The 144,179-nt window shown below is 39.5% G+C and overlaps 1 protein-coding gene and 1 long non-coding RNA gene across 8 annotated transcripts; both read right to left on the bottom strand.

Annotated features, from left to right (window-relative positions):
* Window positions 1–26,757: 26,757 nt before the first annotated feature.
* ATL2 (atlastin GTPase 2) lies at window positions 26,758–90,431 on the bottom strand. 7 transcript variants are annotated; one of them, XM_073214217.1, is made up of 15 exons: window positions 90,329–90,347; window positions 86,324–86,408; window positions 64,814–65,055; window positions 48,155–48,289; window positions 47,780–47,884; window positions 45,102–45,152; window positions 44,743–44,799; window positions 43,212–43,304; window positions 34,826–34,964; window positions 33,915–34,042; window positions 32,748–32,804; window positions 31,737–31,808; window positions 30,670–31,101; window positions 29,169–29,183; window positions 26,758–29,071 (listed from the first exon to the last, which is right to left on the bottom strand). In XM_073214217.1, the coding sequence occupies exons 3-15, from the start codon at window positions 65,012–65,014 to the stop codon at window positions 28,964–28,966; spliced, it is 1,593 nt and encodes a 530-aa protein (XP_073070318.1). In that variant the 5' UTR covers window positions 65,015–65,055; window positions 86,324–86,408; window positions 90,329–90,347; the 3' UTR covers window positions 26,758–28,963. The 7 variants fall into 7 exon arrangements, with proteins under 7 accessions (XP_073070318.1, XP_073070314.1, XP_073070321.1 ...); XM_073214213.1 differs by lacking the exon at window positions 90,329–90,347 and adding an exon at window positions 89,377–89,521; XM_073214220.1 differs by lacking the exon at window positions 86,324–86,408 and having other exon boundaries at window positions 90,329–90,431.
* A 744-nt stretch (window positions 90,432–91,175) lies between these two features.
* On the bottom strand, window positions 91,176–119,798 carry LOC140843802 (uncharacterized). The gene is made up of 3 exons (XR_012121770.1): window positions 119,684–119,798; window positions 111,460–111,596; window positions 91,176–91,666 (listed from the first exon to the last, which is right to left on the bottom strand). It is a non-coding gene; the product is annotated as an uncharacterized lncRNA (long non-coding RNA).
* Between the last annotated feature and the right edge of the window lie 24,381 nt (window positions 119,799–144,179).

Genomic DNA, 144,179 nt, shown 5'->3' with positions numbered 1-144,179 from the left:
TGTTGACTGACCCAGAATTCTGAGGCTTCCATACAGAAACATAACACCTCTCCCGCTTTAGTCAAATCTATTATATTCCTCAATAAAGCATCTTATTCTTTTCATCAAACCCTATACATTTTTCAAAAACTATACTTATATTCCTAGGTATGTTCTATCTTGGGAGACTTGGGCCAACAATCTAACAAGGCAAGATAATGGGCAGCTTCTGCATTGAGACACCTGTTGGCTTCTGGCAGTTCAAATGATGACATCAGCCAGGATGGCCACCTTCTGTTTACAGAAAGGAAAAAAAAAACACCACTTCCCTCCCATGAAGAAGCACCATCTTTCTGCAGGTGTGTTAATACCAGGTGCTCACTTGTAATCTCTGGTTGGTATAGGTCTGGCCCAAGGTCCGCAGAGAGGGCACTGCTCACTTAGCGGAAGCCTGCGTATGGTCCCTCACTCTACAGGGACGCCAAGCACAGGCGTGGCCGTCGCAGCTGGTCATCACCCTTGGCCTAGGCTGCCTTACTTGCTCTGCATAGAAGCAGCTGTGTGCAGATGACAGGAAATGTTTCATTCTCAGCTGAGCTCACTGGGCACTGCTCTGAGGAGCAACGGCTTTGGCGGTTCCTGGCATGGCTAAGGCCCCCTCCCTACAAACCAGCACGCCCTCCTAATTTACAGTCCTTCTGCTGAGCCTCATGGGCTCTCATTGGGTACACATGGCCTGATTTATAGATTATGAATATGTTTGTGCTTTTTGTTAAATTGAGTTTTTACTTTCCAGCATATTTGGGATTAAACTTCTGGTTTTTCATATGACAGATCCCAATGACCCCCCTTAAGACCTGATGTCACAGGAAATACCATCCAAACATTTGTATAACACCTATTATATGCAAGAGGAAGTTGCCTTTTGGTAGACCTAGCAGCGTGAGTGGCCGCAGGAAGAGGCAGGCTTCTAAGGCCAGGGAGACTCCCTACAAAGAAGCTGTCCATGGCCTTGTCCTGCTCCCATCATGCATGGCTTTTTTGTCTTTTGAAGAATACAAAACAGCAAACTTGTCCTACACTGCTTTAATCTGTTTCATTCCTAATGCTGAAGAAAATTTCCCTTACAAACGCAAAAGTAGCTTAGCCTTTGCAGTATTTTATTTTTTGAAAGTACCAGACATCAGGGCGGAAAGTGGAAAGAGCATTGGACATGCGCTACAAAGTTAGACCTTACCGAGACCACCTACACCACCTGGAGCAAGTCACCTGACCTCCCTACACTTCACCCCACCTGAAAATGGGGACAGTAATACCTGCCCCATAAGACTGCGGTGTGGCACAAATGACTCTGCCATGAGCTGTTAGGTATTATAATTTCACCTTAAGACTAATAATAAATGTACAATAAATATCTTACTTCAAGACAGTTATTTATTTAGTGCTTACCTGAAGACAGAATGTGAAATTCTAACAACACTAAAAAATGACAGCAACAAAAACAATAATAAGACTAGTTCATATTTATCAACACATACTGCATGCCAGGCACTATGCTAAAGCGTTCACATGTAGTATCTCATCTAATCTTCAGGTAACTAATATTATTCACATCCTTTTTTCCTAAAGATAAAAACCACATTTAGCAAGCTTTAGTGACTGTGCAAAGGTCACATGGCTTCTAAGTGGCAGAGCTGGGATTCAAAACAAAATAGCAAACGTCTTGAGTCTTGTTCCAAGAAGCTTCCAAACTGTCATGAAAAACAAAGTATATTCACAAATAGAACATAATCACAGGGAAAAAAAGAATCAAATTCACAAATTTACAAATAAACAGCAATAGAACCATGGATACCTTTGGTTTCCCCAACGTGTGCTGCTTCCTGGCTCTGGGTCTTAGTGTTCACACCTCCCTTTGTCTGGGATACATTTTTCCTCCTTCACTTGTCAAAATACTCCTCCTTCAAGGCACAGGTAACATGCCACTTTCTCCATGCAGTCCTCCCAAATTTGCAGTCCTCCCTCTCTCTCTCTCTGGTTCTTTGTTTCTAAGTAGAGGAGGAAAAGTTGCCCTAGACAAAGGGATATATGGGAACAGAGTCCCGGAACCATGAAACAAAGCATATATTTGGGTAGTACACTTTGTGTAGCTGCAATGTAGGAAAAATCATGGGAGCCATAGGCTCCAAGTATCTGCCCCTACTATCCATGTGTCCCTCTTTTAGTAAGAAGACCCCAGTTTTATCTGGCACATGGCTACCCAGGGAGAGACTGCAATTGCCAGTCTGTCTTGCGGCTAGGTGTGGCCACGGGGCTGGGTCTGAGCTGCTACCGCATGAGCTGAAGTGATGTGCTACTAAAGCACAGTCCTAAAGCCCCCTAGTGGGGACTTCGCTATTCCCCTTTCTCCTGGATGGAAATGGTGATGGCGAGAGCAGCTGCCTTGGACCCAAATATGGAATCTGGAAGTGGAGGATGGCAGAGCTGCCCACCACACCTGGACACTCACCACTTGACAAATGAAAAAGAAACAGACTTTTATCTTATTTAAGTCATGGGTTGGGAACTTCTGCAAACTCCAGAACCACAAACTGTTGCTGTCTACACCCTAATTAATAAAGGACACACCCTTACAGGGTCTTGATTCCGTGGTAAATATTTGGGAAATAGTTCACAGGCAATAAGGAGCGCCCCCCTTTTTTTTTTGAGACATTTGTATCCACACAGTGCCCTACTGGCATGGTTTATTTTTCTTAAAGAGTATGAATGTATTAATTGTGAGCCTTTGTATCAACTGCATTTCAGATTATGTTAGCTAGAGTTTGAGGTTAGGAAAACATGTTTGCATGGTTCTTGTAACAGAGGACTGTATTGTCTTTACTGCGAGAGCATTGCTTTCCAGACTATAGTAAGGGAAAAAGAAATATATGGAGAGGTGAGGGGCGTGTATGTGTGAGACAGTTCCACCAAGAAACAATTTGCCCTTAGGCTTCAGTACAGGGCTATCCCCAGTTATCCTGGAATAGAGGTAATCTAAGGAGGACAAAGTCCAAAGCGATAGTACCCAACATCCACCATCTTACTTCTTCCATGTCAGAATACAATGAGCAACTAGATTGACACCCAGAGCCAAGGTCTCATCTATGCGTTTTTTAAAGAAATTGGCGTTTCAGATTAATAAATTTTTCTGATACCTGAAGCTTAAGTTCTTTTCTGTTATTTTACCATTGACCAACAACAATTTAGTTAGTGCTATGGTTCCCAAAATGATTATAAACAAAACTGCAAACAAGGCACAAAATGGGCGGCAGTACTCATCAGAAGGTGGTCATCTGGGTAATCCAGAGCAAGCATGCTTGATTATTTTCTTTCAGATGGTAACACAAATGCAAAATTTAAGCATTTTCTAGAGAACCTGGGATCCATCTGTAGCTCTTCTTGTTTGAGAAATTCAGGTATAAACAGCCAACATTTTGAGGCATGTGGTCTATTAACTGATCATTGGCCTTTCATAAACCTAGCCTTTAAACGTATGCTCAAGATACTGTTCAATGTGTGTTGTGTATTAAATATTTCTACTACACAGACTTATTCCTCATGGATCTATGCTGAGGGAGGAAAACTGAGTGAAAAGCAAAAATTTGTAATTCTCAGATTTGACCTAAATCGCGTAAGTGGAAAGTCAGGATACTATTACTTGAAGATAAAACAGTCCATTGATTTGCAAGGTACTTGTATTCCTGGAAAACTCAGTGCATTATATCACCATGTAAAAAAATTATTTGTATTTCTATGTAAAATGAGTTCACTTCTAATTCAAGCAATTACAAATTGTAGGGATTTTTGCCTACATGAAAGTGCAGTGGGACATTAGAAAGTTGGGTGGGAGGTAGAATAGCATTTCTGATGTGCAGCAAGGTGTTCTGCGTGGCAGGGTGATGCCCACTAAATGCCAGTAACATTCGCAATCATTGTGAGTCAAAATACTCCTAAAATTCTCAAAGTGCTCCCCTAGGGGGCACTAGCGCTCCCATTGGTAACCACGCGTGGTCACAGTGCCCCGCGCTGGGCTTTCTTGCTTTTCCTCCGAGGGCACGTCCCATTGCACCTGCAGGGCCGCGGCGTGGCCACAGGCATTTGAAGGCCAGCACAGGGGATGTGTTTAGGCAATTGTTAGGCTTGCTGCTGGCTTTAAATAAGACAAGGTACTGAGCCCAAGGTCCTACCCTCCTAAGGAAAGGATGCTTTGCATCACTGAAGTGACACAGGGAAAGGGGCTGGACAGCGCAGCGTTCTCACCTTCAGGCGTCCTTCGTAAACCTCACCCACACAGAGCCAGTCCCACGGCGCTGGGTGAAGGAGGCCAACTACCAAGTGGATTATAGCAGCACTGATAATGAGCATAGCTAACAACACAAATCCCCACCCCAAAAGCCCTTTTTTCATAGCCAAAGGGAGAGAGAGCTGGGTGTGCAGTGGGGAATGGTGGAGGAGGGAGGCCTGGGAAAATGAGAGCTTGAATTCTGATCAGAGAGGAGAGGTCAGGGGCAGACAGACAGTGTGGACCAGAGTTGCTGAGTCAGGGAGAGCTCAACGAGTGTCCTTTAGGTTGAGAGCATGGGCTGTTTGCTCTGCCTTCCTGCTTTAGGGACCTTAGGGATACACATGGGTGGCCTAGATAAAGGAAGTCAAGGGAAAGCAGAAGAATCCTCACAAAGAATGACCCTGCTTGTTAATTGGGAATTCTAGCCTCGTTTAACTGAAACCATATCTTCTCAAAGATTCAAATGAGTCTTCTAAGCTACACGTACATGTCTCCATGTCCTCAGGAAGGAGAGGGTATAGGCCTGGGCTTGAATAGTGGACTGGGCTCCCCAGCCAGGCTCTGCCCTCTACTGCCGCCCACAGCCTGGCGTGCACTCTGCTCCCACTCCAGCCAGTACCATCCACCCACTTTGTCCCTCTGGCTCAGGGCTAATAGCTCCCTCGGTGCCATCTTATACTCTGAGTTAGACAAGGCATTACTCCGTGCCTCAATTAGTGCCCGGAAGTATAACCCCCAAAAAGGAAACTTACCATGTTTTAAAAATAATGGAACAACCCTGAGTAGGTAGTGACTTGTCAAAAGGAATATACCATTAATTTGTTTAGTTTCCAAACTTTCTGTAAATGTCAGCTGTAACCTTTCAAAAGAAGACTGTACACTGCAATTTTTTTAAAAGCAACTCATTTTTTAGAAGAACTATATGTAATAGTATGAAAATACTCTAAGCATATTAAGTGAACAAAGCTGAATGTAGAATATTTTTACTATGATTTCATTATATATATATATCATTTAGATCAACCACATTAATTAGGTTTTTGAATCTTCCATATCCTTACTTATTCTTGTCCACTTGACTTCCATAGATTTACATATAGAAATTAAAATATCCGATTAACAATATGCTTTTTATTTCCCCTTACATGTCCCATATTTTTTGTTTGAAAATGTTGATGCTATGCTATCTGCTGCCTAGAATATTCAAAATTTATATACATACATATGTGTGTGTGTGTGTGTGTGTGTGTGTGTATTTGATATTATAAATAATTCCTCTTTATCTCATTTAATGCTTTTTGGCCTGAATTCAGCTTTGTCTGGAATTAATAATCATTACCTCTGATTTCTTTTTGTTTAACATCTTTTTCCCTCTTTTACTGAACAATGTCAATAAATTTATGTTCTGTCCCACTAATTTGATCTGTCCCAGATCTCCTTTCCCCACCTTCCTGTCTTCATTATTCTCTCAACATTTTATTTTTTCTCAAATCTAAAAAAAGTATTTTTACTTTAAAATTTTATTTTAAAAATTACTTTTATTTTTATTTTAAAATAATTTGTTGTTATTTGTTAAAAGTTTGATCTTTTCCAAATAAGCATGCCTTTATGTACTTTATATGCTAGAGATAATACTATGAATAACAAGACTACTTTTAAGATCCATACATCAAATTCATAGAAGGACAAAACTCATTTTATGGAAGGTAAAAGGAAGAGCCTGTCCTATGTTACACAGACTGGTAGTGCCTCTTAACTTTTCATACCCTTTATTTCCTTTTCATTTTGTTCTGATTTTTTGCTTCTATCCTCTGCTCTATATTCAGCAGAGTCTGCTTTCCTCCGTGTTCCTTCCAATACAGTCCAAACTTCAATTATAAGGATTTTTCTTTTTGTTTTTTTTAATTCTGGGCTCTGTGCTTCTTGGAAATGATAGATGTTTGGCAGCTTTCTCTATTTCCTCTCATATACTTGGTCTACACAGATATCCTATCTTCCCTTTGGTCTTATTTGGGAATTTATATTTTGTCTGTTTACATTTCAGCAACTTCTGTTATTACAACTTATCTTCCTGATCTTTCATAGCTCTGCTGTGGGCTCTTGATTTGATTACTTTTTAAATTAATTCCAAAACGTTTTGTCATAATTTTTTTAAATAGAGTTAAGTTTTTTAGAGACATCTTAGGCCCCTAGCAAGATCGAGGGGAAAGTGGAGTTCCCATTTTCCCATTGCCCAACTACCAAATCCTACACCAGAGTGGTACATTTATTAGAATTGATGAACCTGCATGGAAACATCATTGTCACTCAAAGTCCATAGTTTACATTAGAGTTCACTCTTGGTGTTGTACATTCTATGGGTTTTAACAAATGAATGATATGTATCCATTATAGTTCATACAAAATAGAGTTTTGATGCTCTAAAAACCCTCTGTGCTTCTCCTAGTCATCCCTCCCTTCCCTCCAGCCCTTGGCAACCACTGATTGTTTTTTACTGAATCCTTAGTTTTGCCTTTTCCAGAATGTCATATAGTTAGAATTATACAATGTGTAGCCCTTTCAGATTGGCTTCTTTTACTTAGTAATAACACATATTTAAGTTTCCTCTGAGACTTTTCATGGCTTAAGTCCATTTCTTTTACACAGTGAGCAGTATTCCACTATTAGGATGTACCACAGTTTATCAGTTCACCTACTGAAGGACATCTTGGTTACTTCCAAGATTTAGCAGTTATGAATAAATCTATAAACATCCATGCACAGGTTTTTGCATAGACATATGTTTTCAACTCATCTGGGTAAATACTAAGAAGAACAATTGCTGAATTTTATAGTAAGAGTATGTTTAGTTTTATAACAAACTGCCAAACTGTCTTCCAAAGTGGCTGCACCATTTTGCAACACCATCAGCAATGAACGACGGTTCCTGTTGCTCCACATCCTCACCAGCATTTGGAGTGGTCTGTGTTTGGGTTTTGGCCATTCTAATAAGCGTACAGTGTTGTTTGAATGTCATAACTTTTATCAACTAGACTGAAACATTTTTCTGGTGCTCATACTTCACTTGATATTTGTCCTTTTCCTTTCCTCCTTTCTTCCTATAACATCTTTGTATATTACAAGATCCTTGATGGTTCCTTTATTACCTTTAATAAAAACTTGATTTTCCTGTACCAGTTTTTCACTTTCTTTCTCATGTTATTTCCCTATATTAGTCAACCATTTAATGGTGACTGAAATGGTGACATTAGAAGGAAAGGGAAAGATAGGGTAGCCTGTAGTTCCTTTTCCTTTCAGGCCTTCCTACTCATGAAGAAGCCAAAGGTAGAGACTGCAAGTAGAATGTGCACATATCAAGAATTAAGTTCATTGTGTATGGTGCTTTTACTATTCTGATATAAACAAAATATATTTGCATGTGCAAGCTACAAAATGTGGATTTTTTGTGTAACTTCAGTGATTGTGCATGTAATTTAAACACTCATATTTAATAATTAAAACTGGCATTGCACAACATGAAGATGAATAGTAAAATTCATGCTAATAACATTAAATTTTAATTTTTCTTTGCTTAGAGTGGCACTAAATAGTAAATAAAAAATATCATGACAAGTTAAGAGAGAGAGAACACAGGAGAAAGGGAAATGCTTTATATCTTTGGACCTTTAACACTTTTTGCCCTGATTTTTAAACAAGGGCCTTGCATTTCCATTGTGCACTGGAACCTCCAAATGATGTATCCAGCTCTACACAGGAGGTTAGTGCTGAGAAGGCCTGAGAGATTATCCAGCACAATCCCTTCATCAGACAAGGAAGATGAGGTCCAGAGAGGTGAGGTTCATCTTGCTTGGGAGAAAGGGAGGGCAGAAGAGGAGGAACTCCCTCCAGCTTCATGCCCTGGGGAGTGAGCTGAAGCTGCCCTGGCACATGCCAAATCCACAGGACCTACACCTCTCCGCTGGGCCCCAGCCCAGATTCTTTGGCTCCTCCCCACCCCAGCATGGTCCTGGAGTACCCAGCGCCTGCCTTGTCTCCAAGGCTGGAGGGCAGGGGACCCAAGCATGTAGCATTCTTTGCAGCCACTGCATATTTTGGCCGCATTCCCACCATCCCCGATCCCCCGTTAGCATTTACTCCCACACAGTCCACAGCCAGACAAGATCCTATACCCACTGCATTCCACCAGCCTGGCCACCTGGGACTTTGAACAGACATGTGTTCTCATCCTGGGAACATTCCTTTGGCATCTACTAAGTCCACACAGCCATTAAAAGTTTGAGAAATGATTCGTTAGAGGTGGCGTTTAGGGGAGTCCTGATGCAATGCCCTGAATCTTCCTCCTTAGACCAATTTCTTCTTTGCTATGAAGACAGTGTGGGATGTTAACAAAAGTGAGTGCCAGGAGAAGCATCGGGAAGACATGAGGTCTTTTCCTACTGCTCTAGTAAAACCCTCGCTGTGAGGTTTGGGAACGTTGATTTTTGAAAGAGTTAACAATTTTTTCCCAAGGCAACTGATTGAATTGCTCACATAACAAGAAACTTTCATCAGACAGCATGTCCACTGATAGTCCAGCTAGCATCCCCTACACAAACACTATTTTCACTTTTTCAGGGACTAAAGAGAAAAATGGACGCTTTTACTCAAATTACAGTGACACAATTCAACCCTCCCCTACAGCCCTAGAGCCCAAGGCACTGCCAAAACACAGCAATGTGCGAAAGGACACTGCGTACCATTTCATTCCGTTAGTTGGGAACATGATTTTGAACTCCACCCTGCCTCCCTCCACCTACATTAAACCCTAGAAGGATATCTGTTTCAAATGATATGTTTTCTGGAACTTCTTTGAGTTGCCTGAAAAGTATTTCTAATCAAAGCATTTGGCACCGGCACTGGCTGGCTGGGGGCGGAGGGAGGGGCGGTGAAGCCGATTGGGACTGGGTGCAGAGGACTGGGGAAGGGCCTCCCACCCCGGGGACCACCACACCCTCTCCCAGCTTGCAGGCAGTTCGGGTTTTCTCCCAGCCACCACCAGTCGCACGCTTTACAAAGAAGGACCACAGCCCCTGGCTTCAGGTCTGATACTGAAAGGGTTGCACCCCCTCACAATACCTCTCCCACCAGACCCTCTCCTTTGGTGGATTCTTTCTTTTCAATGGCTCCTACGTGTTGGGCTTTTAGATTCTTGTTGCTTCCTAAGCTTTCTCACCAGGAGTCAGAATTCGGTCCTCCAGTCCAGTTCTCCTACTGCTCTTGCAAAAACCAGTTCAAATGCAACTGGCCCTCCAGGCCTTCCTCATTGCTCTGAGGAATGCTCTAGAGCATTCGAGCAAGGCCTATTTTCTAGCACATCATCTTAACTCTTGTGTTTGCTTCCCCCGCTGAACCAGAACCCAGAAACAATGACTTATTTTTCAATGTCACCCCTTCCACCTGAATGCCCAGTGCAGGCCAGGTATGTGGGCACACATTAGGTGTTGGGCAGACCAGCTGGATAAATTAAAGGTTTTCTGCTGCAACACAGCATTCTTGTTAACATACCTGCACAAACGCTCAGTTAATACCAGTGATGGTCTCTGATTTCAAATGGATGAATGTGTTCCTGTTGTGTTCTCAGAGTCCCTCCTCCATCACTGCAAAGGCCATAAGCAAGGTTGTCACATTCATGAGCTCTCAAAGTCCCCAGGGCCACCCGGCCCAGCTGTAGGGCACTAGGGGCCTTTGAGGAGCTTTGAACAAATCTGGAATTATTTATAATTGAAAATCAGTCTCTGAGAGCTCCTCTAGCCTTGAAGGAGTTTATTATTCTCCACCCCCACGTGCTTCCCCTGTTCCCTGGCCTGGTCCTCTGTCCTGACATCCTGCCCCACTCACAGCAGGATCTCCGGTGCCCTTCGGGCCTTGCAGCACCTGCACTTGGCAAACGGCTGCCTTCCCACGGGGCTGGAGCCGGGAGTGAGGAGTCGCAGACCACCCTGCACGCCTGCACATACCCCTCTGATGGTGTCGGGGCAGCAGAGAGCCACAGCGGCCAGCTGAGGCGGAAACACAGCCTGACTGGCTACTCCAGGCTCACCTCAGCAGGGGCCTGCAGATGGGGAGCTGGGATGGAGGTCTTGGAGCCTGGTCCGTTTCCAGCCCCAGGGCCCATATCGCCCATCCTCCACACCCTTGGCGTGAGCCGTCCCTCCCGGGACCACCGCAAGCTCTCGGTCCCCTGAAGCCATGCACGCTGAGGCCAGGGGACTAAGGGAGGACAGTAAATCAGACCTGCAGACAAGCACAGATCTTTTAAGCTAGTGGACAGTTGGACAACTGTTTTAGCTGCAGAGCTCTTTCTTAAAAAGAATCTTACCAGAAAAGCCAATGAGCAAAACCAAGAAGGCCCCGGCAGAACAGCCCAGCCTCTCTCTGGGTTTCGCTGCTAGCAGGCCAAGGTGTTTTCATTTACTCCACTTCCTCAGCTCCCTCCCACTCCTGACCCGCAGAAACACCTGGCAGCTCGGAGGTAGGCAGGCCCCGCTGGGCGGCCAGCCCGGTGCCAGCGAAGCGGGCCTAGGGCAGCCTCCTCCCGCCCAGCCCGAGCGATGTTTACAGCCAGCCACGGAAGGCAGGCGCACTGATGAGTGCCGTGGTCAGAATATTCTTTCATGCGAGTAGAACAAGCTTAATTAAAACGAGGCTTTGCTGGAAGGATACTGGGAGCGCTCACACACGTACCTGGGCTCTCGGGGCCTAGAACTGGCCCCCACACTGTGGGGACCTTACTCCTTACCTCCATGTGATGCTTTTCTTTTTTCACGTGGCTTCATTCTCTCCAGTAGAGATGGGTCTCCTCTGTGTGACGGAAAACACAGCCTCTGGAACCCTAGATTCCCACCCACCCCTCCAACCTTCCTGAGTTAAGACACCTTCACCACCAGCTCTTCTTAGATTGGCCCAGGTTCTGTTACGTGCCTGTGTCTTAACCAATCACTGTAGCCACAGGGAGTGGACCCCCGCCTACTCCGGTGGAGAGCCCAGAGTTCGGGGCTCAGAACCACGAGGAAGGGGACTGGGAGAAGTGGTTCCCCCAGTAAAGAAGGGCTCCTTCTAGGTTAAGGATGGTGAACAGTAGAGGTTCTTAACATTTTGACAAGGCTTCTGGAACAGTGCCCTAACCAAAAGGAATGATCCCTGTGAATTCAACCTCAAAACTAGAGACCCCGGCAAGGACAGCCTCTGGGTTCCTCGGGCCACCCACAGAGGGAGCCATCGCACTCCCTCCCTTACAGCCAGAGCCAGCCCCACGCATTAGCTGGGAGAATGCGTGTTGCTTTTCTTTTCAAACTTGATTCGACTTGAAAGGATTCTTCATTTGGTGCAAGTGAGCAAGGGAAAGTGTGTTGGTTCAGTGGTGCAATAAATAACCTCTCATTATGAGAAACGTGAGGACACAGTCACCTCAGCCATTTGGTAACCATAATCTGACATTACAGAAGCCTTTCTTGTGGGACCAGAGATATCTGAGCCACTTCCCTTTTCAAACAACTTCAGCTAATGGCTCTCCATGCTGTTAGTGGAATGAGTTCAAGCTATCTGATTTGTGGCCACTTGATTGTGTCCTGAGAGGAGAGGCTCAGCTTTGCAAGGAGGAGTGATTGCCTGGGAACACTGCAGAGTGCTAAATTTCCTGTGGAGTCAGGGGGACCACTATTTGGAGAAACTGAACTCCTCTGGAGAGCTGAAAATATTTGTCAAGGTTTCTCACTCCCATGCTTGGCCCCCCTCACTCTGACAGCTTGCTTCAGCTCTCTCTCTGCCTCTCTGGTTTTCCTGACGCTGGGAATGTTTTCTTAGAAAGGGGATGGGGATTGGGTCTTCCTGAGTCCTCTACACAAAGCCAGAAGCCAGGTAGAAAATGATCCAGCTGCACAGCCTGGCTAACAGGTCAAACCACCACATCCTTAGGCAAAAGGTCAGTCCTCAGAGTGCACTGAAAAACTTCTGCCTATGAACTTCACGTTCTGTCTGGAGAGGCTGTAGGGCAGGTGGAGTGGGAGGGCAGCTGTGTGTGCCCGTGAAGAAACCTTCTCATATTAACAGGAAGAGAGACACTATTTTGTGTAGTCACGTTGCATGGCCACCTGCATGCTTCTGCGCTAACCCATAGGCCCATTTTAGGAGTCTTTGGTGCCATTTGATCTAAAAGAAAATGACAATAGAGCTCAATACTGTGCCAAGCATGCTTTACAGGTTGAAGAAAGAGCACCAAAGGGACAGGATTTGTTTTGACAACTGGAAACCTGGCTTCATTTTCAGAACCGTAACAACCAAAGAGTAACAACCAAAGATTATCCCAGGCTCAGAAGGGACTTGGTCTTTTTAATAACCTATTGATTTTGGAATAATTTTAGATTTACAGAAAAGTTGCAAATACAGTACAGAGAGTTCCTATATATCCTTCACTCAGTTTCCACTGATGTTGCCATCTTTCATTATCATTTCTCATTTGTTAAAATTTAAAAATTAGCATTAGTACAGTACCATCAATTAAACTCCATGCATTATTCAGATTTCACTAATTTTTCCACTAATGTCCCAGGATCCCACATGCATTTAGCTATCGTGTCTAGTATCCTCCAATCTGTGATAGTTTTTCAGTCTGTCTTTGTGTGAACCTTGACAGTTTTGAAGGGTGCTGGTCAGGTCTTTCAAAGAACATCCCTCAATTTGGGTTGTGGATATTGTCTCATGAATACACTTAAGTCATAGGTTTTGAGGAAAAGTATCCAGAAGAAAAATGCTTAGGGAGGATTTTTTTAAAGAATAGTAACTCATAAGTTACAAGCTGACCTACCTTCAAACAAAATCATGTTTTGCTCGTTCTGTCTGTATTTTTAAGAATTTTATGCTGTATTTTTTTATATTCAGATGTCTCACTTCTCTTTAAAAATAGAACTGGTGGCTGCAGGCTTCCACGGCCGTCAGAAGTGAGATGTCTTTTTAGGGCCCCACCCGGCCTGTGGCCTCCCCAGCTCTGAGGCCTGGCACCAGCTGCCTTTGGTTGTCACGTCCCCAGTAATCAGTGTCTTCCCTACTTCTGTCACAACAGGAACGGACTCGAGAGAAAGCAAGCAAGAGCAAGGAATGTGGTGAGTGAGCTGAGTGCCCAGGAAACTGCATTTCTCCTGATAGGTGTGAATGCACGCTCTGAAGCTGCATGGGATTCTCTACATGACAGAGGCCTCACTGCATATGGGCAGCAGAAAGGAGGGGTGTGGGTCAAGAGGGAAGCCAGTCATAAGGGAAGGAGGTGGGTGAAGGGAAAGGATGCTACAACTTTCCCCCAAAACCCTTCCCCAGGCCAAAATCACGTCCCTCCCCAAGGATAGCCCTGTCACCTACCTGGACACACCCTCCAGGGTCTGCACAGCTGGGCCTGCTCTGGGCAGGAATTCCAGTACTGCCAATCACACCACAAAGAGGACCTGTGAACAGAGAGAGGGTCTTCCATGTCTTCCTATCGTCCCTAAGATACAGCCTGCTCCAGCCAGAGTGAGGGTCTGACTTCTCCTCTGCTCCCCTACACCTGCTGTCTGTGAGCTGCACACCTGCCATCACATGGGCTAGAATTCCAAGTCCCAGTCCCCCCTACCCCAGATGAAGTGATGACAGGCTCCCTGACTCCTCCTTCCCTTCCTGATCCTCCTCCCCTTTCCCATCCCATGTGTCACCCCAGCCTTGAAGGCTTTAGGGTCTGTAGAGTGTGACTATCCCAGCTGTTGAGGTGGCAACCAAGCCAAATCCTCAAGTCTCTGAGCCACTAATGTGACAAATCAGACCCAGTGCACCACCAGAGCAAGCCTGGACCGGGGCCTCAGGTGAAGGAAGTGAGCACTGGACCAGGAGCCAGAGGATCTAGATCCAGTCATGATTCCAGTGCTGTATGTTGTCAGGCAAATCACTTAACCCCTCTGACCCTGCATTATCTCAACTATCAAATCAGGTCACATTATTATCATTATTATTATTTATACTGAAGTACACACAATAAAATGTACAAATATTGGCATACAGCTTGAGTTTTGACATGTGTATACCCTCATGTAACCATTACCCAGATGAGGATATCAAGCATTTTCACTACATTTTTTTTCCGCCTTAAAATCAGGTCACATTTTTACTTCTATTGCCAACCTCCTGATTTCTTTGATGTGTGAAGATGATCAAGGCACAGAATAAGCTTGCTGACTGGTTCCCTTCACTCCCAAATCCAAATTATATCCTTCTCTATGTGCACAGCCTCCCGACTTTCTCCATCAGTGAATTTGTATCACCTTCCCTGCTCATGTATTAACCCCGACCACTCCCCCTGATAGAATTGCCTTGAGGACAACATATTCATATTGGACATAGGGTCCAGTACTGTGTTATTTACTCTTGTACTTGGTATAGGGCATTTCAATAAATGTTTGTAAAATGAAAAAATTAAGCAAGAAAATAACATAGTGTATGTAAAAGTACTTTGTAAACTATCATGTTTTATCCGAACATGGAGGGCTAGGAATGGTACCTGGCTAGTTCCTGGGTAGCTGACCTCACCTAGCCATCCCTCTTCTCAGAGAAGCTGTTCTAACCCACAGCCAATGCCTTCTGATCAAAGGTGATTGGGCCACAGGTTGGGCCACACCCAAATAATCTTCCATTTAGACACTGGACAAAGAAGACACAGTCTCTCATTAACAGGCACAGGTTCACCTTCAGGGAGAAGGAAAAGGAGTCTGGTAAGGGCGGAGACACAAGCACTTCCCTGAGGCAGGAACAGGTCAGATGGCTGTCCTGAGGCTCAAATCCTCAATCTCACAGTTGATGGTGGGAGTGACCTCTCCCTGAGAAGACTCAAAGATACTTCTCTCAAAGGAGGACAGGAGGCTGTGCCATAGCCAGAAAGAAGTTCCAGAGAATTATGCTTCAGCCTGCATGTTATTGCCTGAACTGAGGTCCAGCAGTTCGTGGCTACACCAGGAGGCCTCCCAGGACCCTCTGTGGAGAGTGGCTGGCTCTGAAGGGCTGGGAATCCACCAAATCAGATGAACAAGCTTGCAATAGCCAAAAGTGCGCACAAATCATACAAGCAAAGCAGCAGAATCAGGAGAAGGACACACAGCCAACTTTGGGCCTGGCTAGCAAGATCCTGGTGAGAACAGATTCCTCATCCAGGAACTGTAAGTAACTTGGATGGTGTTTGTCATAAGATTACGAAATACTGTGGAACTTGTGTTTCCTGTAATTTGCCTGCCTCCAAGGAGCTCATGTTTATTGATTTTCTTCTGTAAAAGGCAGAATTATCAATTCGGTTTGCCAGTATTAAAAGTTCTTGGGTTTCTGAGGACCCTTATTCTTTTCAAATCCTCAGAAGTTTGGAAATGATAGGATGAAATGAGCATTTATTGAATACACTAAACACATGTATTGAATATATTTATTGAATTTACTAAATATTGAACATGTGTTAGGCACTGAACTAGGACTTCTACAAGACAGTAGTGAATTTAATCCTTGCAGGACCTCTGAAAGTTATGACTATACCCATTTCACTGAAGAAAAAATCAAAACTGAAAGAAATTAAACAACTTGTGCTAAGTCCCACAGATAACATAAGCCAAACCAAGATTTTGACCCACGTTTGTCTCAATTTTCTGCTCTTTCCGTGGCCCATATTCCCTCCCTGTGACAGCTCCTCAGGGCCTTGGGAATCTGAGTCCATGAAGAGAAATACTTTGGTTATTGAGTCCTCACTCCTGGGCAGGAATGAGGGGAAATATTGAAGCCCCAAATTTATATTATATTATCCCTTTTTCTAATCTGTTATTTTTAGATTCATATCCTTACTCCATCTGGAATTTGTTTTTGAGGAAAGCTAGTTTCTATCATGTTCTATGTAGTTTCCATTCTATCAAGAATGGAATTTAGTTTTATTTTCATTTCTAGCTGGAGATATGCTCATTTAGAGAAAAGCTACATTTTCTGGTTTGTCATATTCACCTACCTTACCAAATTTTTCTCTTCATTCTAGTAGGATATTAAAGTCACTAAATCTGAATATATTTGTCTGCAAAAAAAAAAGATAATTTATTTAGTTTTTCTTCAGTGTTTTTTATTTTATTGCTCTACTGCATTATTTAAAACTTCCAAAGCAATACTAAATAATGATAATAGCAGTCAAGGCTATTTATTCCTGATTTTAAAATGGCTTCACTATTTCATAGTTGGACACAGTCATTACCATGTTTAAAAAAGTCTTATTCTATTCCTATTTTACATGGACCTTTATTAGTAATTGCTGCTAGATTTTATCAAATGCCTTTTGCCATCTACTGTTATATTTTTTCTCTTTCAATCTAACATAGTAAATTTTTTTGATAAATTTCCAAATTCCAAACTATCTTTACATACCTGAAATAAACTTGACTTGACTTACTTTGATTCTTTTTTATTACTTTCTACTGGATTTGGCCTTACTAAATCTTCTTTAATATTTTAGCTTCCACATTCATAAATGAAATGGTCTAGTTTTTTCCTACCTTTATCACATTTTTAATATGTGTTTACATATGTATATGTAATGTATATGTAATACATGTTATATATATGTAATGTATATATAGTGTGTATATATGTGTGTAATATTTATGTATATACATGTGATGTATATATGTGTGATATGTATATATTTGTTGTATATGTACATATATTACTTAGGAGCTATGTCTTTTTCCATTGCCTAGGATAGTTTAAATAATAACCTACCACAGTTGCAAGGACATGGCACAAAACTCCTAAATCAGAGACAAAAGACAGTTTATTACTCATAGCAACAGCAGTGGTGAGAGATGAGCATTCCTGTGCTGATTCCTTAAGCCTGAGTTCTCACAGGACCGTGTGAAGAGGATGAGATGGTTCCGGCACATGCGGGGGTTGGATTACAGGAAAGGAAGTCTGAGTTTAAGAAGCCTGATTATTTTATAGTGGGCAGTAAGCATACTTGCTCTTTGCGGTACAGTGAGACACACTCTTTATCTAACTTAGCACTAAAAAGCCCAAAATGAGGTTATTCTCTTGAGGTCTTTAGCCAAAATGCAACACTCTACATCGCTGGTTCTTTCCTCTCCTGCCCCTCTGATACCATTCGTGTGGCCATAACAATATGCAGAACACACATGCACACACACACACATTTGCTCTCTCTAGACTGAGGATAAGAGGGGGCTATATTGCTGAAAGAGGAACAAGGTCAACTAGTGAGAACGATGATTTCTTTACCCATCTTCTCAGCAACAATAAAAACACAGCTACAGCTCAGTTTAAGCAAACACCTAATGAAGATTCAGCTTTATAGAAAATAGTTACCTTAATATTAAATCCATTGACTAGCCTTCATTCTTCAAAGCACTGGAGTAGAAGTCCTTTACACGTGGCAAGCTTCCCTCACATCTATTCCAGGAAAAAACTTACTCTGAAAGATAAAATGCTTCTGAAGCCTGGCTTTTTTTCCCCCCAGATTTGACACCACAGTAACTGAAGTCAGATAAGCAATGGACAAAATACAAAACCAGATTCTAGTTTCCGTCAAAAGCTGAACTAAGCAACAATTCTGAACTGCCACATCTGAAATACTAGGTGGCAAGACATGATTTTGAAAGATGGACTTCATCTGCCCCCTGCTGTACTCTAAGTAAATGACAGGACTTCCTAATGGAGCTTCAGCAGGTAAGAGGCCCATTGGGCATGTGTTAGCAACCCTTGCTAGAATATCAGTGTTCTGTCAAAAGGGACTGTGACTGTGGTTCACCACTGTCTCCCCAGCAGGTCATGTAGTTGGAATATAGCAGGCCTTCAATAAATATGTGCTGAATGAGTGAACATACAGGTAAGGAAGACAAGCTTACATACTCTGCTTGCATAAGCATAATACCAAGAGCAAACAGGCCAAAACAAAAGTTGCAAATGTTAAGAAATTCCCAGTAAGTGTTTGAGATAAATTGGTGGCAAAGGGGCACGCCTGATGTCCTCCAATAAAGTAATAAAGTTGGAATATTCAGACTTAACGATAAAAGTAAATTTTCTAAATCTCACTGCCAAGAAATAAATCTTTGAGAGTTGAGCATATAAAAGCCTCTGAGGTTAAAAACACCATCTGATTGTCTCCAAGATGGCAGAACTAGCTGAAATATCATGAAGTTCTCTGTGTTTTAATCTCATTCACCAGACTCCCTGCTTTTATAGGATGGAAAAGGTAGGCATCATCTTTAGTTGAAGGTAGATTTATTGAATATAAAAGAAGTCATGTTAGGGCTGAGATTTGGACATTTTGTATGTGCCTATGTACCTGCCCTGGAGAAACTGAGGCTTCACTGAGGAGTCAACAAATAAGTTTATGCAGAACAATTCTGAAGGGGATAAAATAAGGTGCCAATGAGTGTGATACAGAATATGCCCTAGGGAGAAAGGTTCCCACCAAGGGAATGTTCCTACGTCTGAGACCAACACTGGCCACTTCAGGTTTCTCACTCCATACCTCTAAACAAGCAGATAAAACAAGCAGAAAAAACAGGGGTGGGGAATGCCTACCCTTTTAGCTGAGGTCATGGTTCCTGGTATTCAGAGAAAATAGGACTGTTGCTGAATAAGACAGGCAGGAATGAATGTTGGGAAACGAGGGGGCCTCCGTGCACTGCCTTGTTTAACAGTGCAGTTAACAGGACTAGAGCAACCTTACAGAAACTGAGGGCCACCCAGGCTCAAATCCCTCAGGAACAGACTTTTGGGTTCCTCCCCCAGGTAAAGCCGAATGAAGTTGTGGCTGAGGGGAAAGGAATCAGGGACCGAGTAAATAGCAACTATGGCCTTATTTTTCTCCTCCCTTGGTGACATGTATATAAATATGTATACTAATTCTCATTTTCTTCCCCTCTCTCTTCTGCAACTATTCTATATAGTCTCTGTTGATTCATTTTACAATTTCTCCACAGTTGACAGGGCATTAAGATGGGGTTGTGTTTAAATTAGGAGAATGAACATCAAAACAAAATTTAAAGCTGAATGCAACAAATTGAGGCTTGGGACTTCCCCTTTTGGGGAGCCAGTAGCATATTCTGTCTAAGGGCTATACTCTGCACTGTGTTAAGTGGAGGGGAGGCTTAGGATGGAAGTTTCCATGGGTTCATGTTTCCAGCTCTTAGGACAGTGCCTGGTAGAGTCAGACAATATTATTAATTACCTGAATTGTCAGAATTGTAAACACATCTTTGAACATATACTTAATATATGTTTAAAAGGAGAAGAGTCACAAAGGCTATTTGAAATTCCACCACCCACCGCAGCTGGAACTTTGATCCCAGTGAACAAAGAGAATCCCTAACCTACTCCCATGGATGACATATAATACGTAAACAAATGAGGTATCAGGTGCTCAGAAGATACAAAAATAGGGGAATGCCCCAGAGATACTTGAGTAATGGTGGTTCAGAAAGGTATCTCAGAGGAGCAACTAACAATTGAGATCTGAATGATGAGAAAGAAGATCTGGTGAAAGATTGTTTCTAGCAGAATCAACAATAAGCATAGAAGCCCTGAGATAGGCCGTGTGTTTAAGGAGTCAGTGTGGCTGGAGCACAGCGAATGAGAGGAAAGGAAGATGCAGTCAGAGATACGCAAGAGATTGAGAACCACGGGATTAAGTGATATACAAAGCTGTGTGGAGATAAGTGGCTTTATTTTCTGATGGTGAATGGCGGAAAGGAGTTGTGAGGCATGATGGGGCAGGTCCTAGAAGCTCTGGTAAGACAGTGTTCTCAAGACTGCTCAGGAAGGTGTATACGTACAAGGCTCGTAGAGGGCAGCGGTTCTACTTCTAGTTTATCCCAGTCTCCTGGTTATTAGCAGAGATGTGCACAAAGATGTAGGTACAAAGTTATCCATTGCTGTATTGTTGACCAACCAAAAATGAAAATGTCAAATATGCATCATTATGAAACTAAATTATAACAAAATAAAATGCAACCATTAAAAAAGCTTAAAATATGATTTACTGTCATGAGAAAAGGCTCATGTACATTAAATAAAGAATACAGGTCTTATAACCATGATGTACAGCATGGTATCAAATTCAAACATATACTTACTTGTACATACAGGTCTTAAAACCATGATGTACAGCATGGTATCAAATTCAAACATATACTTACTTGTACACACAAATACATATAACAGATTAGCAGGAAATACTCCCCCCAAAAAAGTATCAGTGCTTATTTCAGACAAGTGCAAAGTATTAAGGGTGATTTTTTTTTCGTATTTTAAAAATTTCTTGCACACATCTAATATTGACAGAAAAAAAGGTTTTCTGTTTGTGGGTATTATTTATTTTAAAGAAATGGATTTACAATACAGTCCCAGTTCCCACTGTAGGCAAGTGGAATCTGGTGTTTCTGATTACCAGAAGCATGACATGCATGGGTTTTTAAGTATTAAAAAAATTATCCAAAACTTGGAAATAACACAAAAGACAATGCAGCGTGTCCTTTCAAAGTCATACTGGGGCATTGTTTAACATGGGGACCCCTTGGGCTTCCCGACACTTGCAGGATTCTGTAGTCCTTTATTTCCAACTACATTAACTGTGAGGCCAGATTTTCTTCATATATTTCAGGCAAAACAACATATTGCAATATATGAATCCAGAAGCTGATATGAGAATCCAGCTGTCTTTTGATAAGCCAGTGAAGTATTGTATTTACAAAAGGACAAAACAATGCCTTTTTTCTCAAAATATTCAAATCTGGCTATTTTTCATTTAAAAAGTTAAGCCTATTACTTTTAAATTAAATTTAAACATTTTTGTTTTAATTGATAGTAAAACAAATATTGACAATTTGGGGTTCTTAGTTTTTAAGAGTGTAAAAGCATTCTAAAACAAAAAAGGTCTGAGACTAGCTGATCCAGACATGTTGGACTTTGCTGTTGACTATGAAGGGCTCAGATCACTCGCCTATCATTTCAAAACATAACTCCTGGTCCTCCATCTCTGCTTTGAAGCAGCTTTGCCACCTTATTGGTTTCCTCATTAAGGTGAATAAATTTGACAAATACTCGTTATATATTTGTATGACAGTAATGTTTGATTTTTTTGGAGATTATACTTGATAGGAGGTATAATCTCTGCTACTTTTAAAGACATTATATGATTTAGCCCTTAAGTTCTTTTCTTTGCATTCAAAGGCGGATAAAAGAACGAGGAACACCATGAAGTCTCTTATTCTTAAACATTTCCCTAATGAATACGATTGCAACGATCAGATGTGCCTAAAACTAGCTTGTTCCTCCAGGAAAGTATTGGAGAATCAGTCCAAAGCTTGTGAAACAGTCGCAGATTTGAAAGAATATCTACGGTTAAGAATGGGTCTGTAATTTGGGAAGGATTATTTCACTCTAATATGGAAAGGTATAGTTTTAATCTACTGGTGACGTTTGTCCTTCCCAAGACAGGGCCCACCTCCCTTGCAGGTAAAGAACATAATCTCAGCTCTCTGCAGAAAGGTTTCCAAGTCAGGGTAAAAACAGCAGGAGAAATCCATAATCCTAATAACCGTTAGGAAACACTTCTTTTCTCTAATACTGGATCTGAAGCTTCAGTACGCATCAGAATTACCTGAGAGGCCTGTTAGAAATACAGATTTAAATTCATTATGCAGTTGCGGGGTGGGGGTGGGGGTTAGTGGGGAAGCAGAGGGGGCAGGGAGGAATAGGGAGGAATGTGCATGTAAAAAGGAAGCACTCCAGGTGATTCTGAAGAAAAAATAAAACCGTATTTTGAGAACCTCTCCTAGACTATTAGAACTTCTGCTTAACAGTGCTCTTACATTTTTCTAAGAATCATCCATGTATCTATCCTTAACGTCTGAACGCCAAGTCCCTCCAGATGGTCTGTAAGGCACTTCACAATCGGAGCAGCGCATCTCTACAACTTTTTATCTCCCACCAGTACATCCATATCCGCCCTGCATCCACCCTTCCTACGCTCTAGCGCAAACTGTTCCAGGGTGCCGCGTTCCTCCTTGCTGTTGACCTCTTTCGCTCCTCCTTCCTCTGCCCGTGTAGGACTACTTACCCTTCACAGCGCTGTGATAGGTGGGGCAGCACATAGTACCTGGACTCTGAAGCCAGCGTACCTGGCTTCCAACCCGAGCGCACTCCCACTGGCAAACGTCGGCGCCCCGAGACGCAGGTGACCTCTCATCAAAATGGAGGTAGAAATACCCACCAAGGTTTTACTGCACCAGCACTGGCAGTATTCACATTAAATGAGCTCATTTGGGTCTTTTGCCTCCCGTAAAACTTTGTCTTCCCAGGAAGAGCTAACTCTTCAATCTTCTCTTTCCTAAGCAATGTTACGTGTTCTTAAAGATACACCATAAATATATAAACTCTTAACTCCTTACTGCACCGGCCCATAAACCCAATTTTGGAAGAACTAATGACTTAACAAGAAGCTGCATCAGATCAAATCAATAAAGTTCTGTGGATAATCCAAATCTCTAAGATTAGGCTACCGTTACCCTACACCAATTATTTCACCATTTTTTTAGTTAATGATAATGTTCCTTAACAGTTTGAGGCTAAGGAAAAAATCCTACCATTGATAATTAAGAGCCCACAATTGCCAAATAACCACCTACAGATGGTATGTATTTAAGTATGGAAGGTGGGTAGAACGGATGAAGTTGACCAGTCCAGCCCATGTTTAAATATGCTGAGCATTTGCCATGCACAAAAATACTAGATAATGTGAACAATTTAAAAAAAATGCATCAAGTATAGTTCCTTCTTTCCAAGGAATTTAATTTAGTTCAGGAAAAGAACGTACCGATAGTGCTTTTTTCCACAGATAAAATAGCAATGACCAACCGCCTCCGAGATTTATGTTTATTCTTTTAAGAAAGCAGAGGGAGAAAAATTTAAAGTAGATATGACTTGTAAGATACATTTTCCCCAAATTATCATCCCCACAAAAGGGATTCAAAACATCTACCAGGATTTTGACGTATGTTCTCATCCCACCCTCCTGACAACCTTGAGAGGTGTTAACTCCACTTTAGAAATGCATCAGCCGAAGCTGTTGTTACAGAAGCATTTGCCCAGCTTACCATGTTTAAGGGGCATGGGAGTGGTGGTGCAGGGGTCAAGCTCGGTTTTAACTCCAAGGTCCATCTCTTTTCCTGGAATTGAAATTGAAGTATTCTTCCAGTTCTAGGTTACACAAGTTTTTAGGTGACCTCTTTTTGTCAGTGGCTATTGAGCCATTTTCCTCCAGAGTAACTATGCTGTTTACCATGTAAACTTGTCAGAAAGTCTAAAACAATTCTTAATAACCCCAATGCCTACCCACCCATTAAAAAAAAAAAGTTAATATGGACACGCTTCAAGTAGTTACCAGATTGTATTAGCCAAACAGAGCCAGCAGACAGAGACTTGAGAAAAGCAAGACTGAGTACAAATTTTCTATTCCAGTACCTGCTTCTTACATACCCTTTACATTTTACTATTGGATTCACCAATCCTGTGGTAAGGGGGAAAATTGTCATAAAAAAAAACCACTAGCAGCAATCCAAGGTCTAGTGCTCTCTATCAAAAGCCCACCTACCCTTAGAAGAATCAAAGCAACTCTGCAAGCAGTAAAGAATTAATTAATGGCCTAGGAAAATGTTCATGTTATAGGAAAAAAATATGGCTAGGATTCTTTGTGTAAAAACATCAAGGGTATGAAGTTAATTATCAGGGAAATGCAAATTAAAACCACAATGAGATATCACCTCACACCAGCAAGGATGGGCAGCATCAGAAAGACTAAGAACAATAAATGCTGGCAATGATGTGGAGAAAGGGGAACCCTCCTACCCTGCTGGTGGGAATGTAAGCTAGTTCAACCATTGTGGAAAGCAGTATGGAGGTTCCTCAAAAAACTAAAAATAGAAATACCATTTGACCCGGGAATTCCACTCCTAGGATTTTACCCAAAGAATACAAGTTCTCAGATTCAAAGACATATGCACCCCTATGTTTATTGCAGCACTATTTACAATAGCCAAGACATGGAAGCAACCTAAGTATCCATCAGTAGATGAATGAATAAAGAAGAGGTGGTACATCTATACAATGGAATACTATTCAGCCATAAGAAAGAAACAAACCCTACCATTTGCAACAACATGGATGGAGCTAGAGGGTATTTGCTCAGTGAAATAAGCCAGTCGGAGAAAGACAAGTACCAAATGATATTCCTCATTTGCGTAGTATAACAAAGCAAAACGGAAGGAACAAAACAGCAGCAGACTCACAAATTCTTAAAAAGGGACAAGTGGTTACCAAAGGGGAGGGATGGAGGAAGGTGGGTAGGGAGGGAGGGAGGAGATTGAGGGGTATTGATTAGTACACATGGTGTGGGGGGGATCATGGGGAAGACAGTGTAGCACAGAGACTAGTAGCAACTCTGTGGCATTACTACACTGATGGACAGTGACTGCAATGAGGTATGGGGGGGACTTGATAATATGGGTGCATGTAATAACCATAGTTTTTCATGTGAGACCTTCATAAGAGTGTATATCAATACCTTAATAAAAAACCATCTAGGGTATGTTTTATGCATGTTATTAAGCATAGAAAATATTTCATAAAACACATCAAATAAGTTACCTCAAAAGTATACAACCAAAAGGACAGGAAATTTTTCATTAAAAAAAATGTATTATGGGAGGCTTTCACCTTGTTGCAGTATCAACAAAATCTCTTTTCTCTACCTTTTAGTGCTTTTCAGAATGCAGCCAAGATGGAGCTTTCATTCTGAGTTAGGAATATTACTTGTCTGAACCTTTGTACCAATTTGAACTCCTGGAAATAGTTGGCAGTCCTAGGTCTGCAAGCCTGATAACTGAGACACCTTTTCTGACGAAGTGGTTTCCTATCTATATCACAGGACTGTGATTAGTAATGAAAAGTACTAATTTATGTGGAAGTTCTTTATTGAGCTATACAAAGGCTATGATCCCCCCTCCTTTTTATACATATTCATCAGGTACTTCTGACCTGGTCAACCACTAGCTTTAGCTCTGAAAAGTCCCAAACGTTACAAACCAAAAATATCATAACAGAAGTTGTACTGCACCGAAGTAGGTCAAGGGGAAATCAATTCCCTAGCCTAAACTCCAGCAAAGTGCAAATATGAAGGAGAAATTCCAAGTCATAGGATAAAAGACTCAGGTAGAGAAAGTGGTAATTCTCTGTCCTGCTTGGTAATACCCTAATTTAGTTGTCTGCCCAGGCCAACCAGAAGACTCCCCAAAGCGAAGGTCTCTCTCTGACAGGTTCCAGACTGAATCCAAGACAGTCATCTGACTGGTAAACCCCATGAGGATAGTACACCCTGGCCAGGTGAGAAAATGGCTGCCAGCAGCACAGCTCACAGCTCTTCAAGCTGATTTTCTCATTGCCCCACAGCTACGCGCTTACGTGCACAGATCAATCTGGTCGAAGCATGGGAATTCAGGCCATGAATGAAACTGGTGAAGCCTCAAATGTGAGGAACAGACCCAAGTAATCCACGCTAGCAAACGCACTTCATCAGAATGCCAATCCCCTAGTTATAAGGCTAAGCAACTGATGAAAAAGACATTCTGAAAGGGCATTTTTATATTTACATATTGTGGACCACTAATAGCAGACCACAGTGTTTTTTGAAATTTTACTGTATATTTTTAATAGGTTCTTAGCCAAGTCAAAACCAAAACTTTTTTTTAATCCCCTAATAGTTCAAACAATGGAACTAAGATCAGTAGCACTCACACCTGCAGTCAGAGTGATGTCCATCATCTGCCCGATTCTGAAAGTAACCAATTCTGGAAGTAAAATAGCTAAAGCGAGCCCAGCTCAGAGTACCCTGAGAATATAATCCTCCAGAGGGAAATACTGCTATTCAATTCTAATACAGTACGTTCAGTGAAGCAAGGATGACCAGCCGGCTTCACAAGAAATATGTAAGGCACGCTCAATAGCAAGGCTGTAAACGACTGTCCCCTGCACAAGAGTAAATTATTTAAATAGTCTCAATTAGGAAGATAATTTTTCAAAGAAAACCTACCTTGTAATATTGATTACTAAAAAACTGTACTACAGAAAACATACTAACACCAAAGTTATTTCAGTCAAGTTTTGAGTTTGTCTTTAATCCCTTTTATTGCTTCTTGTTTAACAGTGTTCAGAATCTTCCAGCTGAAATCAAAGTGCTTTCTTGGAATCCTTTGCAGAATTATATGTTCTTTGGGGAAAGCACACTCTTTTCAACAGGAAATTCTAAGATATCCAATGGTCTAGATTTTACAACCCTTTTGTTAAAAAAAAAAGCAAGCTATGTCTTTAATTTCAGAAGAATTGCTATTATATAACTTTTTATTTTTCCATTCATAAAAACAGTCCACAGCATTCATAAAACAGGGTGGCAGAGGAAATAGAGAGACACTTTTCAGGTGGATCTTTGTGTTTAAGAACAGATGATTTGGTAGCAATTGCTTTTTAATACAGATGGAAACAAACACAATCCATATAAAAACAGGATTTGAAAGGAGGAAGGTAAAAGATATATCAACCAATGTAAATTTAGAGCTTTCAGGCATGCAACTCAATATCTGAATTTTCTTCACTTAAAAACCAAAGTTGATGCTTTAAAAGGTGTTCATAAGGCTACAAAAATACTGCAAAAATGTTAGCCTTACATATACCACAAAAATTTTAAAAAAGAGAGAAAACAAATCAATCCCTGCTACACCTAAACTAATCACAGTAAGTTTCCCCTAACAGAGACAGACAAAGAAAAAGAACTTTTTACAAGCTCAGCTTTGAGGCACAATCCCTTGGAGCTCTCACCTGGGGGGTTCCTGCTCATGCTCTTTGCAGTATAAACAAATATGGTTTAGGCAATGGAATACATACATACTTGAAGGATTCCTTAAAAAAGAATCACAAATTTCATTTTATATATACAACAAATTTTTAATCATGTACTGAAAATAAATTACAGGAAATAACTTTAAAATCCAACAGAGGACAAAATCACGATAAACATTCCCATTGAATTCCCTTGGGGGGTGAGATTGCAGTGCTCAAGAAAGATAAATATCACAAATATATCAAAAACTTCAAATTGTCTATGCATTCACACACTGACATGAGCCACAAACATTCCTTCACAGGGACTGTACCTATTAGCCTACCACAGAACCAGATTTTGCCATAAACTACAAAACTTTTAATACAAAATTGTATTTATATATTTATAATTCATATACATGCCCTATCTGTGATTTTAGAAAATAAAAGCTACACACTGTACAGACACTCTTAACTCATAGCTGTAGGCAACATTTTTGGATGGAATTTCTCCCCCAATAAAATTAATGGCATATTTTATGTACATGAAGGCTGAACTGCATGAAGATAGTTCAGTTCCCCAGATACACATCTCCTTTTAGGGCAGGTTTATAAATTTAAAAAGGCAAGACAAATGTACACCTCAGAATCACTTTCTTAGCTACAAGAGTTGTCATGTAATTTCTGTGAAGTTTCTGATACATGCATTTATGTAATACTGATATTGAAGGCAGTAAAGCAATATATACTTTTAATGTAGTGGCTCAAAAAAGGCTTCATTGTATTCACATCTGATTCTTGATACAGTGATTCACAACTTCTCTAAAAATCAAAATTTCAATGGGACACTGTTGAAGAGACTCTAAATAGATTTCTTAAAATATTTCCCTGAAATATCCTTTTACATAAGACAAATTTCACTAACATTAGATTAAGTAAAAAGGAAAAAAAGAATTAAGCGTGGCACAAATGTGCATGATAAACTAATGCTCCTCAACCAGTCTCCAAGTCTTAGGAGCCATAAACAGAATGCATAAAACCAACAAATAATCTTCACACTCTGTGGCAGCCATCTGTGAAGCCAGTTATACTAAACTACTTCTACAGTTGATTGTAAACTTTGGTTTATTTTGAGTTCTCATTGTACAGCAAGCATGAACAAAAGGGAGAGTGGAGTCCATGAGGAGATGAACTGTCAGTCTGTCTTTAATCTGGCGTGATGAGACACCTGGTCAGTCAGGCCTGCTTTGATAGAGTTTGTTACAGACTGCCTTATGTTTTCCTCCATCAAATTATCACCCAGGGGCTTCAATACCTGTGGTATGAGAAATGTGCAAAACAAATAAAAACATGAGGTAAAAAAAGAGTTACATATAAAAATAGATAGAAAATTTCAATTCAAAGCAATGAAGAAAATAACCAGGAAGGTGGGAAATAAAAAGATGCTTCTCCCAAAAGAAGTTATGATGCTACAAGTAATGCAGTTAGACACTTTATAATGCAACAAAATTACTTTCCTCTTATTCAAACCATTTACAATTCCTATGAGATGGATGTGCAATTCCATACCCTATATGCAGCATCAAATCTGGTATGTATACAGCATTTATGCAGACCGGCCCAGACGGTCCTGCTTATTGTCCTACATGTATAAGTGTGAACACTTCAGATAGAGAAAAAAGTTAAAAATACTGTCTAATTTTTCTTCTTGTTATTGTTGGATGACAGTCTCTGTCGCTGTGCTGATGAAAGAGCACGATGAACCATTCGACGTCTAGTAACTTCAAACAGTTTGGAAAACACCTAAAACATGGAGTGGTGCGTTAGGAAAATGATTTAGAGCACCTTGAAGTTACATAGCTTACAACTACAAGAATTTGAGGCTTTGTAGGTTTCTCACCTTCCTGGGACTCCTCTGAAGCAAAAGAAAAGAGAAATGCAAAAACATTTAGACAAGGTTTGTTGACACAGCACAGATCTCTGACTAGTGACCACCTTACCTCAACTATACTGAAAAATAACCTTATGCACTTGAGATTCTTCCATTTGTTTTGTAATAATGGTACTCCTAAAATCCTAGAATAAACGCTGTACAGAAGAGAACTGGATTTCAAAAAAAAAGACATTGTACAGTTATTGAACTTCACATTGCAGAAAATTAGTAATGGTCCAAAATTTTAAAGTAGATAATATTTTTTTAAGTGAGGATGTGATAGCTTTTAATCCATCTGCTATTAGAAGATATTGAAAAATATGAAGAGATTTTTAAGAGAGAAAAATTTAAATTTAATAAATATCCAAACACAAATGCCCAAATCAGATCTGAATAAGTAGAGCATTTCTCTAAAGAATAAATGCAAAACCCAAATTAGAAAGTGGGTCACTTTATAAAATAATAATGACATTTTACAAGAAAAACCAACATCCGATCAACTTTTTTCAAAAAATGGTTTACTGCTTCATTCTTCAAGTCTTTAAATTTAAAGCCAAAACCAACATGGACCTGCATATCCTAGATTTTCAAATAAGCCCAATACTTTACTGGCCCAGAAATGGTATATGAAAATGCTTATTATACTGTCCATCAGTAATAACTGTAGCTTTCATTCTGTTCTTTGACATGATGCTCAAGAATTTCACGATGATTGTTTTAATGACAACATCCTTAAATGCAGTTTTCTAAACACAGGCAATTCCAGCACACAGATGGCCAACATACATCATGTCTTTCCTTAGTAGATACTTGTCAGGCGTGACCTTTGAATTCTGGTTTGAGGTAAAAGATTGTGATTAAGAGAAGCTGGCTCTCTGTCTGTGGTGCTTTGCTTTTTCATTAGTATTTCCATAGCACAGAGGCAAAGTCTCTGGCATAAGAAATCCCTGCAGGGATTGTGGTACATCAGTGAATCACCACCACTGTCTTCATGGAAGGCAACGAAGACCTGAACATGAACATCCAGTATTTTTCCTGGAATATAAGCACGTATTGCTTCTTGCCAATATTAGTGAGAAACTTGTCTTCCTAAAGAACTATACTTTCAGACTTCCTTTCCTTACCTTTATAACTCCTTCACCAATTATATTGTATTTCTTCAAAGAAAAAATTCCTTAGAGACTCTGGCCCTGCTCACTGTCTGATATAATCAGGCCTCTGAATAAGATTCAATCCAAAAGAGATTACAGATTTAAGCCAACCAAAGCACACTATAATTATGACTTTGAAGAAAAAAAAAACTCTTCAGTTCCTATTTTATATTGAGATTATACATCCAAACAAAACAGATAATATCCTTTTGACATTCCTCATATAAAGGTAAAGAATAAATACTGTGGAGGGAGGAAAGGGGAGGGAGTCACAGAAATGAGATTAATCACTGAAAAATCAAAAGACAGATACCAACCTGTTCCCATAGTGTTTCAGCAATCTGATCAATCATTGTTCCAATTTCTCTGAACTCCCCAGAGTATTTAACATATGCCCAAGTACAAAGAGATGTCAGTGCTAACCCCATGACAAGGTTACACAAGACAGCTATAGAGTTTAGGCCAATGAAGCCAGTCAGTCCTGAGATTATATACATAGCAAACATGACCGCAAACAGTGTGGCAGGAGTGCGAGCAGCATAGAAGATATTTTTGCCATCATTGTGCTTTATAAAATTTGCATAGGTTTCTTCAATTTCAGCCTCAAGCTGGTCCTGATAACGATGACAGAATTCATCTCCACCCATTTTTTTTACTGAACGAAACTGTTTAATCGCCACTTCCTTGAGATCCAGGTGTTTTCGCTCCAGATCTGAAGGTGCAATGTAAGGCTTGTCCCCACCACATACCTGTAAAGACAGGATTGCAGTAGGACAGATTACATGCTAGGATGTAATTCGCACCTGAAACAAGTTCCCTCCTCATAGTTTTCAGTCTCCAAAGTCAAACCACTTACAATGGTTGAGTTTTAAACTCGTTCATAATACCTCACACATAGTCATAACCTATTTATTTCTTACATGTTGAACTGATTCAAGCAAAATAAAGTGAGAGAAATTACCCTGCAATCTGTACCTGACTTCATTTGACCCACCAATACCCATAAGAGTAAACAAGACTGCTGGCAAGAGAGTAAAAGATAACACACAAAAGGGTACTTTAATGTTCACGTTAGCAAGGTTAGCATAGAAATTGCTCTTCACCTTAAACTAATGTTACTTACATCAGAAGCTACTACTAACAGTACTCTGAATCATTTATCAGAAAAATTTTCAGTATGGTTTATATAATAACTTACCACCCATGCCCTGTACTTTAACCATATAACTATTTTCTTAGTTTATTTCCAGCTGATGATAACGGGGTATCGAGGAATGATGTAACATGACAGTGCATTCATAAAGAGCACAGATTAGTTCAATAGTTGTAAATATTTACGTCTTCTATATCATTCTAGTGTCAAATTTAAATTTTGGTTACAAACCTGTTCCATACTTTTGCAATAGATCTCTCTTGCTCCTGCTACTGCAGCAAGATTATTAGCTTCAGCTGTTGCCTAAAAATAAAAGACAAATGTCCCACTTTTATGCAAAAAATACCTGATGACTCTATAAATTCTGATTAACACAATAAATTATGTACAGTGAGAAAATCTGAAAATCAACCAGAGAAAATATTATCAACTTCCAGTTTTCCTTTCCAACAGAAAGGAGCACCAGTATAAAGGATATAATAATTGCTTCTAAAAGACTGACTCCCTAATTTTGTTTTGATTGGGTTTATTAAAATGAGTTTGTAGAAAATACCACATATATTCAGCAAATGATAGATAAGTAAATATATAACACCCTAAAACATGTCAAATCTCCAGATGTAAATAATCAAGAATTACCCATATGGTTGTCTTTCTCATAAACAGTATTACATAGGAGACATTTTTAAATCCACAAAACTACTTATTGAGTGAATTTTTTAAGAAAATACTGTTTAATCCACTATAAAACTGAGAAATTGGCCAAAGTAGCAAATCCTTAAAAATACAAACTAGGTTTAAGTAACATTGTCCCCCAAAAAACAGCTTTAAAAAAAAAGAAAAAACCTATATTCACTAGAAGCAGCTTTAAATCACTAATACCAAGAGGAAATAAGCCTTATTTCAATCCACTTTCACTGTCAAAGACTAGGAGAACAGGAGCAGCTTGGTTCAGAGAAGCCCATATTAAGCTCTCCTCTGCAATAGGAATTTTCCTACACTTTTCAACAACTGAAGAAAAGGTACCAAGGACTCTTATTTCTGATGATTTATATGTGTGCAAGGTCTGCAATCTGTAGTTACAAACAAAATCATATAAAAACTTCAGGACCCATGACATGTATTACTGTAAATACTGAAAATGTATTTCCATGCAAAGAAGCACCACCCAATTTAGAGTATCTATCTCTAAAGCAGATATTTTCTCCTTCATAAATAAATAATGTACAACACATACATTACCTGAAGCATGGACTTTGGATGTGGAAGTTCCTCGCCTTGATAAATTTTAATGTAAGCCTAAAAATACAGAAGACTCATTATATTGCTAGGCTATGCAATTTGGCTTCACATCCCCAAAGAAAGAAAATCATTAAATATAAAAATGATGTACACTATTGAAAGCAAAGTCAAGGCTTTAAAAATAATACACGCTCATTCCAACAAAGTTAACCCTATTCTCAACACTATCAAATGCATGTGTTGCTAAATAACATTCTAGAGAAATATTTCTAAATGTAATTCCAACTTGCATAAAAGCTGTATCTCCTATTTAAAGGTTATATCTAAAATGCTATCCACTTTATGAAAAGAAATTCATAATTCTCCCATACTGCCAATGTTTCAAATAAATATGTTAGAAAACACTTAAACTCAGTATTTTATTTTGACTAGCTTAAATTACATTTCACTTCAAGAAGAAAAAAAAAGACCTAATTTGTGGTCTAAGAGTAAGGAAAGATAGAAGTTTTTAGAAGCCCAAATAGTCTTTTCATCTCAACTGTCTACTGACTCTAAATGGAATCATAATTCAACAAAGATAGTATGCAAGTGATCAAGTGTCCAATAAATGCCCAAAAATACACTCTTAGTTAACTGTTTTTTCCCTGCCACCTATCTGTAAATACTATGAACAAAGACAGCTCTCTACAATGGTCTTGCTCTGGAAAGCAAGTTAAAGGACTAAAGAGCAGAGGGGGGAAATCTATGAATACTTTGAACTCAGAAGTCAGTTTTGATACTTTCAACTGCTTTTATCAAGTCCTCAGAACTCCGAGATAAGACTTTTGTGAGAACTCAGGATGCAGAATTATGTATGCTCCCAATGTTCCCAATACCTAGTATCACGAGTGGTATTTTAATAATATGGTGAATGGTTCTTCTTTCCATATCATAGCAGAAAAAGCAGGACAATTCTGTAAACAAAAGCACTGTCTAGAAGATATAAGTTGTTTGCTACAGTCTTAAAATACTTAAAATACTGATACACCTTAAGTATCCTTAAAATACTGATATTCAAGGCAGAATTTACTTTTTTGCTTTAAAATAAAGATAAGAAATTTCTTGTACATACATATGAGTTTTAAATCAGCTATATTTCAAAGTCATTAAACATAAGAGTTTTCTTACCTTAAAGTATTCTACAAGATCTCTACAAGTGACTTTAGATCCACTGATCTCTTTTTCTACCAAATTTTCAGGGGAAAGCAGCAATGGAACCAGATTTTGTAGCTCTCGTTTAAAGTCTTCATCAATATCTAGTGGACATGAAATTAGTCAACATATTATCCAAAAATAAAAATAAAAAAGTAAAGAAGTTCCCATTAGTGAGTTCATAAAATTCTATTTCATGAAATAAGAGTACATAGTACTGATTACTTACATAGACTCATTTTAAAAAACTCACCCAAACATGTCATATCTCCTAGAAAAAAAATATAATCCCCCTCTTTCCTACTCCATTTCCCTCATCCTCCAATAATTCTTACAGCTCAAATAATAAATAAAACAAATTACCGATTAACAAACTCCAGATTAAGTATTAAATTATACTTTTCAAAAAACAAGTCATGAAATTGTATTAAATTTTAATACTAGGTTTTGCTTTTCCAGCTACACTATAAAAATTTCATCAATCCTCAAGCCTTTTTTTGCTATCATGCTCAAAATAATCCCAAAATATACACACAAAATTATACCTTAAACAAAGAGACTTAAATTCATTACATCAATGTAACATATTGGTAAAGCTTTTCAGAAGACTACAGTTAGATGAAATACTGAAATATTCTCAGCCTTCAGAATTTTTAGGACATCAGTGCTGAGCAACAGACCACATTACAAAATATCTTAATCAATATGCTAGGTGTCTGCAAAGAACCAATAAAAAGCTACAAAGATCACACGGAGCATTACAATCATGTCAAACACATCAAAATGTCCTCCAGTGCAAAACAGAAAATTTAAGGAACCATGTGCTTAAAAAGACTTTCAGCCTCTAAAAAATAAGTTCTGATTTTAGCAAGAATGGGAATTCCCACCTTTCAATCTCCCATCAAAACTAGGATTAGTTGCAACTTTAAGACCAGGATGTGGCAAAAGGAAGCAACCAAGATTTGAGAAACAATTGTGAATGTGCTTCCTTACATTCTGTAGCTCTTCATGTTGATTTTGTTTTACCTAGGGCAGAAGGAGACAGAATGAAGGTAAAAATTGGAGAAAAAATATTTTAAGGAAACACATACATACATGCACACTTAACCTAGATGCTACTCAAGATGGGTTCTTTTTTGACAATATAAAATTTTACTAAGATGCATTTCTGACCACTTTAGTAAGACCCCACTTTGTTTTAAACCAGAAAAGATGTTTTTTCCCATGTTAGCTAGCTGCCAAGAATATGAGAAAAATACAAATAATAATTAATAATAGTATCTAACATCATAATAACAAGTTGTAGTTGTGGTTTACAAACCAGTAAATAAATTAAGAATTTGCCTTTAAAGTACTTATAATGGCAAAGAGAAAAATAAGGTACTAATTTGCCAAAATACAAATGAAAAAGGTCAGCTCCTGAGCTTAGAGTGAAATGCTCCACTACAGTCCAAAGAACCTTAGAAATTTGTGAGGATTTCAGCACTCAATCCAAGTGACTATTTATGATTAAAGCTAGTTATCAGTGTTTTGGGAAGAGAGATTGCCATGTATTTTTTGGAAGAAAATCTTAAACTTAGATTTTTAGTAACTTCTTATCCCATTCTAATTCACATACTGTCCCAAAAGGCTTTTCTCAAGAACCATTCTAAAAAAACACACATTTGTAACCAACAAAGTCTGGAAAGTCCCTAAATCTCCATCCAGAGTACAGGGAAAAAACTGCTGTGTATTCATACAATGGAATATTGCCTAGCAATGAGAATAAATGAACTGAACTACATGCAACAAGATGGATTAACCTGGGGCAAAAAAGTTACACACAAAGGAATGCATACTCTATGTGATGCCTTTCATAAAGCACAAAAACAAAGCCTGTTAGAGGTCAGGATAGTAGTGGAGGGCTCAGGGGGTTAGTTGATGGAGGCAGATGCTTCTGGGTGCTTGTTAGATGGCTATATTCAATTGGTAGAAATTCATCAACCTGCACTCTTATGATCTGAGCACGTTTCTGTTTATCACTTCAACGAGACATTAGAAGACCTTGTCTTTGGAGTGCACAATTCTGAGTTTAGTAAGGATGCCTGATGGGCTTTGTGTTAATTTCAAACCAAAGAACTCTGATGTCAGAAATTATCTCCAACAGTAAGGACTAGAAATGCCATTCAAATAATCCAAGAATGAAGAATTGGTTTTTATCTCAATTTAGGGATTTTTATATTTGTACCTGGGGAACAAAATCATATTGTACTCCAAGGCTCTGAAAGTGCTTTAGAAACTAAATGTGTCATTCCTTTGGCAAACAAAATTTTATTAACCAAAAGAGAGAACCCTCCAATTTATGAATAAAGGGCTTTCACGTATCTTTTGTGAATGTGAGGAGATGGCTAGTATCTGACCCCAGGTTTTCTAAAGTATTCATGGACCCTTTAAGAATAAAAGGTCAGGACATGGGAAAAATATAATGGTGTGAGAAGTCAGGAAGAAACCTCCTTCTAAAACCACATGTAACACAAAAATATAGAAAAATACAACTAGGCCTGAAAGAGCGAAGCGACCCAAAGACTACAGAACAGACTGCCTACATCTAGGGAAAAGAGAAGACCTCACAGAAAATGGTAAAGTACCAAAGCCATGATCTGGCATGACCCAAGCCCTCCCTCAACACCAGCACACAGGCAGCAGCAAAAAAAACAGAGTGGGGATGTAGTAGAAGCCCAAGACTGCTAAACACGCAGCCCTGGAACTCTGCTCAAGAAGAATGAACCCACATTACATGGTGCTCTGGAGATTAGTGGGGTTAGAAAGCAAAGGCACACAGAATACTTGGAGAGACTGAGATTCAAGCCGCTTGTGGAGAACAGGTACCCACAACTGGTCACACTGGGACAAAAGAAAGGTGGGCACTTTGAAAGACTTCCCAACAGCAAGAGGGACGTTAAAGGGGCAAGGATTACACAAAGCTTGCTGCTCAGGTGAAAGGACAGGTTGACAAAATTGTGCTGGTGCACGCAGCCCAGCAGGTTGGGAGCTTTCAGGAGCTTCAGACGCTCCATTTCCCTGGCTGGCAACACAGCACCGAGGCCTCACACTGTGATATGCAGCCTGCTGCTCCTTCCTCCCAGCCAGCACCAGTCCACACACCTGCTGCCCCAGCCATCACACCACGCCAGTCAGAGGGTGGCCCTACCTACAGCAGCTACAGGGGCATAATGCAGAGCCTCCTTCCTGCATGCTCAGCCCTCTGGACCTGGTGCTGGAGGCATGCACTGCAGCCAAGAAGCAGGAAAAAGCTCTTTCCTCCTGGCATGCACCAGCGCTGCTCACCTGCAACCCCCACCATGGCTTCAGGTTCTGGGCAGCTCCAGAGAGTAGAGTTTCTGGGCACTAGGGGGTGCTACCTACACAAAGTTCTTATTCCATAGTAATCATTATAATTATGAAACAGCAAAGGAATTTAGTCCAAACAAAAATCCAACAAACACCAACAGAAAGAGGACTAAATAAAACTGAAATCACCAATCTTCTTCATAAAGACTTCAAAATAAAAATCACAAACATGCTCACAGAGCTACATAAAAATATTCAAGATTTCAGTGAGGACTTCAGAAAGACAGAAACTTTGAAAAATATAGTATCTGAAATGAAACATACAATGGAAGCAATCTAGCAGGTTAGATTGAGATAGAGAAGGTGGTAAATGAATAGAAATTAGAGAAAAGGAAAACAAAGAAGCCGAAGAGAGAAAAAAGGATCTCTAGGAATGTAATAACAACAAGAGAACTTTGTAACCAATCCAAACGGCACAATATTCACATTACAGAGGCACCAGGAGAAAAAGGGACAGAAAGTGTCTTTGAGGATATAATTGCGGAAAACTTCCCCAATATGGGGAAGGAAGGAGTCTTTGAGGTCATGGAAGACGCAGAGATCTCCCAACACAAGATACTCTAGGAAGACAACACCAAGATATATAATAATTAAAATGGCAAAAATCAAAGACAAGGAGAGAGAATTAAAAGGGGCCAAAGAGAAAAAAGATCATGTACAAAGGAAAACCCATCAGATTATCATCAGACTTCTCAGCAGAAACCTTACAGGCCAGAAGGGGGTACCATGATATATTTAATGCAATGACACAGAAGGGCTTCAACCAAGAATACTCCACCCAGCAAGATAATCATTTAAATTTGAAGGCAGGATTAAACAATTTCCAGGTAAGTAAGGCTGAGGGACATTACCACCCAAAAAACATCTCTACAGTGTATTTTGGAGGAACTGCTATACATGGAAGTGCTCCTAAAGCTAAATAGCTGTCACCAGAGAAAATTAAAGCACAGTAAAGAAAGCAGACCAATTAATTACTAAGCAAATGCAAAATTAAATCAACTACCCCCAAAGTCAGTCAAGGGATACACAAAGAGTATAGAAAATGACATCTAATATATAAAGAGAGTGGAGGAGGAAGAAAAAGAAGGGAGGAAAAAAAGAACATTTAGATTGTGTTTGAAAAAGCATACTAAGTGAGTTAAGTTAGACTGTTAGATAGTAAAGAAACTTACCTTCAACCTTTGGGAACCACGAATCTAAAGCCTACAATGGCAATAAGTACACATATGCCAGTAATCACCCTAAATGTAAATGGATCAAATGTACCAATCAAGAGTCACTGAATGGATAAAAAAGCAAGACCCATCTATATGCTGCATACAAGAGACTCACTTCAAATCCAAAGATATACACAGACTAAAAGTGAAAGGATGGAAAAAGATATTTCACACAACTAATAGGGAGAAAAAGCAGAATTTGCAGTACTTGTATCAGACCAAATAGACTTCAAAACAAAGAAAGTAACAAGAGACAAAGAAGGACATTACATAATGATAAGGGGACAGTCCAACAAGAGGATATAACCATTATAAATATCTATGCATCCAACATGGAAGTACCTTATATATGTGAAACAAATACTAACAGAATTAAAAGGGGAAATAGAATGCAATGCATTCATTCTAGGAGACTTCAACACACCACTTACTCCAAAGGACAGATCAACCACACAGAAAATAAGTAAGGAGACAAAGGCACTGAACAACACATTAGAACAGATGGACCTAACAGACATATCTACAGAACACTCGACCCAAAAGCAGCAGGATACATATTCTTCTCAAGTGCACATGGAACATTCGCAGGAATAGTTCACATACTATGCCCACAAAAAGAGCCTCAGTAAATTGAGAAGGAATGAAATGATACGAACCACCTTCTCAGACCACAAATGTATGAAACTAGAAATAAATTATGCAAAGGAAACAAAAAAGCCCACAAACACAATGAGCCTTAACAACATGCTCTGTAAATAATCAATGGATTAATGACCAAATAAAAACAGATATCAAGCAATATGTAGAGACAAATGAAAACAATAATACCCCAGAACCTGTGGGAAACAGCAAAGGCAGTTCTAAGAGAAAAGCATACTGCAATACAGGCTTACCTCCAGAAAGAAGAACAACCCAAATGAACAGTCTAAACTCACAATTACTGAAACTAGAAAAAGAAGAACAAATGAGGCCCAAAGTCAGTAGGAGGAGGGATAATAAAAGATAAGGGTATAAATAAATAAAATCGAGAAGAATAAAACAATAGAATCAATAAAACCAGAAGCTGGTTCTTTGATAAAATGAACAAAATAGATAAACCCCTAGCCAGACTTATCAAGAAAAAAAAGTCTACACACATAAACAATCAGAAATGAGAAAGGAAAAATCACTACAGACACCTCAGAAATACAAAGAATTATTAGAGAATACTATGAAAAATTATATGCCAACAAACTGGATAACGTAGAAGAAATGGACAACTTTCTAGAAAAGTACAACCTTCTAAGACTGACCCAGAAAGAAACAGAAAATATGAACAAACCAATTACCAGCAAGGAAATTGAACTGGTAATCAAAAAACTACCTAAGAACAAAATCCGTGCCCCAGATGGCTTCATTGCTAAATTTTATCAAACATTTAGTGAAGATCTAATACCCATCCTCCTTAAAGTTTTCCAAAAAGCAGAAGAGGAGGGAATGCTTCCAAACACATTCTGTGAAGTCATCATCACTCTAATACCAAAACCAGGCAAAGAAACCACAAAAAAAGCAAATTACAGACCAATATCCCTGATGAAAAATACTCAACAAAATATCAGCAAACTGATTTAAAAAATACATCAGAAAAGATCATCCTGATCAAGTGGAAATTATTTCAGGGATTCAAGGAGTGTACGATATTCAAAAATCCACCAACATCATACACCACATCAACAAAAAGAAGGACAAAAGCCACATGATCATCTCCATAGATGCTGAAAAACCACTTGACAAAATTCAACACCCCATTCATGATAAAAACTATGAACAAAATGGGTATAGAGGGCAAGTATCATGCATAATAAAGGCCATGTACAACAAACCCAGAGCCAACATCATATTTAACAACAAAAAGCTGAAAGCTTTTCCTTTAAGATCAGAAATAAGACAAGGATCCCCATTCTCCCCACTTTTATTCAACATAGTACTGGAGGTCCTAGCCATGGCAATCAGACAACACAAAGAAATAAAGGCATCCAGATTGGTAAGGAAGAAGTTAAACTCTCACTGTTTGCAGATGATGTGATATTGTAAATAAACAACCCTAAAGATTTACCCCAAAACTACTAGAACTAGTAACTGAATTCGGCAAAGCTGAAGGATACAAAATTAATATGCAGCGATTGGTTGCATTCCTATACACTAATGATGAACTAGCAGAAAGAGAAATCCGGAAAACAATTTCATTCACAATTGCATCAAAAAGAATAAAATAACTAGGAATAACCTCACCAAGGAGGTGAAAAACCTACACCATGAAAACTACAGGACACTCATGAGAGAAATTAAAGAGGACACTAATAAATGGAAATACATTCTGTGCTTATGGATAGAAAGAATTAATATTGTCAAAATGGCCATCCTGCCTAAAGCAATATACAGATTCAATGTAATCCCTATCAAAATACCAATAGCATTCTTCAACGAACTAGAACAAATAGTTCTAAAATTCATACGGAACACAGAAGACCCCAAATAGCCAAAGCAATCCTGAGAAGGAAGAATAAAGCTGGGGGGATTATGCCCCCCAACTTCAAGTCCTACTACAAAGCCACAGTAATCAAGACAATTTGGTACTGACACAAAAACAGACCCACAGACCAGAGGAACAGAATAGAGGGTCCAGATATAAACCCACACATATATGGCCAATTAATATACAATAAAGGAGCCATAGATATACAATGGGGAATTGACAGCCTCTTCGACAACTGGTGTTGGCAAAACTGGACAGCTACATGTAAGAGAATGAAACTGGATTACTATCTAACTCCATACACAAAAGTAAACTCAAAGTGGATCAAAGACATAAATGTGAGTCATGAAACCATAATACTCTTAGAAGCAAACATAGGCAAAAATCTCGAATATAAGCATGAGCACCTTGTTCCTGAACACATCTCTTCGGGCAAGGAAAGCACAAGAAAATATGAACAAATGGGACTACATTAAACTAAAAAGCTTTTGTACAGCAAAGGACACCATCAGCAGAACAGAAAGGCATCCTACAGTGTGGGAGAACATATTCCTAAATGACATATACAATAAGGGGTTAACATCCAAAATATATAAACAACTCACACACGTCATCACCCAAAAAGCAAATAAACCTATTAAAAAATGGGCGGAGTATATGAACAGACACTTCTCCAAAGAATAAATTCAGATGGCCAACAGGCACATGAAAATAACAAATGCTGGCAAGGATGTGGAGAAAGGGGAACCCTCCTACACTGCTGATGGGAATGTAAATTAGTTCAACCATTGTGAAAAGAAATATGGAGGTTCCTCAAAAAACTAAAAATAGAAGTATCATTTAACCCAGGAATTCCACTCCTAGGAATTTACCCAAAGAATACAAGACCTCAGATTTGAAAAGACACATGCACCCCTATGTTTACTGCAGCACTATTTACAATAGCCAAGATATGGAAGCAACCTAAATGTCCATCAGTAGATGAATGGATAAAGAAGAGGTGGTACATATACACAATGGAATATTATTCAGCCCTAAGAAGAAAACAAATCCTACCATTTGCAACAACATGGATGGAGCTAGAGGGTATTATGCTCAGTGAAATAAGCCAGGCAGAGAAAGACAAGTATCAAATGACTTCCCTCATTTGTGGAGTGTAACAACAAAGCAAAACTGAAGGAACAAAACAGCAGCAGACTCACAGACTCCCAAGAAGGGACTAGTGGTTACAAAGCGGTAGGGGAGGGTGGGTGGAAAGGGAGGGAGAAGGGCATTAAGGGGCATTATAATTAACACACATAATATAGGTAGGTCATGGGGAATGCAGTACAGCATGGAGAAGACAAGTAATGACTTTATAGAATCTTACTATGCTGATGAACAGTGACTGCAATGGTGGGGGGTGGGGGGGCACTTGATAATATGGATAAATGTAATAACCACAATGTTGCTCTTGTGAAACTTTCATAAGATTGTGTATCAATAACTTGAAAATAAAAAAACAAATAAAAGGTCATGTTGGTGAGCCTGTTTTCTATGAATAACTTTGTGTTGCCATATTACATAGCCCAAGGGTCTGGATATTTGGGCCCTAGTCCCAGTTACCAATAATTAGTTAAGTGACCAAAGGCAATCACTTCTCTTGATTCCAGTTTTTTTATATGTGAAGAAAAGAAGAGTGAATCGGATGATGTTTAAGATCCTTTTTTTAGTTCTATATGCTGTCACTCTGAGACAATACTCCTTGGAGATAGGTTCTCCTGTCATCTATGTTCAGTGCATGCACACTGTATTATCCAGCCTGTCGCAAATGTTCAGAAGCTTAGCTGGGCAAGAAAGAATCATACATGCAATCTAAGTAGATAAAAATATTAGTCTCTTTCTAACATCTATCTTTGAATATTTATTTAGTAAGAGGGCAGTTGGCTCTGGAGAGAAATATTAGTTCTGTAATTTCTATTTGGGGCAGTGTCATCTGGCAAGAGTGTAACCAACTTACTTTTCATCATTATGTATGGAATCATCTGAGCTAACTTGGATACTCAATTTATTCCAATGACACTTAGAGATTGGAAGTCTAAGCAGCAGTCCAGGCAGCCCACTCCTTCACCTGGCCTGGTGCTAATGCCCTCCCAAGAAATGGGGGTTTACCTGCAATCTCTTCTCAAGGAATTGTTTTCCACCTTCCAAACCATATGAATGCTCATAAGGATAACTCCAATCTCGAATCAAGAACATTAATGTCTACAGACAAAAAAGTGAAAAAGCATTTCTTACAGAATTTTACAAAACAATCAGTACTTTAACAACTGAAGCCTCCCTTTCTCCCCTAAACAATCTTTATCAAAAGTTATAGTAACCAAGTGGATAATACTACACACAGTTACATTAACAGACTACTTAAAGTAGTAATACTTCATTTCTATACCAAGCATTGCCTCTATTTGAGAAACTCACTGTGTATAAAGGAAAAGCCACCATAAGCACAAGTGTTTTAGAAAATGAACAAAAGGCAAATCAGGACATAGAATTCACAATTTTAAGTCAAGATTATATAACTAGAAGACCAACTAACCAAATGCTAGACCAACTAATTCTTTTCACAGAACATTTTATTCATATATGCTTAAGTTTCTCAACCTCAGCACTATTAACATTTTGGACCAGATAACTGTTAGTTGTGCAAGGCTATCCTGTGCATTACAAACCAGCATTGCTCATCTCTCCATGCTAGATACCAGCATTTACCTCCCCCACCCCCAAAACTGTGACAACCAAAATTATCTCCAGACATTGGCAAATATCCTAAGTTACATAATTACTCCCATGTAGAAAAAATTATACAAGCCAAATAGAGTATCTCTTCCACATATACAAAATGAAGTACAACCTGCTAACTATTTCATAAAAGTGATCACTTAGCCAGATAAGGCCAAGGGAGAAAAAATGTAAACCCAGTAACATTTAAACTCACCAGTAGTGCTGTCACAAAGGAGGGACTTCAAAACACTGATGAACAGGTGGAGTCATTCTCACCTACTATAATATAACTGACCAAATAGTACTAATTTCAACTTGTAAATTACACTATCTGAAATGGACTTTTTTTTTTAAGTCTTTGTCATGATAGGACTCCACAGAAGCAAGCAGAGAATATGTTTCTCAAATAACTCCACCCAGGTTAATTTCTGACTTAATATTCTGTACCTGGCATTTAAAAGGAATGAAAAACACATGAGGAGAGGGAGTAGAGGAGGGGGAAAAATATAATAAATTCTGGAACTCTTCTATAGGAGACCAAAATAAAGAAGAACAGGTCTAACTTCAACTTGTAATATACCACAAAAAGACACCCATTATATTTCATGGTAGTATGTCATGTATAAAAAAAATTTACAAAACTGTCTCAAGTTTTGGGGTTAAATAATTTCTACTAAAGAGAAACATTACCTCTTACTCTAAGAAGAAGTATCAATAATTTATATTCATTTGTTCTTTTTCCAATCCTGTTAACTTACTACTGATAAGCTGATTAAATTACCACAAATTAGTTTTAACTCTGCTTAATTTGTTCATAAAAATGAGTTGGTTGTAATATCCTCTCATTTCTAGAGTCACAAGATATTGTGGCTTGACAGCATTTCATAGGTAAACTTTAAGATATGATAGAATAATTATTTACCTGAAATGGTTTCTGGTAGATTTCTTCCATTGCAAGTCTGCCGTACTCTGTAAATAACTATTAAATCAAGTTATTTAAAATAATGCTCCCAAAGAAACTGAAAGAAGACATCTGTAAAGCTGTTCTATATCAGACCAACAGGTATCAGAGCCTTTAAAATCACTTGAAAGCCAAGCATTTCATTTTCTAAAAAACTGGGTATATATTAAAATTCTTCCTAGTTAAGAAGTTGTACATCAGTTTAAAATCATACAATATTCAATTTTCTTATAATATTATAGGCTTATTGGTATAAAGTCACAATAAAGTGGGAATTTAATTTTCAATACTTTGGGACACACTCTTTGAGATATACATACTTGCAAGTGTTGAAGATCATCTTCTTGAATATTCTGAGACAAATTATACACCTATTAAAACAAATTTTTATTTTTATTAGCATTTTATTTTGAATACCCAGCTGTGTATAACTTAGCTCATGGAAATGAAGGCTACTTTTGCCTCAGCAGAAATCAATCACTTAGTTAGAATCTTAATCAATAAATAGTACATGAAAAGGATTTCTCTTTTTCCTAACAACAGTCAGGATAAAACATTAAGGGAAGCAGTGGTAGCAAACTATGTCACGACACATAAGGGGCCTAGAAAGTGGCATCTTTTAAAAAGTATACTACAGAGCAAGTTTCTTCAATGTTTTTGCTTCTCAAAGTTTCTTTAATGTTATGTCATGACCTTCAAATCATGAAGATTATTCCCACAATTATTTTTCTAAGTCAACAAATGTTAAGAGGCATGGTTTTACAAAGATAAATTCCTCCCTAGTATAATCATACTATATAGTTATTAGATAGGTACCTCAACTACCATCGACTCATATTATAATATGATTCCCTCTGTACTTAAACTCATTAGTCTAAACATGAAAATTTTACCAGTTTGTGGTACCTGAAAAAGTAACAGTAGGTGGCACTCTTGCCCTTTCTAAAATGTTTTAGGAGTTTTTCCAAGGCACGTAAACCAGAATCAATAACACAATGTCTAAGTACTCTCTCTCAAGGAAGGGAAACTGAAGAAAAGATTCACTAGGTCCTCTCCGTCTGAGTCAGATCTTTAAAAAGTTGACCTAAACCACCACAGGAGATAAGTGGGTGTTCACAGATGCCACCTCTAAGAAAAAAGTTACATCTAAGAAAACAGAGTTATTCCAGAGACAGAACAATTTGTTCTAACAGCAATTAAAGTGATAATCTAGCTGAATTATTTGGAGGTCACGAATATAAACAGTCAATAGAGGTCTACAAACCTAAAATAATCATTCTCAGCTGACTAATTTCAAATAGGGTTCCTAAAAAGTAATTAATAACTGACTTGATTAAACTCCAGATTTCAACTTAAAACCTAAAAGAATGACCAATTTATTAGTTCAGATCCTTGTCTGTATCAGATTGCAAATAGCAGAGAGAAGAGGATTTATCTTAGATCATTAGTTTTAGTATACTGCACTGTACTTAATAGATGCTTAATAATTATTTGTTGAAAGAATAAATGACACGATAGCTTCTGTAAAGAGAGAAACACAGCCACAAAGATCAGAAAGCAGTAATAAAAATTAATTCTAATCATGATTATAGTTTACAAGGCACTTTCTTTCACATTATCTCATTTAGATCTCATTTTTTTTCTGACTGCACACAATAACCACATGAGATAGGCAAGATGGTTAAAATCCTCATTTTTCAGATAAGAAAGTGACTGAGTGGCTTTAAGCAGTTGTCCAAAACTAGAACCCCTGCTATCATAAAGCTGAATGAATAAATAAACAAGAGAACACCACCAAGGTATAAGTTTTAGGACAGAGAACTCCCTCATTAGAATTTAAAGCAAGTCAGAGAGCCAGCTAATCTAAAGGGCTATCATGTGATAATATAAACACAAAGATGTGGCTTCTGCCTGCCTCAAGGGAATGGCAGTTATGCCACCAGGCAAAGTGGGAAAAAGAGACTCTCAGAGTCCCCAAGAGCATGATTTGGTTGGTAGTGACAAATACATTTAGTCCTACAACAGAGAGAAGCTGGGCTGAAAGTACTTTTTTATCTCATAATAATATCCAAATTTTCTTGCTACTTGACAGCTAAATACTTCAAATTGAGAAGGAAGGAAGACTGGTCATATGCTCCAGACATTACTGGAAAGCATTACAAAAATTCCCAGATACTGTGACAGCATCACCTATGATCTACCATCAATAAGAAACATTTCTTATCTCAGGAGGAACACATACTTTTTCTTAATATTTGCAAATATACTTATCCAGAGAAGTATCAAACAGATGATCTTAAAAAAGAGAGACTAAAGAAAAACAAAATGACATGGTAGCTTAATTCAGCCCAATCAGTCTAAACTGTACAGAAAGAGATGGTCTAGCTTGAAGAGACTAGAACTTGATAGACTACCAACTACCTTTTAAGGTACAGGATAAGTGAGAAACAGAAGGGCCCCTTTCTAAATGAAACAGGTGCTCTAAGTCCTCAGTTTACTATGTAAAGAACACATAGGTTTCCTAAGTTAAACATGAATTAATTCTTATGCCTTTACCTCCATTAGTTTAAATAATCAAGTACTAGTTGTCATAAATATCAAGTCAAATGTCAAAAAAACTAAGTTTAATTACTTTTTTGTTTGGTTGGTCAGCCAAAAATAAGGATATACTCTACACCTTAACTCTATCTGGCGGCCATATGACTGAATTTAATTAAGGGTAACATACAATAATATTTTTTCCTATATTAAAAAAAAAGTATAGATGCTATGATGAAAACGAAAGGGACTGGCTATTGGTTTATTTACTTCTAACTAAAATATGAAATTTCACATTGTGAGGCAGAAGAGCAAGCAAGGAAACATAAATGAGCAAAGGAAATGTAGGTAGCTCTAATTTTAATTCTTTTTTAATTCAATCAAAAGGCATTCTGAGGAAGAGCAAAGGTAGGATTTAGGATTATCTGAACTGACCATACCACAATATCCCATGTCTCACCTGGACAGAGCTAGTCATAGTGCTCAGAGCAAACACTGTTGCACAATCTTTGATAGTTGACTGGCTATCAAAGGCACCTTGGGTATCCATAAGCAGCACAGCCACCTAGGAATTTAAAAGTTTGAAATACCAAATAAACTACTTACTTATAGTAACTAGAAAAATAGAACTTAAAATGATAAATGTCAAAATCAGCAATTAATAGCCAATAAAAGTACTCTAATATCTCACACATTTTAACACAATAATCCATATATGTTAAAGTTACCAGACATTAATGGTCTGGACTGTTTTGATCTTTAATACCAGAAAATAGCTCAAGAAAGATTACATACAGGGGACAATAATAGTAAGAAAGTATAAACAGAATTTTACTTTTGTTCCATTAGGTCTGTCAATCACAAATACTTCATTCCAGACTTGTATGCCTGTTGTTTCTCTTTCACAACCACCTCGCCATGTAAAGCCAGTCAATGGTTCATTATTTCCACCAATCCAACTCTGAGAATCCTGTGAAGCATAAATTGTGTAAAACACAACACAAAAATAAGAATTAAAAAGGAAGGTAAGAAAGCCTTATTCTACAGATGAGATAAAATACAGTGTAACATTACACAAGCAGCTATAAAAGCAGTCCCAAATCCCAACTAAGGTGCTCTTAGATGGGGTATCCTCCAAACCTGAGCCTTCTCTAACTCACATTTTCTCTCTATTCTTCTAGAAAGCAGGGGTCACACTTACTTTTCCCCATTTTGGAAAATGCTTAAATCATCATAAAAAATAGACACCTTATACATAAAGCAAAACTAAGTTCTCAACAGAATGGCTGTCAAAACAGCATTGCTCTCTAATAGCTTAAACTAATATGTTTTCACACTGCCTTCATTTCTCTTTAAAAAATATTAACTTCAAAAATAACGACAAGACTTGTTTGGAACCTGATGCAAACAATCCAACTTTTAAAAAAGCTTTTTCAAAACCAAAAGGGAAATCTGAACCCAGACTGGCTTTCTATTATTAGATGGTGTTAAATGAGGGTAAAGATGATTGATTGCTTTGATGTGATAATGGTATTGTGAATAATAATGGGAGTCTTTATCTGCGAAATACTTAACTGTTTTGGTAAAAGGATATGCCTGGCATTTGCTTTAAAATATGCCAACAAAAAGAGAATTAAAAGTGCAGGGAAGAAAACAGGTGAAACAAGACCAGCAAAATGTTGGCACACAGAGGTTCATTATACTCTTCTATCTTTGGTTATGTTTAAAATTTTCCATAATTAAGTATTTTAAATAAAACCACAGGGCTACTAAGGGCTTTTCTAATAAGCTTAGATTTATATCCAATACAGATAACAAAGCTCAGGTTAGAGGTGGAGAAAAAGGTGTTTAACGTAGGCTTAATGAGGGATGAAGCAATTTATGAAAAGCAGATATAAGGTGGAAAAACAAAGGGGTGTTCAGATTATCACTTAATATGAAGATCAACCTTAAGCTTCAAACCATCTATTATTATTCCACGAAACTTCCACTCCCAGGTTACCATCTTATCAATTACAAAATTCTCTTGGACTCTTCTTCACTTTCCAGTATTTTCAATTTAAGGTAGTTATCATTCTGTTGGTCACAAGGCTGCCACATGCACAAACTCCATTCAAACAATATAGTATGGACCTGTGCTTCAGGAGGCACACTTTACAAGGATTAGAAGATTAATGGTAATCCCTGGACAAACCTAATGGTGGTCCTGCCCCTAGACTATATACTGCAAATAGGTCTTTTGCACCTCCTTGCCATACCCTCCAACCCATCCTTCCCAGTCATTTAATTTTCTCAACAAGAAATGTAATCATGCCACTGTCCTGCTGAAATGTCATCTGTGGCTCCCCATTTACCATCTGGAGGTCTGTTGCATACAATCCACCTTTAATTTACCTCTTATCTGTGCTCCTGATATTCCCCATAAACACACACACACACACACACACACACACACACACACACACACACCCCTTCCTGTTTCTACCATAGCAAAAAGGTCACTATTCCCAAATATGTAAGTTGTTAAAAACTCCAACTTTTCAGAACTCTTCAGGCGTATCATTAACACTGTAGGTGATTATCTGTATATGACAGCTCTGCACTGCAGTTCTTGTGTAAATCTTGAAAGCACAGGCTATAAACTCCATTTTTTATCAAACTGCTCTAGGCTCTCATATGTGGCATCTGCTACCCCAGTAATGTCAAAGTGTTATTTAATGAACTGGTTATATTTTAAAAGTCCAACCTACACAAATAACTTAAAATAATCTGCCCTGTTAGAGAAATCTGTTCTTTTTCTATATTGTACTTATTTAGCTTACTTCCCCTTTATCTCCTCTATAAGAACTGAAGTTCCACACAAGAGGAAGTTTTATCTGCCTGTCTGTTTTTCTCTCAGAACGCAGAAGAGTGCCTGGCTTGCAGTAGGCACTCAAAATTATTTGTTCAATAAATGAATATATTAAAAGTTTTAACTATTAAGCATCAATGTGTTCCTTTTTGAGCATGGGTAAGAGATATGGAAGAAATAGGATTCTTTTTATTATTCCTAAAAAAGAACATAATTACACAGACGAGACAATAAAAATAAATTTTAAAAAATACACGTATCTGAAATAAGCTAACACATTTTTATTAATCTTATCTTCTTCAAAAACTTCAAAAAAATGGTGTAGCATAAAAAAATTTATTGAGTATATATCATCTCTTTACACTGTAATGGAAATGTTTAGAAAACACTAAACTGACTAGTCAATAAAAGTATGAAAGGTAAATCAGAGAACCTGGCTGAACAAAACCAGTAAATTTTGGTTTTCACAACTTAAAATTAACAAGTCTGCTGTTTTTCTAACATACTAAATACTGATACCTTTTATAAAATACATTCATACATTCACTCAAAAATACTTACAGAACCCCTACCATGTGCAAGCTACCATTCTAGGAAAACATAAATGAACAAGAACAAAACGCCCCCGCTCTCAACAAGTATTCTAGTGAATTTTAGAGGCAGCCTCACTCATAATAGATACTATGTGCTGTATCATAATTTACTTAAAAGAAAACCTAAGAACTTGAAAGACAGTAACCTGGTATCACTTACTAATGTGGAGACAAGCTTTCAAACTCCAAATTCTAAAATAATCGTATTCCTGCAGAAAAATAAGAAGGTAAGATTTACAGAATAAATCTCAATTACAAAAATCTAAAACACCTTAACATTTAAATGTAGCCCAGTACTACAGTGAATAAATGTAAGCTCTTGCCAAAAAGACTTACCAATATAATACAATTATCAACAATAAAGAACCCCTACCTTACTCTAAATAGTAAGAAACAAATACTTATTTCACCATAGGAAAAGGTAACATTCTCTAGCAATGAAGTGAAACACCAGCTAGGTAAACTAAATAGAGAGGTGGCCCAGCCAAGTCAGTATGTATCAGAATACATGCAATTCCCTGTCTACAGGCCTGAAGACTCCAACATTGAGTAGGCTGGAAGAACTAGGGCCCATTCAGAAGCTGAAATAACTCATCATAGCTAGGAGAAAAGAGACAAAAGGATGAAATTAAAGACGAAAGTAACACTAACAATTAAGGAGGAGATACTTTCTAGTTGCAAGGCTTTCCCCACAAAACACAACAGATGAAAAATCTTAACCTGTATAAACTAATATCTAATACAGGAGGTAGATTATTAACACTCAACAACCAAATCAGCAGGTAGAGTAATATACACATTCTGATCACCAAGCATAATTTAGTGTTTTCATTTGTAAGATACTCTGCAAGTCCTAGAACAAATTAAGAACATTGGCTTCTTAAAAAATTAGAACAGTTTTAAATTATCTAACATCTTAACCACCCCCATGTCCAATTCCTCCCTTCTGGGGCTGGACAAAGAGATTACTTTATGACTGAGGAAGTCACAAGCTCAGACAAAGGATAACTGTATTAACTGAGGTACACACAAAAGAAGCATAATTTTTTTTTTAAGGTTTCTGGTTAAAAGGTACCCTTGACCTTAAAGACATTATTTTAAGTGAAATAAGCAAGACACAAAATAACAAACACTGTATGATTCTACTTATATGAGATACCCAGAGTAGTCAAATTCATTGAAAGTGAGTACAATGGAGGTTACCAAGGGCTGGCAGTGGCGGGGGAAGGGTGTTTAATGGGTACAGAGTTTCAATTTGGAAAAATGAAAAAATTCTGGAGATGGATGGTGGTGAAGGTTGCCCAATAATATGAATGTACTTAGTGCCACTAAATTGTATACTTAAAAATAGTTAAAATGGTAAATTTTTTAGGCATTTTTTTAACCACAATTTTCTTTTAAGTGTACTTAAGTGCTAATCAGAACAGAAAAGGGAAACACCTCTAGTTACTACATTAAGGTTTGAAATGGAGATTTGACTTTTCCATTTCCACTGTACGTCTAATTTTAGTTCTCCCATGTAAAAATCTAAGAAGTCTTCACACCCACCCTCCCAAGAAGAAAGCTGAACAAAATGAAATACTTTACTTTCTTAGATCAGAGAATTGAGGTCACGGCAAATCTGCTTCCCCAGAATCTGGAAAGACAGACAAATGCAAAGAATCACAAGATGAGGTCAGCTTTACCAGTAGTAAAAGCTGCCAGGGCAACTGGTAAGAACATCTAAATGGTAATTTGGATAAACTGCTGGAAGCTGACAGTGGACTAGCTAAGAACTCCTAGAGGTTTAGTCTTAGCAGGCCCCCAACTTTTCTGGGTTGTACCCTGACGAGCTCCCTAGGGTTTTAAAGAAAGACATGAGAAAACATCCCTTAGGACTCCAGCAGGGGTAAAGAAACAGTAACAATTTCTATCTACACACAGGGGAAAGTAACCACTTTGAATTACAGTCCCCATAGCAAAGGCCTGTCCTCCAGAGCAAACTACCTTACCAGAGCGTTAGCTGACCCTGGGAAAGGGCAATTTGCCAACTCCAGCCCCCTCCAACTTTCCTGTTTTATGTTAAAGGAGGAAAAAAAACTAAGAAACACTTCGGAAAGTCACAGCCCTGGAAATCAGAACTACTTAAAAAACTGAGATTTAATCACAATATAATGTTTCCCCTGTCCTACACCTTACCACCACATCAATGGGGCTCCAATATGGCAGCTGCAGATTGCAACTGAGAAAGCCAAAAGACAGATTCTATTTTAGAAGGAGCTCTTAGGGAAAACCAAAGACAATGAGGGAGAGAGAGGAAACTGAAGTCTCTGGGACCTACAACTATGGAAAACTAATATTAAACACAGCTCATCTCCTAGCTAGATTAACAAAACATCACACTAAAGCCTAAATCTTCAGTTCCTAATACCTAATAGTTCATGTCTGGCTTTCAACAAAAAATTATAAGCCACACCAAAAGGCAAGAAAAAACAGACTGATGAAACAAAGCAGGCATCAGAACCAGACTCAGATATAATCCAGATTTCAGAATATAAATTAGTAAATTTAAAATAACTATGATTAATATCTTAAGGGCTATAATGGAGTAAGTAGACAACATGTAAAAAATAGGAAATGGAAGTAGAGAGTTGGAAACTCTAAGAATCAAAAGAAAATGCTGGATACCAAAAACACTGTAACAGAAATAAGAATGCCTTTGATGAACTTTTCCACAGAAGAGTCACAGCAAAGGAAAGAACTAATGAACTTGAAGATATGTCAGTAGAAGCTTCCCAAACAAATGCAAAGAAAAGAGGCTAAGAATAATTCAACAGACCATCCAAAACGTGAGGGACAATTACAAAAGGTTAATATGGGTATAATGGAAATACCAGGAAAAGAGTCAAACAAGTAAAAGAAACATCAGAAGTAATAATGGCTGTGAATTTTCTAAAATTAATGATAGATATCAAACAATAGAGCCAAGAAGGTCAGAGAACACCAAAAAATCTACACTAGGAGTATCATTGTCTAGCTGCAATAAAACAGAGCCAAAAAGGCAATCCTGAAAGAAGCAGGAGGAAAAAAACATTTTACCAATACAGGAACAAGGACCAGAATTACCTTGGAATTCTCATCAGAAATGGAAAAAAAAAAAAAAAATACCAGGAAGAGGGTCAAATAAGTAGATAAAATGTTTTAAAAAAAAACAGCCACCAACCTAGAATTCTGTATCCAGGGAAGTTATCCGACAAAAGTGAAGGAGAAATAAAGACTTCCTCAGACAAAAACTGAGGGAGGTTATCACCAGTACACCTGCATTGCAAGAAATGTTAAAAGTTCTTCAAAGAGAAAAAAAATAATATAGATCAGGAACTCAGACATACATATAAAAAGAAAGTGTCAGCGAAGGACTAAAAAGAAAAATTTAATCTTTTATTTTTTCTTATTTTTAATTATCTACCAGACAACTGTATGTTCAAAGCACTAAAAGAAAAAGTGACACTACAGACTAGTACACCTCACAAACACCGATCCAAAACTACCCAAGAAAATATTAGTAAAAAATTCAACTATGTGAGAGGATTAAAGATGGCGGCATGAGGAGAGACAGAGCTTCCTCCTAAAACTAGATACAATTAGAAAATATAGTTGGTGCAAACTAATCCTGAGAGAGCAACAGGAAAGAGGAGGGCGTCAGACTGCATACACCTGGAGAAAAGAGCAGACCTCAGCGAACAGGGTAACGTACCAGAGCTGTGGCTCCGCGGGACCCGAGCCCCTCCCCCACCCCAGCTCACCAGCGGGAGGAAGAGAAACAGAGCCGGGAGGGAGCAGAAGGCTTGGGACTGCTGAATACCTAGCTCCGGAGATCTGTGCTGAGAGCACAAAACTACATTTCATGGTGCTTTCATCATATTTTTCTGATTATGGGGTTGGAAGCTGGGACAGGCGGAGTTCCTGAGGAGACTGGGATTCCAGTCGCTTGTGCAAAGCAGGGATCCATATCCACCTGCTCTGGGACAAAAGCTTATATCTGTGTGCTTGGCCCACTGGTTCAGGCAGTGGGGACAGGCACAGCAGCCTGTCACAGGGGAAGGGAAGCAGCACAGGCACAGGGAAGCAGGGAACAGCTCTTTCCTCCGCCCCCCCGGCACCAATACCGCTCCCCTGCGACCCCCGACATTGCTTCAGGGGCTGAGCAGCTCCAGAATAGAGCTTCTGGACACTAAAGGGCGCCATATACAAATATGAAATGCCAAAGAAACCTGGTCCAGAGTAAAATTATTAATACAACTCCCGAGAAAGAACTAAATGATATGGACCTCGTGACTCCTCCTGAAAGGGAGTCCAAAATAAAAATCATCAACATTCTAATGGAGGTACGGAAAGACATCCAAGAACTCAGGAATGAATTGAGGTCAGAGATCCAATCATTGAAGAGCACGATGGGAGGGTATTAAAAGCAGGTTGGATATGGTGGAGGAGACAATAAATGAAATAGAAACTAGAGAAGAGGAATACAAAGAAGCTGAGGCACAGAGAGAAAAAAGGACCTCTAAGAATGAAAGAATATTGAGAGAACTGTGTGACCAATTGAAACAGAACAATATTTGCATTATAGGGATGCCAGAAGAAGAAGAGAGAAAGAAAGGGAGAGAAAGTGTCTTTGAGGAGGTAATTGCTGAAAACATCCCCAATCTGGGGAAGGAGATAGTCTCTCAGGCCATGGAGATCCACAGATCTCCCAACACAAGGGACCCAAGGAAGACAACACCAAGACACATAGTAATTAAAATGGAAAAGATCAAGGATAAGGACAGACTGTTAAAAGCAGCCAGAGACCAAAATAAGATCACATACAAAGGAAAGCCCATCAGGCTAACAGACTTCTCAGCAGAAACCTTACAGGCCAGAAGGGAGTGGCATGATGTATTTAATGCCATGAAGCAGAAGAGCCTGGAACCAAGATTACTTTATCCAGCAAGATTATCATTTAAATTTGAAGGAGGGATTAAACAATTTCCAGATAAGCAAAAGCTGAGAGAATTTACCTCCCACAAACCATCCCTACAGTCTATTTTGGAGGGACCGCTATAGATGGGAGTGTTCCTAAGGACTAATAGCTGTCACCATAGGTAATAAAACCACAGTAAAGAAAGTAGGAACAGTTAATTACTAAGCAAATGCAAAATTAAATTAACTATCCCAAAGTCAATCAAGGGATAGACAAAATGATACCTAACATATAAAGAATGGAGGAGGAAGAAAAAGGGGAAACAGAAAAGAACCTTTAGATTGTGTCTGTAACAGTATACTAAGTGAGTTAAGTTAGATTCTCAGATAGTAAGGAAATTAACCTTGAACCTTTGGTAACCACGAACCTAAAGCCTGCAATGGCAATAAGTACATATCTTTCAATAATCATCCTAAATGTAAGTGGACTGAATGCACCAATCAAAAGACAGAGAGAAATAGGATGGATAAAAAAGCAAGACACATCTATATGCTGCTTACAAGAGACTCACCTCAAACCCAAAGAAATGCACAGACTAAAAGTCAAGGGATGGAAAAAGATATTTCATGCAAACAGCAGGGAGAAAAAAGTAGGTGTTGCAGTACCAGTATCAGACAAAATAGACTTCAAAACAAAGAAAGTAACAAGAGATAAAGGACATTACATAATGATAAAGGGCTCAGTCCAACAAGAGGATATAACTATTATAAATATATATGCACCCAACACAGGAGCACCAGCAAAAGTGAAACAAATACTAACAGAACTAAAGGAGGAAATAGAATGAAATACATTCATTTTAGAAGACTTCAACACACCATTCACTCCAAAGGACAGATCCACCAGACAGAAAATAAGTAAGGACACAGAGGCACTGAACAACACACTAGAACAGATGGACCTAATAGACATCTATAGAACTCTACACCCAAAAGCAACAGGATACACATTCTTCTCAAGTGCACATGGAACATTCCCCAGAATAGACCACATACTAGGATACAAAAAGTGCCTCAGTAAATTCCAGAAGATCGAAATTCTACCAACCAACTTTTCAGACCACAAAGGTATAAAACTAGAAATAAATTGTACAAAGAAAGCAAAAAGGCCCACAAATACATGGAGGCTTAACAACATGCTCCTAAATAATCAATGGATCAATAAACAAATTAAAATAGAGATCAAGCAATATATGGAAACAAATGACAACAATAACACAAAGCCCCAACTTCTGTGGGATGCAGCAAAAGCAGTCTTAAGAGGAAAGTATATAGCAAACCAGGCCTATTTAAAGAAGAAAGAACAAACCCAAATGAATAGTCTAACGTCACAATTATTGAAATTGGAAAAAGAAGAACAAATGAGGCCTAAAGTCAGCAGAAGGAGGGACATAATAAAGATCAGAGAAGAAATAAATAAAATTGAGAATGACACATTTTCAGGGAATAGATTCAGGAATGCAACCAGAAAGTCCCTCCTAAAATACTACATAAGGACTTTGAACAATATACTGAAGACTCTTCCATCTCATCTGTTTCTGATTCCTCTAGTTTTGGCAACATTTGGCCAAGTTTTTCTAATTGAAATTACACTAATTTTGAAACTGCATATGAAAGCATAGAAAATTAGTTTCAATCCAGAAATCAAAATCCAGGTGGGGGAAGATCCAATGTGCTAATGGAAAGAAAGTAGTCCACAGTCCACCTAACTCTACACCCAACCCCTTAGCTTGTAATCAGGGGCAAAAATAAGGCCACCAATTTTTATTTTCCTTACAGATTCTTAAATTTCTGATCAGATTTTCCCTGTTTCTTGCATAGGCAAAAATAGTTAATGACATAGAATGTAAAATTACAGCAACTAGTTATAATAGTTGCTGTAATTTCACTTGTATTAAGTGAAATATTCTAAGCAAATTCAAATGAAGTAATAATTAAATGAATAAGCTAAACTTCTACATTAAATCTAGCAGTTTTATGCACATATGTGTCTGTATAGGGTATGATGACTTGAAGTAACAAAATACACACCTATCAGAATGGCTAAAATCAAAAAGATTGACAATACTGTAAGATTTATAGCACCTATATGATGTACAGCAACTATATATTGCTGGTGGTCAAAGTACAAGTTGGTAAAACCACTATGGAAAGTACTGTGGCAGTCCTTACTAAGTTAAATAGGCATTTACCCTTTGACCTAGCATTTCTACTCCTGGGTATAAACTCAGCAGATGTAAGTGCTTAATCACCAAGACTTTTGAAGAATATTCATAATAGCTTTATTCATGAGACAGAACTACCAACAACCCACATGTCTATTAACAGAAGAGGTAAATTGTGGTAATTTCATCCAATGAAATACCACTTACCAATAAAAAGTAACAATTACTTATACATGTTACAACATTAATAAATCTCTTACACTTAAAGTTGAGTAAAAGAAGCCAGACACAAAAGGGTATACTTTATAATTACATTTATATTAAGTTTAAAAGTGGGCAAAACCAATGTATGGTGATAGAAGTCAGAATGGTGATGGACCCTGAGTGCTGGCAGTAATAACTGCGAAGGTGAGAGCCTTCCAGAGTGCTGCAAGTATTCTCTTTCTTGATCTGAGTAGCAGAGGTTACACCTCAACACCAAAATACAAATAACCCAATTAAAAAATGGGCAGAGGATCTGAACAGACATTTCTCCAAATACAGATGGCCAACAGGCACATGAAAAGATGCTCCACATAGCTAATCATCAGGGAAATGCAAATCAAAACCACAATGTGATTATCAGCTCACACCAGTATGAATGGCTACCACTCAAAAGACAAGAAATAACAAGTTTGGTAAGGATATGGAGAAAATGGAACCCTCCTACACTGCTGGTGGGAATGTTAACTGGGTGCAGCCACTGAGAAAGGCAGTAACGAAGTTCCTCAAAAAAACTAAAAATAGAAATACCATACGACCCAGTAATTCCACTTATAGGAATTACCTGAAGAAAACAAAATCCCTTATTAGAAAAGATATATGCACCTCTATGCTTATCACTGTATTATTTACAGCAGCCAAGTTATGGAAACAACCTAAGTGCCCATCAATAAATGAATGAAGATGTGGTACATATATACAATGGAATATTATTCAGCCATAAAAAGAAAATATCCTGCCATTTCCAACAACCTGGATGTACCTAGAGGGTATTATGCTAAGTGAAATAAGCCAGGCAGAGAAAGATAAATACCATATGATTTTACTTATTTGTGGAATCTAAAAATAAAACAAAACAAAACAAAACAAGATGAATGAAACAGCAGTAGCCTCCAGACACTGAAAAGTGACTGGTGGTTCATGGTGTGTCGGGGGTCACAGGGAAGACAGTGTAGCACAGAGAAAACAAGTAGTGACTCTGTGGCATCTTACTACACTGATGGACAGTGACTTCAGTGGGGTATGAGGGGGACTTGATCATATGGGTGAATGTAGTAACAATGTTTTTCATGTGAAACCTTCAAAAAAAAAAAAGGATAGAAACCATTTTCAATAGGTTGAGATTTATGTTACAGAAATGAATTAGGTATTTAAATTAAATGTCAAAAATAACAAAAAAATACAGTGACTGGTGGTTACCATTGGGGAGGGGTTGGGGTGGGTAGCTGGGGAAAGTGAGGGGGATAAAAGCCCACAAAAATTCTCAATCCTAATACAAGTTGGTCACAGGGATAGTAGAATGGCATAGAGAATACAAAGATTCTGTAACATCTTCCTATGTTGACAGAGAGTAACCACACTAGCAGGAGTGAGGATTTAATAATATGGGTGACTGTTGAAGCACTGTTGTATATGTGAAACTGATGTAAGATTGTGTATCATGATAAACAAATAAAAAAAATAGCAACAGTATATTTATCTGACATGGAAAGATGTGTTCTATGTTTTTCTTCATCAGATATTAAAAATCCCACTTTAATCTGGTCCTGAATGAAAAAGTGAAATGACAATAAAAAAAATAAAAAATTACAACCAAAAAAAAAAAGTATAAGTACAAAAAATCACTGGCAATATATATAGTAAGGTTTATGCACTTTGTGTGTTATTTAAAAAACCCTAGAAAGAAATATTTTAAAATAGTTTCCTCTGAACACATTTCTTTCTTAGAAAAGAACATGAAACAAAGTATTTCTTTGTGGGTTTCCTACATGCCATTTCCTACAAATCTTACATGTTGGACCTAGAGAAATGGGTGAAATGAAGTTCAACATCCCATATGGCTGATTCTGAGACATCTGTGTTTTTGACCAATTATATATAGCGGCACACATGATCCTGAAAGATAGTTCTTACTCCTGATCTCTGGAAGTAGTTCTAGGATCAGCTCTTTAAATAACAAAGACTAAAAACTACATATAGTTTCCCTTAAAATGCCTTCAACAATTATGCTATAATTTGAATCAAAACTCTTTACTCATTAAATAACACAGATACCAGTGGGCAGCAAGAAAAGTCATTTGAACTTGTTGATTTTATTGACAAAACTTCTCAAGTTGTCAATAATTTGTCAAGATATTTCAACCTGTCAATTTCAACTTCTGAAGCAAACATTAAAGCAAACATAATACACGAACAATTCAGCACAGGTATGGAAAAGGACCAAACATCATTTTACATGGTACGTTGTAGAATACAGGCTTTGGCATCAAACTACCTGGTCAGAATCTTAGAGCCTTGCCACTCTGAGCCCCATTTCTCCACCTACTAAACTGAAATACTAAAATTACTGTATAGGGTTATTGTGAATACCGAGTGAAATAACACCTGTTAAATGCTTAGTAATGAGAATACAAAGAATTCAGTAAAGACTCAAAACTGTTACCTTAAAAGGTATGTGCCTCTTGGTGGAAGAATGTATCATCTATGAAGTGCTCTTATATATAGTCAAACCTGAGTCTGATCAAATTTCTGGATTCAACTAACAAGTTACCGGAAACTTATAGGACAAAGAAATACACAGAACTACACCAAAGGGGTAAAACTAGGAAATCCAGCCTGGGAAAATCTGCAAGACTATCAGTTTCATCAACAAATAAATTGCCAAGAAAAAAGAGCTGGAGGAAAACTGAAAAATAGAGTTAAAAACACTTTTAAGACAAACACTCACAATGTGGACCTCTTTTGATTGGATCTTGATTCAAACAAATTGTTAAAAAATATTAAAGCATCTGCGGCAATTACAAAATTGACCACTTATATAACTTAAGGGATTACTGATTCTTATGCATAATATTATTGTAATGTAAAAAAAAAAGCCCTAATCTTTAAAGAGATACACATCTGAAATATTGACAAATCAAATGATATCTGGATATACTTCAAAACGATACATAAGGTGTGGAATAAGTTGGGGTATAAATGAAACAAGACTGAAAGTTGATCACTGCTAAAAACTAAGTACATGGGTATTTATTCTATTAATTGCTTTTGCATGTGTTAAAATTTCTTCATGGTAAAGTTAAAGAATAGAGAATGACATAAAAGTGGAAGCAACTCTACATAATTCAAATGCTTTATCTAGTTCAATAACAGCTTACATAAAGTTAGTGTCTTAGTGTCCAATATATCCAAGTATTTTCACAGACATTATACAATTTAATTTTACTAAATTAAGTATTGACCTTCCAAAATGATCACTGGAATTGAAATGCATAAATAAAAAAATAAAAATAAAATAGAATATTAAAGTAACAAAAAGAATGAACAATCGCTACATGCAAAAACATGGGTACATTTCACAGAGATATTAATGAAGTAAGCTGAACACAAATCCCGATGACATGCTTTCATTCATATAAAGTTCAAAAACAGGCAAAACTAGTCTGTGATGAGAGTTCACAAAGTGGTCACCTTTTCCTTTGGGGGTAGATATTAACTGGGAAGGATATAACAAAGTGGGGGTTCTTTATCTTCATTTGAGTAGTGGTAACATAGAGTGTATACATATATAAAATTCCATCAAGCTATACATTTAAGATTTGTGCACTTTTCGGTTTGTAAAATATACTTTAAGAAAAAAAGAAAAATTTAAAGAAAGAAAAAATACATCTACCTGAACTATACACCCAAACAACCAAATCAGTACTAGAAAGGGGAGGGCATAGAAAACTTAAGGGTATACACATGTATTTTGAAAGTCAACCTCCCTCCTATTACCACCACCAATTCTGTGTCTCATTATAGATTTTAATCTCTTGTATAACTCCCTACTTTTACACATGAAATGATATGGTGTTTTTTTTTTAATACTGACATAATAGACCTAACAGTTTTCACATGAATTTTTGTAATTCATTTTGTAACTTTTCAAGAATGACTTTTATAAATAAAAAAATACTCTTATTTGCAAACTATTAAGTAGTACATCAACAATAGTTAAATTACCATGGTATTCCTCATACACTGCACTCAGTGATTATCATAAGGGATATCCTTTTAAGTTCAAAACGTTTCCTGCAAATGAATTCAATAAACAATTCGATGATACTCTCATGTCTTATTTCATGGTATAAGCTTAACTGTAATAAATTCTGACTTGACATGAGAGAATTTTATCCTAGAAAAACTTTTAGTTCACCACTGAAGTTTATAAAAAACTAATTTGTTTCCTCCTAACAAGTTATTTTCATAATACAAGCTGTACAAGAAGCTATTTACTTCATAAGAAAATGAGGCCTAAAAATCAGAATTTCCCCCATAACTTAGAAATGTTTGGTAAAAATCTCAAAATATTCTTAGTTTTAAGAACTTAATACTGGTGTTTGTTTTTAACCAACAAATAAAGCTCACATTCAGCCTTGTGTTATGATTACCAACTACTCAAAATGAAAACACTCATTTCTATATCATAAAGAAAAATATTTATGTGTAGCTCCTTCAGTGAACTGTGCCCTGACATAAACTGATTCAGGTAAATACAGAAGGCATACAAACTCAACATAAGCCACTACTCATCACCTGCCTTCTTCAGCTAGCATCCCACCTTTGCAGGCATATAGGTTTATAAAATAAACCCAAACTATCCCCACTGTTACTTCTCCTTTACTTCTCTTAGAAGCATGACCCCTCCTAAATCAGCAGAAGTAGAGGATATTATCCCAAAAATAAGATACTCTTTAATTAACAGAATAAGATTACTTGTATGAGGAATTCTATATGAAAACCTTCAGAATGAAAAGTAATGGAAGATATTTCAGCTTAAAAGCCACTAACTAGGTATGTGACCTCACTCAGGCCCTCGTAACCTTTCTGTGGCTTCAGTGTCTCCCCCAGGAGAGGGGGAATTGTGTTAGGGACTGCAGATTCATGACATGTGTGGGCTGCTACTCCCCATCTCAACAACCACTACTAATTGATAAGAGATAAACAGAAATGGAACCTAATGTGAAACTTAGCTGTCTTTGTCAGACAAGTGATCTAAACTTTCTTCTTCTTCTAACTTTCTACTGTCCATGACCTACTTGGAATCAAGTACATTTGCAGTGAACAGTTCAGGGACAGAGAGATACAATATACACAGGCTAATTTAAAGAGTTAGAACCTCAAAATACAGGAATACCTCATCATCTTTAAATGTATGGTCTTATCTTAAAAAAAGCATGCCACCACTTATACACTTTTCTATTTCAGATGTAAAACTCAGGGAGATGATCAAGTCTAAATGGAAAACCTTAAAATACTGTATATTTCTCAATTACCTAAACATGTAAAATAGTGTTCTTTAACGTGAACTACATTCTTGATATTCAAGCATACTTGAACATCCTCTAGTAGTCTCTATGAAAAGAACTTACTGAAAAGCTCCCTAGAAAATCAACTGGAAATGTTCACCTTACTACTTATCTCAAGGCAGAGGCATAGCCAGTCACTTAAGGTGAGCACCCAGACAGGTATTAAGACAATAACATAAATCTGTTAAAGTATGTTCCAGCATCTGTATGTGGCTGCTCAATGTCCAAAGCCTGTTGTGAAGTCCTTCCTGGCAAGTGCTCCACTCCAAATTTCAATTCCTTCTTCTTGGTCTCTATCAAAATCCCATTCTCTCAGCCCAACTTTCAAATGTTAGAAAAACATCTGATTCTAGGGATTTTTTTTTTCTGCTTTTTTGCAGGAAAGAAGTCAAAGTCAAGAGAAAAGGGAATAACAATTGTCAGTACTGTTAAAAAGTGAAAACATGTAGTGAAAAGGAGATTCCTTGGTAAAAACAGAAAATGAGAGCCTACTATATAGGCTGACCACTGTGCTAGGTGCAGGAGATATGGTAACAAACATAAGGCCCACTCCTCACAGAGGTTCAACTAGCAAAAAAATAATAAGTAACTGAAGTTGTACCAATGAAACACCTGAACTGTACCATGAAACTTGGGAAGAAGACATCAACATAGTCTTAGAAATTAAGGAAAGCTTTCTATGAGATTAGCTATGGGTACAGCAACCCTGAGAAATACAATGATACCCTTTTTTTTTGAGCAACTACAAAAACTATAGTGTACTTGACCTACAGGGGCAGGAGATGAGTCTCAGAGATCATGGAAGCCACTCTAAGGAACTGAACTTGGTCTCAATAAGGAGTAGTCACTGACAGTGACTTATTTGAGGAGCACAGGTTTATTTTTATAAAAGTCTCTATCAGCCTATTTATGCATTGTTATAAAGGTGATCAAGAAGGGGAGGGTGTGAGGATGAACAAAAAAAGAAAGATGAATAGGACTTCAGAGACCGAGTGTACTCAGATGACCTGGGTTAGAGCTACAATGCCTGAAACACAGATGTTCAAATCATATGCATCGATTATGCACTGTATGCAAAAAGAAATTATGGAGATGAAGAAGAATCAAGAGCTCAAACAAACTTACATTACTGTCTTAACTGTGACATCTTACCAAGAACTTCATTTTTATAAAATTAAAGATAGAGCTCTTTCTGTTTTTTTCTGTATTATTTTTAAACAAGGTTGGCTGTTGTTTTTGTTTTTAACTGGGTTCAATTTAAAAGACACTATTCACCTTGTTATACATATATCTAAGCATGAAGTCCAGTAGAAATGATTTCCCTTTACGAAAAGCTCCGGCCACGGATACCACCACTATGTTAAGATCTCGTATGTGCTCCTGTAGCAGTATCTGCTCCAAAGCTTCTTCATCAAGCTCAAAGTTATGGTCATCTTCATGAGCAAGAACAATCTGTACTGGACATGGTTTCTTCATAACCTCAGAGTTTACTAGGTCATCATCTTCATAATTCTCACCTATAATGAAAAAAAAAAAGAGACAGGTTACTTTAATTCCTGCATTACAAACTTTTCTTGGAAGATCACAACTAAAGCAGTATTTCAAATAACATCACTGGGATTGCAGATCATTTGAAAATAGTGACAAAAAGATATATTTAAGTATATGGTGGATTCCTCACTCCCTCTTTAAATAGGACCAAGGATTCCAGTAAGATATTTCCCACTACACACACACACACACACACACACACACACACACACACACACACACACACACAGATAAACAGCGATATGAAGTACAGCCTCTATCTCAATTAGGTCTTAACAGCTAAATCTTAACAGTTCTGGAACACATTATTCTATGAACTTTTGCTACTGTACACACACAGAACCTAGATTCAAAGCAGTGAAGAGGGTGTCAATTTCACCTACTAATTCAGAGTCCAATTTTCCCTGTAGGCATCATGAGGAAATTACTCTTACAAAAGTTTTAAGATATATGTATATGAATTATAAACATTATTTTTCACCCTGAAACTTCAAGGGCTACGTTAACATCCTAAGGAGTTTCCAAAAATGACATTTATGATAAAAGCTAACAAGTCCCTAATTTAATATGAGCAACCTAATAGTAAGCCTCCCTTATCAATGCTAAATGGAAGACACAAGAATGGTGAGGCACAGTTATAGCCTAGAGTTTCATTTACCTCCGAAACCTTTTCACTAACCACCACAGCCATTAGTTGAAAATTACATAGCTCCCAGAACAGCTACATAAACAATTCCTTTGTTCACCATGCACACCAAAAGAAGGTAACTTTTGCAGAAGAACATTACTGAATAGTGATGAAATACCATCCATTTGCTCAGGCACATGGACCAACAGAGACAAATCTGTGAAGTTCAGGTTTCTGTTCTGTAAAAAAAAACCACACACACACAAACACACACAGACAACCAACAGTGAGTTTCAGGAGCTATGTACTTTGGCATTTCTCCCCACCAACTGCTTCCTGCAGTAAGTTACTCCTGGGGACTATCCTCTCCTACATCAAGATTTTTAAGAGACTCTGCTCTTGAGCCTGTCAACAACGTGCCAGTTTCCTATCTAAGGAGACATACAGTATCTATTGTGCCCAATGCAATCAGTCCCTCCTCTCCCAGGAGACAGCCTGTCCACTGAGAAGTGGCACCTTATTAGTCAACAGCGTAATAATACCTTATCCACATAATGACTATTCTCAGAGCGAAGATTATATACCTAATTTTTAAATCTCTTTACAGACAGAAGCATCTAGCTTATTTGATTTATAAAGACTTTGACAGCCTTTATTTCCCACATCACAAGGCACCTTTAACTGTACATAGCAAAATCAACACTATTTCAAAATGTGCTGCAAACAGTGACATACAATTAAAGAGCAAGCAATTTCAAAGAACTTTTGAAAGTAAAATAAATAAATATTTAATTAAAAAGGATATTACCACTGCCTGTTTTAAAGGTACACTACACAGATATAGCCAGGTATGCTATTTGAATGCACAAAAAGTAAACTTTCCAGGAAAGGTACAATACAGTTAAATTCCAATTTAACATATCAACAGGTGTGTCCAGATAAATGACAAAACAGTATGTAAAATGTGTGATTAAAAGTTCCCAAGCTTAATTAGTGATTAAGACCATAAACTAGGGAGCAAAATTGCCTAAAATCCATGCCACTTAAGTTCCCTGTGTCTCTTTTCTCACCTGTAACATGAGGTAACAGTACCTACTTCACAGAGTTGTCATCAGGATTAAAAGAGTTGAAATATGCATGGTGCACAGTAAGCACTGCAGGTGCTTGTTATTAACGTTAACAGCAACTTTAATCAACCCTGCAGAAGCTTTTATTTACACCTTGAAATGTCAAAGTTCTACGGAGAATTTCAAATGATCAGAATAGCTGTGTAATGAACACAATCCATCCAGTTGCTCAGCCACAAACTTGGGGGCTGTCCTTGATACATCTCTCCTTTTCCTTACCCCTAAATCTAATCAATAACCAAGTTCTTAAGTTTGTCTTTGTTCAAAATCTCTACTGACACCATGCCTGTTCCCATCAACACTATCTTATTTCACTTCGAGTGGGAGCAAACTGGTCTCCCTCTTGCCTCCTCTAATCCAAGCCAATTTATCTCCACAGAGTAGCAACTAAATAATTGTGGATAAAATAAGAGTTCCTGTGGCCAGGATTCTCATTAGGCCCTGGTTGACTAGCTCACTGCACACCTGTGGGCAATACATGGCTGTTGACTCTATATAAAGAGCTCCACCCAGTGCTCTGCGCACAGCACGGTGGCAGGTCTGCAAGGCTGCAGGACAGCAGAGCAAAAGGCTGGAGTGGTGGCAATGCCGAGGGCTGTGTGGGACGGCTGTGCAAAGAGGCCCAGAGGCAGAGACTGGCTTGCTGCCTGCAGACTCACTCTGAGTGAATGGGATTTTAGTGACTGACCTGCCACCTGGAAATAAAGTTGGGTATAACCCTTTCACCCCAAGAACGTTTTGCTGTCATTTTCTTTGGTCACATTGAATCCATAGAGAATTTGCCCAGGGCTGAACCCATTGGCAAGACAATAATATAGTTAAATGTAAATGTAATCAATTCACTCTTCTTAAAAATCCTCTTTGTTACAGAGGATTAATCACTAAAATCCTAGGGATGCCTTATAAGATCCTGTACATACTGCCAAATCTCTCCTGCCCTATTTGGTGCTACTCTTCCCTTTATAAACTACAAATAGATAACTTTGCCCTTTGTCAGATCCTTTTGCTATTCAGCTCTTTGTAGACTAATATTGCACTCATGATTCTTTTCTGCCTGGAATACTGTTTCCAATGTTTTCCACTGATCAGTTTATACTTATTCCTTAAATTTCCACTTATACAACATTTCCTTAGGAATATCTTCCCTGAGGCTTTTGACCAAGTTTAGTCCTCCTATACTCCCCTAATCTTAATCTACCCATTATTTGAATATTTATATATGTACTTAACTACATGTCTCCTTTCCTAGGGTGCCAATCCTCTGCCTGAAGCCCTCAATTAATTTCCTACTGTAACCAGAAAACAGAGGGGGAAAAAAAAGAAAACTCAAGGTCCCTTACCATGACCTCCACCGTCCTATATGATCTGGCCACACCTGTTTTTCCATTATAGAATCTGTCCTATGTTCTCCCCTGTCTAGAATGCTCTGTCCCTAGAAATTCACTTGGTTTATTTTTTCATCATCCAGGTCTCAGATCAAATGTTATTTCCTCAGTTTGGCTTTCCTTGACCACTCAGTCAAAATTTTAGATCTCTCCCCATCACTTTAACGAAGAGGTTTTTCCCATAGCAATTTTCAATTATCTAAAATAATCTTTTTTCATTTGTTTACATGTGTATCTTTTATCTCCCCCTCCATGGAACAATATGTGCCACAAAAATAAAGACCCTAATCATCCTGTTAACAACTCTATGTCCCAGCACCTACAACAGTGTTTGGCACCTAGCAGGTGGTTAATAAATGTTTCTTGAATGAATGAAATTTACCTATTTTACTCAGGAATTTTATACCTGACCCTACCTATTTTATTAGCAGATCTGACAAGCACATAATTAGTGTCGGGCAACTCAGGAGTAATATATTTACTACAAAATTATAATTAAAAGTATGAAGTTCTGCCAAGTAATAATACACTTTAATTTAAAAAGAACTCAAAATTAATAAATGCTAAAATATCACAATGACCACAATTGAAGATTGCTGATTTTGTTAAAACAATCAGTCTTGTTCTTGTAAAAAAAATCATCAGTTGGTTTCTTAACAACAATAGCAAACAAACCACTTTGTAGGATCTTTGTTAACTTGAAATTTCACCTATCATTACTATGTGACCAGTTTTCTTTTTATCAGCATGGGTAAAGAGAGTACCTCAGATAAACAGGTAGCACATGTCTACAAACTTGTCACCACTTCTGGTCTACAGACTTATAAAGCAAAGCATAGCAAATATATTTCAGAGGTATGATGGAGCACAATGACATAATTCAGTTTATCCCCCATCAGGATTTCTCCACCAAATTTTGACTACATATAAAACACTTCATTCATCAAACACCGATATATGCAAGTGAATAATAGAGAAATTCTAAATTTCATTAGAATAACTGTAAATATTAACATTCAGTGTTGCCTACAATTGCAAGTCTTTCTCAATTTAGCATTACTCTGAGATTTTAAACTCAAGTTAAGTCCTATGCAGAGAACAGTGATTTCCATTCTTCAACACCAAGAAATTGGTGGGAAGTAGATTCTGGCACTCCAACAGATGTTCCTGACTCACTGTCCCAAATTAGTTCTCCTCAACTCCAATCCCCAAATGGATCTTTCAAGTTCAACACCTCCATGATGAACTGATCCTCAAATATTTCTCCATATCTTAACATTAAATACACTAATCCTATGTGCCACAAGGCCTACTAAAAGACACCTGTCTTACTAGAAAGATCAATAGTTGCCAAAGATTAGAGAGGAAGGAGACACAATAGGTGGAACAAAGAATTTTTAGGGCAGTAAAACTATTCTCTCTGATGCTATATTAGTTAGGTACATGTCATTATACATTTGTCAAGACCTATAGAATATACAACCCCAAAAGTGAACCGTAATGTAAACTATGGACTTTGGGTGAAAATGATGTGTCAATGAAAGTTCATGAATTTTAACAAACGTACCACTCTGGCGTGGAATATTGATGTAGAGTGAGGCTATATGTATGTGGGGATGGGAGTGTATGGGAGCTCTGTACTTTCTGCTCTATTTTACTGTGACCCTAAAACTACTCTAAAATATAAAACTATTGAAAAAAAGAAAAAGACAGCTATCTTTAATAGCTTAAATCATATTTTATCTAAAATTTGCCTAATTCATACATTCAGCATGTATCCCAACAGCAAAATCTGAACTTCAGGACTGACCTAGATCCATCTGGAAACTTCAAGCTTAATTATAAACTAGGACAACACAAAGGTGCTCTAAATCTGCATTACATTAAAATGTTACTAACATTAGATTACATCAACCCAAAACTAAGTTTGTAGAAAAAGAATAAAGAGTAATTCACTTTTCAGTAACAAAAAATACATGTAAGTTATTATTCATACCCTAAATAAAAACTTGAAGCAAATTTTTATGGAAAGTAGCCTGGATTCAGTCTACTCAGTCTATTTACAAAAATTAGCTATTTGGCAAAAGCAAAGTAGTGTTTTAGTGTCTGGTACTTGAACCTCAATGAAAACAGTATATAAGTATTCAGAAGTTTATTCTAGCCCACATGTTTTTAAAAGGCTTAACAAGGTTGTACCACAGTAAACCTATTTCTAGGTATTTATAAGAAAATAAGCAAAAAAGCTAACAAAGACACACAGATTTGTTTACCAGTGTTATTTACAGTAGCAAAAATTAATGTTAAGTGCCTCAAAATTGTAAAGTAGTTTAAGTTATTGTACCCACATGCTGACATATTATGCAGCTTAAAAACATAATACACACAGTTAAGAAATCAAACATATTTTAAACATCACTATAAAAGTTAAGTAGGAAAAAGGCAGATCACAAAGTAGTACAAATTATCCCCAATTCTGTTTTGCTGTGTTTTTAAAAACACAGGTACCCTTAAGGGAAAAATAAAAAACATTTGGGACTTTCTTTTCCAGTCATTAAAGTAACTGGTACCAGACTGGCCTAAGGTTATCAGGAGCTAATGGTAAAGGAAGAGAATTGACTACGGCTAGAGCAATGACTAAAAAAATATAGTTGAACAAATATAAAGAGGTATATGCTTAACAACCCAATAAGGAACCAAAATGAAGTACTAAGAAATATTCAATTAACCCAAAAGGAAAAACAAGAACAGAAGACAAAAGGAAAGGAGGGAAACAAACAGCAAGATGATGAACTTAAACCCAACTAAAGCAATAACTACACTAAATGTAAATACACTAAGCACTACAATGAAAAGCAGAGATTGTCAACCTGGACAGTAAAGGCAAAAATCATGTACTATATATAGCAGCCGCCCTTTAAGTCAGAGAGAGCTTGGAAGTAAACAAGAAAAAAGATATACCATGTAAATTATCATAGGAAAGTGATGTAGTCATATTAATATCAAAGTAAACTTCAAGACTAAAAGTATTACAAGATATAAAATGGGTAATCACCAGAAAGACACATCAACCCTAAATAGGTTAAAAATACATGAAGCATATGTTGATAAACAGTGACTATAATGGGGTATGTGGTGGGAACTTGATAATAGGGGGAATGTAGTAACCACAATGTTGCTCATGTGAAACCTGACCATAAAATTATTTATCAATGATAACTTAATAAAAAAATAAAAATTAATAAAAATTAATTTTAAAAATTAAAAAATACATGAAGCAAAAATTCAGAGAACTAAATCAGTAGACAAATGCATAATGATATCTGGAGATTTTAACAATCTTCTCTAAATAACTGATACAATAAGGAGACAAAAAATTACCAAAAAAATTTAAAATAGCCCTCTGTCCATAAGATATATGAGCCACAAGTATAATTTTAATTTTCCTGTAGTCATATTAAAAAGTAAAAAAAAATAATTTTAATAACATTTTATAGACCCAATATATCTTATGTACTGTCATTTCAACTCATAATCAATATTTTTAAATGTTTACATTCTTCTTACATTATTGTCTTTGAAATTTGCTGTGTATTTTACACTTACAGCACATTTCAATTCAGATACTAAATGTCAAAAATACATAATTACTTAGATTTCATAAAATTTACAACTGAAAAGTAGATTCACATATACTAGTTGTTCCAAACTTAATTTCCAAAAACTGAATCAAATACCAAAAAATCATTTCCCACTCATGTTTGCATCCATATTGACAAAACCACTTTTTGAAAAATTTTAACTAGCTACAATAAAATTTAAAATTCAGTTCTTAAGTCATACTATCCACATTGCTTTAATATGCATGGCCTTGACTGAGGCTGACCATTTTTCTATGTATATTTGTTTCCTTTTGTATGAATGGGTATAAATTACAACCCAGGAGTTGCTTTATTTCTACAGTAGCAAATTATTTAATAAATAACTTAAGCAATTATTTTGCAGATAGTTTTTTAAATTCAAAAAAATATGTGCTGCTTGCATATTTCAGAGTATACTGGAGTATCTTGTACATAGTATATAATCGAATGGCTGAAAACCAATCAAAAAGGTTTATGGTTGCTATAAATGTCCTCGTATAATATGTATCTATGATTTACTTCTTACAGAACACTCAATCAGGAATGCAACTTTCAGTTTAACATTAGAAAGACTGCAAAGTGGCAAGGCCCCATCGCTGCCTGTCTATAAGCACAAACAGGCAGTCTCAAGTTGAAACGGCTTTACTTTTAAATACCCAACCCTGTCTTCCTGACCTTATGATTAAGATTCCCACAGTAAGGATCAAAATTCAAATTTATAACTATAAACACTATGACTAACTTGAAACTAAGGATCACTGGCTATTCAGCTCAGGTTAATAATCAAGCTTAAACTCTGGAGTTGTACTTAGCACAAATATGCATTCTGCTTTATACTTTTTGTAAATTTTCTCCAAAATTTGGAGTTTTGCTTTAACTGTGATCTCAAAAAAAAAAAGTAAGTTACCAATTGTCAAATTTTTTTTAAGTGAAAATAACTCACTCTAGAAATAAAGTATGGAATTTCAAAATCTACAGAATTAAGGAATGAGAGTACAGATTATCTTCAAAGTTCAAGCTATCATATTCAGCAAAGCACAGCTGTGAAGGACACAGGTGTACAACTGAAGGAAGCACAGATCTCTAAGTCAGTACAATTACCAGTAATTTTGGTTAAATATGACAGGCTGATAAACGATGTGGAAAAACTTGAATGTTTGTAACAGAAAATCCATAGCACTCTGAGCCAAAGAGACTATTTTCTTAGAGACACTATCTACAGTCTTCAAAATGTTTAAAAACTGGGATAGATGAGCTATCAAAAGAGTAAGTTTTTAGCTCAAAAGCTGGTCTGAGAGATTTAGGAAGAGGACTGACTGGCACTGAAATACAGTGGGAAGTGGGAAGTACCATTACTGATGAACTCAAGAATTTTCCAGTAATGTTACCTCCGTATTAAGAAGAAATTAGTATTTGAGATCATTATCGACAAAATCTTTTCAGAAAATGAATGCATTAGTAAAGCAAGAAAAAGCAATGCATAGTTTCAAAGCAAACTTGACATAATTATTAGATTCTCACTCATAGTAGTTCAGCAACAAAGCACTCAAAAGTGAAAAGGCAAAGAATCACTGAAGGAAAATGCTTCTCCTCTAGCATTTGCTCTTCAAACTTTTAAAGCATCAGCAAGGAACACATGAACCAGATGATAACTTTGGGCGTAACTATAACATCTCTGAATAACATATACCTCCTATGCTTACTACAGGAAATTCCATCAGGAAGAGGATATCCTGACTCGTGCTTTATCTTGCTCCTTAGAAGAGCCTCAGAAGTGGGCTCTAAGAAGCTCCAATTCAATTAATTCAGCCTATCTAGTTCACAGAGAAAAATTCCCCAAAAGGTTGTGTATTAACCATATAATCATCACTAAATAACAATATATTGCTATTTCTATTGAGTATCTAGTTTATGTTCTTAAAAAACGTCTGCAGTGTTGCACAGAGAAGACAAGTAGGGACTGTGGCATCTTACTACACTGACGGACAGTGACTGCAATGGCGCGTGGTGGGGGGGACTCAGTAAGAAGTTGATTGCAGTAACTACATTGTTTTTCTTGTGAGACCTTCCTCAGAGTGTATATCAATGACACCTTCATCAAAAAAAAAAAAAAGAAGAAGAACCCTTTGTGGCTTTAACTCTCAAAAAAAAAAAGTCTGTAAAATATTTTCCCAATTTTTTTCACTTATTTTCAAAATTAAGTATGACACAGAGTGAATGAATAGATTTCCTAAAAGAGAATCCCAGTTACAAATAATGCACACTTAAAGGAACTAATAATCTGACTTAAGACTGGAGTTGTACTTAGCACAAATATGCATTCTGCTTTATACGCAAGAACCAATTACGTAGTAGGGTCTAAAGGTCCTGCATGAATAGAATTCAGGTAGTCTCCAATCCCTAGAAATGGGGACTTCAAAAGGCAGCAATGTGTGACTACTACTAAGACTACTGGATGAAAATCTGATGGAGAGTATTGTAATGAAGAGTTCAAAGCCTAGCCCTGAATCAATCTCAACATTACTAAGAGACAATCAGATATTTTGTGGCTCCTCATGTGATGCATGAGGAAGCACACAACGCTGCCAATTATGTATTTCTGGGGAAAATTTTTTTTAAAATACAAATCTAATCAAGCCTCTAGATCTAACCATGGAGAAGGAAATACAGGAGACACATTCACCACCACCACCACAAAGATGGAGTCAGAAAACTCCAGAACACAGGAAATTCCACTGGACAAACCTGGAGAGATAAAATGCAAAAGCAAAGGGGAAAAAGGAGAACCTAGAAAAAAGAACCTTAAAAGGCATATCAATCAAATACAAGGTATGGGCCTTGTTCAAGCAAATCAACTACAAAAAATTTTGAAAAATCAGTAAGTACGAACTCTGGATATTTGATATTAAGGAATTATTTTTCTCATGTGAAAATGGTACCATGGCCTTATTTTTAAAAAATCTTTAATCCTTTAAAGACACAAAACATTCATACAAATCTGCCATCTGTTTCAAAACAATCTGGTGGAGAGGTTAGTTATGGAAGAATAGATAAAACAAAGTGTCTGTTATGCTGATAATCACTGAATCTGGGAGATGTGTATACACAGGTTCCTTATGTTGTTCTGTTTACTTCTGTACATACTTGGAAATTCCCATAATAGAAAGTTGTTTTATTTTAAGTAGTGAAAAAGCCTTAAGAAAGGTTTTATCAGAAGATGAAATAGATATAAGCAGAAAAGACAGAGATATAGGCCAATACTATTATAAGCAAGAGAAAGCCTCAAATATTCTAGGGCACTATTTCTCAAACTTTCTCCTGTTTCCACAGCATTTTAATGATTGGAAGAACTGGACAGTGCCATGGAGGATAAAAAAAGGTCTCAAAATATACAAGACAAAGTCAAGTATATTTAATGACTATAAAATTCCCTGTGTACCCCACCGTTGCCCTCAGTTCACTCCCCCAGAAATGTAGTTCTAAACACACCATCAATTCTTGCCTCCTAAAATCTGGAAACAAGAACCCTACCCTAAGAAACTCACTGTTAGAAGAGAAAATTCAACCAGGTCATCTTATTAATGTAGTGTTATTTACCACAGTGCTGCTCAAATTTTTTAAATGCATATGAATGACCAGGGTATATTGTTAAAATGCATATTCTGATTCAGGAAATTTGTGGAGAAGCCTAAAAGAGCACATTTTTAACTCTATAATCTGATACCAAAACTGCTGGTCCTCAGACTATAATAAGAGTACCAAGGATCAAAATATCTTACAGATGTAAATATTGTTCATTTTATTTCATGTAATTTCTAGTGATGTTATAGTATAGTTTTCACAGAAGGAAAAATAAGCTAAACTATAATCCTCCATTCTTCCTGGGAGACTGCTAATGCTCTGACACAACTAAACACTCCAGCCTAGCTACTAAGAATTCTGTACAAAGTGACAAGAGGAAGTCTACACAGACATCCCTGCTCTAAAAATGTAGAAATGTAGTAAATATTTTAATATGTTGACCTGATATATATTACGATTGAAAATTATTCATCTGAAATCCTCATCAGTCACCTGAGTGAACTTTAAAGCAGTCCTAGACCTACCTCCCTCCTCCACCCTAGACACATGCAGCCTGGAGTAAGAATAGTAACAGACACAAACATGGACTTCAATAAAATAATTTTTTTGAAAGACAGAAGCAACTATTAGCTAATTACTACAAGAAAAGGCTTTAACTATTTGTACCTATAAAATAATGTTACTAAGAACTTGTAAACTTCTCATATAAATGTGCAACTACAATGTAACTTGCAAAAATAAAAATTTTAAGGACTACAGAAGAGGACCTATTAACACTGTCAGACATCAGATACTTTTCCCCCAATAGCTCTGCCCCTTTGGCCAACAAGACTTTGCTAAATCACCAAGCTTTACAGGCTTTTAAAGAGTAACAATGTAAAATTCATCTCCTTCCTCCATTACTATCAAATCAGGAAATAGGTATTTTTTCCTATAAGAGTCACACATTTTCTACTTGAAATCTACTGTTCCCATAGTAACCAGCACTGATGTCACAGATCTTTTGCTGTTCCAATTTAAAGAATACCAAGGCATAAAAATGCCTTTATGCATTTATCTAAATAGATTAAGAAAAATGTAAAATAGATTACAAACATATAAATCCAAAAGTATTTTTCCCAAAGTTTATCATCAAGTAGTAACTGGTTCATAAGGATACACTTGAATGTAAGTGTACTTTGAAATAAAAAAAAAAGTTCAACTGAAGTTAAATTAGGTATTCTAAATGAGGTTGCAGTTCATGAAGTCACTTTTGTTGCCTAGTTAAGAGATGCTAGAATAAATAATGGCTCAGGAGACTTGGAGCAACAAGATAGAAATTCAGAAAAATCCTATTCAGGTTCTGCAACTTAGAGTCCTCACTAAGGTTCTTCTCTACTTTCTTCTAAAGGGAAACCTTGCAGAAAATCTCACCAGACTCACCTGAAGGGTCTTCCAACTGCTCTTAAGTACTTTTTCTTTGGAGTTGTGGCCGAAATTTTTAAAGAATTAGAGTACACAATACTAAAACTTTTTAATTTTTAGGTAAGTTGTTTATATGCTGGTACAGAAATTGTTATACATATGCACAGGAAGAAAGTCAAGGTTCCTTGTCCCCTCAAGTATTGTTTATGATTAAAAGAAAAAAAATGGCACTTAAATATCCATGGATAAATAAATCATGAAAGAGAATTGAAATTAATAAGATCTAAATTCATACACATGGATAAACCTCAAAACCAAAAGTCAAATGAAAACACAAATCAAGTCACAAATATATAGGCTAAGCCACATAACCAAAATTTTAAAAATATAGTACAATACTATATATTGTTTATGAAAATATATATACATGCATGTTACAGGACTATAAAAAGAAACCAGGAAATGGGCAGAGGATCTGAACAGACACTTCTCCAAACAAATTCAGATGGCCAACAGGCACATGAAAAAATGCTCCACATCACTAATTATCAGGGAAATGCAAATTAAAACCACAATGAGTTATCACCTCACACCAGTTAGGATGGCAAACATCCAAAATGGGATGGCGAACATCCAAAATACAAGAACAACAAATGCTGGTGAAAATGCAGAGAAAGGGGAACCCTCCTACACTGTTGGTGGGAAAGTAAATTAGTTCAACCATTGTGGAAAGCAATGTGGAGTTTCCTCAAAAAAGTAAATATAGAAGTATCATTTGACCCAGGAATTCCACTCCTAGGAATTTACCCAAAGAAAAAAAGATCCCAGATTCAAAAGGACATATGCACCCCTATGTTTATCGCAGCACTATTTACAATAGCCAAGAAATGGAAGCAACCTAAGTGTCTATCAGTAGATAAACGGATAAAGAAGAGGTGGTACATATACACAATGGACTATTATTCCACTCTAAGAAGAAAACAAATCCTACCATTTGCAACAACATCGATGGAGCTAGAGGGTATTGTGCTCTGTGAAATAAGCTAGGCGGGTAAAGACAAGTACCAAATGATTTCACTCATTTGTGGAATATAACAACAGCAAAACTGAAGGAACAAAGCAGCAGACTCAGAGACTCCAAGAATGAACTAGCGTTACCAAAGGAAAGGGGGAGGGGCAGGGGGGAGGAGCGAGAAGGGAACTAAGGGGCATTTTGCTTACAAACATAATGTAGGGGGGTCACAGGGAAGGCAGTAGCACAGAGAAGACAAGTAAGTAGTGACTCTATAGCATCTTACTACACTGATGGACAGTGACTGCAATCAGGTGGGGGGTGCGGGGGAGGTTTGATACTACGGGTGAATGTAGTAACCACCATGTTGCTCATGTGAAACTTCCGTAAGATTGTATATCAATGATACATTAATTTAAAAAAAACCAGGAACTATATATACCAACTTCAAGACAGATGTATGAGAAAGGGAGGAAGAGATGTTGGGAGAGCCTTTCAACTATACAGTTAACATTACTCTCAAAAAATTTTTTTTTCAAAACAAATACAGCAAATGCTATATATTAGAACTATGCAATCAATGGGCACTTGGGACATCTATTATATTTTCTGTCATTTTGATAAGTTTGAAATATGTTACAGTTATTTTTAATTAAACATTTTAAGTAGCTTCACAATTTGCTTCCATAGAGAAAGGAACTTATATTTACTGACTCTATGACTTCATGCCAGGTACTATGATAGGAATCCCCTCAACAACGCTATCACTTAGCAGTTATCCCCATTTCAGAGAGAAGAAATGTGCACATTAAGTTAAAAAACAAATCTTCAAGATTTTACAGCTAAAAAGTAGTTTATGCATCAATACTTCTATCTAGATCTTTACATGTTGCTCACACTGTTACCCCTATACCAAAATGCCTTTCAATGTTACAGGATAATTCTTAAAAAGATCAGTCATTGTGCCCCAATGGTACAGACATAGAAAAGAGACTCAAATCAGCCTGTATTTTAGAACAATGCTTAATCCCTCATATCAGCGCATCTATTCTCATGAGTAGAAAAAATGACATGTACAGAGTACATGTGTGTTTAAAGGGTTCGGTTTTGTTTGGAAGAGGTGGACTGGTAAGCATCTAGTATTTGAAATTTCTAGATCCTTAAAGTTCTGGATTAATCTGGATTTTTGGACAAAAACTAAAGTAACCAAAATAATCAGAACTACAAATAAAAGAAAAACTTCCTTACCAAATCAACAAGGAAAAAAACTGTTTGCTACAAAATGGTCAATCCACCTGCAATTTAACTGGGAGCACTCTAGGCAGCAGCAGCCCTGTCAGGCATGTGTCTACAACCAACTAATAGTAATATTTCATTAGCCTCAGTTACACCATAAAACAGTGAGTCCAATGCACACTAAAGCTTAACAACCGCTTAGGAGACTTACTTGAACTACAGATTTTTGGACCTCACCTCCAAGGTTGATTCAGTTGATCAGGTATGGGACCTAAGAATCTATACTTGTAACAAGCACTCCAGACTCCACTAGCAACCACCAAGATAATTCTGATGTAGGTGGTGCAAGGACTAGAAGTGGGGGGGTGTATAAGCCTTCACTCCTTCAACATTCACTGAACATGGTGTCTAAACTAACAACTTTATGAACTTATAACTTACAACATGGTTCTAAGATCTGCCAATTCAGTAATGAACCACAAAAACCTACCCTTGGAGGTTTATTACATCCTAAAGATGCAGAGACAGAAAGATGGAGAGAGATAGATGACATTAGCTGGTGTCAAGAGCTACAGAGAAAATAAAGCATGTTAGAGAACAGAAACGGGTTAACGTTTATAAAAGAATGGTCAGGCAAGTCTTCTCTAATAAGGAGACATTTGAGCAAAGACTTGAAAGAAGTGGCTAACTGAGAGAAGAGGTGAAAACATTATTAGTAACATTTTCATTCCTCAAAATAATTGACTATGAAATGCTGTCAGGTATTGTACCTTTTACTGTAGAAGAGGAAGAAACATTTATTTAGACTACCTACACTCTGCTAATAACTATGCAATATCACTTTAATCCTCAAAATCACTTTGTGGGGTGGCTATGAGTTCCCTTGTTTAAAGAAGGATAGACACTGAAGCTCGGATTAAACAATCTGCAGGGACAAACATTTCGTAAGTAATCAAATCAACATGCACACCCAGGTATTTGTAATTATCAAATACTTCATCTTCCATATGCCAAATGAACACTTTTGTTGAACAGAGCTGAATTCTCATGTGCTCAAGATTTCTAGAAAGCTGAGAAAGTTACCAAAAATTCATTGTCTTTCAAAAAAAAAAAGGGAAAAAAAAGGAAAAGGGATTTATTTCTCATCCTTATAACAAATTATGGCATACAGCTAGTTTTCCCTTTATTTTTCCTAAACTTATCCTATCAAAACTTAATCATTTACATAATCAGTAAATCACTATATACAGTCCCCTAACATCTGGTAAATAACTTATTTTTCACAAGCTTTTAAGAAGGGCAAATTTTAAATTGCAAACTGTGTAATTTAATATTTGCCCATCTTTGGTAAGATATGCATATATATATATATTTATATGCACATAAATGTAAAACTCATATTCAATATTCATCAACTCCAATAATGCTAGGTATGCCCATACAATGTGTCATGAACTGAGAAAGGGCTCCCACCCTGCCTATGTTAGGGATGTAAGATAGAAAGATAGGCATGAGCAGCTGGGGAAGCAGAAGGTAAGGTTCAAAAACCCACCAAACTCTGCCCAGGTAGGGGGACCCATGGGAAGACAACAAAGGCTTTGTAGGCAGATAACTTCCTCCCCAACCAGATCCCAACTTGAGCACAATGGAACAGAACTAAGAACCGCCCAAACCACACCTCATCATGGGGATGGACATGCTTACTCAGAGGGATGGCTGTACAGATGGACCTGTAAACCAAATAACCCCACCTTGTCAATCAAAGAAGTGCCCCCTACCCGTACTATAAAGGCCGGAGGGGATAGGGGCCTTTGCCCACCTTGACTGTGGCCCACTTCTCCCTTGGAGTGTATTCAAACAAAACTTTCACTCTGCTTGGCTATTGTGTCTCTGCCTTTCAATTCTTTGCTGCGGAGAGGATGGGAACTGAGGAGAACCAGCTCAGACTGATTAACACCTCCTTCAAGCTGGTAATCAGAAAGTAAGGCACGAGGCTAGATACTAGATAAGCACAATTTGCTAATAATGATCCTTACTCTCAAGGCTCTAACACAAACAAGAATAAAAAAAGACAGTGAAAAGAAAGCACTATATTGGATTATTTTAAACTGGGTTATCAATGAAGACATACTGGAAAAGGGGACATCTCTCTGAGCCCTGAAAGGCTAACATTAAAAGTTTAGGCTAAGAATGCTGGGTGTTACCCTGAAGCAAGCCATGGAAAATGTTGAAGCAGAACAGTGATAAGATCAAAGCTGTGTTGTAGAGCTAAACTAAAAGCGATGAGTAAGAAGGGTAATGAGAGTCTACAAACAGGGAAATCAGATATAAGGCAAATGGAAGAGCCTGAGTATAAGGTGAGAAGCCCAAAGTCAAGAGGTGACTAAAAATGGAAAGCAATACATGCAAGAGCTAGTTAGTTCTTCAACATCCTTCTTTGGGCTTTGCAACAAGTAACACCAAATTATTCCATATTTTCTATAAATAGGGACATTCTCTTATAAGCCTTTATAAAGTGACAATGTACTTAATTCCCATTTCCAAATGTATTTTTGGTACGGTGACTTCAAGGGTAACACAGGGATCAGGAATCCATCAAAATCAGAGTAGGTTCCTTAACAGGCAGATAGTTTAATCATTTGCTTTTTGGCCCAAAAATCAACTCTATAATAAGTTAAAATTTTTTAAACCCATAGAAGAGCTACTGAAATTTGAGATAACCAGTTAGCAAAGGAGTCACAAATAAAAAATTAAAAGAAGGACCCATGCTTAAATTTAGAATAGAGTCTACGTGATAAATCTCAAATAGGTATATGCCAAGACTCTGGGTATAAGGCACTAAGTTCCACTTTGCCACAACTCTCTACCTCAGATGGCTCATTATGCAGCAGTTTTAAAAAAGAAAGAGAAGTAAAATATGCATTCAAATCCCAAACTTGGCTCAAGACAGGCAAAATTCCTACTAAGAGAGCAGCTGTAAGGGATAAAAAGTCTGAGGTTCTCACTATACTCTCCTTTTGTCCTTTCCCTAGTTTGGCAGTTTTAATATATACATCAGGATTTTCTTGTAATAAATACACCTGTTTAAAAATGAGGGGAGCAGGAAACCTATCTCCACAGTTTTTACGAAGTCACATCTGGGGCTATTCTGACAATTTTCCAGGAATTATCCAGTTATTAAAATCAATTCTTAGCTCTACTCAGCTACATGAAAACAGCCCATACTCCTTTTTTTAAAACATGCTCTAACATTTGATCTTTCAGTTGCCTCTATCTAATTGCTTTTAAATACTTCTCAGCATCTGTTTTAGAAAAATCCTTAGAAAGCAGGGACCAGTGCTTAAACTATTTTGTAAAAAAGCTTTCCAACATACTAGCTTTTTAGCTTTAAAGTGGTATGCCTTCTTTCTCCTCAGACCCAACCACTCATTCTTCAAGGCCTGACAAAGCAAACCCTCCTCCAAGAAGTCGTCCTTAACAACTCCAGCACACAGTAATTTCTACTTCTTAAATTATAAACTTAATGATAGACTTTACTCTCAAACACGCATAAGATCTATCTGATTTCCCATCTTCATGAAAGCTTAGAACAGGGATCTGTCCTATACTTTTCTAGGTAGGAATTCATTTCAAGCAATTGAAAAGCCCTTTTATTAAGTGAGTGCTCAATATGCCAATAGACAACATCAAGAGAAAAAAAGCTAGTTCTTTGTCTAAGTACGGTCCTCTATTGCGCCTGCCCTTCTCCACCCTTTACTCCCAAAAGACAACTAATTCCAACTCTTGTGGGTTCTCCTTTACCCTGAAGAGAAGGGATAATGACTTTCTTTTTATACTCAGTGTATACTCAGGCTTTTTTAAAACATTATCTCTTAACCTGAAGTTTCTAAAGCAGGGTTTTTGTTTTTGTTTTTTGGTTAAGGAAGCTGAAGCTTGGTGGTGGTGGCATTTGAATACAGCTTTTAAGCTTGGAACATCTACGACACCTCTGGGCACTGATGCCATACTCTGGCATTAAAAAGACAGGAATAAACAACATCTCACAAAGAATTTAAAACAGTTAAAAACGTTTTTAAGAAACAAAAAAACCCTCCAGTAGCATACCTAAAGATTCAGAAGGAACTAGCACTAAGTTGAAAAGTTGTCAATTTAAGGAAAAGACTCAGATGAAGCCACCTTAAATGTTTTTTTAAGTATACTATTCTCGAAAAAAAAACCCACAAAATTAAAAAGCAGCTATAAAGACAGTCTTGGGTGCAAAAGGGCTTTTACAAAACAGTAAAGAAACACTGAGCCATAGTCAAATGCAGAAATAAAAAAAGAATTCATTCAGTTATATTAGAATTTCAGTATCAACTATAATCAAAGAAATGCAAATTAACAGTAAGATCCCCATTTTTACCTATGTGTTAAGCATTTATTTTTAAACAAGATCCACTTGTGAACAAAACAAGCACAGACTTAACTCTGAGACAGAACAAATAGGTAAAACCTCTCTGAATGGATTTGTTGATGTGTCTTCAATCTTGAAAATGTACAGGCCATGCACCCCAGAAATCTACTTTCAATACCTAAAGGTCAAGATTTATCTACAAAGATGTTCAGCCAATTTCACAAGAAATAACCCAAATCCAAAAGAAGGATTAGTTAAGTAGTACTGCAATGCCACCTTAAAAATCATGTTGTAGAGATTATTGAATGACATAGGGAACTACAGTATGAAACGGAAAAGTAAATTACAAAATTATAGTAAGATCCCAATTCAGGAAAAATTATTCATTTAAAAAAGGGTCTACACTTTTTTCCAAAGTGTCTACAAAGATTTACTGCTAAGTTAAAAAAGGTTTTCTAACTTTTACAACAAAGTATTAATTACCATATTACTCATATTAGGCTAAGAGCTGTGATCACAAGTCCTGTACAATCAAACACAAGGTTAGCTGTAGCTTAAAGACAGTAAATTTCTACTTAATATCCAGTTGTAAGACATCTGGCATCAGCTACATTGCTCAAACTTTCCCAGAACTTGGAGCTTATATCAGACTTTTTTAATGAAACAATATCCAAGTGCACTGCCACTTTTCTGCAATAATTTTCTCTTAGCGCTGAACAAAAACTCCAGAGCCAGTTCATAGTGTCACATGTATTTTTAAAGTGCTGATAAAAAGATAACAGATTTTTGAAGATCTGATTAATAACCGTCTTCAAAAAATCTACAAGGGTGATTTTCATGTCAAAATTTCTGACTTATCATTCAAAAATCCTGCTCCCACTTGGTGAAGGGGGGAGCCTAGTAAACATAATGTTCTTCATGTAATTGTAGATTAATGATACCAAAAAAAAAAATCCCCTTCCCATTCTGATAAAAGTGAACTTAATCCAACGGTATTTCATAAACCCATTCATTCAAATATGAAGCAGCTTGTTTACTGTGCCAATTTCACCCCCTTTAAAGAGTTTCTTTATAAAAGGCTTTAAAGTTTCACAGATTATTATCTATTTAACAATCAAAAAAGAAAAAAAAAAGACCTATAAGTTCACAAGGTTATAGATACTACCCACTAACAAGGAAAAAATTAGCTAGTACTAAAATCCAAGCCTCCATTCTAAATACATTCTGAAGGTCAGAAAAGTTCAAAGAATTCAAATTAAGTCTTTAGTTAAAATAACTATGTTCTAATCACTACTCATGACTCTAGTATAAATGATTACATAAAGGAGAAAAAAGCTTTTTATGGGATTCACAATGTGGTTTCAAGTCAATCATTTTTTTTTAGACATTCTTACGCATAAGAGATGCAAGTTAGACTTTGCACATTTACTGTTTGAAAACCAATGCACTTTCTTTGGAAACTACCATGACCTTAGCTTAGGAAATTAATTCATACTGAATCCTATAATTGAAGACTGTTTTGCTGCAAGTTTATTAAAATAGAGACAGCTGAGAAGCATGAATACGTATTTTTATCTTATAAAAACTGAAGTCCTTTCAAGTCACCTAGTTTAAGAATAAATTTTTAGTTCAAAGTCTCATCTTAAATAACCACATATTATAGTAATAATTACCATCGATGGAATGTTTGCCTCTAGGTTAAGCATTTTTATCCCATTTAATACTCAGAATAACCCTTCTCATGAACACATTATCAACATTTTTCAAATAAAGTTAGAAATATACCACCACCCTTGCCCAAACTAAACCTCTCTCCACATTATAGGGAAAAAAAATTAGAAGAGATTTTCTGATTGCAAATATATATATAATAGCACAAGTAGTCCAACTGGCACATTCTTACGTACATATTACGTAATTAAACACAGCTTTACAATTCACAAAACGCTTCTACTATCATCTCATTTGTTTCCCATAACAGCCCTGATATGGATTATCAGTACTGTATATGAGGGACTTCAAGGCTCAGAGAGTTTAAGTGAAGATACCCAGTTTTGATTCCTCATTCACCTTCCACTAAACTATCATGCTTCTCTATGATTAAAGAACACTGCCCCGCACAAAGTATTACGCAATGAAGAGTAGAAATGTACTAGAGATCCCAGATAAGTATCTTTCATCAGTTACATATTTCACCAAGTTATCAGAGTTACTGGTTACTTTGATACCAATCAGAGAAATACAATTTGTATGAATAATTTTTATTAAGCTCACCTGGTAGCAACGGAGTCCCTTAGATTTTACTTACACTTGCCAAGACTAAACTCTAAGTCAGTCGGAAGTGCATACTATCTCCTTGGGGTTCATTATTTAGCAGTTGTTTCTAAAGAGATACCATCTCTCCATAAAACAACTACCTTGTAGCCATTTGCCCCAGCGTAGGTAGTGAGGGTGGCTAGTTAAATACACATTTTTTAAAAATCTACCAAGTTTAGCAAACATATGTATACCCAAAGTTACCAATAATCTGAAAAATCATTTGTAAACTGTTATCTTGGCTTTGCACCTCTGAACACCTCATGCTTCTCAATGTCCATAATAAGCAAAATTGTCATAATTTCCTAATTCTTCTACTTATTTCTACAATATCTACCTTTTCCCTTCCTACTTTAAAATTTCCCACTCCACTTAGTGACTTGCCCTATCTTTAATTTTTAGCTGCCCCATCTTCTCATTAGTCTGATCTCAGACTTCATTCAATCAACAAGGTTTCACCCAGTTGTCTCTAATTATATGTGATAGCTTTCAATGAAGAAAAAAGGCCCGTACCTCTCTGGTGAGGAGCAGGAAGAACGTCTCTGAGTAATTTCTGTGACGGCACCCGAGTCACAATCACTCTGTCCAATGGCAGTAACTTAATTCCATCAAAGGAAGGTTTTAAGAAACAAAATCAAAGCAAGACAATTAAAGTGCTTTATAAAAATCAAATATCCTATTTTCAGGTTGTTGTTTTTCTGGCTATCCATTTTTTAAAGCTATAGAGAAAGTCCTTAACTATTTTGCATTTTGAGTGGTGGGGGAGAGCAAAAGATAAGAAACTTACATAACAAATTAAATAGGAGATAAAGTTCAGTTATTCTAGATTCACATCCGTCTCCCTTCCTTTAAATAATACCCAAGGAAGTAAATAACACACCTGGACTTTGGAACCCCAAAGGGCTACACAATCAGAATACTATTACACTTTTTAAAAAGAAAAAAAATATTATTTCACCACACCCACCCAAGAAAACCTGTTTTTGTAAATCACTATCTCAAAAAAGTTTAACTTCTATTCCCATCCCTTATATCTCTGGCTCTTAATTTTCAGAGCCTGCCAAACAGCTTTGCTGACAATTATGTATGTCTTAACAGGTCTTCCAACTGAGCACAGTTTTCTTTTAATGTATCTTAATATGTCTTAAACTCCAGTATCAAAACTAAGGTGAAAATCTTCCAGGTACTTTTAGCAGCTGCCTAATATCAGACGATGGAAATAGCACAATTTGGAAAAGGTCTAACAATCTCAAGAAAGTTACTTTCACTTGTGAATATTCAAAAACTATCCTAAAGTTAAAACACAGTGGCAAGTTAAAAACAAATCCCCTAATAGGTGCAATCCACTTAAGGCCAGAATCTCGTATTTAAGTAAGGGTTTATTTTCCCTATAATAAATACCCCTTCACTGTAAGGCAGCTCCTTCTTCTCCAAATAAACAATTCCAAAGAACTTCAAATCACTTTATTAAATAGATTTAACCACACCCACAGATTCCTATCATCCTGCAAAGTCATTAAAGTATGTGTTAAGTGCTTTATAAAGATTCTACATTCCTAAAAGAGTTAATACATATCTTAAGAGACACAAAGCATCTTCCTAAAACTAAACTTCTAGAGTGGCACCTGACTCACCCCACAGCTCTTCACCATCCAGAAAGCAGAGGGAGACAGCTACTACACAATCAAAAATAGATGAGTCCCTACTCATTCACAGCCTGTTTGCTCTTACTCTAAACACAAATCCTAACAAGTTTATTTGGTTTCTAATGTAGTGCTGACTCAGAGAAATTAGCAGAGAGAAACGCTGTTTTCGGCGGTCATTTGACAGGAAGGGCTATCAAGTGAAGGGCTAACTCCAGAAAGAAGAAGACAAAAACCTGTGAGTAGCAGGTAGGGCAGTTAATAAATGGAGAGCGGTATTTATCATGTCTTAGGACTAGCATCTCTTCTCTGCACCTGTGTACCTCAGCATAAAAACAATGTTCAGAACCATGACTAAGTCATAAAGCTATACTTCTCCTAGTAAGACAAATACATAAAACACCTTGAAACCACAACTAAAACACCTTAAAGTCCAAAAGAGCTAAATTAATCAGCATTAATCACTAACTAAATTAATCGCTCCATCAGCATTCCAAAACAGCTAACTACTTGAGAATTCCAACCAGAAAGGTCTTAAGGCAAACCCTCTTTTGTCTGGTAGTATTTTTTTCTATGTAAACAGTTCTGTCAAGTGCATTGTATGGCAAGCAATAATAAAATAAGCTTTATTTCCTGTTCTTTTTCCCTTTGCAAAATTCCAGTTTGTCATCACCTCTGACATATGTTCAACACGTCCAAGAGCTACCATGAACGATGAAGTATGTTTCAACTTTTCTTTTAAAGTTGGTTCTTTACGATTAAAATTTTTAAATGTTTTACGGTTCAACTCACAAAACCTTTGTCAGATTGTGGACAGAAAACTGAAAAACACAAGTTCATATTTAGTACTTAATAAACTCTAATGTATGCCATGGCCATACTTACCTAACCGTAAGCCTTTGCTATTAAAAGCCTTTAAAATTTTTTATGCCTTCAAGTAACCATCAGAATTCTCAATCGGGATTTCACGCGTTCAATTCACACCACAGTGAAAGATCAAATGCTAAAATCCTAAAAATAGGGGTGTTAGGAGTGAGAGGGCCACACAACACTCCACTGCCAAGGCGAATGCGTCTTCGAGGGGGCAGGGGCACTCCTTGTACACAGACAGTAGGAGCTCACATTCAGCAAAACCGGGGAGCGAACGATCAGGTGACTTCACACCAGACACTTTCAGTCTGATCGGGCCTTACTACGTCTGAGTGACTAGTAAACAGTTCATAACCCCCTGTTTGACAACTCAATCCGGACTTGCATCCCGGCCACACGCAACCCGCGCGAATGGGTTCATGGGCCGAGGAGCCCCGGAGCTCGAGCGCCCCGGCACAGCCCAGGCCTGCGTACTGCAGTCCCCTCCGGAAAGGGTGGCTGGAGAGCTCTCCGACCTGGCAGCGAGGTGTCCGATCCCCCCGCGCGCTCCGCGTCCTCCTCTGCGGGGCCCATCATGCGCGGGCCCCTTCCTCCCTTTCCGCGCAAGAAACAGAGGGCAGTGCGTGCCCGCCGGGTGACAGGTCGCCCCGCCACGTCCGAAGCTCTCCGGGTCCGAGCCGAGCCGCGCCGCAGCTGACCTCCCGGAGTCCGGGTCTGCGGCCCGGACTCGAGGCCGCCCCCTGAGGTCGGGGCGGACGCGGCGGGAGCCACGCTGCTGGCGGGCAGGCAGGGGGCCGGGCCCGGCGCAGACGCGCGCGCCGCCCGCTCACCCGACAGCGGCAAGAGCCGCGACCCGAGAACCGCCGTTCCAGGCAGCCGCCGCCGCGGGAGCAAGGGGCGCGGCGGGGTCTAGGCCCGGCGGCCGGACGCGGCGGCAGGAGAGGGGAGCGAAGCCAGGCGCGGACGACGACCCCGCCGCTTGCGGCTGGTGCCCGCGAGTGCGAGTGGCCCTCGCCGCAGCGCCCCCGCGGCCCCCGCCTCTCTGGCCCGCACCTAGGAAGGTCGTGGACGAGACGTGGTTAACCCCGCTGCTTGGGTCGCTGGTCCGCCGCCGGCACCGCAGGTCCTGGTGTGCCTGCTGTCTCCGCGCTGCCTCGTCCCCCTCCGCCATCTTGTACCGATTTAAAATTAACTCCCCACTGACGTAAAACGCCGCCGCCGCTTTATCAACCTCCCGGGAGCCGGCGAGGCGCTTGCGGGTCCTAGCGCCGCCCCTGCCCGGGCCTCCTTGTCCTCCCCACGCCCTCTTGAGCCCCGCCCCCTGGCGCCCTCGCTCCGCCTCCGCCCTGCCCGCCAGCCTGCCGGCGGGCTGCCCAGCTTTCCTGGCCTTCCACTTCGGGGAGGAATTGGGCGGCGCCTTCACCGCCGCGGTCTCACCCCCACCGCCCTGAGCTCAGTACCACACCTCCTTCGCGCCGGGCCAGTCTGTGTAAACTCACACGTGCCCTCCGGAGAACTAAGTCCCTCCTTCCCAATTCAGTAACCCAATTCTCCACAGCTCTTCTCCGTGACCGATGACTCGTGCCCTACACGTGAGGCTGCTTTCGCACTCCTTTCCTCCTCTGCTTTTTACCCCCACCTCCATCTCCACGGCTCTTCTCCTACCCCCTCCCTACCCTCTTCCCAAGCCTTTGCTCGTGCCCTCTTTTTCCCTCTTGATCGTAACTCGCGCTAGTAGCTGATGCTGCTTCCCCTGCGGAGACCATCCTATGGTTCGCAATAGCTCCCATCTTAGGAGACCCTCCCCTGTCTTAGCTCCGAGCAGGACCTTGCAGGGGTAAGCCAGAAAGGATCCTAATCAGAGTAAGAATTCTAACAAGTCCTTTCTTAACCGTGATGAACCTTCTTGTGAGGCTCCAGTAGTATAAAGGTCGCTTTTAAAAATAGCAGCCTGTGGGGACATCTGTGAAACACGGTTCCCATTCTTTCATATTTTTTACATTACCAGCTTTCGTTACAAAATCCTTTTCTTTGGTAAAGACGGGTGTCCAGTTGTCCAAATCATTGCCTTGTCCAGGTCTTCTCAAGAGTCTAAAATTCACAGCCTGTCATCCTGCATGATCTGTAGAAAAGCATTGGTCATTGACACTTACAGGGTGCCATTCTAGAGGGGGTTTTTGATGAGCTGTTTGTTTATTCATCTGTTTTTGGTCTTCATGGAAAGAGATTTGGAGCTCCCCCTAGACTTCCTAACTTCCTGCATCCTGGTTTAATGCCCCTGGGGCAGCCTAACGCCCAAGCCATAAACCTTGCTTGATGGTAGACTTCCTTTCATCGTAATCAGCCTGTGCAGCATATATGTAATATTGCCCAGTTTCCTTTATGCAAGGTACCATCTTGTGCATGGGAGAAGATGCAAAAATGAGCATTTTTGCCATCAAAGACTAAACTTCCAGTTAGAATTAGCAGTTAACTTAGCACTGACCACAACCCACCTGGGACCCCCAGAAAGTTAAGGCTGCACTGCTGGCCAATAGACTTATTAACTAGTGTCCTTGCTGCTTTTAGACATGGTCTATCTCATAGGCTGCCCCTACAGTGCCCTGAATAGATCTGTATCTCCTGGCTCCAAGGAGTGTAGAGAAGCCACATGCATTTACAGACTAGGGTTTGAGCACTGTCCCCTCAATCCTTGTGTTTAAAAGCCCTTTCTCCCGTTTTCCCTAGTCACCTATCCCTCTTCAATTTCTCATCACAGTGAAACCTCAGTGTCACTGCGGACTTCTCCCAGCCCCTCTCTCCCTTCTACACCCAGTACTGGCCCTTGTGAAGTCATTTCTGAACTTCTGAGTTTCTCCAGCTCCCCTCCTCTCCACCCCCTCAGCCTCCCTTTTGATTGAGGCACCATCATCTCCCACTAGACTTATTGAAACTTACTGCTGTTCACCCTTTTGTGGGTCCCCCAAACAGCCACTGGCTTGAGTTTTCTTAGATACAAATCTGTTCACCTAATTTTTCTGCTCAGGATAAAGTCCACTCTTCAGAATAGTTGTCAATGTCTCTTCTGATTTGAGCCCTGCCAGTGTACCAAACCTCATTTCTCATTACTTTCATCATTTATTCCTTCATTCTTTCATTTAACAAATGAATTTTGACACTGTTGTGTGTGCTGAATAGACAAGACAGACAAAATCGGTTGCCTTGCTTTTCGTTTCTTTCCACAACCCACGCAGATCTCTCCGCAAGAAAGTCAGCTCCAGAAGCTCAAAGATCTGTCTTGTTCAGGATATACCTCCAGCTCCTAATTCAGTGCCTACTGCAATAGCAGGGTCTCAAAAAATATCTGTGGAATGAATTAATGAATGGGTCATAATTCTGATTCTACCACTGATTCACCTAATGTTTCTAAACTTCCATGTCCTCATTTTTTATAAATGACTATGTAACAGGATTCTTATGGGATCAAATCAATGTATTGAGAGCATTTTCTTGACTATAAAATAGCTAACATGTACAGAATGTTCTCTGTTCCAGGGATGGTTCAATGTACTTTACATATGTTAAGACATTTCACCCTTATAACAATTCTAACAGGAAGATGTTATTCTATTCTTACAGATGGAAAAACGAAGGCACCAACGTAAAAAGCTTGCCTATGTGCAGGACTAGCATTTGGGTCCAGAGCTTATGCTCATATATACTGTAATAGTGGTTAGCTTATAGACTGTCAACCCCTGGAGGTCAGACTCCATAGCTTATCCACAGCAGGTACTTTGGGATTGTGCCTTCAGTTAATGCAAATTATATTAAATTTAGTTAGTGTAAATTGTATTAAAAGCCATTTCTGACAAATGAACAACTTCAAAGATTTTTAAATCCTGTTAATGGGCAAAAGATATCCACAAACAATTCACAAAAAGAGTTATAAAAATGAACCTTAAACATACAAAAAAATGTTCAGTTTCACTTGTGATAAAAGAAATGCAAATTAAAACAACACTGAGGCACCATTTCTCACCCATCAGATTGACAAAAATTCAAAAGCTTATGATTGCACTCTGTTGGCAAGGATGTGGGGAAAACAGGCACTCTCACACTGCATTCTCACTGAGAATATAAAATGGTATAACCCCTATGCAAAAGGAATTTGGCAATACCCAACAAATGTCATTTGCATTTACACTTTGACCTGCCAACCTCACTTCCAGGCATTAACCCTGAAGATACAACACCAATAATGGAAAAAATACACCTTCACAAGTTCATTCACTGCAGCATTATTTGCAGTTCCAAAATACTGGAAACTAAATATCCAAGCATAGGTGACTGGTTAAATAATATTATTTACCACTTAATAAATAAATGATAAATACCCATGATGGAGCACTTTATAGCTGTAAAAAAAGAAAAGAAAAGAATAGGAAGATCTCTATGAACTGATATGGAGTGATTTCCCAAGACACATTCTTAAGTGGAAAAAACAAACCGCCAAAGAGACTATATGGCATGCTGTCTTTTGTGTGAGAGGGAAGAAAACATACATAAATCTGCTAATCTGTTCAAAAAGAAATTCAGGTTAAACATGAACAATGAAATTTGTTGCCTCCAAGGAATGGGGGTAAGGAGAATAAGAAGGAATACAGAATGGAGTGACACTTCCCCGAGTGTACTTTTTGTATAGTATTGACTTTTGGCAATATGTGATCAAAAAGTAAAAAATCAGCAAGGATGGGAAGGAGATACTAAAACTGAAAGCAAGTGAAACAAATGATAGTAACAATATTTAAATGAATAACATAACCATACTGAAGAGAGGGAATAAAAGAGAGTCAAGTATATTTACAAACATAGTATTGGACTATCAATATTTCTCAGTCTTGGTCAGGGTTGGGGCAGAAGAGCAAACAAATCCTGAATTCTCTTTAGTAGGCTGTATTTGTAGAGGTATGGGCAATGCAATTCCATTATAGATTACCTATTTTAGATGTACTATAAGAACTGAACAAATGAGTAAATGTGTTGATATTGTTGAGAGCCAGGGTTCTGAATGGGGAAGAAAAGACAGAAATAATTAAAAGGGGAAGGCAAGATGGTTCCCATAGGATAGATTGAATAGGAGGTATCGATATGAACCAGAGATTTCTAAAATGTGTGTATGCAAGTGTGTACATATGCACGTATATATATGTGCATATGTACAGATGTGCACATGTGCATATAAATGCATTTATTTCCTAGCTCTGCTCACAGAAAAGTCCTATAAGCAAAGACACCAAGGTAGCAATGATCATACCTAGTACCTAGTCTTGGTTTCTAATACCATTCCCTACTAAAAGGAACGAGGAGTCCAGGAAGAAACCACTGGTTCCAGAGCTGGAGCAAGGGGGTATAAGGTGAGCCATAAGCATCAGTTTTGTGGGAGAAATTAAGGAAGTACTCAAAAATATCATGGGGCATGTCAAAAAGACACAGAAGGGGATTCTGATGGCCAAATTTGGAACAATTTGAGCTCCTAAACAAAGACAATAATGAATTATAGATCTTTAGGAAAATAAGAGTCTATGAGTCTCTACAAACAATAAATTAGATAGATGGATAGATGAAATAGATAACAGGGACATGATAGAGACAGATAGGTAGGTAGATGGATAGATAGATAGATAGATAGATGATAGATAGATAGATAGATAGATAGATAGATAGATAGATAGATAATAGATACAGATGTGAAGGGAGGACCCTTGTTTACAGTAGAAGACCGAGGGTTCACTGGCAAATGTGGAGACAGTGCTAGAGTTGAAGAGTCATCATTTGTAACTATGATAGCAAAGATTGATTCGGACAAGAATCATCAATGGATGCTAAATAGAGGGGAGAAGATTTGAAGAGCAGAATATTTGCATGTCAACATTTCTCTCCACACTTGCTTATTAATTGCAAGGGAAAAAAATGGAAACCATACCATGCAGAAATTAGACACCACCCTTGACTAGTTGATTAAAATTAATATCACCAGTGATGAGGCAGATCACTGATGGACATCACGTGTTTACAGATGATGCCCTAAGAGGAACACAGCATCACTTATGTAGCATGTCAGTCTGGAATGAAACTAACTATGAAGGAAACTAAGACAAACCTCAAACAAGAAACATTCCATTAAAAAAACAAAAGAGGGGGATGTATTCTTCAAAAGCATCAATGCCACAACAGACAAGAGAAGGCTGTGGGAATGTTCTAGATTAAAGGAGGCTGAAGACACCAAACAACTAATTGCAATATCTGATCCAAGACTGGATCCTGTACTGAGGAAGGAAAATGATCTAAAGGACGTGGTTGAGTCAATTGACAAAACTGGAACACAGATGGTAGATTAAATTATTGTTATCAGTACAAAATTTATAAAAGTATATTCTTATTTTTATAAAATACATAATCTAGTATCTTAGGGTGAAAGGCCAGGATGTATGAAACTTCCTCTCAGATAGTTTAGAAAAACATTACTGAGAAAGAAAGGAGAAGGGAGAGAGAGAGAAAGCAAATGGGGCAAAATGTTAACAACAGTGAATCAAGATAAAGAGTACATAGCTGGTCAATGTTTTATTCTTATTCTTGAAACTTTTCTATAGTTTTGAAAGTATTACTAACATGAAATTTTGTTTTAGTTTAAAAATGTAATTTTTAAAAGAACTGTTTCTTTTAAAGAACAAAACATCTTTTTGATTGAATCAATCAAAACTTATACTCCATGTATTTGTATGCAGTTGTTAAAAATAACCATTATTAGCCATGTAGCAATTAGGAAAATTTTTATAATGTCAAGCAGGAAAAAAGTTCATTACAACCATATCAAGACATGTGTGGACATTTAAAAAACTGGAAGGAGATAAAGGAAGGTATAGGATGATATGAGGGTCATATTTATTCTCTATGTATTTTCTGGAGAGCTGTGATATTGTCTATAATTTTTAAAATTATTTTGCAAGTGGCTCATTTGGGCATCTAACAAATTTCTGTGATAGAGGATAGAAGAGGCCTAGATTTCAGGAGGAAGAATTTAAGTTAGACATTCTAATGTCCACAACTTCCTTCCTGAAAGAAATCTTAGAAAACAATGGCGCAAGTTAGTAAAACTAGAAAATTTTTAAACAGGGCAACTAATGATCTAGAGTCTCTCAAAGTCTATTTCTGATTTACAATTGGTTCCTTTTATATAGACTACTGCTAAAATATCTTGGGATATTCTTCACAGTTTATGTCTCTCGAACAGAAGGAAAACTCAGCATATTCTCCAACCACACAGTCCAAATTTCCCAGATGATTCTGGTTTCAGACATAATCTCCCATTATGTATGAAATCATGCATTTAGATGTATGGTTATGAAAATGTCATCACTACTCTCTAGGTCTACCTCCCATAAGAGAATTGGAGGTCTATAGCCATACCACCCTGAACATGCCCAATCTTGTCTGATCTCTGAAGCGAAGCAAGGCCTGACCTGATTAGTACTTCGGTGGGAAAACTAGAGAACTTGCTTTCTCATCTGCCCTATTCTTCCTAATAACTAATCACTTTCCCTTTTTCCTTACAGGAGCTCTGGAAATTGCTTAATGTCCCTGAAAAGTCAGAAAGGAAGAATTACATTGATTTCCAGAGAAGCCGCAGACTCAATCCAAATAAATTTAAGCTGAATCAGGATTTTCCAGTCATCACACAAAACTAAGGAAATTACCATTTCCATGTTCTTTGCAATATTCTTTGGGTAACTAAGGTTCTAGTTCTGGGACCTGAACCACCACCACAATGCAGAGAATGATTTCTCCACACACATTCCTTCATATTAATGGCAGGCTCTTTGCCATTAATTGCATCTTGTTAATTGCATGCTGTTTATGTCTTTGTGACACAAGTTTGAAAAGCTCACTTTGTCAGGATATTTTCTGTTTTATTGGCCTGAAGAATATAGCAGGAAAAAAAAGACAGAAAAGAAAGCTTTAAAAGGATTATTCCACAAAGATTTACACACTAAAAAATTGCCTAGACACATGGAAATAAACAGTTCACAAACAGGACAGCATAGACCATTTGCTAAATTAAAGTTAATATTGTCAACAAAAACAGCTACTGAAGTCCATACCAACCCATGACATTTCAAGGTGAGAAATCCCTTTCTACTGGGTATTGTAGGCATTCTTCTGGAAGATTCCAAATGTCTTGGATGTAACCAAGCCCTTATGGTTTCCCTCACTCTGCCTTGACTTTTGAAGAATCCAGTTCCATCAGTCTGGGACACTCCCCATTTCCTTTTCGTTTCCTTTCTTTTCCTTCAATATGCTTTTCTCTTTTTGGTATTGCGATCTTGGCCCTCCCACCCACTCCCTCCCCAGTCTGTGGTTACTGTGGCTGAATCAAGATGAGTCAAACCCTTACTTAAAACAAAAAAAGGAGGGAGGAGGGTTCCCAGAGAAAAGGCAATGATTCTTAAGACAACCTTCCACTGTAGTACCTCAGGGACACAGTCTTTCTTTCTGAGTCTTCTATGGAAGGAAAACACAGGGTACCAAGCGTATGAGTACTGACCCTCCTACCTTTTAAACTTTCATGGAAAAGGTGAAAGACGGAAGGACTGTTCCTCTCAGTAAGAGGTAATTTAGATATCCATTAGTGGAGACTGTTCCCTTGATTTAGGGGACATCAGGTGGATGGGGCAGGATTAGAGTAGGAAAACAGGTAAACAAATATAGTGGCCACAGTAGAAAAGGTGTTGACTATTGGATATAAAGTATTGAACCTATATATCAAAATGAGATATATTGCTCTCTGAGAATGAAAAAAGTTGTCTGTGTTAGAGTAACTGCATCTCTGTAGACCTTGTTAACTTTTCAGGGATGTGTTTTCTAGAAGTATACTGGAAGCTATATCGTGCTCGCAAACTACTGGTCTTTCATGCAAAGATGTGTGCTTTCTTGAGCAATAATGACTGACAGAAGATGAATGAGACATTGCTCTGAGACTACTTGGATTTCTGGGCACAGGCAGAATTGCTTCATGGCCCAGCTGACAAAAGAAGAACAAGGCTGGGGAACTGGCCTGAGGTCTTGCAGCAATGGGAAAACTAGGAAACAGTGAGATTGACCCAATCACTGGCACGTCTAGGTGGACTCTGCAGGCTCCTCTCACTGGGTAGTGGTCCCTGATTAATCCAGTTGGCTAACAAACTGACTTGCCACACATGAGGCTCTTAAAGAAAACATTTTGAGGGAAGGACCAGATAGGACATCTTCTGCAAAGAAAGAGGGAAATAAGACTTGCTGCTGGAGTAGAGGTGGACAAGAATAGAGACTCTGGCTTATTGATTGGTAGGGAGATTTTATTTATATCCAAAGCTGATGAGCCAGCATTGTTGGGTTATAGTCTCTAAGAGAGATCAAATCAAGAACATCAAGGATTCCTTGGAGCTAGTACTTGTAGGAGCCTGGACATGGGTGAATGCCTCTCTGACACAACCATATTTGCCTCATATTGAGAATTATGGGCATCTTGAAAAGCAGTTGCTCCGTATGGAACACTGTGGACAGATGGGTTTCCATCTGGGCTTGCTGCTTAATATTAGGTGTCCATCTTTCTCTAGAGCAAGGGATATCTGTCCCTCATAAATGCAAGAGGGAAATAATGACCCCTCCAACCCATACTGATCCAAGAAATAAATGACTGGAATACATTAACCTCAGTGTGGCTTAGTAAAAGAACACCAACTCTGGAGTTCAGACCCCAGCTCTGCTGCTGGGTTTTATGACCTTGTATAAGTTAATTAGCCTCTCTGACCCTCAGTTTTCTTTGCTCTAAAATTAAGGTCTCTTCCTAGCATTTTTGTCATGATTACAGATAATGTACATAAAGTGTTTAGCCTAGTGGCTGGCACATGGCAAAAAATGATAGTCATAATTATTGCTCTAATGAAGCAGCTCTTTCAAGTCCGAGAAGAGATTAAAAAGAAGGAGCATAATTAATAATAATAATACCTATTCATAATTTCATTTGATCTACAAAATACCTCTATGAGGCAAGGATTACTGGCATCATTGACCTTTACAGAAGAAACCTGGGCTTCAGAAGGTTACATAATTGTTCAAAGCCACATGACTAGTAAATTCAAGAGCTGAGATTGACATGCAGTTCTGTCTACCCCCACAGCCTATGTTCTTAACCATGTATTTCTGGATCACACACTGGTCTTGAGGCCAGGTACTGAAAACTCTTTAATCATAAGCCGCATATTCCGACCAGTAAGTAGCTGGAAACACCTTCTGAATGTCCATGAGACAGCTGGGGTAGAGGCAGACACCGCACAAAGTCCAGGCTAAATGCACCAATGAAGCATCATGACAAACTCCTGGACGGAGCAGGAGCATCTTTTGATGACTGACCTCTATGGGATTCACAGGTATCTTGTAGTCACTAAAATGGTTTAGCAGTGGGAGCAACGAAATTCCAAATCTATGAACTGAACTTGCTTGAGTACATTTGGAAAAGTAGATAGAGACTAGTTTTTAAATTAAGATCAGCATATAAAAGAACACTGACAGGAACTCTTTAGGAACCATATCATATTCTATAACACTTTTTCAAAAATAAGGATACTGAAAATGTGCTTGTAGCTTGAAGCAAACACTGCCGTGTGCTTTAACTCCTCTGAGAACAGTGTAGTAAATGATAGCCACCCCAAACACCCTATCTGGGCACACCTAACATCCTCCCGTCCCACCCCTGCCCTCAGGAATGCCTTTGAAGTCAGTGGGAAATCCGCATTTCACAGAAGGAACTGCATATCTTAGCTTCTTTTAAGATTAAGACAATATCTACATTGGCCTTATTACAATTCACATGTTTTATTTGTAACTGGAGAGCAGTCCCTTCCTATCTTACACACAAGCTTAATTCCAAGCTTCCAGAAACTGGCTGGCTATTTGGCAGGCAGAACACTCCACCATGACAATGCCCTTAGAATTAATTGTCCTTGTAACCTGTTTAGCCCTTAGATTCACTGCCACTAGAGTAGTGTCATCATTATATTCTAACAGTTAAATCTCCACTTTGCTTCAAATGCTTTCCTCAGCCCCATGCTGCTTCTCATTTCCCTCAATATTCTTGGGGGTCTGTCTTCATGTATAAATGCTCAGAATGTGAGTTCCTTCTTTCTATTTCCCACAAAGGTTCTTTGCTTAAGCTGAGATAATGCCATTGTCACCTGATCTACCTGGCAAATATTTTTATCTTTCAAGCTTGTCCAATCACCCTCCAAGAAGGTGAGATATCGTAAGACACAATGAAGTGATTGTAATTTTTAAGACACTATGCTTTGGGGTTATTTGTTATGTAGCAATAGATAACCAGAACACATGCACATGGCATAATATCAATGCATAAACATATATTTGTAGTAAAATAATAAACAAATACATAGCAGTAATAAACACTGAACTCAGGAGAGTGATAATCACTTTTTCTAAAATTACTTGTTTGCTTCAGCTGTCTAGAGCAGTAGTTCTTAATTTTTTGCTCTTGTTGTTTTGTTTTGACAGAAATACAAATGAAAAATAGCATTCAGCCACAGGACCTGTTCCTATAGGCCTGCAAATACCCGTCAGTGGCTCTTGTAAATCAGACTATTGGCCATGCAGCTCCCATCAGGAGAAGATCCACGATGTGTGGGACCTAAAACATCTACAAACTTGGGGAATTTATTTAAGAAAACCATTATGAATCAAAATTAGATCTCAACATAAATACTTATTTAGAATGAGAAAAGAAATCACAAATTTGATAAAGCTAACACCACAAATATACAGAAATACCATGCTTTTGCTGATTAACGACTTCATGGCATACTTCTCTAGTCCTTTTTTTCTCACTTTGTTGCCTGAATAATCTTTGGCTCTTCTTATTATACCAATTTTTGGGATATCATTTTCTGAAGAGAAAATAGACAATTTAGTCTTTCTTCTAGCATAGTTAATAAATTTTTTATTTATTAGTTTAGAGAAGCCTCAGCCTCACAACATTTTACTATTGATGTGTAAATTTTTACAATTATTGTTAAATTTGGGGAAATGTCCATCAGGTCTCTCTTGCGTAGGAGCTTCAGATTTTAGGGCATATCAGGTTTTCTTTTCATTGACTGATCTCAAATTTTCTTTGAATTAAAAATGCATGGGGCCTTTATAATTGTATAAGCTGCATTTTGCAATAGATTCTTGACAGGAAAAAAATTCCATAACAATTTTAATCATCACTCTCTTTACAAAATCCTCTCTTTACCATTTTACCCATTGAGTGATCGGAAGAATTTTCCATAACCTGGTTTCCGGCTCCATACTGCTCAAACACTATTTTTCCTCCATTCCTTACATACATACCATTGGAGATGGGAAGTGGGGGCACTTTTACTTCTGACCTTGCACATGATCCTATCACCTTTGAATCTGAGAACACAGGAGTAAAGAGACAAGGGCACATGTGTTCTGGTTTGCCCCTATGGCACTTATCTCCAGGAAGTCAGTGTTAAACAGATTGAAAGGAAAACAGAGAGAGGGCTTGCCCCTCTTTCCCCATTTGGAACTCAGGGAGGACCTGCTCCACAGAGTGGCCTTGCTCCTTCAAACAGGTATAGTAGGTTAAAGCCAATGATGCACAGGGTTTAGGCAGAAGTGGGCCTTAGTGATTTTCTGAGCTTCCCCAGGCTGGGGCCTCACTGTTCCCAGATATACCATGGAGGACTAGGAAGGCCACTGAGTGGGGAAGCAGAGACCATCACTGTGAGTACCAAGTGTTCAACTGCAGCCCAGAATCAGGTGAAGGCTGATGTGAAATTCAGATAAGTATGCCATACCAGCTGGCCTGAGTCAGCAAAAAGGAGCACTGGATCCTGGACACGCCGAAGGACAAAGCACAGGCAGGTCTACTCCAACTTCACAGGCAACTCTGAGGGGCGAGGGGCCAGACTAGCCACGCCACCTGACAGCAGAGCCCAGTAGGCTCCACACGAGAGCGCTGGGATCCAGATGTATCCGGGGCCCCCTCCCTTGTCAGGTGGTTGTCCAAGTAAGCTTTTCACTCTGTCTACAACCCTGTTCCTTTAGCTATTGGTGTAGGATGGAGTAGAAACAATGGATCCCAAGATACCAGAGTCAGATTTTCAAGTCACAGGGAAAGATCTCCAAAACCCTCGACTACGACTTAAAACAGCATCTAACATTGATCAGGTACTTACATGTGTCTGGTAATTCATATTACCATAATAACTTTTTTCAGTTAATCTGCACAATAACTCCAAAACAGAGGTGCTAGTACTCTCTTCATTTTATACCAGGAAATGTGAAACCAAGAGACATTAAACAATTTGCCCAGGGCTACCCAGCTTATAAAGTAGTGGAGCTAGGCTCTGAACCCAAGGACAGAACTCTGGAGTTCCCACTTGAAACTATTAAGTTCTGTCTTCCTGTAGCAACTTGAGGAACTCCAGGTGTATGATATCAATTGCGCCTTGGGGTTGGCCTGACTATCCCCCACAAGTCCTCTCCTTGTCACCATGTGATATCAATGGCAGATCTCAGAAGATACAATGATTGCTGCTCCGTTGTACTAAATGTGGTCTTCTTCTCAAACAGAGACCAAACTGCTTCAGGGCAGTGTCACCTGTTGCCGGAGAAGCACTACATAATGGCTGTTATCCTCTGGGGACACCACGCTGGGCCATGCTAGCAGTGGCCAACTATGCCTTCCCATTCTCTGTACCCATTCTCTGATCAATTCCAGAAGCCTCTGGAGCATCTTACAGGCATGCTCACTCCCAGCACAACCATGTTAATCCATGGAAATTCATTCTAGGAAATAACTACACTTGCTATGACTAAACCAGAAACTGGAGCAGCAAGGGATCCAGATTGCAATTCTCACTCTGTGATAAGAATTCTTGGCAATGTATTTAACCTTTATGTTCTTCTATTTCTATAAACCTGAAGGGGTACAACAAGCCACTGTCACATATAGGCTGGTTAGTTTGTTCTTTCTTGAGCAGACATTCATGTTCAATGACTTCTCTGCCCAACCTGCCTCCCCCAACCACCTTCCATCAGCATCTCCATTCCTCTGCGCTCTTGAGGACAAAGCCATATCCTTGCTAGTGCGGACAGTGCCCAGGGAGGGAGCTAGGATCTGTGCCAAGCATGCAGACTGCTGATGCTCCTAGAGCCCCCAGTTCACTGGGTACCACAACTGAGCAGATTCTATACAGAGGCAGTGAGATCAACCTCCAACCAGCCCTGCTACACTTTTCTAAGCAGTTCTGCTTGTGCCGAGAGTCCCAAAGTCACTCGTGGGTAGAGGCTTTGCAGGTTCCTCCTCTTACCTCCTACTGGGAACACCTCCAGGTCTCACAAGGCCAATTCTTCTATTTCTGGTTTCACCCCTCTAACCAAGGGTCTCTAGCACCTTCCATGAGGTTCTGTATCTCTCCTCTACCACTCACGTCACAGGCCCTGCTCTCAATTAATCCTATCTGTCCTCCTTCCCAGGACACTGGAGATTTGACCAACACAGACAAAATGATACACATTAGTGATAAAAATGGGTGCAAAGCCAGAAGAGACTTGAAGGAGAAATATTATCCATCCTAGATATATCTTGGCTCCAGCTCAGTAGGGCAAAATTGCCCTGTAACCAATGTTAAAAATAAAAACACTTAGTTATTTCAGCATGGATTAAATATTTTCCTCCTGTTCTTATTTTACATATGTAAAAACAAAATGTGTATGTCCATTTGGAAAACAACATTTTGAGATGTTAGTTCATGGGCATACTTAAATTTGAAGTATGTATTCCATACTGGCCCTCTCTTCTTACATGCATGCATGTTTTACGGCAGATAAAATGTTCTTTTCTTTCATACTGAAATGATGAGGAGTGATAGAATTGATAAAATTCAGGTCAATGAAGAAAAATTACAGGAAATTCACCATGACTTAGTTAGGGTACTTACCTGTTCCTTACAAAATAAGCAGGTTATTTCTTACCATAAAAGTTGCAGTTGCCTAAAAGAACACAAAATCTTTCAGTCTAATACTTTAACAAGGAAAACAATTTCCAAGGTGGTTTTAATGTCTTTCATCATGCTTATGTGAGAACTGAGAAACTGGTAGCTCTCCTAGCAGAGGGTAAGCACTATATGCAGAAGACTGATACATGGTAGTTTCCCAAAATTAAGTCAGGAAAGCTTCAGGGAGGCAGTGAAATTCCAGGTGCACACACAGATGCTCTGGGGAGACTGGAAGAAAAATAAGAGGGCTCTGGTGAAAAGACAGGAAAAGAGAAATTATGGGATAAAGGAGCTAGTTGTGAGCAGCCAAGAGTGGGAAAGAGAAAGTAAGAGGAAGTTCAATTTTGAGGGAAAGAAAAGGCTGACTGGGCAAAAAAATGCCCACTACAGGTCAAAAGGGGGGAAAGAGAAATTCGGCAGCAAAAATTTGGGAACTGAAAAAAAGAGAATAAATGGAAAGTATTTGAGTCCCATGTGCTTCTGGGAATCTGCATGCACTCACTAAACAATGGTGTTCCCAAGACCCATGCAAGTGAATAAAGAGTAAAATGATCCTGGTTTCTAGTCTGTCGTCGCCAACATCCATTAACACAATCCTGCTAGCTGTTTCCTCTTGGGTAGCAGTGATGGGGAGAAACATGCAGACAACAAAGGCAAGAGGGAAATATAAAGGACAACAGCAGCAAATATTTGAATAGAGAAGAGACTTGGAAGGTGCAGCTGGAAAAACATCAAGAGAGGATAGCAGAGATCTGCAGGGAGCTGGGGAATCTAGTAGACAGCGCCCCAGGGGTCTGCCCTGGGCTTGCAAATAGTGATCACGGCAAAGGGCAACTTTGTAGGCTTAGATTATTTGCAGTTGAATGAGCATGGAGACTTAAACCTGAAGCGGTTCCTGAGTCTGCAGGCAGTATACCTAAGAATATGATACTGGACACAAGGGCACAAGCAGCCAGCCCACCACAGATGCCCACAATAGCTCTCCTCCCCCGCCAGTGAGATCGCTGATCACACCAGCAATTTTCAGCAGGTTCCTCCACACATACACAGTTGTGACTTGCTAAGGCTTCTTTGAACATAAAGGGCAACATTAAAATTCAGAGGCTGCTTCCAATAAACCCATTGAAGACAAAATCTAATCTTCAGGGAAAGCTGAGTTATTTCAACATTCCAAAGGAAATAATAATTGATAATACATGAGGCTGCTTTAAGCTGAAAATAACAGAAAACCCAACCACGAATATCATCAACAAAAAGGATAATGTAGCACCTACTGGAACAGTTAAGTTCAAAGGTAGAACAGTTTCATAGTTGGTTAACTCACTATTCAATGATATCATTAAGATATTAGAGGTTTTTATTTTTCCAGTTTTCTATTTTTCCTTCCTCTATAGGTTGATTTTTATCCACACATTTATATTCCTTAGTTACAAACTGGCTGCCAAAGTTCTAAGTGCTGTATAAAGATGCCACAGTATGTTCCAAAGAGGGTCTATCTCCTGTCTTGAATCTCTTCTCATTAGAAGGAAAATTTCCCTCAGCCTTCCTGTAGTCTGTTGCTCAGAATCCCTACACATGCTAGTTCCTAAGTGAATCTCTGACAAGGAAAATGTTCTTGTCCTGATAGCTCTGATGCAATCAAGATCCACCCTGCTTTGGGCTGGGACCAGCTTTCCCTGAGGTGCATACGTTGCCTGATAACTGAACAAAGTTGAATATTGTTAGCAAGAAAGGAAGGATGGCTGATGGAGAGGCAGCCCATACATTCTGTCATAGAGAAGAGCATGGGCCATGACTTCCAAACACACCCTGACCTACCAGCACCTCTTCTGCTGCTCTAACAATGAATGCTCTTGCCACAAGGAAAATGACTTTCCCCTAACTTGAGGAGGTGGTGGAAGAAATGAGAAACCCCTGAAAAGAATACTGTGGAAGATCCTGAAAGCATATCAGATAGTAACTGTATAGTCACTAATGGGAACAGGTTCGTTCTGTTTGGGCATAACTTAAGTAATGAAGGTCAACTTGTAACAGACTGGGAGCACCCTGGAAGCCCTAAGACCCAGTCAAGAATTTTACAAATACCAGAGAAGTTAATGCGTGTCAGAGGCAGCTTATGATGAAACACGCCACCAGTTGAGTTACATAAGTTATGTCACCACTGGTGATAAAGACCTTCTAATTCTCAGTAACTACCAGCCATGTGCTGTTTCTGTTCATCCTTTTACCTCGAATGTTTATAGAGCTCCTGGGTTTCTATGAGCCCTTGTTGAGACATGGTTGAAAAAGTCTTGTTTATCTTCTTGTCACATGTATTCTTATAATACAATCCCACATCACTTCAACTGACTTGGGCATTTTTGGATTTTTCTCCACAGAAAATCACTTCAACTGGGAGGCCTAGAGTTGGGAGCTGAATGAAACCTGCAGATTTGTTTTATTTGGCCCTCAAATAATTGGCCTGCAAAGTGATTTTTTAAAAATTATTTACAAACATTAAAAAACAGGAAATTACAAATTTTTTTTAAGATCTGGATTTCTGACTTCTCTTGAAAAATCAGAAGATCTAACCACCTGGCCCAACCTACACTGTCTAAAGCTGACTAGTGGATCCCCTGTTGAAGGAAAATAGGTATTTCAGTTTGCTACAGACTATTTCATATTCATGCTGTCAGCTTGAGCCACCCCAAGCATTTGAGCTTATAGCCATTAACTACCTGATCAAAAATACCCACAGAGTTATCTTGTAGACCTGAATTTAACAAACCCAAGAGTCACAGCCAGTTCAATCTGCGATTGAAGAGCAAATACACGTACAAAGGGAGAGACATGTATGTTATGTGATATAAGATAGTAGACATATGATCTCCTATCAGGAGATATGACATGAGGCCCAACCCCAGAGGAAAAACATTCTGAAACTCATAGTCCCTCCATCTCCCCACAAAATTTGGGAAGCTGGCCAGCCCTGATAGGAGAGAAAGGGGAAAGAATCAAATATCCCATTGTTTTTTGGTCTAGCCTACAATAATCACTGTGTCACGGGAGGCCCCAGAGCACTAGATCTGATTACCTGCAGATTCTGATTTCAGTTTGCAGAACAAACCTGTTCCCATTAATGACTATGCACAATTACTATATGATATGCTTTCAGGATCTTCCACAATATTCTTTTCCAGGATTTCTCATTTCTTCCACCTTCCCTTACACACAAACACACACACATGCACCTATACATTCTACCTTGGTATGCCTGACAGCAGGTAGCCCAAATGGGGTCTGTGTCAGCACTCTATACATGTTTTTCAAGGTCCATAATTGTTTTCCTTTTTTAATCCCCACTTCTTGACCACACACATTAAATCTATCTTCCTTATGAATGTCAGAGTCCAAAACTGAAAGAAAGGCTGGGACATGGGGTGGAGGGACTTTTCCACCAACTACTTTCAGTAAATACCTAATTCCAAACTAAGTCAGAACTATTGAAATGTACTAACTTAACATCTCAGGATCTCAGTCCAGAAATAGCCAATATTCAATATGAACAAAATTGTGCATAGCATGACACAATGCTGCATGTTGAAATGGGCAATTGACTACAGATCCTCTAGCTGATGAAATGACAGAAATAGTTCTTAAAAATTAGGACAGAGTTTTTAAAAAATCAGCCAAGAAGGGAACTAAGTATCCTAGAGATAACTGTGGCCTTTGGAGAAATTTCTATCAAACTAAATGCAGCCATAGGGAAATCAGGTTAGTGTAATAAGAACAGACATATTGAGTCCAAAGCACCCCTTCAAGCAAGGAAGGACACAAAGAATGCCTTCTCCTGACAACCCAGGGGAAGACAATCTTCCATCTGTTATACTTTCTCATAGCCTAAACTTCACGCCTCAGGGAAAGCCTATTGAAAATAGAAGGACTCATTCTACCTAAAGAGTTTCAGCACTTGGAATGTAGGCTCCAGTAGAACACGAAGGAATTGAACATTTTCTAGAACTCCTCTCTCTTGGTCCTTTTCATCACCCTACAAAGTGCCAGAAAACAGAGTGATTAGGCAAGGAACCATGAACTGAGGTAGTCCATAGGTTTTGCTGGGTTTGCTTCCATCACACAGGTCAGCCCAAGTCCATCAGAACTTACCGGGCACATACTCTATGCCCAGCACTTTGCTTAGGGCTATAACAACAAGGAAAGAAGCCTGCAACAAAGCCCTTGGTCTCAGAAGGCCTGCCATCTCATTGGGTGGGCTGAACCTAGGCATATGAAGGAATGAGAGAACAACACAAGAATAAAACTGAGCATCAGTTAGATCTAATCTCCACCTAATCCCAGGTTCCTGATGCACCATTTCACAAATGTACTTACTAAATTATCACAAATTAATGACAACTCAAATATAATAAAATCCATCATGGGAAACATTCCAGCATAGCTAAAATGAGAAGATAGATAATTCCAAGTGCTAAAAATGTGGAGTAACGGACCTCTTAACCATAGATGGTGGGAGAATAAATTGGTAAAACCACTCTGGAAAACTCTTTGGTGATATCTATGACTATAAGTATATCCTGTGATCCAGCAATTCTACTGGATCTTTGCCCAACCAAAATCTATATGTATTTTCACCAAAAGACATGTATAACAATGGTCACAGCAGCACTATATCTAACAGTACTAAACTAGAAACAACCCAAATGACCATCAATGTGGAACAGATAATGTGCATACTCAGGCAACAAGCTATGACAGAGCAGTGGGAATAAACCATCTACAACTACACATAATATGGGTGAATCTTACATCATAACATACGGAGCAGAAGAAGCCAGGCAAAAAAAGATAACTACCTACTATATGATTCCATTTGCATAAAGTTCAAAAGTAGAGAAAACTAATCTTTGGTGGTAGAACTCAGAATACTGGTTACCCTTGTTCAGGGAGGGTAGTTACTGGGCTGACAGGCAAGAGGCAGACTGTCTGGTGCTAATGATCTATTTCTTGATCTGGGAGGTGATTACATGAGTGTATTCACTTTGTCCAAGTTCACCGAGCTCTGTAAGATTTACACACTTCTCTGTGTAATTTGTTAACAAAAACAAAATTCATTCAAGGATCACATTAGTATTATAAATGCATCAGCATTTCCTAAAGATTTCTGTTAATGGAGAAGTGAAGCCCAGAAGAGTTGTAGAAATATACTTCCAATAGTCTTTGACTAGGATTAGGGATTTCAGGTTTCTGAACTCCCTATTCTGTTACTGATTTTCTAGACAAATTTTAAAAAACATTACTTTGCAAGCCTCTATTTAAAAAATGGCAGGGCTGCCTTTCATTCCTTATTCACCATCCAAAAGTTTTGCCTTTAAGGATGAAATATATGAAATTTCCCAGTGGTGAATGCTTTTGACATTAAATCAAAATGAAAATTCAAGTCTCTCTCCATTTTCATGATATGTAATAAAATTCTACTGCACACAGGGAATGTTTTGTTATTGTTCAAATTAAGTCATTTTACTATATAATAATTAGCCTGATTCTCTGCTGAACCTGCAGATGAAGATGAGGCTATCTGCCATAAAACTTCACGTGGAAGCCAAACTCTCTTTTCCTTTCCTCTCAGAGGAAAGGGGAGACATGCTTTCTCCATCCTTATATGGATGGATTCCTTTGCTCTGAGCAGCCGAGAGAAGTAACAAGTCTTACAAACACGAGCCAGAATGGAAAGAGAATTGCTCTTGATGGAAGGAGACCTGGTGCTGTCATTTATTAGCTGGTAGATGTCAGACAAACCGTCCCACCTCTCTGAATTTCAATTTACTCATCTTTAAAATGGGGCCATAACAACCCCTCTCCTACTTGCCTCACTGGGTTGTTTTGAGGTAGAAGTAAGATTATGTATGTAAATGTTTTTTTGGAAACTAGAAAGTGTTATGCAAATGCTAAATATATAATTATGTAAGAATGCCTTCAATCAACTCTGTTGGGTTCTTTTAAAAATGAGTGTCTATGTGAACCATGCCAGGGACTGAGGTTATCAGTGAGTCAGACAAGGTCCCTGTGCTCAAACAGCTCAAGTGGTGGGAGATATTTTTACAGATAGTAAAAAATGAAAAATAAAATCATTTTGCCTAGTAAGAAAGTGCTATGAAGAAAATAAGGAAAAGCAGTACAAAAGAGAGTGACCAAGGAGATTTTTTTAGATTGGGTGATACGAGAAGGCCTCTCTGAGATGGCGACATGTGAGCTGTGTCCTGAATGTGCGAATGAGGTTCTGAGGAAAGAGCACTCCAGGCAGAGTGAACAACTGATGCAAAAGTGCTGGATGGGAGAGAGCCTGATGCATATAAGGACAAGACAGAGAGCCAATGTGGGGGAAGAGGCAGCAGGTAGTCAGAAAGGCAGACCAGGGCTAGACCACATCCTGGATCATGCTTGAGACTGGGTCACCTAGGGAAAGGATCTAGGTAGAAAAGAGGGTCCAGGACTAAAAGCTGCTTATTGCAGAGGAAGAACTAACAGCAAAAGATGTTTCTCCCAGGAAAACAGCTGTGGAATCATAAAACTAGGCCTTACTTATAACTTGCAATATTTTGGGCAAACACCACTCAGGTTCCACAGGTGGCTTCACTGTGGAGCTAATAAAATACAAGTTTCAGAGCACTTTGCTTGCACAAGGCCCTTCCAGAGGGCCCTGGGAGGCACTCCAGCATTCTTGTACATTTGGTATTCTCCTTCTTTAAAACATCTCCCCAAACCTGGCCCTACTCCTGAATGTATCCAAATGCCATTGCAAATGTCTAGAATCAGAGCAACAAGTCGGGACCCAGAGGCTTATGAATATGCCTCCCTTCAACTACCTCAAGGTCCTCCTATCCAGACCAGGAAGTCTGAGATAGACATTTCCATGGCCTGCATTACTCACTTCTCTTGCCCTCCTAGGCCCTGGAGCAGAGCCAGGCTTTCCACTGCCTAGTCCCAGCTAACCTCCCCAGCCTCATTGCCGCGGCTTCTCCAAGCCTCTCTCTCCTCCATTTCCACTGCCTTTCCTGAACCTGTAAGAATCTCCACCTGTGTTCCTGTTCTGGCAACACACAAATCCTCTCCATATTTTTGCACATGCTATTCCTTATGACTTGAATGCTTTTTCCCCTCATTTCCCATCAATCCCTTTCTGACACTAATGCTCTATAAAGCTGAACTCTTCTCGTTCTTCTCCTCCTCCTCTACTGCTCTCATGACCCTGTGTGTACCACTCGAGGTAAGCAGCAGTCTCACTGTAAGGAGCTACCCATTTACACGGCTGCCCTTCCCCTGCTGCCAGCTGCACGCAGGACTGGGGAATTCCTTGAGAACATGCGTTATTCCTCTCCTGCCTCCTCTTGCCCCATCCCAGTTCCTAGCACAACATCAAGGAGTGAAGCAGTGGGTGGCACTCTCCCAAATACACAGGAGAGAACACGACGAGGATTTAAGGAAACTTCTAGTTTTGCCAACATACCTCCAAGCATATAACTTATTTATGTACTTATGCATACATCCATTCCAGCAAGCCCCATGCCTAGTATATACTTGTCCCCAGGGTGTGCTCAAGAAACAAGAATAAAATTGTCTGGCTGTCTAAGGGGAAGGCTTTGGGAAGGAGGCAGATTGGCTTGGTCTGGGCTAGTTCTGAAAACTTTTTCTGATGTCCTGCACTAGGAAGTTGGCCTCAGGGTTTACTCAACAAACCAATGTAATTATCCTGTCAAGATCTGAAAGAGAAAGACAAAAAACTTAGCATAAATACAAGGCCATCTATTCAATTAAAGCTGTAAACCAGGGCAGCTAAAAAGCTGAATATAAAACAGTGAGTGAGATTTTCATAACAGTGAGTTATGTAACTTGAGACTTGTTGAGACTCAAACAAAGGCATTCTCATCTCAAGGTTAAAGAAAGGAATTAAGACCAGCAGCAGTCTCTAAGCACTGTTCCTACAACTTTCTGTCAACAGTGGATGCGGTAATGGGAACTAGGTGTGACATCTACAGCGGGCCATTACCTTGGGTTCATTAGGACGCCTTCAGGGCAAGGTGTGGATCCTGCTAGTGGCTGCATCACAGGACTCTCAAAATCACCACCAACTCACACCGCAAGAACTGTTCCAGCTTGTAGGAGCCTCACAGCCAAGCCCTCCTGCTAAGGATAAAAAACCCCAGAGTCAGAAGCCTTCCAGCTGGTTGGTTACAACGGGCCAGACTAGAACCCCTGACGCCAGCTCCACTTCCGCTTCACCACACTGCGCCTGCGCGTCCAGGCACAGCCACCGCTCTGTGGGCAACAGCGGACAGCTGCGGCTGGAGAGGGGATGGGGACCAGGCATGCCCCTCAACCAACTCGCTGAGGCGAGCCCCAGCCATCCCCACCTGAAGCCTCCTCCTCTCTTCTCTCTTCCAAACCTGGCTATGTTCTCAAACCACTGGTGGCAGCGAGAGATGCCAAAGCACAATTTTGTCTTGCCAGTGGCACTGGGAAGCAATGCAATCTGGAAACAAATGCCTCTTTCTCTTTCTACCTCCTCCTCCACCTCTCTTCCAGGCTAGGCCTTGCCCGCCTTGCGGCCCTCCCCCACTGAGCTTTTCCCTCCCTGCTCATAATTGTAACTACTGGAAAACTGGTCATGTTGAAGGCAGAACGCAACACAAGGTATTTGCATTTTAACAGGGCACTCTTTAATGCCCACCATGCCTCAGTAAGAAGCAAAGTCCCCAGAATGGGCATATTTAAAAAGTAAATACTTTGAGACAGGGCTCTCCTGATCTCCCTGAGATACAACTTAGAAGCTGTCCAGTTTATGTTCTGCTGCTCAAAGGGGAATCAGAACTGCCCAACACCTGGCACCCCATCCTTCAGGTGGAGAAAGTCGTCCCGTCCTAGTGGAGAGCATCCATCAGCTGCCCTGGCCAGGGTCTCCTCCTTCAGCGCAACCTCCATTTGTCATGCCATACCTGGAGGTCACACCATCTGGAGCCAGCCTCCTTGGCGATGCATAATAGTGGTCAGCTCAGAAATCCTGATTTACCCAAATGATGAAAGGGCAGAGGCCACCTGTGCCTGTACGTGGTGATTTATAGCTATAAATCCATCAGACTGTGGTCCAAGCTTATTCTAGGGACAATGAAGTGGTTCTTTGTTTGGGGACTTACTGAGCCAGATTAAAGGGAGGCAGGTTCTTTCAGGGTTGGTAGGCTCCCAGGAGTACTGGGATTACACAATCTCTTGCTGGATGGACAGGCAGAACTGGCAAGTGTGCTGGAACAAAACAAGGCCTTGGGAGAGAGCTTTTTCCCTGCAACTCTGCCAGCATCCCTAATCACACTGGCTCTAGATTTGGGGACTTTAAATGACAAACTGACAGATCTGAAATTCATTTTGCTGCTCCAAAGAAAATTCTGAGACTCCCCATGGGCTCAAGAATTTTAGAAGTATTAATTTTGAAAAACTGGCTTTTCAAAACTCTGCCACAACAGCAAAGCCCACCAGAAAGAATGAAAACTTTCATTTCTAGGGAACCAGGTACTGTGCTGCCCCCTTCTCTTTACTGGGCAGGAATTACCTCAAATTTACATCAAAACAAAGAGCACCAGCATCAAACTGGGTGGCTATTGCTGGGGTGTTTTGCATTTTCCCATCATCTTATTTAGAAAGCAATAAGGCCTTTTTCATTTCTTTTGGCTCCTTCCAAGTGGAATGGTCTCTTAGATCCTGCGTATCTGAGGATAAGTAAAGGGTCAGAGAGAAGGTGCAGGGTGTATGAAAGCATGTGTTTAAATTTACAGTGCTGCTTTTAGAACAAGCTAATAATTAATTTTCCCCAGAATGCTCAACTGTTCCCAGAGGGCAAACCCTTACCATGAATCAGCCAGGGAGGAGAGATGGTTAAAACAGTGAGAGTGGCATCCAACGGTATGGCCTGATGACTTCTGATTGCACTTCTTGGAAACTACTGTTCACCTCTCTAGTATAGCCACTGAGTATAGCCACAGGTAAAGTCACAGAATGCCTCCATGGTGTTCCCTGCATAGATGTCATTGAAGACAAGGTGCATTCATCATGAGAGACCCTTTTTATGAGGATGCTTAGGAGAAATTTCATTCTGGTCTCAATACAAAACACAGACGTACATCTCTTAAACAATTATACTACCTTATAGGATATTGTGCATTCTTGCAAGCAGTGTTCAGAACCCAGCCATATATTCTACATGGATCCTGCATCTGGGCATCTATCAGGGCTGCCCTGAGGAAAATTGCCTGCTCAGCCCCTTAAATCCTAGAGAACACCTCCCAAGACAGTCCACCCAAACCCAGAGCTTCAAGAAGCCTGATTTCAACCCAAAAGCAAATTCCTACATCTGAGTTTCTATGGACATATTCTTTTGATAACAAATATTTCATATGACAAGCATGTATAGGGCCCCAACTCTGTCAGAGGATATGGACAGGAACATGACAGACAAAATCCCTTTTTCTCACAGAGTATGTCATCCTGTAGGATTTACCCCACTGGATCCAACTGCATTTGTAGCTATGCCTATGAAATTAACAGGTAGCTCAGGTGGTAACCTCAGAAAAAGACCAGAGGACCAGGACAACAAACAGCTGATTTGAGCCAGTGTAAATAAGAAGTACACTTAGACAAAGTGAGAGGATTATATTTCTAGTAGCTGGGTAATCTTGGGCAAGTGACTCTCAGTCTCACTTTCTGCATCTAAAAAATGATTATAGTGAGTAAGGCTTATAGTGAGAAGGAAGTGAGATAATATTGGTAAAATTCATTGCAGGTGCTCAATAAAACTGGCTCCGCCTACTTGTATTCTTATCCAAGGAGTGCAAGTGGAGAAGGGCTCTCGGCACAGACGTTTTGGCCACATGACCTGCTGCAGTGTGATCAGTGTTAGAAATGGAATGTGGGAGAATGGAGAGGTTGTGCCCACCATGTCACCCAAAGTCCTATTATTTCCAGTAGACACTATTTTTTCTCTTCCACTTCAATAATTTCTAACCACAATCTCCATATGCACCCTCTTTTTAGATAAGAAGTTAACTCCCATTGTCCCTTCCATGTCACTGATGGGGGTGGTTTCTGCTTTACTGATCTTGGCCCATGTTAGAGTTAGCAGGTAGAAAGTCTGAACCTTCTAATTCACATTCATGTTTGTATGTTATTTGCTTTGAAGGAAATCAATGGTTTTACTGTTCCCTTTTGACAGTAGCAAGCAGTGTCACATGGCACCAACAAAGATCTAAATAACACACATTCTAATATTGGAGTTCCTTTGCAACTAGCTTTGGGATTATTACTTCTCTAAAGCTGCTAGTCAGATGCCTCATTAAATGTGGTTCCTTCTTGGCTACCATGTCAGCCTCAGTGAATGGCTCACTTCTGTTTTGAGGGACTGATCTTCAGTGTATAGTCTGGATAATGAAAACCACATTTCAAATCAACAAAATCCCAAAATCTCAGGACCTTGAAAACCCAGAGTCCTTGCCTTCTGTGTTTCATCATACTCATTAACCACCACCCGACCCATTCCTCCATCCCTCCCCACCCTTTGTGACTCTCCAAAGCCAAGCAGAGAGAAGTTCCACAGACAAAGTGGTAAATGAGAAAGAATATTCACATGGCTCACCTCCATCCCTCACCCCCCAGGAGTTGAGATACCCTTAGAAGAAATGCCCTTGCTATATAAAAACCAAGAAAGGCTAAGAGATAATGGAGAAATAACATGTCACTAGTAATTTCTACTCATGCAAGATGAACAGGCCAGTGACATAAATAAGAGAGGGAGAACTGTCAAACCCTCATGTCTATTTTTTTCCAGAGACTTGGTAGTGCAAATGAGCTGTGGCACGTCTTGTGTTAGCAAACAGGCCAAGCAAGAGTTGGCCTCTCTCAGATACCTTACAGCAGAGGACCTAAAGAACTAAAAACATCCATTGTCTTACTGGGGTCTGAGGCCTGGAGCAATTTCTTCCAGTCAATGTGCTGGAGGGTCAGGGAGCCAGTTGTAGGTACCTTCTACAAGCACTTTCCAGAGCTCTTTGAACATGGATCTTAGCCCAAGTGCTCAAGTGTAAAGGAAAAGGAGAAAACCGGTGTCCTTTAACAGGGCTGCACATTTTCCAATTTTACAACTGTTTTTGCTCTTCTGGTGGCATGACAGTTGGTGTGAGCATTGTGCTGTATCCCACTTCCAGCCTACTAGAAATTATATTAGACAGTTCTTTGACCTAATCTGTATGTAACCCATAGGAGCAGCAAAACCTACCACGTGTATATGTATCACCTTAAATATTGTCCTGCCTAGATGTCCCTGCAGATGTCGCCTGACTTATCTGACCTACATATACTATATTATAAAAACTTCTGAGAAATCTCAAATAGTATTATCATGTTGACCTAAGTAAGCTTATAATTGCTATATACTTTGCTTTTTGAATATAGAATATGGATTACTTTTTCATATCCAAAGCTCTGAAAGTAAGTCTCTATTTATTAGCATATGTTGATTCTCATGTATTTTAATTAAGTGCAAATCTGACCTAAATCTAGCTGAATCTTTTGATATTATCTCAATCAAATGTCATGAAAAATAATACTAGTCCCCATGCACTGTCTACTATGTATAGCCCAAAAAATGTGTCCAGTACTATACATACATCACTTCATTTAATCTTCACAACAACCTTGTATTATCTCCAGTTTGCAGATGCTGAATCTAATGTGCAGAAAGGATAAGTAACTTTTCCAAGAGGTAGAACCCAGATGCAAACTCAGATAGGTCTGACTCCAAATCCAGTGATATGGCATACTACTTTGCCTAAGCAGAATAGTCAAAGGAATAAAACTTTCTTGTATTGTACTTTCTTCATGTCAATTCTGAAAGGAATTCATGGAGCCTTCTAACAGAAAAAGGCTCATGGTGTCCACAAGACGATCCTACTGTATTCCATACCAGGGAGACCCCATCTGTCGTGATGTGAACACTTGTAAGAGCCACAATTTAATAGGGATGCCACTAAGCGATGTCAGGTATGAAAATGCAAGGTATTGTTGGAAGGTAATTAGCCTGTTAGAAAAAAAGCTAGACGGGGAATAGGAAAGACTGTCTAACAATTGTCTTTCAAATTTTGAAAAGCTGTAAGGTAGAAGAAGTGGATTTCATTCATTCACTCATTCACCCAACAAACACTTGCCACACATCAACCATATGCCAGGCACTGAGATAGCTGCTGGGGAATAGTGAGAAACAAGCCAAATATACCTACACGGTATAACAGGCAAGAAAGACAGATCTTAAATAAATCATTGTAAGTATAATGCTTTCCTTGGGATAAAGTGGAACAGACAAGGAGGCTCTTAGTCCCTGGGGTTAAGACAGAATAAGTCATAATGGACAGAAATCTCAGTGGGTGGAAGCAAAATGGAGGCAGATTCCAGGGTAGAATAATGAGAATTGTCCTGAGCTCCCAATGATGAGACGGTATCCTAAAGAAATGAGTCCTTCATTGGGAGGGTTCAGTTGGATGCTGTGTGATCACCTGCCAGGAAGATTCTACAAGGGATTCCCACATAGGGTAGGAGGTTAGCTAAAGCACTGTCTACCAGCTCAGATTCTCAAATCTTGTGGTCTTGGACCTCATCTTTAACAAAAGTGAATAAAAGCTCCCTGAATAAAGGGCCTATGTTAATGTAACTGCTTAACTCTCTTAGTGTGCTACTATCCCAAATTTCAGCTGCTTAATCCCAACTAGATGACTTCCATTTACTTTCAGGGGGTTGATAGGCCCCTCTAACTCATTGCTGATGAAAATTTGGATGAAGGAAAACTCTGTGGGCATAACTTGTAGATGGCATCCAGGACTTAAGAGTTAGCTGTGCCCATTCACAATGGCTTTTGGACAGAGATCATGTTTTTAGGAACATACTCCATTGCTCTGCACAGTAAAGTCAGGAGATCCTCCTTATTTCTCTTATCACCTCAGCTTGCCTCTTAAGAACAGTTGAGTGTTCATCAACTATTCATTCTGGGAGAGAGATAAGGAGGAATGCTCTTATTTTCTATGATAAAGCCTCTGTTGTCTGTTTTCATGCTCAGGCAAATAGCCATGAGTCTTGGAGATTTATCCATTTGTTTCTCATGCCAATTTTGGAAGCTTGCAACTTTGAATCAAGCAGGGATATTTGCTATTGTACAAGCCAAGCAAGTAAGCATGGAATATTCAGGAGAGAAAATATATATATCTCCTTTGACCAAGTTACTCATGTTGGCATCATACCATCTGAGAGATCTACTGCCCATTTAATCATGATGTCTTACAGACACATGACTCTTCAGGGAGAGCTTACAAAGCATGTTCTCTTTGTTATCTCCTGACCCTCCCAACAGTGCTCTGCTGTGGGCTTGACTGGTGTTATCACAGATCAGGCTCTGGACTATGAGCCAGAAGAATGGGGCTCTAGTACCAGCCACTTCCTTGATTGATGTCATTGGGCAATTTCTCTTAAACTCTGAACCTCAGTTTTCTCTTCTGCAAAAAGGTATGAAACACCCAGAGATGGATGAGACTAACAAAACTTTAGCTTCAGGACCCACCATTTGTACAGGCTGTGAACCTAATTTTGAATTAGTTCTGTGTCCTTTAACTTGAAGAGGGCTCCTCAAAGTGTAATAAGCTTTAGGATCCACAAAACCTGTATCAGTCTCCTAATAACACTTGTTCAGTCTAGTACCAGTATATGACAGGTATCTTTATGGCCTCAGCCTTGCCAGATGGCCTGTGTTCATCACCACTCACCCCATGTAGTAGGTAGACTTTGTTGGCACCCTTCCTAGATGGCTGCAAAGGGCTCACAGCTGGCCTCTTCTCTGGAGAATTGCCCTCTGCTACATGGGTGACCCTCGTCCTGGAGGTTACACCACCACCTCCATCCAGAGAAGTCAACCAAAGCCTGACTGATGAAGAGTGGCCCCTGTACAAAAGGCTGCAGCCCTATCTCAAGGCTGAACCAGCTCTGTGATACAATCCATGCTCCTTCAGGATCACACTGAAGCTAGACTCCAGCTGGGATGACATCTTGCTTATCCTCTGTCTCAGTCTGCTTCCCTCACTCTCCTAGAGCATTGCCGTACCAAGATATGTATACCTGAAGCCCTACTTGGGGCTCAGCTTCTAGGGTACCCGGACTAAGACATAGAGTGATACAAAGAAGATCATTTATTTCCTATGTCAAAGTCTGTCTGGTCCACTTTCAAACACAGTCAAAAAGCACAGGCCTCCAAGACCCAGTGCAGTTGATGGTCAGGCTCTCCAGAGATGTATTTACTTACCCCTGATAATTTACTTATCTCATCCTGGTCTGAGGCCCATTCTGGGCACTGAACAAAGGCCAGAGGTTGAGTATAAGTACCTTTGGAATTAGGCAGCAAGAGAGTGAAGGTGGCGATGCCAAGTATTTCGTAAAAGTCTAAACTCCGTCCCACCCTTAGTGCCTCCTCTAAAACGTTTGCTTTGATATTAGGAAGGAGACCAAATGACAAGAAAAGAATGATAAATAGCATTGTGTCTCTTTTGATAATTTTCTTGGCACTTCCTACTGCAGGGGATTTATAACTAGATCTTTGTCCCAGCTGAATAGAAAAGGAATCCAGGCTCCCCCATGTTGCCTGGCATTTTAGAGAAAGACAGGGTTTAGGAGTAAAGAGATTTAGAGCCTGTTTCTGTCTCACCTCTGACTTGGTTTGTGACTTTAAATGAATTAGTCATGCCTTTTAGCCCTCCCACCTGTAGCATGGAAATTTACTTCCATACCCTGCAAAGAAAACAGGCTTTTCTTTGCAGGGTATGGGAGCTCATCATAACAGCAAGCCTACCATCCATAAAAGAGACATAATTTTTAAATAATCAAAAAGAACACACAAGCTATTCCTCATGAGAGAGGATAAAATGTGGGCAAGGAAGAAATATTCATTACCCAAGTGCTTGCTCCCCCAGACTGTTGGCCCTGAGGGATCTGGAGATAGCTAGTCTCTTATTTCCTTCCACATAGAGACACGTAAAGGCTTTGCAGGCAAATTGTGATATTCTAGGTCCAAATGTAGGGCATCATTCAGGGGAGAGAGGAGCAAGGGGCCTGACAAGCTCCAGAATCTGACTATAGCATGCTGCAAAAGCCCAGTTAGGAGACTGGAGACCAAAGAAGCAAGGAGCCAGAAAACTCACCCAGGGAAGGCTTCCAGCACCCAGCACGAAACTCACTGGAACTATGGGTTGTCTGGGCCAGCAGCTTCCTATAGACATCCCTGGAACTGATCTCAGAATGTGGGCAGCCCTGAGCTGGACTGTGGAGCAAAATAACAGGATTAACTGCTTGGCCTGGGCCAGCTTGCTTCACCTCCATTTCCTCATCTGTAATAACTCCTCCTTTATTCATCTTCCTATGCTGGTGTCACTTTCCATTGGAGGCAGTACATATGAAACTGCTTTGTGAACTGTGAAGTGACAACTGTACATAAGACAATGGTATATGTGGATAGATAAGGAGGTAGAAAGGAAAGAAAGCTCTCCAGAATAGGCAGAAAGGAGCTCTAAGATCTGTAGGCTCGTTCTGCCTGGTCCCTGAGCCAATGCAAGGTCCAGACTGCAATGCATGTGGAGCCTTCCTGCTGTCTGGGGGCGACTGGAAAGAGTCCCATGTAGAGTGTCCAGTGATCCTAACAACAGCAAACCTGCCTTTGGGTATCTACAGAAGTGTAGAGCTGTAGTCTCCCTATCACAAGCCACCACATAAGGTCCATCTGTCTGACTGTCCTTAACCATGATTTCTGATTCTGATTCCCTCTCTAGCTCCCTGTTGGAACCAGGACCCATCTCTGAACCCTGTTCATTCTAGTCTCTTCCCCATGACAGATGAACCCTTGGATAAACACATTAGACACACACAAGGTATTCAAACTCACCTTAGAAATCCCACCTAGTGTCCTACTACTCAATCCAAGTGAATCCTCCACAGTCCAGGCCAACCTAGATCAGACTCAGATCTGCATCCCAAACTTAGTGGTTTGGGCCATGTCCTCAACTCTGGGAGGTAAGGAGGAGAGGGGGAATTTGCAGCCATTCCTTCTCTACCCCCAGCTATTTCTCCTCCACCCCCAGTTGAATATCTGTTACAACTGTCTATGTTCTCCCTATTGGGAGCTCTCAGTACTGATAACAAAAATTTAATATCTTCCTCTAAACATATCAGCAAAGAAAAGATAGTGGTGTGAGAGGTGAAACAGAGCTTCCTCCTAAAACTGCATATAATACAAAAATATAATTAATATGACTAAACTTGAAAGAGGAACAGGAAAGAGGACTGTGCCAAACTGCATACACCTGGAGAAAAGAACAAACCTCATGGAACAGGGTAATGGACCAAAGCCATGGCCTGGTGGGACCCAAGCCATTCCCCCTCTGCAGCTCACTGCGGAAGGAAGAGAAACAGAGCAGGGAGGGAGTGGAGGCCTGCTGAATACCTAACTCCAGAGATCTACTCTGAGACCACAAACCTACATTTCATGGTGCTTTCATGGTACTCTCGTGATTAGGGGGTTGGAAAGCTAAGACAGGCAGAATACCTGGAGAGACTGAGATTCCAGCCACTTGTAGAAAGCAGGGATCCATATCCAGCTGCTCTGGAACAAAGATTCAGTCTGAGAGACCTCCTAACCGCAAAAGGGCTGCTAAAGGGGCAAGGATTGCACAGAGCTTACTGCTTAGGAGAAAGGACAGGTAAACAAAATTGTCCAGGTGCACTCTGCCCAGGAGGTTGGGAAATTTCTCAATCTTAAGGCACTCCAGCTCCCTGGCTGGCTACACAGCTCCAAGGATCCCCTCTGTTATATGCAGCCTACTTTGCCTTTCTCCCGGCCAGCCCCACCTGGCTCACAAACCGGAAAACCCTACCCTAGCATTAGGCCAGCCAGAGGGAAGCCCCATCCACAGCAACGACAAATGCAAAGCACAGAGGCTTATACCTGTGTGCTCGACCCACTGGTTCTGGCAGTGGAGGCAGGCATAGCAGCAGGGAAGCAGGTAACAGGTCTTTCCTCCCCCCAGGCACCAATACAGCTCCCCTGTGACCCCCGACATTGTTTCAAGGGCTGAGAAGCTCCAAACAGTAGAGGTTATGGGTACTAGAGGGTGCCATACACAAATATGAAATGCCAAAGAAAACTGGTTCAAAGTAAAAATGAATACAACACCTGAGAAAGATTCAAATGAAATCGACCTTATGAATTGTCCTAAAAGGGATTTCAAAACAAATCATTAACATACTCATGTAGGCACAGAAAAATATTCAAGAACTCAGGAATGAATTCCAGTCAGAGATCCAATTATTGAAGAGCACAATGGAGGGTATTAAATGCAGATTAGATACGGTGGAGGAGTCAATAAATAAAATAGAAACTAGAGAAGAGGGATACAAAGAAGCTGAGGCACAGAGAGAAAAAAGGATCTCTAAGAATGAAAGAATATTGAGAGAACTGTGTGACCAATTGAAACAGAACAATATTCGCATTATAGGTGTACCAGAAGAAGAAGAGAGAGAAAAAGGGATAAAAAAATGTCTTTGAGGAGGTAATTGCTGAAAACATCCCCAATCTGGGGAAGGAGATAGTCTCTCAGGCCACGGAGGGACACAGATCTCCCAACACAAGGGACTCAAGGAAGACAACACCAAGACACATAGTAATTAAAATGGCAAAGATCAAGGATAAGGACAGACTATTACAAGCAGCCAGAGAGAGAAATAAGATCACATACAAAGGAAAGCCCATCAGGCTGACATCAGACTTCTCAGCAGAAACCTTACAGGCCAGAAGGAAGTGTGGCATGATATATTTAATGACATGAAGCAGAAGGGCCTGGAACCAAGAATACTTTATCTGGCAAGATTATCATTTAAATTGAAGGATGGATTAAACAATTTCCAGATTAGCAAAAGCTGGGAGAATTTACCTCCCACAAACCATCTATACAGTGTATTTTGGAGGGACTGCTATAGATGGAAGTGTTTCTAAGGTTTAATAGCTATCACCAGAGGTAATAAAACCACAGTAAAGAAAGTAGAATAGTTAATTATGAAGCAAATGCAAAATTAAATCAATTATCCCCAAAGTTAATCAAGGGATAGACAAAGAATACAGAATATGATACCTAATATATAAAGAATGGAGGAGGAAGAAAAAGGAGGGAAAAAAAGAACCTTTAGATTGTGTTCATAACAGCATATTAAGTGAATTAAGTTAGACTCTTAGATAAAAAGGAAGTTAACCTTGAGCCTTTGGCAACCACAAATCTAAAGTCTGCAATGGCAATAAGTACATACCTATCAATAATCATCCTAAATGTAAATGGACTGAATGCACCAATCAAAAGACATAAAATCACTGAATGGATAAAAAAACAAGACCCATCTATATGCTGCCTACAAGAGACTCACTTTAAACCCAAAGACATACACAAACTAAAAGTGAAGGAATGGAAAAAGATATTTCATGCAACTAATAGGGAGAAAAAAGCAGGAGTTTCAGTACTTGTATCAGACAAAATAGACTTCAAAATGAAGAAAATCACAAGAGACAAAGAAGGACATTACATAATGATTAAGGGGTCAATGCAACAAGAAGATATAACCATTATAAATATCTATGTGCCCAACACAGGAGCACCGTCATATGTGAAACAAATCTAACAGAATTAAAAGGGGAAATAGAATGCAATGCATTCATTCTAGGAGACTTCAACACTCCACCCACACTGAAGGACAAATCAACCACACAGAAAATAAGTAAGGAGACATAAACACTAAACAACACATTAGAACAGATGGACCTAACAGATATCTACAGAACTCTACACCCAAAAGCAGCAGAATACACATTCTTCTCAAGTGCACATGGAACATTTTCAAGAATAGATCATATACTAGGCCACAAAAAGAGCCTCAGTAAATTCAAAAAGACTGAAATTGTATCAACCAGTTTCTCAGACCACAAAGGTATGACACTAGAAATAAATTATGCAAAGAAAATGAAAAATCCCACAAACACATGGAGGCTTCACAACATGCTCCTAAATAACCAATGGATCAATGACCAAATGAAAACAGAGATCAAGCAATATATGGAGACCAATGACAACAATAATTTAACACAACAAAATTTGTGGGATGCAGTGAAGGCCATGCTGAGAGGAAAGTATATTGCAATACAGGCCTACCTCAGGAAAGAAGAACAATGCCATATGAACACTCTAAACTCACAATTAACCAAACCAGAAAAAGAAGAACAAATGAGGTGCAAAGTCAGTAGAAGGAGGGACATAATAAAGATTAGAGCAGAAATAAATAAAATCAAGAAGAATAAAACAATAGAAAGAATCAATGAGAGCAAGAGCTGGTTCTTCAAGAAAATAAACAAAATAGATATATCCCTAGCCAGATGTATCAAGAAAAAAAGAGAATCTACACACATAAACAGAATCAGAAATGAGAAAGGAAAGATCAATACAGACACCAGAGAAATACAAAGAAGTATTAGAAAATACTAAGAAAAATTATATGTCAACAAACTGGATAACCTAGAAGAAATGGACAACTTTCTAGAAAAATACAACCTTCCAAGGCTGATCAAGGAAGAAACAGAAAATCTAAACAGACCAATTACCAGCAATGAAATTGAACTGTTAATCAAAAAACTACCTAAGAACAAAACCTGTGGATCAGATGGTTTCACTGCTGAATTTTATCAAACATTTAGTGAAGACCTAATACCCATACTCCTTAAAGTTTCCAAAAAATAGAAGAGGAGGGAATACTTCTAAACTCATTCTATGAGAGCAGCATCATTCTAATACCAAAACCAGGCAAAGACACCACAAAAAAAGAAAATTACAGACCAATATCCCTGACGAACATGGATCCAAAAATACTCAACAAAATATTAGCAAACAGAATTCAAAAATACATCAAAAAGATCATCCATCATGATCAAGTAGGATTTATGCCAGGGATGCAAGAATGATACAACATTCGAAAAATCTATCAACACCATCCACCACATCAAAAAAAAAGAAGGACAAAAACCACATTATCATCTCCACAGATGCTGAAAAAGCATTTGACAAAATTCAACATTCATTCATGATAGAAATTCTCAACAAAATGGGTATTGAGGGCAAGTACCTCAACACAAAAATATATATGACAAACCCACAGCCAACATCATACTTAACAGCAAGAAGCTGAAAGCTTTTCCTTTAAGATCAGGAACAAGACAAGGATGCCCAGTCTCCCCACTTCTATTCAACATAGTACTGGAGGTCCTAGCCATGGAAATTTGACAACACAAAGAAATAAAAGGCATCCAGATTGGCAAGGAAGAAGGTAAACTGTCCCTGTTTGCAGATGACATGATATTGTACATAAAAAACCCTAAAGAATCCACTCTAAAACTACTAGATCAAATATCTGAATTCAGTAAAGTTGCGGGATACAAAATTAATGCACAGAAATCTGTTGCATTCCTATACACTAACGATGAACTAGCGGAAATAGAAATCAGGAAAACAATTCCATTCATGGTTGCATCAAAAAGAATAAAATACCTAGGAATAAATCTAACCAAGGAAGTGAAAACTACAAGACACTACTAAGAGAAATTAAAGAACATACCAATAAATGGAAATACATCCCGTGCTCATGGATAAGAAGAATTAATATTGTCAAACTGGCCATCCTGCCTAGAGCATTCTATATATTCAATGCAACCCCTATCAAAATACCAACAGCATTCTTCAATGAACTAGAGCAAATCATTTCAAAATTCATATGGAACCACAAAAGACCCTGAATAGCCTAAGTAATCCTGAGAAGAAAGAATAAAGCTGGGGGGATTATGCTCCCCAACTTAAAGCTCTACTACAAAGCCACAGTAATCAAGACAATTTGGTACTGGCACAAGAACAGAACCATAGACCAATGGAACAGACTAGAGAGCCCTGATATAAACCCAACCATATATGGTCAGTTAATATACAATAAAGGAGCCATGAACATACAATGGGGAAATGACAGCCTCTTCAACAACTGATGTTGGCAAAACTGGACAGCTACATGCAAGAGAATGAACTGGATTATTGTTTAACCCCATACACAAAAGTAAACTTGAAGTGGATCAAAGACCTGAATGTAAGTCATGAAACCATAAAACTCTTATATGACAACATAGGCAAAAATCTCCTGAATATAAGCATGAGCAACTTCTGAATGCATTTCCTCAAGCAAGGGAAACAAAAGCAAAAATGAACACATGGGACTACATCAAACTAAAAAGTTTCTGTACAGCAAAGGACACTGTCAACAGAACAAAAAGGCATCCCACCATATGGGAGAATATATTTGTAAATGACATATCTGACAAGGGGTTAACATCCAAAATATATAAAGAACTCACATGCCTCAACACCCGAAAAGCAAATAACCCAATTAAAAAATGGGCAGAGGATACAAAGAGATAGTTCTCCAAAGAAGAAATTCAGATGGCCAGCAGACACATGAAAAGATGCTCCACATCACTAATTATCAAGGAAATGCAAATTAAAACCACAATGAGCTATCACCTCACACCAGTAAGGATGGCCAGCATCAAAAAGACTAAGAACAATAAATGCTGGCAAGGATGCGGAGAAAGGGGAACCCTCCTACACTGCTGGTGGGAATGTAAGCTAGTTCAACCATTGTGGAAAGCAATATGGTGGTTCCTCAAAAAACTAAAAATAGAAATATCATTTGACCCTGGAAGTCTACTCCTTGGAATTTACCCAAAGAATACAACTTCTCAGACGCAAGAAGACATATGCACCCCTATGTTTATCGCAGTACTATTTACAATAGCCAAGATATGGAAGCAACCTAAGTGTCTATCAGTAGATGAATTGATAAGAAGAGGTGGTACATATACACAATGGAATACTATTTGGTCATAAGAAAGAAACAAATCCTACCATTTGCAACAACATGGATGGAGCTGGAGGATATTAAGCGCAGTGAAATAAGCCAAGTGGAGAAATACAAGTGCCAAATGATTTCCCTTATTTGTGGAGTATAACAGTGAAGTAAAACTGAAGGAACAAAATAGCAGCAGACTCACAGACTCCAAGAAGGGACTAACAGTTACCAAAGGGGTGGAGTGTGGCAGTGCGGGTCAGGAGGGAGGGAGATGGGGATTGAGGGGTATTATGTTTGGTACACATGGTGTGGGGGGTCACGGGGAAAAGAGTGTATTACAGAGAAGGCAAACAGTGAATCTGTGGCATCTTACTACACTGATGGACAGTGACTGCATTGGCTTATGGGTGGGGACTTGATAATATGGGTAAATGTAGTAACCACATTGTTTTTTCATGTGAAACCTTCATAAGAGTGTAAATACCTTAATAAAAAAATTTTTTTAAATCAGCAAAGATAAGAAAGGCATAAGATAAAAGGGTCAAAACAAGTAGAAGCATGTACTTTAAAAATTTTCATCCTTCAAAGGGAAAGTCAAAGATAATTAAAATATTAATGATAGGAGCATGGATAGATAAGAATAATATTTGCATAGTCTTTAAATTATAAATTAGTGTGCTGCCCCTTTAAAAAAAACTTTCTACTTCAACAACTTAACTGATTGCAATGATAAAGTTTGCAGAATCCTGAATGCCTGTGAAATAAATATCCTTTGTATATACAATGCACAACACTGATGATTTTTTATTATACGAACTTTGCTGATGTGCTGGGTAATTGTCAAAAAAGCAAAAGGAAGATACTAAGCTATTAGGCCAAAGAGTGAGATAGCTTTTGTTACTCACCTTACAGTTTGCAAATACGACATGCCATGTTTATTCTCTGCTAGACCAGGCTAAAGTTGGCTGTGGGTGGCTGAATGAGGGTGGCATGTCCCTCAGAGGGCTCCTATGCAGAGGAGCATAATCCTAGAGGTTTTATCTTGAGATCCCCGTGCCAAACCAGGCTGACTGCAAACCAAGAGGCAGTTGGTGAGAAGTGGCTTCAGGGGCTTGGATTGGACACTAGGGAAGCTAAGTGGGAATACAGAAGCGGGAACATAGACAGGGAATTGTCTACTAGGGTGTGGGGCTGCAGCAGCTTTGAGTAAAGCCTCTGTGGCCTTGGCATGGCCAAGACCATTTAGGCTGCAAGTGCATCTGGATGTTTCTCACCCTCCAGGAGCCTATGATGAAACCTAGGTCCCTGGGGGTGAACAAAGACTGAGGACATTTCTGTCTCAGTAGCCAGTCAGAAAGCAGGTAAGGACTTTCTCCTGAAGTCATAACTCAACCTACTTACCTCTAAACTTCACTATTCTTACAGTGCTAAGAATGGGCACAGCCCCAATTTAAGAATATCTAAGCCTCTGGAACAGGGATTCACAGTTTGTATTTTATCTTGACTACAAAGTAACGTGGTTGACCATTTAGGTCAAGTCTGGTATTAAAACAGGCAAATATAATTGGGAACCAAAATTGTGGTGTGAGCATACAGAGACCCTGACTGAGTGGCTCCCAGGGGCTTTACTAGAACTGCTTGGTTATTAACCTGGAGAGCAGAAAGTACATCTCATCAGAGGACCCCCCTCATGAGGGTGAAAAGCTAGAATTGCCAAATATTGTGCTTATGGCTACTCGCTGACCCAAAATCCTTGTTTGTCATCCCTTTGTCCAAGGATAAGCTCTGTCATTGCCCACCAGGGTGACACAGGACCTGGCTCAGCCCTACCCCTTCACATACCTCCAGACACTTACCTGTAGATGTCCAGACTGCAAACAGCTGGGTTGAGCTGGCTATCTGACCACTCATCAGCTTTCCTCACCCTGGAATAATCCCTGCCCTTCCTATGCCTTGGAGTTGCCTCCCCGTCCTTAAGAATCAGTTCCTCCTTCCCCACAAACTACCTCCCCCAGTTGACCATTCCCTCTGTAAACCGCTAGAGCAGCCTTAGCACCATGTTATTAGACTCGCCTGTTTTCCAGGTCTGTAAATCCCTCCAGGCAGAGATGACCATGTCTTCACCAGCCTCCAGTGCCCGGCCCTGTGCATGGCACAGGACAGGTATTCAACCGGTGTTTGTTGAATCAAACTGAATTAAAATTTGGTGGACTCTGAAATAACAAGCCATTTTCTTTTTCCTATTCAACTTACAAACAGTGTTGCGAAGAAAAATGAAATAATATGTGCATTTCATCCCCAGATAGATTACTTTAAAGGACAACTTCCATGTGAATTTTGGATATGCAAATTCTGTCAGAGTGGACATGGAGGTAAAGCCAAATTTGTCTCCTCAGTTTCCAGTCACACTGTAGACCCAGGGTAACACCCTGTTGATTTTATTCATTAGTAGTCTAAGAGAAGTAGGTGTTCTGGGTAATCAAATAAAGAACAGGAGACTTGGAACCAGGGTCCTGGCTTTTCCACTTACCATCTCCTGTGGACTCAGGGCAAGTCATTTAATTCCTTCAGCTTTAGAATGCGGGTTATGAAGTTGTCTTGCTTAAAATACTGGAGAAACTGGAAATTGACCTGTCAATGGAAGGGTTTATTAGGCACACAAGATTAATTTCCCAAGAACAAAGCTCAAATATATTTAACACCAAGAAGTATTAAGCAGCGATCACATCTTTATTTGATGATTCAGAAGGCACTTCAAGTGCTTCCGGCTTATCGTCATAAACATAATTTACCATTACACCATAACTTGGTGTGAAAAGCAGTTAATGGAATGTCCCATTTGATAGAATGGTATAGAGGTCAACTTCTGAGTAATATTGTATTGTTTTTTAATTGACACACCATGAAATAACCTAATGAGGTTCTCACCAACCCAGCTTTAAGGTTTCAGGAGTTAAATACGTAGTTAGAGCTGGAAAGGTTTGCTCCAGCTCTGTCAGCTGAATCACTGTTTGCTGGTTCCAAGTGGGTTTGGAGGGATGGTGTCAGGCATTACGAAGTGTGGTCAGTGATTCACACCCAAATGACTGCTTTCAGGCAGGAGAACTAAACATTTGGGCAAAATGCCTTATAAAATTCATATTTATACAGCAGCCTTTGGGATTAGTTTCAACCAAATAGAATTTAAAAGGTCATTGACTACAAGTCTGAAAATTCCTGCTTCCCACAGTGGCATAGAAACTGCATTCTAGGGAAAACATTGGTCTTCCTCCAGACTTTCTGGAAACCACAGAGCGTGGTGAACATTGCTTCATAAAGAAGTGGTCTGGGAGCTGAGCAAAAGCAGTCCCCCAAAGCTATAAATTGAGACTAATCTACACTCATCCACCATGAGCAAATTTGTAATTCTGTTCTGAGGTGAGACCAGGAAGAAAAGGTTGGGAGACTATCTGGGGGCCAAAGAGGGTGCATTAAGATCTCTAGAGAAATAAAGTCAGGTTTGGTAGAGTGAGGACAACAGAAGAATCGCGCGAATGAGTGATTCAAGCCAGGAAAGGGTTAGAAACGATATCAAGAAACCAAAAATCATGGCGGAAGGGAGGTAGAAGCTACTGGAGAGACTTTGGGAGTAAGATGACCCCCACGCAATGTTGAGGGAAGCTTTGTAAAGCTTTACATGAGAGCATAAAAGCATCGTCAGTGATCGAGGATGTGACAGGGGAGAGAGAACCAGCACGTAAGAATAGCAGTAGCGATGGCGAGTGCCTTTGCTCTGGCTCTAAAAAGCTACCGCCCCTGTGCTGGGGCCATAGGTCCCAAGGAGGTCCGTGGGGCTGCGGCAGGAGGCGCACCTGGAGCTCGTCAGAACTTGCAGCACCTTGGTCCTGCCCCAGGCCTGTTGCATCAGCTCTGCACTCTAACAGGATCCTTAAGGAATGGGGTGAACACTACCTTGAGCCCCATTTATTTAGGACCCTTGCTCCTTCATTTCCTGCTTTTATTTGTTCTTCTTTCCCTTCTTCTCCCCTTTACCCTTCATCAGCTTCTTCCTCAAATTCCAAAATCACGTTGTATGTGAAAATCAGTAGCTACTTGTCTCTACTTGGTCCTAGTGCAGTTACTCAAAAACATCTCTACTTGGTCCTAATTTAAAGAACCAAACCAGCCTCAATTCATACACACGTGAATAAAACAGTTACATTGGGCCCCAGAAAAAAAAACAGCAGCCAAGAGCCCTTCCCCCACGAGATCTGTATTTGTGTCATTTATTTATTCAAAGCCCTAAGTGCACACAGTGCTTTGTGGGGAAACATGCCAAGCAAGGACTACAATTCTGTACCTTTAAAAAAATATTTTCCTTTTTCTCTTACAGCCCTAGGGAGTAGCCAGGGTGGGGAAGGAATTATGAAATCTTTATACCAAAATACACAAAATGAATAGAAGGAAGCCGTAGGTATTTGTTAGGGCCTCCAGACCTCGCTAAGAAAACAAGCAAAACTTTCCCAAACGATATGAACAGCAGATTTTTGCTATACATGGAAATAAGCTCTGAGTTACCTGAAGGAGACTCAACCACACACACACACACACAGACACAAAAAAACAGAAAGGAAATCTTACATGAATTTTAGACAAAGATTTCCATTTAAAAAATAAATTTATAAAAGAAAAATTTTTAAAGGAGAAATATTTAATGATACAAAAATCAGTTAAATACAATATGGAATAACCATAATAAAATATTATTTAGCCACACCAACTGCCATTTCAACAATATTTAATGCAAAACAATAAATGGCAAAGCAGGATATAAAACTTTATATTCCCTAACATCCCACTTTTATGTAAATAAAAATAGGAATTAAATATACCAAAATATTAATAGTCTATATCTCTAAAATTGAAATTACAGATGACTAAAAAGTTTATTCTTTTCATTTTTCTGCATTTTCCAATAATATGGACACATACAACTCGTATGGGTACTCTTCTAAATAGTCACATTTGTTTTAGTAAAAGCTCTCTTGACCCCTGAATTCTCCTCTCAATTGCCTTACCGAAGCCCACTTAATTATTACTCCTGATCCAGAAAAGAGATGGCTCAGAAACATGGTGATGCTCCCCACTGGAAAACCGTGCTGGCTCTGCACGCTGAGCAGAGAGTAAAGGAGGGTTGTAAGGGAATCAGAATGAAGGGATTCCACAACTTCCCAAGACCTCCTATATTAGCCTTTTAATGTGAGATTTCCAGACTTCATTCAGAGTATTCTGAATTCCCAAACGCTCCCATTATTGATCAATATTGAAACTCATTCTGAAGTCCAAAAACATGATTCTTGCACTATCCAGAAGTTTCAGAGTGGACAGAATTTTGAAAGTCATCTACTTCTCAGTTTGGGGGCACACAGGAGTCACCTGGAGACCCTCAGAGTCTGATTTTATTGGCCCAGGGTGTGGCCTAGGCATCTGGGTATTCTTAAAGCTCCCCAGGGGATTTTATATGCAACACAGTAATCACCACCACTCTAATTGAAACTCCACCACAATCCCGCTGATGTGAGTGTCCTCCAGTCTAGAGTGATGTGTCCAGCTCCATCACTGTCCTCCAAGATCTGATCAGCTATCTGGCCACTAACAAAATAGTTACCTGACCATAAACTGCAAACTGAGCAGCCATGTTCTATAACCTTGGAAATAATTACTGCGCCAGCCTGACAACAGAGGGATTACCTCCCTTTCACAGCCAAACAAACTAGTTGCCCAAGAATTCTCAACTTATAAGTGGTTGTGTCGATTCTTACTCTAAAGCCTCTGTCTTTCAACTTCACTACAGGACAAAGTATCTACTACATTTTTAAAACTATTTTTTCAACTTTGGAATAATTTTCGATTTATAGAAAATTTGCAGAGGCAGCACAAAGAGCTCCTGTATAACCTTCCCCCAGCTTCCCCTAATGTTCACGTCTTATTTAACCAGGGTACATGTGTGAAAACTAAGATGTCAACTACCTACAGATTTTATTCAGATTTCAGCAGTTTTCCCACTAATGTCCTTTTATCTATTCCCAAATATCAAGCACTAAATCATTTAACATAGCAACACAGGCAATGTCACATGATAATACAGGTAATTAATGATGAAATGCAGACAGGAAAAAGAGCGCCCCCTCTGGCTGAGAGAGGCCTAGACAGGCATCTCAGAAGAGACGGGATTCCAAATGGGCCTGCAGGGATGGTTCAGGGCAGACCGGTTAGGGCAGGCCTTCCAGCTCTCTGTAATACCCAGTATGGCTCAGTGTGTGCTAACTGCCCCAGGGACTTGCAGGTCACATTGGACAAAGGCTGTAAAGCTCTGATCATGGACTCTGGGACCAGAGGGGACCAAGAGGTTGAGCATTTCCATGCATGAGAGGAAAGACTTTGCCACATGGATCACACACCCTGACCTGCATGCTGGGCGCAGCACAAAACTTAAGGATTCAGGCTTATTTCTGAAACTACTTTTTGAGTCAAAGGAACATACAAATTAAATTTTTAAACTTGCTCCTTCTGAGGAGTCTCTGTTCTTTGCCTCTCCAGGAGCCACCTTCGCCCAGAGACCCCCTGAGGCTGGACAAGCAGGTGGTGGCACAGAGTCAGGAGGAAGAAGAGTGGGCACTGCCCCAGCATCCTCAGGGCCCCCCAGCTTTGGCTGCTCTACTCGCGAAGTCACTGGTCTTTGAGCTAGACTCGGTGTCTAAGGGAGCCCGACACTGGCATATCAGCATTCCAACTATATTTAACTTGGAATAACTTCTAGCTTTAGCTCTTCAGCTAGAATAGAATTTTTCCGGTCCTCCTCCCCTCCCTCTTCCTTCCCCAGAAACTGGTCTAGGGTGAGGCAACTGAGGGGACTAGGGACCAAGATGAAAGAGGCCTTGCATGACCTTGAGAATGAGCACCTCCCTCGGTTTTGTGCCCCAGGCCCTCGGCTTGCCGCACCCCAACACCAGCTCAGTTACTCCCCCCATCTACCACTCCACTTCCATTGTATCATCATGATGATTTAGCTTTTATCATACAAAATAAAAAGGGGTCAAGAAAACCCCCAAATTTCTAGCTTTCCTCAAATTATAACTAGTACAGTTTTATATATCCCAACTTTCAGCTTTAAAACAGCACCAAGTTTGAACAGGCCTGGTGGTGGCCCCTTGAGCTCCGTTCAGCAGACTGCCTGCACTGGGGACAGCAAGTGGGATCCTGGACATAGTCCCGTACTCGGGGGTCCTGGACAAGGCACCCTGTGCTCCGGCCCAGCTATGGAATGTGTAAATTAGGAGTCTGGGGAGTTAGAAAGAAGAGAGATTCTAGAGCTTATGAGATTTCTGACCTAGAAATGTAAAATCAGTTAGAGGAAAGAAGTAGGGGAGCAGGCCAGTGGCCCAGAGAGATCTACGTGGCAGGAAAGAGCAGAACTTGCTGGTCATTGTTGACTGCTCTGGGTCATCGGACACTATGGACCTCTGTGCAGGGATAATGGCTTAGAATTGCCCCCAACTACCTCAGTCCTAATTTTCTCAAATTAAAGGAATTCAAATGAGTAAATGGTTCTCAAAACTGACTACACATTAGCATCATGAAGAGGCTTTAAAAACACCAGTGCCTGACCCCCATCTCTGGAGGTGCTATTTAATTAGTCAGGCTGGGCTGTCGGTACTTTTAAAAACATCTCAATGCTCTAATGTGTTGCCACGCTTGAGAACCTCTGTGATAGGTGAGATCTAATTCCACCTCTGACAGTCTATGATCCGGAGAAATAGTAGGTAACTGTTTTTTGACTTGCTTCTCTGGACAGAACCCAATTCAAGAACTCCCATTAAAATGAGAGCCAGTTTAAAAAAAGGTTAAAGGTTTTTAACTAAGCCTCTGGCCCCCTGACAAAAGGAAGTTGAGGAAAAGACAGGCGTGATGACACGGTTTATGAGTACATTTTCAAGCAGAAACTGCTCCAGGGGCTCACAGCTACAGTGGCAGCTGAAAAGTCAAAATGAAGTTGTTTCATATGCTCAGGAGCCAGCGGGCCCAGCCCCAGGGCATGGCCATGGTGCCCTAGTCATTATGCAATCACTCAGCTGCCCACCAACAAGTGGGTGCAAAGCTTGGGTAATTAACCAGCAACCTCAGCTCACCTTATGGGAGGATAGCAAAGCCAATTAAAGTAGAGGTCACCTGGGACTGACAAGGGGTTGGTAGCCAACCTGGGCTTCAATGAGGGGTAAGTGAACAGTAGACTGCTGTGCAGCAGCTATTAGGGCCTAAGTAAACTGGTCACATGCCAAAGTACGGTGACTGTAAGGTGCACAGATTAGGTAATGGTTGATTTGGAGACCAAAGTCCCAGGGCAGAGGTACATCTCGTACTTTCCAGAAGATAGTCCCAACATAGCTGCCCAGTGTATTACAACAGGGCAGGCTCTTCTCCAGAGCATAAAGACATTTTATTTCCTTCTTTCTTGTTATTATTTTCCTCTGGACTCCACATGTACTGTGGACACAGTGCTGGGAACACCCACTGATTCAGTTAAAGAGACTGCCCCCCAGCGCATGCTGTCAGGAGCTCTCTGGTGGCCTGGGAGGGCAGGTTCTCACCCTCAGCTGCACACTGGACTTGGTGGGCCTGGAGAAGGGTCTGGGCATAGGTATATTTTTCAAGCTCCCCAGGTGACTCTAATGTGCAGCCAAGGGTGAGAAGCCCTGGATAAAGCCATACCTGGCTCAGCAGGAGAGGAGGTGGTAGGATGGATTGGAGGGAACCATCGCAAGGATTTCAGGGAGTCACGGAGATGATGGAAAGAGAGGACCAAGATATGGAGAGCTCACTAGTTTTCAGAGATCTACAGAAGTGTTTTAAGTCGAATGCTTTTCATCATCCATTCACTAACCAATACTGACAGTGGCTGGGTTCCAGAGATAAAAAAATGAATAAGACCCAGTCCCTACACTCAGGAAGCTGACAGTCTAGTAGATATAATGTAAATGTAACCATGTAACAGAAGTTGGTCATGGACTATATATGTAACTTGATTACTAGGACCCAAATGATAACCCCACCTAAGGGTGAGGGGCAGGCTCACCCCACCGCCCAGCATGCTGGGTAGAGTCAGAAGCTAAATAGTCAATGAGAGCTTGGAAGGAAGGAAGGCCTTGGACAGGGGAGAGGAAGGAACCTCCTGACCTCTCTGGGCTTACTCTCTAGAACATATATCCCAAGACACCTGGTAAGTTATCCATACTCAGGACAATGCTATTGGACAACTCCAGGGGGCACCAGTCATGTTGTATTTTATAAAGACACTGCCTGCCAGAACTGTGCACCTAGGTGGCCTGCCAGTGGTGGTGAGAGTATCTGGCTCTGACCAGGGAGGCCCAAGAGGTGTACGCTGGGAGGTGCCTCTGCCAGGGAAGTCCCAGGAAGGAAACACAGGAACAGGTCTGGGCCTGTGGGCTTTCAGAGTGGCCGTGTCTAGAAGCCAGGCAAGAATTCTCTACTTTCCTTCCTGTTTTCCCAGAGCCTTCAGTGGGGTGGAATAAAGGGCAGGTCTGTGAACACCCACTGGGCTAGCAGGGTGCCCAGTCACAGCATCCAGTTGTGGCTCCCCCAGAACTGCAGGGGGAGTCACTGCGGCATGGGTAGGGGCCCAGCGTGAGGAGATCTTTGGGGAGGTCCTGGAGGGTGTACACTGGAGGGCAAAGAGGAGGGTGGCAGGTTAAGCAGATAGATGTCTCTGCAGGTCCCTAAAGCCAATTAAAGTGGAGGTCACCTGGGACTGACAAGGGGCTGGTAGCCAGCCTGGGCTTCAGTGATGGGTAAGTGAACAGTAGACTGCTGTGCAGCAGCTATTAGGGTCTAAGTAAACTGGTCACAGGTGAGACCTCACCCAAAGACCACTAACAGAGACCAGATGGAAGGGGACCCAGAAATGGGACTTGAGATCTTGCCACCATCCATGTGAGGATGTACAGCCAGTGGGCTTTGGCTTTAACTATTAATGTGGCCCTCATTTGTACACACAACCAAGGAAGGCCTGGGAAGTGTGGAGGTGGGTCCTCCAGATAATTTAAGTGCCAGATACTCAAGTGATATTTAAACACTGCATAATAAAGATAATACTTGGATAATAAATGACTATGTATGGGTAAGGGGAGGCCCAGAGGAGAGTTGTCTTCTGACTCAGGAGAGTCAGAAAAAGCCTTCAGTGACATCCTCTGAGTTGGATCTTAAAGGATGAGTGGACCGCAGCCAAGTGGACTGAGAGAAGCAATCCATATAGGGGACAGCATGCACGCAGATGTATGGGGCAAGAGCCTTCTGTGATCTGGGAACCCTCTGTGGCTGGGACCAGGGATCTAAGGCTAGAGAAGCTGATGGGGCCACACTGGAATGTGAGATAAGCATACACCAGCTTAGAAGTGTGGACCTTGTCTTGTAGCAGATGAGGACCCTCCCAAATAATTCTAACTAGGATCGTGATATAATCTCATGGGTGGAAAGACCTGTCCAGTAATTGTGTGGCATTGTTCCCAGGTAGGGGGAAGACTCCTAGGAGACTGAGAAACAGTCCTTGCTACCTGTGGCCTATCCTGCCTTTGAAGGAAAGAAGAAGAAAAGTGGGTTTCTGCTGAATCACTGACCACCCTTTCCCCATAGGTGACAGAGGGGTTGGCCATACTGCATTCTCCACTGCTCACTACCATAAAACAAAGGATGTCTTTCAATTTCCAGGCAGTACAAAAACCTTGCCTTCCTTGCCTCTGATTCAACTTATAAAATTACTATCACTACAGCCCAGGGTAACAAAAGGAGCTAAGCTCTGAACTTCAGGGGTCTGCTTCCCTCATGGGAAGCACGGTCTTGCTGAGTGAGTTCCTCATCCACCTCCCACTAGCTCACTTTGACTTTCCTTTGATGGTCACACTCATTTCTCCAGACCCCCAGGGTTTGTTCACTGCTGTTTGGGTGAGCCTGCTGCCTCCTTCCCCACAAGAAAACAGCACAGAGCCCCTGGGCTTGTTGATTCAACAACCATTTGTATGTTTGCTCAGATCAGGAAAAAAAAAAAAAGAAAGAAAAAAGAAAGAAAGAAACCTTTTTGTGAGAAGATATAGCCACGCAGACACCATGCCAGAAAAAGTGTCAGAGAGAAACATTATTATTCAACTGGTTTGATTAGTAAGTGCCAGACAGCTATTAGAACAAAAATCATGCTTTTGGGCAACTCTGTCTATTTATGTCATGGTGAGCCTCACAGAGAGCCCAGATAATGCTTGCTATCTTCACCCACACTAGTCAAATGTTTGGATAAATAAAGATGTTGTATGAAATTCCCTATCTGCCACTTTAACAGAAATTGACATAGAATGGAACATTATTTGATTGTGTTCTGTTTCATAGCTGTGTGGCTTCCATAATCAAGGGAAGGGGAAGGAGAAGGCTTCCTGAACTAGGGACCTGCAGAGGCATCTATCTGCTTAACCTGCCACCCTCCTCTTTGCCCTCCAGTGTATACCCTCAAGGACCTCCCCAAGCCCATGACTCATTGTATATCAGGTAACCCAATCCTTCAGTGGTTGCTAGAATTGTCCACCTGGAACCAGTGTTTTAAGCTCAATTGACCTACATACATAGGTCAGAGATCAATAAAAGGAGTAGGACATACCAGTCCCATTGGCAGCCACCTTCTTAGTTGTCTTGCATTTATTTTCTATCTGGTTCTGACCCCTTACTGCAATTTGGTGTCTACCCTGTTTGAGATCCTTTGGGCTTTGTGCCTTGTTCCTTGGCCCCTGGGGAATATGATCTACTTCTTTTCCTTGCTTTTGACTGTCAGCATTGGGCATGCACTAACCCTGGAGCTCCCCTCCGACCACACCCCAGCATATGGGCAGCTGTGAGCCTCTCACTGGGAAAGCTCTAGCTTCTCACATGGATGGTTGGACAAAAATGGAAGATGAGTCCATTGTTACAAACACAAAGGGCAGTTACAGAACCCTTCCTAGAATCCCACCTTGTCCAGATACTCAACAACAACACAGAGAACCAGAAGTAGCCAACCTATTTTGACTAATGGGGTGTTAAATTAGGCTACACAAACTAATGAGCCACACTAGGGCAGCTACCTTTTGAAAAGCAGCTGCAAACAAACATGGCATAAATATGTGCTCTTGCTAAGAGTCCACATCCACCTGTTTGAGCCCTTAGGTATAGCTGACCACACTGAGGTGGAGTTACCACCTGGTGACCATCTTTATCTCCCCCAAATCATTCTCTTTTGAAACTAGGGGCCAATAACTATCAGACAATTTAGAATGGAGTTGATGAATTTGTTAGGATCAAAATTAAATTAGTTTAAGCAAAAAAAAGAGTATATTAGATGGATACTATAGGAACACTTACAGGACCCAAGGAAAAATCAAAGAACCCAGTCTTAAGAAAGGATGTAGCTGGATCTCACAAACGAAAATCAGGGGCCCCATCTCTGCCAGTCTTCTTCTCCCTATAGGAGGTCAAGTTCCTACTGCTTTCTGAAGTCCAGCTTTCTTCTCATGGTAGACCCAGCTACCAGCAGCTCCTGACTATTTCATCTTATAGCTTCATCTACTGAGAGAGGACCCCCACCCCACTCCCTTCTAGTTTGACATCCTAAATCTTCAGAAGGAACTCAGTGGTCTACTTTGTAACATATCTGCTTCCATTGCAGCCCCACAGTGAGGGTGGGAGATGGCACAGCATGGCACATTATGATCACTCCAAAGAAGGGAATTGCCACAGCTAATCAGAATAAGATCATCTCATCTTGTTCCTGAGCTCTACCAATCCCAGCCCCTTCTAGCAAACCAAGAATTTCCTTCTTGTGTCGAGCTATGTCAAAAGATAGAGGCTGCATTCTGTTTTAGATAAGCCACTTAGGGAATCCTTACCAATTATTGGCTTGTAACACAGAGGATTCCTTTTCTATAACTATGTAAATGGAGTGAAAAGTTGAGCTGCTCAGTCTGAAGAGTCTCTGTGTCTTACACAAAGACCTTGTTCTATGTTCTGGATGAGGCTAATCCTCGACAAAAGGCAATATGACAGGGAGGTTAGTTTCTGGAGTTAATTAAGGCTGAGCTCAAATGGGTGTTCCAGCATTGACAGCTGTGTGACACAGCCTCAGCTTTACCATTCAGTTTTAAGTGAGACTAGCTAATATCCACCTCCTGGTGTTGGTGTGGAAATGATTTGAGATGATACATGAAGAGCACCTAGCATGGTGAAGGCCTTTCATGATGCTGGACAGACTTGGTCTCCAGTGATGCCCCTTCTTGCCACTCCGTGGGGCATCCAGGGCTCTGTTTCCAGGCTTGCTCCCCAACTGTTTCTCCTCCATATGATTTCCTGAGGGATCTTCATGAAATGTACAGCTCCACCCCAATTTAAAATTCTTCATAGCTCAGTAGAACAGTTAAGATAAAGTTGAACTCTTTATCGTGGGTCCCAAGCCCACTCTCAGTTTGGACCCTGCCTACCTCTCCAACCTTGCCTTGCCTACTCCAAGCTTCCACCAGGCTGGATCGCTTGCTATGACCCAGCTGTGCCATGCTCTTTCACCGTAAAGCACATTCTCACAGGCTGACCCCTCTTCCTGCAATGCCTTTCCCCTGGCTATCTTCAACTAGCCTAGGTACTTTTCAACATTTGTGTGATCAGGAGATTCTTGGAAACTTTTGCTGACCCCATCCCCTACTCTCTATTAGATATGCATAGCCTGCCTCCATTTATGCCTATTTGTACCTCAATCAAAGTTCTTATCACATCATATTTACTTGTTTGTCTTTGCTATTTAATTCTGAGTTTCTTGCAGGCAAGACTGCATTTCTAGTACCCAAGTAGAGCCTGGCATAAAAGAAATGTTCAATAAAGTCTGATTGACTGAAACACCAGTGACATATTTGTGAAACCACGTGTACTAGAAGGCATTAAGTTGAAATGTACAATCCTCTTCTTCATGTGGCTAAGTGAGCCAGTTGGGCTTACAACCCAGGTCCTTGGCCACAACCACCCAACTGGCATTTCTAACTGCTCTAAAGGAAACAGAATCTAGTATTGTATATAAAATATCAGATTTTAAAGCTGGAAACCTACCCACAAAGTCCCTATTTCTTGTGATTTTGGTCAAAATGCTTACTTTTGTTTTCCTTATCTACAAAGTTTCTAATACTTGGCTGTAGAGAATAAATGTGACAACACCTATAAAATAAAAAAGTATCATTGATATTCTCTCTGTGTGGCATTGTCAGGGTTAATTTCAGAAGATGGTGTATATCCCCCTCTTTGAGCCAAAGGTAGTCCTTGCTCCTAAATATGAAATCATTGTCTGTTACAAGACAATGCTGGACATCATTTGTATTCCCCACGTGTTGGGTACTGCATCTTAAGTGAAGACTTGGGCATACATTTTGCACCCCTCCTGATGGTTAGACCTGACAGCATCCACTGGAGCCTGACTGGAGCCCAGAACTATCCTTAGAGGCCATGCTGTGGGACCAGCTCACAAGCAAAACTCTTATAATAAGCTCTTCCCAGCAAGGCCAGCAAAAAACAATCCTCAGATAAAATCTAACCTGTCCTTACACAGCTTCCTATACTTTCACAAGTCAGCCTCTAGTGGGATGAGTAATAAAAAGAAAAGACTGAAATGAACTGTGAGAATGGGGGTGCATTATTCATCTGTAAGAATAATGTATTGAATTTTAGCAATACATATATTAAACATCTCTAAGCTTCTTCCTGCTTATCCTCATTAACAAGTTGCAGAGGGACTCACGTAATTATCATCTGGGAATAGCATGCAGTGCACAGCTGATTCCTCAGGCCAGGTGATGTTGAGCAGGAATGTTAAAGTGTGCAGCATGTAAAATAATTAATAAGGTCACCATGAGCAACCAGGCCAGAAATTCACCTAAGAGGTTTGAATGACCCAGCCCAAGAAGAAGGAACCACAGCCTCACTGAGATGTACACATTTCTAAACTTTACTTTGTTTGCTTGTTTTGATTTGCACATTTCTGAACTGATGGTGCAATTTGTAATTCACATCCCCTAGGTACCCACCATGTGAAACCCAGGCTGTTAACCTGAGGCAGAATGGAAGACAGAAAGTCCCTGTTCACTGCACAAGCATTTAGGAAGCACTCACTGAATCCCTGGCACAGCAGCAGGTCTAGTAAGCAAAGTCCCTGGCCCCAAGAGGGAGGTTGCTGTGTAAACCAGTAATGTGATAAAGGCAGTTCCAAGTGTGCTCAGAATCACAGGAGAGCCAGAGAAAGGAGTGGCTAATTCTTCCTGGGAACATTGGAAAGGGTATCTTTGATGACCTGCCTTTTAAGCTAAGTCTTGAGACTCTCTGGCTGAGAAGTGAGGAAAGGGCATTCCGGGTGAAAGGGAAAAGCAAGTGCTATTGAATCCCTGCTCACCAGGAGCCAAAATGAGCCCGTCCAGGGCCATGAACCTCAAAGTCAATGCTAAACAAAAAGCAGGGAGAGCCAAGGAGGAGTGCTGGCCAAGCCCTTTAGGGAGCAGGGAGGTCACTGCTGACAAAGTCCAGGTTAGTTGGCAACAAAGTCAAAGGGTCAGAAGCCAGGCAGAACAGGCAGAGAGCAGAGACCTAGAAGACTCCAAGGCTTCTGTTTATGGTGGTGGCCACTTGGTGGCTTGGTCTGGTTTAAAAGTGATGGACCAGAATAGACAAGTTTCAGGCACAGCGGTGGGTGTTTGGGGAACAGTGAATATTCAGCAGAACAGGAGTGGGTTCTCCGGAAAGTAAAGAGGCATATAGACAACCCCAAAAGTGGGCAGGAGCCAATCACTGTGGGTCTTTCCTGCTTGCTGAGGAATTTGAGCTTCATCCCATAGTCAACAGGGAAATGTTATGGCATTTCAAGCTGGGGAGTGGCACAGAATTACTTTTAGAAAGATCACTCTGGCAGCACTATGGGAGACAAACAAGAGTAGCATCTCTTGAAGGGCATGAAACACCCAGCCTGTCTCAGAACACCCTGAATGCTTAAATTGAATAAGCATCATTTTAGCTATACCCTAGATCTACTGAACTTCAATTTGATGGAGAAACCCAGGAATCTGCATTTTAACTATATCTTCCTTGTTATTTGGGGGCACCGCAGAGATTGCAAGCAATCTCCTAGGCAAGGAAAGATAGAGCCTGTACTGAAAAGGAGACTCATAAAGACACATGTAAGCAAAGGCCTGCCACACCAAGTGGGAGCACAGTAAGTCATGCTGGAATGGATAAATGAATGAATGGGATAGCAACAGGTGTCAGAGATTGGTAGGATGCACAGAGGACCACTCCAAAGAATTGCCATTTTTGTGAGTCAAAACTAGACAAATACTGGCAATTCTTAACAGTTCAATTTAATGAGGAAATCAGTAAAATCTATGCCCTTATCATTTATGTTTTTCCTATCAGTGTATTAGTATGTCATTCATTCTTTGCCACCAGAAGGGACTCCAAAGGGTGACTAGAAGAGCTTTAGCTTCCTTCTATAATCTGTTTGCTAGTCTGTAGAGGGTTCCAGGAATTTGGGACTGGTTAAGGAGAAAGCTATGACCACTGGAGGTAGTAACATGCAGCATTTATTGAGCAGTGCTTGGACAGGGCTACATGAGAGGGGGAGATTGTCCAGAGATTTATGATGAGGGCCCACCATCCAGAAGGGAGGAGAGCCTGGGAAGGGGGCAGAGGAGAGGGAGGTTCATGTGTCTAGGTGATGTTGCTCAGCAGTATGGCAGGGTGTCTAGGTTAGAGAATTCCAAAGGACATAGCACCTTGGGGCATTTGACTACAAGGTTCTATCTTATCAATGGCCAACAGATGCCAGGTGAGGTCTCACAAAGTAAGCAAAGTAGACAGACTCTAAAAGACTAAAAGAAATCTGCTTGTTTGGGCTATTTTTAAGTAATTGGATGTATAATTTGAGTTTGGTGCTGACTGACTTTGGCCTAATGGGTCCAGTCTGCAGTGAATAAACCCTCCAGGGATCAACACACAGAGGTCATCTTTGGCTCATTTATGTAACACAGTCCTGGCATGAATGACCTCAGCCCCATTCCTCCCACTTCCCCTGCCCTGCTCTGGAGGCTCCTGCATCACTGACTGACAGCTGGGTTTGGCCAGTGGGAGGCACTGGGAGAAGACTGGAATGCGGGAGAAAGGAGGAAGCTGGGGTAGTACTGTGTTGATAAAAGTGCACCATTGTTTCTGAGGTGACCCCTGCCTCTGGGTGCTGGAGATCCTCCTCACCCCTTCCCTCATCCTCCAGGCCAAGGATGGCAGTGATATCTAACTGCTGTTAACCTTCCAGTTGTCTCCTTGTCCCCGGTTGGCTTCTCTCATCTGCCACACTTTGTAACCCATTTCCCCTATTCACTTCCCTCTATTTAAATACTCTGGGTGATTTCTGATTTCCTCCTTGGGCCCTGACTGACACAATCTCTCATTTCTCTCAGGCCTCCAAATCATGAGAATAATAGGGACAGTCTTCAACAAAGACAGTTAATATTTTCACAATCTTATGGAAAATGTGATAGAGATTTCTGTAAAAACAACATTTTTCCTCTTTTGATCTACCTAAAGGCTACAATCTAAGGAAGAGGGTGTTAGCAGCCTCGGGATAAGGTTCCCATCCTG

Source organism: Manis javanica, chromosome 1 (assembly GCF_040802235.1).
Source record: "Manis javanica isolate MJ-LG chromosome 1, MJ_LKY, whole genome shotgun sequence".
Lineage (NCBI taxonomy): Eukaryota > Metazoa > Chordata > Mammalia > Pholidota > Manidae > Manis > Manis javanica.
Note: the sequence above shows the minus strand (reverse complement) of the source record. Positions and strands in the feature narration are given on the sequence as shown.

Bases quoted from the DNA above. Each gene is read 5' to 3' on its own strand.
- ATL2 (XM_073214196.1), bottom strand. From the start codon at position 89,494: ATGGCGGAGGGGGACGAGGCAGCGCGGAGACAGCAGGCACACCAGGAC. The intron at 48,290-64,813 runs GTGAATAGTGTC...TATGCTTCACAG, and splicing joins TTAGATATATGTATAACAAG to GATTCTCAGAGTTGGATTGG. The intron at 44,800-45,101 runs GTATGTATATCT...TTGATTTAATAG, and splicing joins ATGATCTTCAACACTTGCAA to TTATTTACAGAGTACGGCAG.